Source organism: Oncorhynchus nerka, linkage group LG3 (assembly GCF_034236695.1).
Source record: "Oncorhynchus nerka isolate Pitt River linkage group LG3, Oner_Uvic_2.0, whole genome shotgun sequence".
Classification (NCBI taxonomy): Eukaryota; Metazoa; Chordata; class Actinopteri; order Salmoniformes; family Salmonidae; genus Oncorhynchus; species Oncorhynchus nerka.
The window spans coordinates 32,738,306-32,882,484 of NC_088398.1; the positions used below are offsets into that span (position 1 = coordinate 32,738,306).

General features: G+C 43.4%; 6 protein-coding genes across 15 annotated transcripts in view; all 6 read right to left on the minus strand.

Annotated features, from left to right (window-relative positions):
- Window positions 1-19,430: 19,430 nt before the first annotated feature.
- Window positions 19,431-37,343, minus strand: zdhhc18a (zinc finger DHHC-type palmitoyltransferase 18a). 3 transcript variants are annotated; one of them, XM_029630224.2, is made up of 9 exons: window positions 37,238-37,343; window positions 35,401-35,561; window positions 35,037-35,186; window positions 34,818-34,955; window positions 34,640-34,691; window positions 34,009-34,111; window positions 31,599-31,711; window positions 29,706-29,808; window positions 19,431-21,651 (listed from the first exon to the last, which is right to left on the minus strand). In XM_029630224.2, exons 1-9 carry the CDS (start codon window positions 37,321-37,323, stop codon window positions 21,202-21,204), a joined length of 1,356 nt encoding a protein of 451 aa, XP_029486084.1. In that variant the 5' UTR covers window positions 37,324-37,343; the 3' UTR covers window positions 19,431-21,201. The 3 variants fall into 3 exon arrangements, with proteins under 3 accessions (XP_029486084.1, XP_029486076.2, XP_029486092.2); XM_029630216.2 differs by lacking the exon at window positions 37,238-37,343 and adding an exon at window positions 35,915-36,949; XM_029630232.2 differs by lacking the exon at window positions 37,238-37,343 and adding an exon at window positions 35,915-36,135 and having other exon boundaries at window positions 35,401-35,473.
- A 4,058-nt stretch (window positions 37,344-41,401) lies between these two features.
- LOC115115159 (uncharacterized) lies at window positions 41,402-54,974 on the minus strand. Its single transcript, XM_029643650.2, has 4 exons — window positions 54,944-54,974; window positions 45,013-47,042; window positions 44,744-44,834; window positions 41,402-44,638 (listed from the first exon to the last, which is right to left on the minus strand). The coding sequence occupies exons 1-4, from the start codon at window positions 54,945-54,947 to the stop codon at window positions 44,535-44,537; spliced, it is 2,229 nt and encodes a 742-aa protein (XP_029499510.1). The 5' UTR covers window positions 54,948-54,974; the 3' UTR covers window positions 41,402-44,534.
- Window positions 54,975-62,301: 7,327 nt separating this feature from the next.
- Window positions 62,302-64,926, minus strand: pigv (phosphatidylinositol glycan anchor biosynthesis, class V). 2 transcript variants are annotated; one of them, XM_029630297.2, is made up of 3 exons: window positions 64,465-64,834; window positions 63,151-64,317; window positions 62,302-62,984 (listed from the first exon to the last, which is right to left on the minus strand). In XM_029630297.2, the coding sequence occupies exons 1-3, from the start codon at window positions 64,525-64,527 to the stop codon at window positions 62,694-62,696; spliced, it is 1,521 nt and encodes a 506-aa protein (XP_029486157.1). In that variant the 5' UTR covers window positions 64,528-64,834; the 3' UTR covers window positions 62,302-62,693. The 2 variants fall into 2 exon arrangements, with proteins under 2 accessions (XP_029486157.1, XP_029486167.1); XM_029630307.2 differs by having other exon boundaries at window positions 62,771-62,934; window positions 64,465-64,926.
- Window positions 64,927-65,295: 369 nt separating this feature from the next.
- LOC115106975 (AT-rich interactive domain-containing protein 1A-like) lies at window positions 65,296-85,764 on the minus strand. Of its 7 annotated transcripts, none has more exons than XM_029630284.2 (20): window positions 84,548-85,764; window positions 81,151-81,369; window positions 80,405-81,007; window positions 80,080-80,187; window positions 79,095-79,335; window positions 78,692-78,781; window positions 78,190-78,363; window positions 76,991-77,336; window positions 74,491-74,636; window positions 73,884-73,990; window positions 73,415-73,624; window positions 72,947-73,151; window positions 71,832-71,961; window positions 71,472-71,659; window positions 71,221-71,380; window positions 70,883-71,008; window positions 70,564-70,660; window positions 69,520-70,387; window positions 69,197-69,327; window positions 65,296-68,491 (listed from the first exon to the last, which is right to left on the minus strand). In XM_029630284.2, the coding sequence occupies exons 1-20, from the start codon at window positions 85,460-85,462 to the stop codon at window positions 66,560-66,562; spliced, it is 6,996 nt and encodes a 2,331-aa protein (XP_029486144.1). In that variant the 5' UTR covers window positions 85,463-85,764; the 3' UTR covers window positions 65,296-66,559. The 7 variants fall into 7 exon arrangements, with proteins under 7 accessions (XP_029486144.1, XP_029486135.1, XP_029486126.1 ...); XM_029630275.2 differs by having other exon boundaries at window positions 70,543-70,660; XM_029630266.2 differs by having other exon boundaries at window positions 70,543-70,660; window positions 73,409-73,624.
- Window positions 85,765-96,082: 10,318 nt separating this feature from the next.
- gpn2 (GPN-loop GTPase 2) lies at window positions 96,083-107,971 on the minus strand. The gene is made up of 6 exons (XM_029630321.2): window positions 107,883-107,971; window positions 105,748-106,205; window positions 104,884-105,040; window positions 104,580-104,740; window positions 104,154-104,284; window positions 96,083-96,783 (listed from the first exon to the last, which is right to left on the minus strand). The coding sequence occupies exons 2-6, from the start codon at window positions 106,165-106,167 to the stop codon at window positions 96,711-96,713; spliced, it is 942 nt and encodes a 313-aa protein (XP_029486181.1). The 5' UTR covers window positions 106,168-106,205; window positions 107,883-107,971; the 3' UTR covers window positions 96,083-96,710.
- A 25,652-nt stretch (window positions 107,972-133,623) lies between these two features.
- The window catches only part of gpatch3 (G patch domain containing 3), a 14,318-nt gene continuing 3,762 nt past the window's right edge, over window positions 133,624-144,179 (minus strand). Inside the window, exons 2-7 of the mRNA XM_029630344.2 lie at window positions 138,812-139,251; window positions 138,350-138,524; window positions 138,163-138,222; window positions 136,888-137,012; window positions 134,064-134,191; window positions 133,624-133,895 (exon numbers count right to left, since the gene is read on the minus strand). Coding sequence (XP_029486204.1) covers window positions 133,712-133,895; window positions 134,064-134,191; window positions 136,888-137,012; window positions 138,163-138,222; window positions 138,350-138,524; window positions 138,812-139,251 — 1,112 coding nt within the window. The 3' untranslated portion in view covers window positions 133,624-133,711. The remainder of the gene's footprint in view (window positions 133,896-134,063; window positions 134,192-136,887; window positions 137,013-138,162; window positions 138,223-138,349; window positions 138,525-138,811; window positions 139,252-144,179) is intronic.

Genomic DNA, 144,179 nt, shown 5'->3' on the forward strand with positions numbered 1-144,179 from the left:
AATCAAATGTATTTATAAAGCCCTTCTTACATCAGCTGATGTCACAAAGTGCTGTACAGAAACCCAACCTAAAACCCCAAACAGCAAGCAATGCAGGTGTAGAAGCACGGTGGCTAGGAAAAACTCCCTAGAAAGGCCAGAACCTAGGAAGAAACCTAGAGAGGAACCAGGCTATGAGGGGTGGACAGTCCTCTTCTGGCTGTGCCGGGTGGAGGTTATAACAGAACATGGAAAAGATGTTCAAATGTTCATAGATGACCAGCAGGGTCAAATAATAATAATCACAGTGGTTGTCGAGGGTGCAACAGGTCAGCACCTCAGGAGTAAATGTCAGTTGGCTTTTCATAGCCGATCATTCAGAGTATCTCTACTGCTCCTGCTGTCTCTAGAGAGTTGAAAACATCAGGGTTCCATAGCTGCAGGCAGAACAGTTGAAACTGGAGCAGCAGCACGACCAGGTGGACAGCAAGGAGTCATCAGGCCAGGTAGTCCTGAGGCATGGTCCTAGGGCTGAGAGAGAGAGAGAGAGAGAGAGAGAGAGAGAGAGAGAGAGAGAGAGAAGAAAGAAAGAATCAGAGAGAGCATACTTAAATTCACACAGGACACAGGATAAGACCGGAGAAATACTCCAGATATAACAGACTGACCCTAGCCCCCCGACACATAAACTCCTGGAGGCTAAGACAGGAGGGGTCAGGAGACACTGTGGCCCCATCTGACGATACCCCCGGACAGGGCCAAACAGGCAGGGTATAACCCCACCCACTTGGCCAAAGCACAGCCCCCACACCACTAGAGGGATATCTTCAACCACCAACTTACCATCCTGAGACAAGACCAAGTATAGCCCACGAAGATATCTGCCATGCACAACACAAGCACAGAAGTAATTTGGCTCATCTGGTAGGCTCGTGTCATTGTGCAGCTCTCGGCTGTGCTTCCCTTTGTAGTCTGTAATAGTTTGCAAGCCCTGCCACATCCGACGAGCGTTGGAGCCGGTGTAGTACGATTCGATCTTAGTCCTGCTTTGCCTGTTTGATGGTTCGTCGGAGTGCATAGCGGGATTTCTTATAAGCTTCCAGGTTAGAGTCCCGCTCCTTGAAAGTGGCAGCTCTACCCTTTCGCTCAGTGCGGATGTTGCCTGTAATCCATGGATTCTGGTTGGGATATGTACATACAGTCACTGTGGGGACGACTTATTATTGATGAAGCCAGTGACTGATGTGGTGTACTCCTAAATGTCATATACAACTTTGTACAACATGTCAATGTTATAGTTGCAATCAATGTTTGTAGGCTACATGTCTATTATGTTGTTTATAGTTACAACACTTCAGGGAAAGATGGTTGTACAACATGCCTTTCAAGTAGCACATGTGCAGAAGGCATGTGGTTGTTTAGCTATCGGGAAGAGGCATCTAGAAAATCCAGTCCTCTTACCCCCTCTGTCTGGGACATCCCAACACCAACTGCTTCCTCTGCTACAGTCTCACTGTGACGTCGGCACGTTTTGGACATTTTAAACATTGTGTGTTTGAGCTACAGACTTCTGGGCTGTACCATTGTATTTGTCTATTTCTGTGTGATTAACAAAGGCTGAGCTAGAGTGGTGTTTGTGAGACAAGGGTGGATCCTGAAGGAGCCTGGGGCTAATGACTGAGCAAACAATTGCTGTATTTATAGCATTCATTTACATTCATTTTGATCAATTGTTTACTTTTATTGCCATTTTTCACTTAAACTCATGAATGTAACTATTTATCTCAAATAGTTTTGTTTACTTGGTTGTCCTGAAAATAAAATTGTGAGCCTAAATATAAGGACTGGACATGCAGATAAATTCAAGTCAGATAAATGAAGAAAAAATAGCTGGGGTCTTGGAACATTGTTACGCATCAGCCAACTCACACCCCAAAAGGCAGAAAATGCCGGGGCTGGGACCCCTCGCCCAACAGCACCTTCCTGCCAGGACTGGAGCAAAGCAGCCCCTGGCTGCTACCCAGAGGGAACCCATTAAGACATTTATTGAGCTCTGCTAAACAAAAACCTATACTGTAAAGTTAGCTGCAGACAAGCTTTGAGTTTCACAGCAAGCTAGTATCCCTGTTATCAACAATATTATCTCTGATCAGAGTGGGATAATCATGATGCAAGCCAATTCAGTTATGATTCATCCCTGTGTATTAGGTTACTCAACACAGAGGGGATAAAATCTATCGAATCAGCTGGGGAATGCGCATCGATAAACAAATACGACACCCCATTGCTTTCTCCCATCGCCCAGTAGCATGTAAAGGACATGTGTGCAAGCGAAAAAACACACTGGAGGAAGTGACCCCCTCCTCTCTCTGTGATGTACTGGGCTGTGTGCACTACTACCCTCTGTAGTGCCTTGCAGTCGGAGGCTGAGCAGTTGCCATACCAGGCAGTGATGCAACCCCTCAGGCAGCTGTAGAACCTTTTGAGGATCTGAGAACCCATGCCAAATCTTGAGGGGGAATAGGTTTGGTTGTGCCTTCTTCACGATTGTCTTGAAGTGCTTGGACCATGTTAGTTTGTTGGTGATGTAGACGCCAAGGAACTTGAAGCTCTCAAACTACTCCACTACAGCCCCGTCGATGAGAATGGGGGTGTGCTCGGTCCTTCTTTTCCTGTAGTCCACAAAATCATCTCTTTTGTCTTGATCACGTTGAGGGAGGTTGCTGTCCTTGCACCACACGGTCAGGTCTCTGACCTCCTCCCTATAGGCTGTCTCGTTGTTGTCGGTGATCAGGCCTATCACTGTTGTGTCATAAGGCAAACTTAATGATGGTGTTGGAGTCGTGCCTGACCATGCAGTCATGAGTAAACAGGAAGTACAGGAGAGGACTGAGCACGCACCCCTGAGGGGCCCCCGTGCTGAGGATCAGCGTGGCGGATGTGTTGTTACCTACCCTTACCACCTGGGGGTGGCCCATCAGGAAGTCTAGGATCCATTTGCAGAGGGAGGTCTTTAGTCCCAGGGTCCTTAGCTTAGTGATGAGATTTGAGGGCACTATGGTATTGAACGCTGAGCTGTAGTCAATGAATAGCATTCTCACATAGGTGTTCCTTTTGTCCAGGTGGGAAAGGGCAGTGTGGAGTGCAATAGAGATTGCATCATCTGTGGATCTGTTGGGGCGGTATGCAAATTGGATTGGGTCTAGGGTTTCTGGGATAATGGTGTTGAAGTGAGCCATGACCAGCCTTTCAAAGCACTTCGTGGATACAGACGTGAGTGCTACGGGTCGGTAGTCATTTAGGCAGGTTACCTTAGTGTTCTTGGGCACAGGGACTATGGTGATCTGCCTGAAGAATGTTGGTATTACAGACTCAGACAGGGAGAGGTTGAAAATGTCAGTGAAGACATTTGTCAGATGGTCAGCGCATGCTCGGGAATACACGTCCTGCTAATCCATCTGGCCCTGCGGCCTTGTGAATGTTGACCTGTTTAAAGGTCTTAGTCACATTGGCTGCGGAGAGCGTGATCACACAGTCGTCCGGAACAGCTGATGCTCTCATGCATGTTTCAGTGTTACTTGCCTCAAAGCGAGCAATCAATCAATCAAATGTATTTATAAAGCCCTTCTTACATCAGCTGATGTCACAAAGTGCTGTACAGAAACCCAGCCTAAAACCCCAAACAGCAAGCAATGCAGGTGTAGAAGCACGGTGGCTAGGAAAAACTCCCTAGAAAGGCCAGAACCTAGGAAGAAACCTAGAGAGGAACCAGGCTATGAGGGGTGGACAGTCCTCTTCTGGCTGTGCCGGGTGGAGGTTATAACAGAACATGGAAAAGATGTTCAAATGTTCATAGATGACCAGCAGGGTCAAATAATAATAATCACAGTGGTTGTCGAGGGTGCAACAGGTCAGCACCTCAGGAGTAAATGTCAGTTGGCTTTTCATAGCCGATCATTCAGAGTATCTCTACTGCTCCTGCTGTCTCTAGAGAGTTGAAAACATCAGGGTTCCATAGCTGCAGGCAGAACAGTTGAAACTGGAGCAGCAGCACGACCAGGTGGACAGCAAGGAGTCATCAGACCAGGTAGTCCTGAGGCATGGTCCTAGGACTCAGAGAGAGAGAGAGAGAGAGCAACAGCACGACCAAGGGACAACATTTATGGTTCATTATTGAGTAACGTCCTTGAGATATTCAATGTCTATGCTTTCAGTCCTTCAAGGTCCAAATGACCGATGGCAAGCATTTATTTTATTTTATTATTTGACCTTTATTTAACTAAGCAAGTTAGTTAATAAGAACAAATTCTTATTTTCAATGACGGACTAGGAACAGTGCATCAACTCCATTATACAGTGCCTTTAGCTTTAATTGTTTATTGTTTACTGACTTGCCTAGTTAAATAAAGTTAAATAAAAATAAATATCAATTTGTAAAAATTAAAATTACATTATGGGGTATTGTGTGTAGTCCAGTGAATTTAAAAAATATATATTTAATCCATTTTAAATTCAGGCTGTAACACAACAAAATGTGGAACAATTCCACGTGTGTGAATACTTTCTGAAGGCACTGGAACTATTTTTTTAATTTTTTAATTTCACCTTTATTTAACCAGGTAGGCTAGTTGATGATCAGTGAGATACACCTGCTGGAGCTCGTGCTACGGATAGGTGTTGCCATCGTGACCAGTGAACTGAGATAAGGCAGAGCTTTACCTAGCATGGACTTGTAGATGACCTGGAGCCAGTTGGTCTGGCGACGAATATGTAGCGAGGGCCAGCCGACTAGAGCGTACAAGTCGCAGTGGTGGGTGGTATAAGGTGCTTTAGTGACAAAACGGATGGCACTGTGATAAACTGCATCCAGTTTGCTGAGTAGAGTGTTGGAAGCAATTTTGTAGATGACATCGCCGAAGTCGAGGATCGGTAGGATAGTCAGTTTTACTAGGGTAAGTTTGGCGGCGTGAGTGAAGGAGGCTTTGTTGCGGAATAGAAAGCCGACTCTTGATTTGATTTTCGATTGGAGATGTTTGATATGAGTCTGGAAGGAGAGTTTACAGTCTAGCCAGACACCTAGGGTATGGAAATCTCAGAATTTTTGGTGGCCTTCCTGAGCCAGGATTCAGACACGGCAAGGACATCAGGGTTAGCAGAGTGTGCTAAAGCAGTGAGTAAAACAAACTTAGGGAGAAGGCTTCTGATGTTGACATGCATGAAACCAAGGCTTTTTCGATCACAGAAGTCAACATATGAGGGTGCCTGGGGACATGCAGGGCCTGGGTTTACCTCCACATCACCCGCAGAACAGAGGAGGAGTAGTATGAGGGTGCGGCTAAAGGCTATCAAAACTGGTCGCCTAGAGCGTTGGGGACAGAGAATGAAAGGAGCAGATTTCTGGGCATGGTAGAATATATTCAGGGCATAATGCACAGACAGGGGTATGATGGGGTGCGGGTACAGCGGAGGTAAGCCCAGGCACTGGGTGATGATGAGAGAGGTTGTATCTCTGGACATGCTGGTTGTAATGGGTGAGGTCACCGCATGTGTGGGAGGTGGGACAAAGGATTGTTAGGCTTTTGTTACACAATTGCACACAAATGTAATTGATTGCAACTAAGTTCAATTGAGATTTGCAACACCCCTAGTTAGCAATGTGTAAAAAACTGATCTGTTATTTGGTTGTATACAGTTCCAAATTGTTCAACTCCATGCAACTAGTTCCATGCAACAGCCAATCAAAATGTTAACTGCTGTTGACCTTTTGTTGACCTTTGTTTGATCATGAGTAATACATTCGTTTTTTTTTAGGTTTTTATAGTGACGGGATTGTGTATGTACATTTTGATATCTAATGTGGCCTCAGTTGGTACATAATCAAAGAGCAGAAATCTGCCAAAATATGGGTTAACCTTTCAATAAGTAAACTCACATTCTTCGAAAACACTTTTAAAAAAATTTTTTTAACTTATCCTTTATTTAACTAGGCAAGTCAGTTAATTAAGAACAAATTATTCTTTACAATGACGGCCTACAGGGGAACAGTGGGTTAACTGCCTTGTTCAGGGGCAGAACGACAGATTTTTACCTTGTCAGCCAGGGGATTCGATCCAGCAACCTTTCGGTTACTGGCCCAATGCTCTAACGACTAGGTTACCAGCCGCCCTAAAGAAAAAGCAACATGATATAAATGAACAAAATAAAAGGAAAAAGGAAAAAATAAGAGATCGAAATTAATGGGAGCGCAGCAGGCCTAAGTAACAGATGAGAAAGTATGGCTATGAGGACAGAGCTGGTTAGTGTGGCCGAGGGGTCTAAGGCGCTGGATTTAGGATCTAGTCTCTCTGGAAGTTCCACAGCCTTTGTTTCCCTTCAGTCTTTAGATAAACATTACTCTGTAAGCAGACAAGTAGCCAAAGTGCTGACAAGTCAGGATTGCTGTTTAATGTGTTGTCTGCAACCAGGGTATTTTATGGTGATTAGATCCATATCACAGAGCCACTATGATAATCACTGCTCTGATAAGCCCTGAACCATAGATACCCTGGTACACCGAGACTTTTCCATGGCACACATTCAGGTTTCCAAACATTCTCCACAATTGTATACTTTTTCCACAATAGAAGCTTAATATATCTATGTATAATATTACCAACATATTTCAACACTATTTATATGACTGATAGCAGCTTGCAATTTTTTTTTTTTCTGCTATCAAATATGGACAGTGAGTTCCTGATGTAGATGGGAAATCGATACAGGCTACATAAAGAATTGTAGTACATTCATGTAGCCTATATGCACCGCACATCATCAGAGAGATAGAAAGGCAACCAAGTCCAAAGGCCTGTTCAATCATTTACCTCAAAATGTGGTCATGACCTCATGCATGGTAAACTATTGAAATGTGCATGCAGGCCCAAACACTGTAAAATGCTGAGGGGGTGGTCTCACTGATCTTTGGACTGGCTGAACACTCATGCACTTCTTTCCCTGGACCCACCAACATACAACGTCAATAAGAACAGAACAGGATGCACCGAGAGCCATATTAGGGAGTTTGCTGAAACAACCTGAATCAATATCGGACCCAGTCAAGATGAAAAATGCTCCTTCAAGATTAAGAAATGGCTACACTTGGGTTACATTGGGGCCGAAAGTCTCACAGGGTGCAAAGAGCTTATGCATGTATTATATGTCATAATAAACAACTGGCAGGTAGGTGTGACCCACATAGAAAATGATCTTACATATGTGGAAAGGAGACATGCAGACATAGCAGTGAGAAGTAGGGGTGCCTGAAAAATCTGAATTACGTATTTTATTTTATTTCTGGAAGAAACCAAATCTCACAAAAACAGTGCACCGTGCCTTTACTAGTCCTTTATTAGTGGACAGATATAGCCATCTGTAGCGCCGTCGTTGTCATAAAAAAAAAATTCTCAGCTCCCCCACCCCCAAACGACTTCCCACGGCTATGCATGCAAATAGGTTCACCCTCAATGTCCAGCTATTTAATAAAGAATTTCGATCCATCAGGTGTCAGTAGAAAGCAAGCAGAGCGAGCATACCTTCAGGTACCCAAGGCTCAGTCTAATCCAATAGGCCTACATGCCACACTATTGATCCAATTACTTTTAGCTGGATCTCTGCATACACACACACCCAGCCCACCAACCACCATGCACACACATCCAACTCACGCAGAGATAATAAAACCCAGGTTACACCCATTAGAAAGACATGGTACACATATATATTGAAATGTACACAGTAAGATCAGATAACATGCACTAGCCCAGAATTTCACTTCAACAGTTTTAAAACTTCCTGTTTTAGTTCATGTTCTTACACTCCACAGGCCTAGTTGGCTTTGATTCATGTACTGTATGTGGGTGTCCTCACCTTCCATTCTGACATATGGAACTGCCCCACCTACGGCACTTTCACACATAACCCAGCTAGCACATTTGGTTCCTTGGAAGTTGTGGAAACGTACATTTTTGGTTCCCCACTGATTCTGGGAATGAAGCCATAAGTTTCCTGACCAGTAAAATATAAAACATTTTAAACGTTCTGAGAACGGAAGTGAAAATGTTGCCTGTTCTGGGACCCTTCATTTTAGGGTGCAGGGAGGTTGTTTGAAGGTAATTAAATTAACATTCCCAGAACATGTTTCAATAAGACTTTTAATAACACTGCTAGCTTAGGTTAACTATTTTGAACGCCAAGCACAGATAGGACACTTGAAAATTAATTTGCTTAGGCATTAATGCAAACATCATGCAAACACATGTATTTTTTATTGTGGCACAGCATCAATAAGTTCAAACCTATGATCTTCGATTCTCTATCCATGGAATAAGTCCACTGCCCCACCAAGATGGAGCTAGCATGCCATGTTTTTTAACTCATACAAAGCTGTTCATTTTTGTCTATTCAAAAAGACCCCATTTCAAAGGAAAAAAGCACTCATTAAGCTCAAGTGTGACCAATTAGTGGGCGCGGCCAACACACATGAACACACTTAACAAGATAGAGAGTTTTGTTGAGGTTGAGAATGTTGAAAACATGTTTTTCAATAACGTTCTTAGAACGTTCTATCAATATTACTAATGTTTTCTTGTGGTTTTTATGGAAAGTTGTCTTAATGTTCTGAGAACATAACATTAAATATAACCATGAGGAAATCTGCAGAAAATGTTATGCTGAAGAACTGAAATCCCACAGAAGAACATTGTTTCTTAACATTCTCGGAACGTTCCCCAGAACATGACTTTAAATACACCCATGAAGATTTATTGTATTTAACCTTTATTTAACTAGGCAAGTCAGTTAAGAACACATTTTTATTTACAATGACGGCCTAGGAACAGTGGGTTAACTGCCTTGATCAGGGGCCGAACGACAGATTTTTTACCTTGTCTGCTTGGGGATTCGATCTAGCAACCCAACGCTCTAACCACTAGGCTACGTGCCACCCCATTATGCTGAAGTACTGAAATTCCCACCTAAGAAACATATGGTGCTAGCTGGGTATCCGCCACCATTCCCAAAACATTGAGGGACGGTTGTATGCAACATAACCATAGGACAACCATGCTCTCAATCAAGCTTTAAGAAAAATATGTGCTAAAAATATGTTATATGCTAGCTGGGAACCTAAAGACATGGCTCTAGCTGTGTATAGCCACTCTCTAGCTGTGTATAGCCACTTTCCATGTTGTACATTGTTAGACATGGACACATTTTTGTAATTTTATTTGCTTGCTTTTTGTGATTTTACTTTGTCTATCTGTGTGGCATAGTTTTGCTAGTTATAGATTCTGTATGTGCTTATTGTCAGTCTGTATTGTCTGTGTTTTTAATAACCTGCCTAGGGACTGGCAGGAAAAATTAGCCAACTGGCACTTTTACAGAAATGTTGATTAATGTCCATGTAAAAAAATTACATAAATATAGGTGCGAGCAGCAATGAACAGGGTTCACACGATGACAGAAAGGACACACGATCCATTGGATAACAAAGCAGGCACTCTATCATGTAGGAACTACAGGTAACTGACAAAATAATGGGAACATTTGATTGAGTAAATGAGGGATACAAAGTATATTGAAAACAGGTGCTTCCACACAGATGTGGTTCCTGAGTTAATAAAGAAATTAACATCCCATCATGCCTAGAGTCATATATAAAAATTCTAGGCAAGACATTATTTTTGGCTACCATGGTTATAGGATGACAATTACGCCATACACAGGGCACAAGTGGTCACTGAATGGTTTGATGAGCATGAAAATGCTATAAATCATATATGCCTTGGCTGTCTCAGAATGGTGTCACATTCCTCCAATAGAGCTCCATACACTTGTAGAATCTATGCCAAGTTGCATTGAAGTTATTCTGGCTTGTGGTGTCCCAATGCCCTATTAAGACACTTCATGTTGGTGTTTCCTTTATTTTGGAAGTTAGCTGTATCTTCCTTTATGTCCAATCAATGTAAATACAAAATCTGGAGTGAATCTGACGTATGGTCCCTGAGGAGAAGATGATTTTGAGCATTAGCATTATATAGTTGAATGAGTTGTTAAAAGTTTCCTTGTCTTTTGCGATATCAATACCATATTCAGTGTGGTTCATCTTAGGGTCGTCCGTGATAGCAATGACAAGTTTCAAGTTGATCGGCCACTGTGGAGTGGATTTACAGTGGTTCAACTGGACACGTAAAATGTGATATTTTAATTGTGAATAACTCAGCCATCATTTCACCAATCCCCTATCTTTTCTCAAACTAAGTTAAGACGTACCATGGCCCTACATTTCATGGTGTCATTTGGTCCTGTAGTTCATGAGAAGAAGATTTTAATCTTTGAATGCATCAACATTATTTTCTCAAACACTTCAGGGACTATTGTGATGAGTTCAAAGACCAAATTTTGAGTGAATCTGACTTTGTCCATGAGAATATTATTTTTAATGATTATTTCAAACATTAGTGTTACATAGTAATAAAAGTGAATTGTTAATAGATATCAATGCCAAACTCAACATGGTTCATCAAGTATTTGATGACGCTAAAATGTTTCAAGTTGATAGCCCATTGTGAAGTGGATTTACAAAGGATTTAAATGGACATGTAAAATCTGATGTATCAGTAACTCAACTATATCTTAACCAATTCCTTAGCTTTTCTCAAACTACATCATGAGATGTATGTACCATGGTCGTTTTTTGAAGATGGAGGGAAATCTATCCTGACGGACCTTTTGTGTTTAAATTCTCTAGGTCAAACGGGGTGGTGGATACAAGGGTTTAAGTGAGACTGCTTATAACAGCACCACCTATCGGCCAATCGGTGTCATTCTTTTTGACCAAACTCTTGGCCTCCAGTTTACAGTAAGTGTGCCAAATTAGAAACAATGTTACCAATCTATGCTTGAGTTATTTGACCAATTTTTAATCAAAGAATGCAGCTGCCACTAATCTTAAAATGTTGGATGCCATCTACCATAGTGCCCTTCGTTTTGTTACAGTTGACAGTTTTGATAATCATCAAATAATCAAAATGCATCCTGTATCAAAAGGTTATTGGACTTTGCTAAAGACCCGTAGATCTCTACATTACTCCCTTTATGTTTACAAGGTCCTACTTCATAGACTTCTGTCTTATCTAACTTTGCTGTTGAAGTCTAGACTGCTGAGTTGCCTAAACCATTCACAGGATTGAACTCTTGAGGTTCCTAGGGTCTATACTGAATTAGGTATATCTGCTTTTAGTTTTAATTCACTGTATTGCTAGAACAAAATTCTAAATACAGTGCTTTCGGAAAGTATTCAGACCCCTTGACTTTTTCCACATTTTGTTACGTTACAGCCCTATTCTGATATGGTTAAAAGTAATTGTTTCTCTCAATCTACACACAATAACCCATAATGACAAAGCAAAAACAGGTTTTTAGAAATGTTGGTAAAAACAGAAATATCACAGTTACATAAGTATTCAGACCCTTTGCTATGAGACTCAAAATTCAGCTCAGGTGCATCCTGTTTCCATTGATCATCCTTGAGATGTTTCTACAAATTGATAAAAAGTCCAACTGTGTCAAATTCAATTGACTGGACATGATTTGGAAAGGCACAAACCTGTGTATATAAGGTCCCACAGTTGACAGTGTAGGCGAGAGCAAAAACCAAGCCATGTGTCAAAGGAATTGTCCATAGAGCTCAGAGAAAGGATTGTGTTGAGGCACAGATCTGGTGAAGGGTACCAAAAAAGATTCTGCAGCATTGAAGGTCCCCAAGAACACAGTGGCCTAAATCATTCTTAGACGGAAGAAGTTTAAAGCCACCAAAACTCTGCCTAGAGCTAGCCGGCAGGCCAAACTGAGCAATCGGGGAGAAGGGCCTTTGTCAGAGAGGTTACCAAGAACCCCATGGTCACTCTGACAGTTCCTCTGTGGAGATGTGAGAACCTTCCAGAAGGACAACCATCTCTGCAGCACTCCATCAATCAGGCCTTTATGGTAGAGTGGCCAGACAGAAGCCACTCCTCAGCAAAAGGCACATGACAGCCCGCTTGGAGTTTGCCCAAAAGCACCTTAAGACTTTCAGACCATGAGAAACAAGATTCTCTGGTCTGACGAAACAAAGATTGAACTCTTTGGCCTGAATGCCAAGTGTCACATCTGGAGGAAACATGGCACGATCCATACGGTGAAGCATGGTGGTGGTACATTCCGGCAGCATTTGTAAAAGAGTCTCAATATGTCCTACCTGTTCAAATAAAGGAAAAAAAAAAAAAAAAAAGGTAGTCACCGGGAATGCATTTCAATAAACAGGTGTGCTTTATTAAAAGTTAATTTGTTGAATTTCTTTCATTCTTAATGCGTTTGAGCCAATCAGTTGTGTTGTGACAAAGTAGGGGGGTATACAGAAGACAGCCCTATGTGGTAAAAGACCAAGTCCATATTATGGCAAGAACAGCTCAAAGAAGTAGACAAACGACAGTCCATCATCACTTTAAGACATGAAGGTCAGTCAATACGGAAAATGTCAAGAACTTTGAAAGTATCTTCAAGTGCACTCGCAAAAACAATCAAGTGCTATGATGAAACTGGCTCTCATGAGGACCGCCACAGGAAAGGAAGACCCAGAGTTACCTCTGCTGCAGAGTACACCTTCATTAGAGTTACCGGCCTCAGATATTGCAGCCCAAATCAATTATTTACAGAGTTCAAGTAACAGACACATCTCAACATCAACTGTTCAGAGGAGACTGCGTGAATCAGGCCTTCATGGTCAAATTTCTGCAAAGAAACCACTACTAAATACACCAATAAGAATAAGAGACTTTCATGGGCCAAGAAACATGAGCAATGGACATTAGACCAGTGGAAATCTGTCCTTTGGTCTGATGAGTCCAAATTTGAGATTTTGGGTTCCAACCGCCGTGTCTTTGTGAGATGCAGAGTAGGTCAACTGATTATCTCTGCATGTGTGGTTCCCACCGTGAAGCATGGAGGAGGAGGTGTGATGGTGCTTGCTGGTGACACTGTCTGTGATTTATTTAGAATTCAAGGCCCACTTAACCAGCATGGCTACCACAGCATTCTGCAGCAATACACCATCCCATCTGGTTTGCACTCAGCGGGACTATCATTTATTTTTCAACAGGACAATGACCCAACACACCTCCAGGCTGTGTAAGGGCTATTTGACCAAGAAGGAGCGTGATGGACCGCTGCATCAGATGACCTTGCCTCCACAATCACCGGACCTCAACCCAATTGAATGGTTTGGGATGAGTTGGTCCGCAGAGTGAAGGAAAAGCAGCCAACAAGTGCTCAGCATATGTGGGAACTCCTTCAAGACTGTTGGAAAAGCATTCCAGGTGAAGCTGGTTGAGAGAATGCCAAGAGTGTGAAAAGCTGTCATCAAGGTAAAGGGTGGCTACTTTGAAAAATATCAAATATATGCTGTTTTGTTAAACACTATTTTAGCTACTACATGATTCCATGTGTGTTATTTCATAGTTTGATGCCATTACTATTATTCTACAATGCAGAAAATAGTAAAACCCTTGAATGAGTACAAAGGTCATTAATGGCCAAACAGTTCTATTTTTGTTTCATCAGACCAGAGGACATTTCTCCAAAAAGTACGTCTTTGTCCCCATGTGCAGTTGCAAACTGTAGTCCGGCTTTTTTATGGCTGTTTTGGTGCAGTGGCTTCTTCCTTGCTGAGCAGCCTTTCAGGTTATGTCAATATAGGACTAGTTTTACTGTGGATATAGATACTTTTTCACCTGTTACCTCCAGAATCTTCACAAGGTCCTTTGCTGTTGTTCTGGGATTGATTTGCACTTTTTGCACAAAAGTATGTTCATCTCTAGGAGACAGAACGAGTCTCCTTCCTGAGCGGTATGACGTCTGCATGGTCCCATGGTGTTTATACTTGCGTACTATTGTTTGTACAGATGAACAGACAAACCTTCAGGCGTTTGGAAATTGCTCCCAAGGATGAATCAGACTTGTGGAGGTCTACAATTTTTTTCTGAGGTCTTGGCTGATTTATTTAGATTTTCCCATGATGTCAAGCAAAGAGGCACTGAGTTTGAAGGTAGGCCTTGAAATACATCCACAGGTACACCTCCAATTGACTCAAATTACATCAATTAGCCTAACAGAACCTTCTAAAGCCATGATATTTTCTGGAATTTTCCAAGTTGTTTAAAGGCACAGTCAACTTAGTGTATGTAAACTTCTGACCCACTGGAATTATGATGCAGTGAATTATAAGTGAAATAATCTGTCTGTAAACCATTGTTGGAAAAATGACTGTGTCATGCACAACGTAGATGTCCTAACCGATTGCCAAAACTATAGTTTGCTAACAATAAATTTGTGGAGTGGTTGACAAACGAGCTTTAATGATTCCAAAAGTGTATTAAACTTCCGACTTCAACTGTACAGTATATACTTACATACACACACACAGTTGCAAGAAAAAGTATGTGAACCCTTTGGAAATACCTGGATTTCTGCATAAATTGGTCATAAAATTTGACCTGATCTTCATCTAGGTGACAATAGACAAACACAATCTGCTTAAACTAATAACACACAAACAATTATACATTTTCATGTCTTTATTGAACACACCGTGTAAACATTCACAGTGCAGGGTGGAAAAAGTATGTGAAACCTTGGATTTAATAACTGGTTGACCCTCCTTTGGCAGCAATAACCTCAACCAAACGTTTTCTGTAGTTGCGGATCAGACCTGCACAGCAGTCAGGAGGAATTTTGGACCATTCCTCTTTACAAAACTGTTTCAGTTCAACAATATTCTTGGGATGCCTGGTGTGAACTGCTCTCTTGAGATCATGCCACAGCATCTCAATCGGGTTGAGGTCAGGATTCTGCCTGGGCCACTCCAGAAGGCCTATTTTCTTCTGTTGTTGATTTGCTTCTGTGTTTTGGGTTGCTGTCACCCAACTTCTGTTGAGCTTCAATTGGCGGACAGATAGCCTAACATTCTCCTGCAAAATGTTAGCAAGCTGTCCAAGCCATGAGGCAGCCTCAAACCATGATGCTCTCTCCACAATAAATTACAGTTGGCATGAGGTTTTGATGTTGGTGTGCTGTGCCTTTTTTTCTCCACACATAGTAGTGTGTGTTCCCCAGGTGTGCAGCAATGTTTTTTGGGGACAGCATCGGCTTCTTCTGTGGTGTCCTCCTACGAACACCATTCTTGTTTAGTGTTTTACATATCGTAGACTCGTCAGAGATGTTAGCATGTTCCAGAGATTTCTGTAAGTCTTTAGCTGACACTCGCATGCTGCTCTTGCAGTCATCTTTGCAGGACGGCCACTCCTAGGGAGAGTAGCAACAGTGCTGAACTTTCTCCATTTATAGACAATTTGTCTTAATGTGGACTGATGATCAAGGCTTTTAGAGATAATTTTGTAACCCTTTCCAGCTTTATGCAAGTCAACTATTCTTAATCTTATGTCTTCTGAGATCTCTTTTGTTCGAGGCATGGTTCATATCAGGCAATGATTCTTGTGAATAGCAAACTCAAGCGTTTTTTTATAGGACAAGGCAGCACTAACCAACGTCTCCAATCTCGTCTCATTGATTGGACTCCAGGTTAGTTGACTCCTGACTCTAATTAGTGTTTGGAGAATCATTAGCCTAGGGGTTCACATACTTTTTCCAACCTACACTGTGAATGTTTAAATTATGTATTTAATATAGACAACAAAAATACAATAATTTGTGTGTTATTAGTTTAAGAATTGCTGTCTATTGTTGTTATATGAAGATCAGATCAAATTTTATGTAAAGTTTATGCAAAATTCCAGGTAATTCCAAAGGGTTCACATACTTTTTCTTGCCACTGTATATACTGTATATATAAACAGTATATGAACTATGTTGTGTAAATTCTTCAAGTACATATGATGCTAAATCAATAAAAGATATTCCATCAATCCACTCCAGTTAAATTACCCTCCACTGTGAAAGTTGTAGATAAACAAATGTGAATTACCTCAAACGATTACCATCAAACTCTGAAAAACACTATCTGCATTATACTAATGTCATTCCATTCAGATATTGATGCCAGCAGATCCTTTTGAATGGAAAATCCCTAGGCAAACTATATATATATATATATATATATATATATATAATATTTAAAAAATAAGCTGAAGCGTTTCTTAATTGACAAGTTAAGCCTAGTACCTCCTCATTTAACTCTATATCAAAACACTCCCATTCCCAGCCTACTGAAGACAATGCGGTTGCCAAATTTTTCTACTGCAGTCAGAAGTCTCACATGCAGACCCATCAAAAACAGGGCCAGTTGTCGAGCAAGCCTAAACCCTACCATCAATTCCTCTACATTTTTACATTTGAGTGATTTAGCAGACACTCTTATCCAGAGAGAATTACAAGAGCAATTAGGCTTAAGTACCTTGCTCGAGGGCAAATCGGCAGATTTCCCCCCTGGTTGGCTCAGGGATTCAAATCAGCGACCTTTCGGTTACTGGCCCAATACTCTTAACCGCTAGGCTACCTGCCGCCCATAGGGTTGGATGGTATCAAGATGTTCATATTGTCATACCGTTTCTGTACGAAACCTGGATATACGGTGCACACAAGGTCGCTATTTCAAAATATATATATTAAAAAAACTATCTTAATCCAGGAAGGTATTGAATGTCTCCATTGTAACCAAGAAGCTTGATCTTGACATCTATCCACTTAGCTAGCAAGTTGCCAAAACAAATGCATAGCTGGAGCTGGATATAATTTATTGTGCACGCACATCTTAGATTTCTTCTAGTTATCTGTAACTTACACATTGAAAATCGTACCGTCAGTATATCGCCCAAACCTACAATCCTCTGAGCCCTGGAGGTGGATCAGTTAATCTGAAACACATTAGACGCATCTGTTTCTCACCCCTATCATTGGCCTGGACACCTACTTGTAAATGCTGCCCCTTCTTTCTGATCTGCTCACTCCTTACGTCCTCATGTGCTCTCCCTCAGCTCCAAACATGCCCTCCAGCTCAACCTTCAGTGGTAAGGCAGGCCATGCACCCCCAATACTCTGGTTGGCCTGAGCTGGCCTCTGTCCCGTAAAATATTTGGGGTTAACATGTATGATAGTACGCCTCAGCCTCGCCATCCAAACCGAGTCAGGTATAAATCCAGGCTGCATCACATCAGTCCGTGATTGGGAGTCCCATACGGCGGTGCACAATTGGCCCAGCGTCGTCCGGGTTTGGCCGTCATTGTAAATAAGAATTTGTTCTTAACTATCTTGCCTAGTTAAATGAAGGTTACACATACACAGCAATGAAACAAGTCATCTACTGGTTAATGTGTTCTGGTCCAGATGTCACACAATGGCACAACTAGGTGTTACTCTGATTCTGTTTAATAGTAAGGGTGGTAAATATTAGCCAAATAGAACAACGAAATTACAACATCTGTTTTAAAGTAGATTACGGTCAAAATGTAACATGCTGAAACACTGATGCCATGGCTTCCTCATTTTGTGAGGAGCATCTACTTGATTTCTGACCAGCCATTTGAAGTTAGGATATGTATTTATAACATTGACACGCTGCAGTGAGAAGGCTTTTGATGTGTAAACTCTGTTTTAAAGTCAGTATTGGCCTCATGGTGAAACCCCTGAATGGTTTCCTTCCTCTCCAGCAACTGAGTTAGGAAGGACCCCTGTAATCTTTGTAGCGACTGGCTGTATTGATTCACCATCCACAGTGTAATTAATAACTTCACCCTGGTCTAAAGGGATATTCAAGGTCTTTATCAATCTAGCAATAGGTGGCCTTCTTTGCAAGGCATTGGAAAACAACCATGGTCGAATCTGTTTGAAATTCACTGCTCCACTGAGGGTCCTTACAGATAATTGTATGTGTGGGGTACAGAGATGAGGTAGTCATTCAAAAATCATGTTAAACACTATTATTGGACACTGAGTCTAAGCAACCTATGTGACTTTACACCTGAACTTATTTAGGCTTGCCATAAAGGGGTTGAATACTTATTGACTCGAGATTTCAGCTTTCATTTTTAATTCATTTGTGAACATTTCAAAAAACATAATTCCACTTTTACATGATGGGGTACTGTGTGTAGGCCAGTGACAAAAAATCTCAACATCAAAAGGTGGAAAAAGTCGAGGGCTATGAATACTTTCTGAAGGCACTGTATAATGGCATGGCAAAAATGTATGAGAGGATAAGAGAGATTAGTTTCAGAAATGTATTAAAAAATGTTTATACAAACAGCACAAAACTGCTCAGAGAGAGCGTCGCTCAGTAGCAGAGTGACAAAACATTGTTGTGCAACCTCTTATCCGTTCCTATATATATATATATACACACACACATGCACACACACACACAGTTGTAAGTCGCTCTGGATAAGAGCGTCTGCTAAATGACTTAAATGTAAATGTTGAAGTCGGAAGTTTACATGCACTTAGGTTGGATTCATTAAAACTCGTTTTTCAACCACTCCACAAATGTCTTGTTAACAAACTAGTTTTGGCAAGTCGGTTAGGACATCTACTTTGCGCATGACAAGTCATTTTTCCAACAATTGTTTACAGACAGATTATTTCACTGTATCACAATTCCAGTGGGTCAGAAGTTTACATATACTAAGTTGACTGTGCTTTTAAACAACTTGGAAAATTCCAGAAAATGTCATGGCTTTAGAAGCTTCTGATAGGCTAATTGACATAATTTGTGTCAAAAGGTGTATGGAAACTTCAACTGTGTGTGTGTGTGTGTATATATATATATATATATATACATACATACATACATACACAGTTGAAGTTTCCATACATATATATATATATATATCTTTGTACCCGTTTCATAAACATACTATACTCACAAACTCTGCCAGGAAACTTGGTAGTCTGTGGTCAGGCCAGGGTATCACACATGCACCCTTTTTATTATTGGATGTTCCCCAAGCAAACACATGTGGTTATCATACACTTTCTCATTGTGTGCTCTTAAGAGGGAACCCTCCGATTATTTAATTAAAAGTGGCCATGTGCCAGTTTGGGAACATTGTGGTCTGACCCAATTGGTCACAGAGATTCTGTGTGCTCATAGAAAGCCTGGGTATACCGTAGAAACAGTGGAGGCTGGTGGGAGGAGCTATAGGACAACAAGCTCATTGTAACAACTTGAATGGAATAAAAATAATGAAGTCAAACGTGGTTTCCATACGTTTGATGCGTATCATACAATTCCATTCCAGCCATTACAATGAGCCTGTCCTCCTATTGTGCCTCTCACCAGCCTCCACTGAGTAGAATTGTCATGTCAGTGTTGCTACTGAACGAGACTCCTGAGGCAGGGGAAAAAAACAGAGAGTAGAAAGCAATGGTACGGTTCCTCCGTTTAATCCTCATAGGAATGATCTACAGACTACAAAACCAAATCAAACAGCCCATAATAGTACAAGCACAGCTTATAGTCATAATAACAGTTGTAGGAGCGCTGAACAGCTTTCATACAACTGACCTAGTTATAAGGTTTCAAATGAACGAATACACAAATGGTTGACTACCACACAGCGGTCCTCCACAACTACACACACAGTTCATTTAAGTATATTAAAGGAAAAGTAGGCATCAATGGACCTACCCCAATTGGTCTAGTCTATAAAAAGGTACCTAGAACGTAATAATGGTGTTATTTGGGGAAAAAATAACGCCCCCTTGTGGCCAATGGCATTACCTTCAGTGTAATGTCGCGTTACAGATAGTAGTCTATGATAAACGACCAGTCCAAGGGATATATGGTTTCATGCCACTAGCAGCACAGGCAAAGTTCACTTCAAGGCAATGCCTGCAAGGGCACTTCTAGATGTTCTGTGCTTCAAACGGTTACATATCACATTATTAATCTGTACCTTACTTCTCTACGAAAAAACAATGTGCCATTACAGTAAAAATACATGAGGAAAAACAGGGAACCAGGCGTCACATTTCAATATCCTTAGCAAGTTAATTGAACAGTTAACATTGTGTCAAAATATATTAACTGGCCTCCAAAACACAAGAAACTCAGCAGGCAGTAGTGGATCTGTATTTGGATCAGTGCTTAAATTAGAATACATGTAAAAAGGAACATTTAAAAAGGACAATCAAAAATGCAAGCTCACAATGAACTTTTTTCCTAAAGCATATGTTCATTTAGCTTGGATAGTCAAAGTCTAGTACCAGTCAGTTCAAACACAGAATACCAGAATAAATTCCCTATCACATTTACACCCTGCCTCAGACACTCATAAACACAGTGAGAAATAAATATACAGTTTAAATCCAACAATCAATCTGAACACTTTGAGCCCGAGTAGAAGATAAATAACAAACAGAGGCCCAACAGATTGCGATGTCAGTCATCAGCAACCTTGGGAAACAGCCCACTACGGACAATAGCTCATCTCATCCAATCAAAATGAGTCACTGTCTCAACTGCAGCCAAGGACTAAACATACGTAACAATGTCCACAACATGGCCGATCCAAACGCCAGTAGAGAAGGAGGGAGTGGAACTTCAAAGAGCCCTTTTACACTGGGAAACCTTGAGTGTTTTCACTACAGCTAAGACCAAGAGCATAGGAAGCCAGGTAGCCCAAAACCTACTTATCCACTAACAAAAGCCCTTTCACACACCCCTATTCTGCCATAAGTGTATGAATGATTTGCATAAGAGGTAATACAACTGAGTACATAAAAGGCAAAGAGACTGCTTACTTAGTTACTATGCTTGAACACCAGCCAAGTGAGTACATATGGCTTGAAGATTTGTGAAACAATGTTCTATGAATCAGTGTATAAAACTTGTATAAAATCTGTGCTTGTCAGTGTTACCAAGTTTAACTTGCTGCCAGTAGGATATCTTTCCTTTGAGGAATAAAACATTCTATGAAAATAATGTTTACCAGCTAATTCATCACCAACAGGACAGGGGAAAACACTGGCTTAAGTCCTGAGTTTAGAAGAAGACGTAGTAAGTTCCATGAAAAAGAGAATGGTTCAAAAAAATGCCCGTACAAAGGTTAATGGCAGTGTAGCCACTAATGAGTTCCAGGGAGCTGTGTGGAAGGGGAATGTTCACTGAAGCAGTGCTACTGGAGCCACTGAGTCCGCTCAGTGCAGTGGGATGAAGCCCATGTCAGGAGCGTCTCCCAGGATGATGGTATTGTGGGTGAAGGAGGGAGAGGGACTGGCCAGGCGGAAGGCCGGGTTGTTGGAGTGCAGTGAGGGTCTCTTGCTGCTGTTCACAGGGGGACATTCCATGGACGGGGCCTGGCGCCCTGAGCACCCTGTGGGGGGATGCACATTGGCAGAACTAGAGCAGCCCGTGGGGGGAAACCCATTGGCGGACCCAGAACAGCCGGTGGGGAGAGGCCCATCAGCAGACCGTGAGCAGCTCGAGGTGGGAGGCCCAGCGGAGGAGGAGGGGGCTGGGGACCTGGACTCTGGTCTGACTCTCAACTCCTGGCCAGGGGCAGTCTTGGGGGTGCCAGAGGGCCAGAGGCCCTGGAGCTCAGAAGAGCGGAACACCCTCTCCAGAAGGTCCTTAGTTCTCTGAGTGCACTGTGTGAAGAAAGGAGGAAGGCAGAGAAGTCAAGAAAAAGGGAAAAGTGAGAAAAGGAAATGCAAGAGAAGGAAAAAGATGAAGGGATATGAAGAAGTGAGAGACGGACAGCAATGACATGGCAGAACATGGTTAATGAAGGGAAATGCACAGGAGCTGAAAACAAGCATTAGTTTGGAGTGAGATTAACGTAAGAGCAATAACCAGGTTAGGTGTGACAGCATGGCATTATGGAGAAAGAGTGAGTTGTTGGCGACAATCCTGTTAGCACAGGACAGGGAGGAACAAAGGCGAAAGAGACAATTAGATACAAAGCTTGGGGAAGCTTCCCTTCCCTCCTGTTAGGGGAGTGATGGGATATGTAGGAAAGGACAAAGTGTCACCGGGGTTGACAAGATGGGCTCGTTTATACCAGGGAAAGTATCCATTATTTGCAACAGCAAGGAAAGCAATACTGTAGTAGTAGAGGGTAGAATGTCATGAGTTACAGTTAGGCTACTTTAGTTTGGCTGCTGTGACATGAAGTTTATCCTGTCCATTGTATTTATGCTTCCAGTGACACCTAGTGAATAAATACAATGAAAAGTACAGTAAATAAGAATAGGGTGTGTTCGTCAGTACACCATCATGCCATATCCTCATTACACTGGGTTATATGATACTTTCCTCCCCCAATTGCATATGGGTAAGTACCTTTCCTTATCAAACTGGATAAGAGACAAACAATAGATGAGTGTTTAGCATTAAGGCTACCGTAACCTCTGACCTTACCACATCTGCTCAGCTGCCCCAGGGCATAAGAGACAATGATTGATAATATAAATGGCCCAAGTTTGAGAATATGATGCTACAGTTGTTCTAAGCTGTGTGTTCTACATCAAGTCATCAACATGACATCCACATGCCTAGAGATGAAGGATAAGTTATGGCTCAAATAGTGGCAGAGTGGCATGCAGTTCCAGAGGTAAGGCACATCATGATGCCCCACAACATACCATGGCTCAATTCACAACACCTTTCCACTTGCTCTACTGAGTGATGAATACAATGTACTAACTGAAATTAAAACCCTAACATTGGATGGGTGATAAGCCAGTATCCCAACAGAAATTTCTCACAAATTGTGATGTCATTTCACAGTTACTTATGATAGCAGCCACACATGATGAGCATGCAAACTGAACAGATAACAGCAAAAATAAACGTGTGGTGATGGATTGGAGCTTGAGCCCTACTCTTACCATCGACCCTCTACATGCAGAAGTTACCCTTCAGGCTGTGCAGGACAGAGCAAAACCCTGACAATTCTCCTCCTATAGTGGGGTGGGAGGGACACATCATAAAACTGAGTGTTAAAAGTGTTACACGCTGTGGAGCACAGAGATGGTCAGTTTAGTTCTGGTATAAAAAGGAGAATCACTCAAATTGTAAAAAGCTACCAAGGGAAAAAAGGCCTCAGGATTGCAGGATAAACTGATGGTAATATGGAGTTACTGAAAGATTAAAAACAGAAAATCATTGAATAAAAACAGGTAAAGATCATTACTAAGCCAATATGAAGGAAACTTGGAGGCCAACCTTAAAAATACATATTTAAGATGGGAACACTTTATAATTATGCTTCTACAATGCCTCATATTATAGGATAAAAATACATAATTCAGTGGGGTGTTTTCACCCACTCTGCCCAGAGTGGGTGAAAACACACTTTGGTTATGACATTTCACTTCATTATGTTATAAAATCAATTTTACCAAAACAAATATGATATTTCATGTTCCGAATCGTTCACTGGGGTCTTTCTCTAACATATCACTCACATTATATCTAAAAAGTCAGATTTCGTGAGCTAATGCATCCGATAATAAGCACTGAGCTCAGTTGACAGAGCGGTGCAGCTTTCAACGAAACTTAAGGATTTTACATTTTTGGGCCGTTGTCTTACAAGTTGTTTCCGCGGGCCGCAAATAGCTAAATTAGCATGACAAGGCTTTGAAAATAAAGAGCTTGCAGTAAGCACAGTGCTCCATTGACATTTCAGTCTCTTCGAAAAAATAACAAGAACTTTGCAGTAATATGAACAGCATGTACTAAAATATGACAACAATGTCATGTCTCAAAATCGATATCTATCTTACCTCTATATTGTTTTATGTCCTCCGGATTTGAGAAGACGACGGTCCAATGGTAAGCCTATCAAGTAGCCTTCATTTTTCCAGCCTAGCTGACGCGGTGCTATTTTCCTGATTTGAGACTAGGGCTGTTACGGTTACCGTAATACTGCCACACCGGCGGTCATGTGTCATGACTGCAGTCAAATTCCACCTGACCGTTCAGTCACGGTAACTAAGCTTCTCTGATGCTGCTGATGTTCATTAACAGCCTACCAAACTCGCTAACGGCCAGTCGCTAACAGCCAGGTACCCAGCAATCTATTGTCCCTCTAATCAAAAATACAAGTGTTATGAGTTTAAGCACACTGTGTTTGTCTGTTGTGAATTAGAGGAACAAAAATTGACCAATTTATGCAGAAATCCAGGTAATTACAAAGGGTTCACAAACTTTTTCTTGCGACTGTACATAATCTATGCACTTAAATAGCAAATGGAGGACACTTTTCCTGCGTTTCATTTTCATTTCCGACAGGTAGGCTATATACCCCTGTTGTAAAGCGAAGCACTGCGCTTAATATTAGGAAAGTTTAGAAGTAAATATAGTAGGCCTAGCCTATAGAAAGCTGATGGGATGCTCTTTTTAAGAGTCGATCAAAACTGAGTTCTCATGCAATTGCATAGCCTATAGAAATGTTGCACAACATGAGCTCATGGGCTCTCATGAATTGTTTCATTAGATTTGCCATTATACACTGCTCAAAAAAATAAAGGGAACACTTAAACAACACAATGTAACTCCAAGTCAATCACACTTCTGTGAAATCAAACTGTCCACTTAGGAAGCAACACTGATTGACAATAAATGTCACATGCTGCTGTGCAAATGGTATAGACAACAGGTGGAAATTATAGGCAATTTGCAAGACACCCCCAATGAAGGAGTGGTTCTGCAGGTGGGGACCACAGACCACTTCTCAGTTCCTATGCTTCCTGGCTGATGTTTTGGTCACTTTTGAATGCTGGCGGTGCTTTCACTCTAGTGGTAGCATGAGCTAGTGGTAGCATGAGACGGAGTCTACAACCCACACAAGTGGCTCAGGTAGTGCAGCTCATCCAGGATGGAACATCAATGCGAGCTGTGGCAAGAAGGTTTGCTGTGTCTGTCAGCGTAGTGTCCAGAGCATGGAGGCGCTACCAGGAGACAGGTCAGTACATCAGGAGACGTGGAGGAGGCCGTAGGAGGGCAAAATCCCAGCAGCAGGACCGCTACCTCCGCCTTTGTGCAAGGAGAAGCAGGAGGAGCACTGCCAGAGCCCTGCAAAATTACCTCCAGCAGGCCACAAATGTGCATGTGTCTGCTCAAACGGTCAGAAACAGACTCCATGAGGGTGGTATGAGGGCCCGACGTCCACAGGTGGGGGTTGTGCTTACAGCCCAACACCGTGCAGGTGTTCTCTTTGCCAGAGGACACCAAGATTGGCAAATTCGCCACTGGCGGCCTGTGCTCTTCACAGATGAAAGCAGGTTCACACTGAGCACATGTGACAGAGTCTGGAGACGCCGTGGAGAACGTTCTGCTGCCTGCAACATCCTGCAGCATGACTGGTTTGGCGGTGGGTCAGTCATGGCGTGGCATTTCTTTGGGGGGGCCGCACAGCCCTCCATGTGCTCGCCAGAGGTAGCCTGACTGCCATTAGGTACCGAGATGAGATCCTCAGACCCCTTGTGAGACCATATGTTGGTGCGGTTGGCCCTGGGTTCCTCCTAATGCAAGACAATGCTAGACCTCTTGTGGCTGGAGTGTGTCAGCAGTTCCTGCAAGAGGAAGGCATTGATGCTATGGACTGGCCCGCCTGTTCCCCAGACCTGAATCCAATTGAGCACATCTGGGACATCATGTCTCGCTCCATCCACCAACGCCACGTTGCACCAGACTGTCCAGGAGTTGATCCCTCAGGAGACCATCCGCCACCTCATCAGGAGCATGCCCAGGCGTTGTAGGGAGGTCATACAGGCACGTGGAGGCCACACACACTACTGAGCCTCATTTTGACTTGTTTTAAGGACATTACAAAGTTGGATCAGCCTGTAGTGTGGTTTTCCACTTTAATTTTGAGTGTGACTCCAAATCCAGACCTCCGTGGGTTGATAAATTTGATTTCCATTGATAATTTGTGTGATTTTGTTGTCAGCACATTCAACTATGTAAAGAAAAAAAGTATTTAATAAGAATATTTCATTCATTCAGATCTAGGATGTGTTATTTTAGTGTTCACTTTATTTTTTTGAGCAGTGTATTTGCATTAATGTCAGAGTGATTAGAGGGACAATAAATCACTGGTTACCTGGCTGTCAGCGACTGGCCGTTAGCGAGTTTGGTAGGCTATTAAAGAGGAATGGTCCAAAATTCCTCCTGACCGTTGTGCAGGTCTGATCCGCAACCACAGAAAGGTTATTGCTGCCAAAGGAGGTCAACCAAGGGTTCACATACTTTATCCACCCTACACGGTGTGTTCAATAAAGACATGAAAACGTATAATTGTTTGCGTGTTATTAGATTAAGCAGAATGTGTTTGTCTAATTGTAGTGACTTAGAAGATTACATTTTATGACCAGTTTATGCAGAAATCCAGGTAATTCCAAAGGGTTCAAATACTTTTTCTTGCCACTGTATTTTTGACTCCCTGCCCTGTTCCGACAGGTGCATGATTATGGTCTATTCTAAATCAGAACTAATTTCACACGTATTATTTAGTATATTGTTGGGTTCTGAAAATATTAAATATACTTATTCATGTCACTGAGGGAGAGGGGGGAATGTATAACGTTTACAATCTGTCCTATTGTTAGCCATCAGGGCTCCTATGGGAGGAGAAGAGACACAGTCTTGTACACGTCAATATGACAGCCGTGAGTTGGGGAGGAGTGAGCAATTTGGGGCCGAAGCCAGGTCAAATGAGGTGAGGAAGAACAGATATCACTAAGGTCCTCTCTCCACTGGCTTCCAGTTGAAGCTCGCATCCGCTACAAGACCATGGTGCTTGCCTACGGAGCTGTGAGGGGAACGGCACCTCAGTACCTCCAGGCTCTGATCAGGCCCTACACCCAAACAAGGGCACTGCGTTCATCCACCTCTGGCCTGCTCGCCTCCCTACCACTGAGGAAGTACAGTTCCCGCGCAGCCCAGTCAAAACTGTTCGCTGCTCTGGCCCCCCAATGGTGGAACAAACTCCCTCACGACGCCAGGACAGCGGAGTCAATCACCACCTTCCGGAGACACCTGAAACCCCACCTCTTTCAGGAATACCTAGGATAGGATAAAGTAATCCTTCTCACCCCCTTAAAAGATTTAGATGCACTATTGTAAAGTGGCTGTTCCACTGGATGTCTTAAGGTGAACGCACCAATTTGTAAGTCGCTCTGGATAAGAGCGTCTGCTAAATGACTTAAATGTAAATGTAAGGTTCTGTCTAGCAACAGAGATACATTGGCTGTTCAGATGTGTAGGAGGAAACTCAGTATAGTGTTCAATATCAGTGCTTGTGTGAATATATATTCTGTCTTGTGCAACTGTATGACCCAATGGGTGAATAAACTTGGTTTAAGCTTTACTAATTGTCTGAGTTTTACTCGGTTCATTTAGAACCTAACAATATGTAAAGACAAGATTAAATTAAGAATAGTCTGATGAGTGACAATATTATCACTTGTGGATGATGCCCAGCATGTGCAGTAAGGCAAGAAATCAGTCACACACATCATCATGTAGCCTAGCTCATAGGCCTGCCTACATGTTTTGATATGGTTTTGAACTAATGTGGCCAAATAACTCCAAATGTAAACTATAGGCCTAGGACCCCTGGAACACGGTTAGAGAGCACATAGCCTACAGAGCCTAGTTATGACTGGCCACTATTTGAAAGAGGATCCCAGCTTCTTGTGCGACTATCTTTACTGCTCAATTCTTTAATTTAAAAAAAAAAAAAGCACACAACCTAGCGTACATAGGCAGCACGTGTGTTAAGTTTGAGGAAGCTAATTTTCACCTTTAAAAAAATGCACCTTTATAATAAAGCATTCCATGGATCATCGCATTTGCAGACTTATGTAAGATACATTACAAATAATAGGTTTATGAGTAGATTGCATAGCCATAACATTAAAGTAGCACTGACCCAACAAGGATATATGGTAAATATGCACAGTGCGCACTCACCAGGGATCGCAACTAAAGTTGCATAAATAACTGTAAATCAAGCATATAGGAGGACCTGTTTCTTTGTTAACTGCGCAACACAGAATAGCCACATAAGCGCACTCCCTCGAAATATCCTTTCAATTTTATTCAGTTATGCTCAATTGTATTCTTCATACTATAAAATAATGCCACAGAATTCTAAGGAAATCGTGTCTGCTAAATGAACTAGTGTAGCCCACAGCCATATAGCATAGCCTAAGATAAGGACAATTCCAAATATGCCATTCTGTTTGTTTGAAATAGGCTACATTTTCTTCAGACCAGTCTAAGATAAATAATGGATTTATTGCGCTGGTGTAGGCTATGAATTTATTAGACTTTTTAAAATGTAGATGTTCCATGGGTCTGCATCAGTTGCTTGTAGGCTATGCGTGGAAGCCAGGAGATGCTAAAAGTGTTGATATTAATTAAATGGTCAATTACAGTAAAAGAGGCAGTTATTTTGCATGACAATCACCAGCTGACAAAATTTCATGACTACCACAGCACTATTTCAGACAACTTTTTTCCCCTCTGGACTCGACTGATTTGGTCCCCCTAATTTTGACTACCTTACAGGGTGAAAACTCCAATACATTTTGAACGAATTATGATAAGAGACATGAGGTTTGGACCATTTGTAATTTTACCAATTGGTCAAAAAGATGAGTTTTTGATTGGACACCCCAAATATTGTTTTGGGAGTCCAAACAATATCGCTGCTCCTAAGAGGCGCAGCGGTCTAAGGCACTGCATCTCAGTGCTAGAGGCATGAGTACAGAGCCTGGTTCGATTCCAGGCTGTATCACAACCGGTCGTGACTGGGAGTCCCATAGGGAGGCGCACAATTGGCCCAGCGTCATCCGGGTTAGGTTTCGGCCGGGGTTGGCCACCATTGTAAGTAAGAATTTGTTCTTAACTGACTTGCTTAGTAAAATAAAGGTTCAATAAAATAAATAAACAAGACAAATTAGATGAACATGATGCAACAATATAAAGTGCCTTGAATTTTCAATGACCTGACAAAAGTAAATACAATGTGACTGGTGATAAAGTGCTTAATAAAAAACTTAAACTTATATGTCAACCCAGAGTTCACCCATGTAAACCTAAACGTTCAACCGTTTGCTGAAAGCACCTCTGTTGCAAGAAATTAGCTTCTACAAACCTCAGCCATTTCATTTCCATTGTGGTTATATACATTTATAGCCTGGTCCACACAAGTGCAATAAACACGAGTGTGGAAACCTTTCAACTATATAAACTTGCAAAAAAAAAAAAAAAACAGGGGTACAGCTAAGAGGTAGTTCCAATTCAGGTAAATAACAATTATTTAAAAATCAGGTAAAATTTTTTTTTTTTTTAACACTAAAAGCAAGACATAATGTTCATGGATGCAGTGTCCTATCCCTAATGTGCATTATAAGAATATTATGTGCACCATCCTCCCTCTTATGACACAATATGTTACATACATAACATGTAACTACATTTGGGGAAGGGGGGGGTCTGAAGGGGATATAGTGGGCTCATGCAGGACAGGCACAGGGGCAGAATCTCAAATGCATACTCCTCGCGTCCACTCTCCTGAAGAAGGTGAGAGGACACGAGGAGTATACAATTGAGATTCTCCAAGGATCAAGGTGAAGACTTTTGAGCTACAGCACGGTCAGGACATGTAGCCACTAGATGGTGGCCCTACCATGTTTGTGTCATTCTTGGCCAGGAAAGGGGGCCGCCCCATGTCCACTGCAACAGCAGGTGGAATGTCTTCAGGGGGTAAAAAGCCTCTTCTGTCAATTAGACTGAAAGACATGAGAGGAAAAGAGAATGTTAGAAAGATACATAGACAATTTCTATACCCAAGAGGACATTTCATTGATTGCAAGTTGTATCCTTGAGGTATTTATTTATTTTAATTTGACAAGGCAAGTCAGTTAACTTCTTTGGGGTAGGGGCAGTATTTTCACGTCCGGATGAAAAGCGTGCCCAGAGTAAACTGCCTGCTACTCAGGCCCAGATGCTAGGATATGCATATTATTAGTCGATTTGGACAGAAAAAACACTGAAGTTTCTAAAATGGTTTGAATGATGTCTGAGTATAACAGAACTCATATGGCAGGCAAAAATCAGAGAAAAAATCCAAACAGGAAGTGGGAATTCTGAGGTTTGTTGGTTTTCAAGTCTTAGCCTATCCAATATACCGTGTCTGTGGGCTCATATTGCACTTCCTAAGACTTCCACTAGATGTCAACAGTCTTTAGAAACTTGTTTCAGGCTTCTACTGTGAAGTGGGAGAGAATGAGAGCTGATTGAGTCATGGGTCTGCCAGAAGGCCATGTGCTCAGTCAGGCTCACGCCCGTGAAAGTTAGCGCCATTCCCTTTCATTTCTAAAGACAAAGGAATTCTCCGGTTGAAATATTATTGAAGATTTATGATAAAAACATAAAGATTGATTATATACATCGTTTGACATGTTTCTACGAACTGTAATATACATTTTTGACCTAGTGCCTGCGTATTTGGATTACTGTACTATATGCGAACAAAAAGGAGGTATTTGGACATAAATGGACTTTATCGAACAAAACTAACATTTATTGTGGAACTGGGATTCCTGGGAGTGCATTCTGATGAAGATCAAAGGTAAGTGAATATTTATAATGCTATTTCTGACTTTTGTTGACTCCATAACATAGCGGGTATCTGTATTGCTTGTTTTGGTCTCTGAGCGCTGTACTCAGATTATTCCATGGTGTGCTTTTTCCATAAAGCTTTTTTGAAATCTGACACAGCGGTTGCATTAAGGAGACGTTTATCTTTAATTCCATGCATAAATTGTATTTTCATCAACATTTATTATGAGTATTTCTGTAAATTGACGTGGCTCTCTGCACTTTCACCGGATGTTTTGGAGGCAAAATATAACGCGCCAATGTAAACAGAGATTTTTGGATATAAATATGAACTTTATCGAACAAAACATACATGTGTAACATGAAGTCCTATGAGTACCATCTGATGAAGATCAAAGGTTAGTCTCTATCTCTATTTCTGCTTTTTGTGACTCCTCTCTTTGGCTGGAAAAATGGCAGTTTTTTTGTGACTAGGTACTGACCTAACAATCGCATGGTATGATTTTGTCGTAAAGCCTTTTTGAAATCGGACACTGTGGTGGGATTAACAACAAGTTTATCTTTAAAATGGTGTATAATACATGTATGTTTGAAGAATTTAATTATGAGATTTCTGTTTGAATTTGGCGCCCTGCACTTTCACTGGATTTTGGTCAGGTGGGACGTTAGTGTCCCAAGTACCCTAGAGAGGTTAAGAACAAATTATTTTTTACAATGACAGCCTACACTGGCCAAACCTGGACGACGCTGGGTCGATTGGGAGTCACATAGGGCGGTGACGGATGTGATACAGCCTAGATTCGAACCAGGGACTGTAGTGACGCCTTTTGCACTGAGATGCAGTGCCTTAGACCGCTGCGCCACTCGGGAGCCAAGTTTAACAAAGGGTGAACTGAGATACATTTCATATGACAGTAGCAACTTTGACTGACGTGGGGGTTTAGCCATACATACTCACCTGGGGGGCATGGGACCACACAGCGTTGCACAGCAGTTGGTAAAGATGTTGTCGTAAGTGTAGGGATTCCCAGAGTCCTCTGCACCTCTTTTACTCAACCGGGAGCCTTTTATCTGCACAGGAAAGACAAAGTTAAGAAGCAGTCTGGAGACCAAGCAGGATCAAACATTCAAGTACTGTATATTTAGGTGATTAGAATGTGTTGGGCGGCCTTGTGGTCTAGCAGGAAAACCGCTTCCTCCGGCACAATGTCTACCGTGTCTGAATAGGTTGAAATCTGCCACCTGCCCTTTCACCCAACCACTCTTATCTTCGACCTCTGTCTCTCTCACCATCTGTTCAATAACATTTTAGTAACAATCCTCAAAAAAAAGTGTGTAGTGTACTAAACAAAATATAAAGCAAAAAGATAAACGTCCCCTTTTCAGGACCCTGTCTTTCAAAGATAATTTGTAAAAATCCAAATAACTTCACAGATCTTCATTGTAAAGGGTTTAAACACTGTTTCCCATGCTTGTTCAATGAACCACAAACAATTAATGAACATGCAAATGTGGAACGGTCGTTAGGACACTAACAGCTTACAGACGGTGGGCAATTAAGGTCACAGTTATGAAAACTTAGGACACTATAGAGGCCTTTCTACTGACTCTGAAAAACACCAAAAGATGCCCAGGGTCCCTGCTCATCTGCGTGAACGTGCCTGAGGCATGCTGAAAGGAGGCATGAGGACTGCAGATGTGGCCAGGGCAATAAATTGCAATGTCCGTACTGTGAGACGCCCAAGACAGCTCTACATGGAGACAGGACGGACAGCTGATCATCCTTGCAGTGGCAGACCACGTGTAACAACATCTGCACAGGATAGGTACATCCGAACATTACACCTGCGGGACAGGTACAGGATGGCAACAACTACAGAGTTACACTAGGAACGCACAATCCCTCCATCAGTGCTCAGACTGTCCGCAATAGGCTGAGAGAGGCTGGACTGAGGGCTTGTAGGCCTGTTGTAAGGCAGGTCTTCACCAGATATCACAGGCAACAACATCGCCTAAGGGCACAAATCCACCTTCACTGGACCAGATAGGACTGGCAAAAAGTGCTCTTCACTGATGAATCGTGGTTTTGTCTCACCAGGGGTGATGGTTGGATTCGCATTTATCGTTGAAGGAATGAGCGTTACACCGAGGCCTGTACTCTGGAGCGGGATCGATTGGGAGATGGAGGGTCCGTGGTGGTGTGTCACAGCATCATCGGACTGAGCTTGTTGTCATTGCAGGCAATCTCAACACTGTGTGTTACAGGGAAAACATCCTCCTCCCTCATGTGGTACCCTTCCTTCAGGCTCATCCTGCCATGACCCTCCAGCACGACAATGCCACCAGCCATACTGCTCGTTCTGTGTGTGATTTCCTGCAAGACAGGAATGTCAGTGTTCTGCCATTGCCTAGCGAAGAGCCCGGATCTCAATCCCATTGAGCACGCCTGGGACCTGTTGGATTGGAGGGTGAGGGCTAGGGCCATTCCCCCCAGAAATGTCCAGGAAATTGCAGGTGCCTTGGTGGTGGAAGAGTGGGGTAACATCTCACAGCAAGAACTGGCAAATATTGTGCAGTCCATGAGGAGATGCACTGCAGTACTTAATGCAGCTGGTGGCCACACCAGACACTGACTGTTAATTTTGATTTTGACCCCTTTGTTCAGGGACACATTATTCAATTTCTGTTAGTCACATGTCTATGGAACTTGTTCAGTTTGTGTCTCAGTTGTGGAATCTTATGTTCATACAAATATTTACACATAAGTTTGCTGAAAATAAACCCAGTTGACAGTGAGAGGATGTTTCTTTTTTTGCTGAGTTTATTATAGGTAGTTATTCTTCAGTTACTTGTGAAGCCTCTAATTTCTCCAATGCAGTAATGAGTTATGTCCTGAGTAGCAACCTAGCGGTGCCAAAAGCCCTGGTCTTCCCTAGAAAACCTATGTAAATTACCATTGCCAAAACAGGCCAAACACTTTTTTAGACAGAGGTTTTGGACTTTAAAATGTGCGTGATCAACTAGCATGATCAAGTTCGATCCCCATTGAATTATTTTAAGGTTCGCTACAAATCGAGATATTGTATTAAATAGGGATCCATTCTGACTACTACATTTGTCGTCACACAGGACCACGTGCTGACAGACCATTCACAGGCCGGCAGGCTATGTGTTGACTATCAGGCAGGATGAAAACAACTACGTTGACCATGATCCTTAGCGATTTTTGGTGCCATTCAACAATATGGGGCACTTCAAATTCAAATAGTTCTGGCCTCATACACCATCTGGAGTTTTCTATAGGAATACATGGATGATGTCAGCGCTATCACTATCTACTATTTTCAAGATCTATGGTTGGTACTCACATCTTCATTTGTTGTGAGGTTGAAGGCCACCAAGTATGTATGGAAACCTGAAAGCCCCAGAATAGACCAAATCGAGAAGAAGCAAATAACTAGTTCAACCACAGTGAGAGGGCTTGTCAAGGCTTCAACATACACTAGCAAAGGTTATCAACAATGACTATCAATAACAAGAGCTACATGATCATCAGAAGGCCTTATTGTGTGAATCTTAGGGAATCAAAATCAGTCACAATATCAGAGCCATGAAGGCCTAACTACTGGTTTCCCTGAACTGCAATTATACCATATTACTAACTGTTCTGGGTTTATAAGAAATCACAAAACCCACTATTGTAAACCACATAATGTGTCAAGCCAGCCAGTGTGACAACATTAGGTTGCACACCTGCTTCTGAAGTTTTGCCATCTGTCTAAAAGCCACAGGCTTACACCATTGCCAGTGTGTGAAGAATGGACTACAGGGAACTGATCCTATTAGGAATTAGTGGGCTTAGGCCAAAGTCTTAGAACCAGGAACAAAATCCTTGTCGACTTCTATCTCTGGGCTAAGAGCAAGAGCAGCAGTGTGGGCATCCAAGTCACTATAGGGATTCTAATGAGATAGAGAGAATGTTTGGTGTGAAAAGGATATCTGGCAGGATTCTCCTGTAAGGCCAGAACTAAGCCATTCCCTCCTTGGGATCCTGAAAAACAGAAAGGTAAAAAGTCAGCAACCCAATACGAACACTCCACAGTCAATATTGTCACAGAACAGCAGGGAAGGAAACAACATAGTGCATTCGTGTTTGTTTGCGAGTGAGCATACATACGTAGCGTGAGGTGTGTGACAACACAACCGAAGATGAAGGAGGTGTGGAAGGAGAGAGAGACTATGAAGCTGTAGAAGAAGCGGTAGTTGCGCTTGCCCACACAGTTCCCCACCCACGGGCAATGGTGATCGAACCGCTCTGAGGGCAGAACATTAAAAAAATTGAGATATGGTATATTTGGACACTTTGAACAACAGTCACTACCCATACAGTCCTTACCCACACAGTTGTCACACATGCTGCAGTGTGAGGTCCGAGGAGGGCGGAACATCTTGCAGGTGAAGCAATACTTAAGCTTCACCACCTGCTGGTTAATGAGGATTTCTTTGGTGCGCGGAGGGGGGTGGTACGTGGAGGAACCTGAGGTGTCTTGAATCAGGGGAGGGTTAGAGGGAGGGATCGATTCTCTGACATCAATACAATTGTGTTGTTGACATCAACAAGATCACATATGAAACAAAATGTTAACTGAATACAAATGCTGTTGAAGGATATTAATCTGTACTATGAACACCACTGAAACAGTTGACCCCATATATACCCCAGCTGGTCACCCCAGTCTGTTACACTATATCCATCTTACCTATCTGCTTCTCAATGTCTGCAGCCTCATCTGGCAAGGTCCTAGGCAGGATTCCAGGGTCTGTAAAGCTGGTCTGCAGTAGGGAGGTGACCACAAACACAAACAACACTCCACCAATCACAGGTATGCAGACGGTCAGGTGAGTCACCAGGAATGGGCAACTGCAAGAACAAGAGTGGATATGAGAGCTTGTCGGTGCCTGGCCTTGAGTGGTTGAGACACCCATTCTAATAGGCCTACTGTACAACCCTAAAATCTACATGAGCTAGAGACTAGCTCAATTCAAATAGACAAAATAAACTAAAGTAAAAACAGAGATTTTTAGGTAAGCCTGTATGGCCCTGAGCTTCACTGTTAGTTAACTAGTCAGCAACTTTGAATAACTGAGGAAGCCTACTCAACGAAGTAATGTTAACAGCCTAGTTACCTATACAACTAACGTTAGATGGCTGTCTAGACTGGTAACAGTAAGTTAAACAAAAGCGAAGCAAAATTATGATGCATAGCCACTTACTCGAATGCAAAGAAGAGGCCACTTGTGATAATGATAAGGCCGAGTGTCAGAGGCAGGATACCATTTTGTCTGGCCAGAATAATCCGTCCATCGCAATAAAAGCGATTTTTCCCTGGAAATACTTCCCATTTTCTCCGAGGCCTCTGCACATTTTCGGTACAGGGTTGCGTTGACGAGGGTGTTGAAAGTCCCCGTGGGTCAATTTGCTGGTACTCACAGTTTTTCATAATGTAAAAGGGTCCGGTGATCAAATTAAGTTAGTGAGCTAGCTACAGTAGCTGTTTACGTTAGCTTACTAACCACCGGGCTGGCTAACGTTAGATAAATACCTAACGTTAATCGAATGTTTCTGCTAGCTACAAGATCATTAAGCGACCATGCAAGCAATTTATTTAGCCAATTATCAAGCTCATTGCAGCCAAAACAGCGACCGCGTTCCCATTCATACTAACGTTAGTTAGCTAGCCACCAAAACAGCTTCTGACGGTGTCTCTCACACACATACATATAATCAATCGTTCGTTGTATGCGACTGCCAGACTCCACTATTTAGTCCTTTGCTTCACAATTAACGACAAGCTTATATTATGTTCTAGCTAGATAAATGCTCAACAAGCGGTGTGGCCATCTTTGCCTTCCTCCAAAAAAACTCAGTGTGCAACTGCAGCATGCATTTCGAGGCGTTCCTGCATCTGCCTGCCGAACACATACCCTCACGGTCGTTAATAACATAACTGCGGCGAACCAGTACCCGTCATACCAACGTGTTCTCATCCCTCGGCGTCCTAACCTGACGAATGGACATAGTTCCTTTTTTTCCAATTTTCGCCTAAAATGACATACCAAATCTAACTGCCTGTAGCTCCGGCCCTGAAGCAAGGATATGCATATTCTTGGTACCATTTGAAAGGAAACACTTTGAAGTTTGTGGACATGTGAATTGAATGCAGGAGAATAACACAATATAGCTGGTAGAAAATACAAAGAAAAAAACCCAGGTTTTTTTCTACCGCCATCTTTGAAATGCAAGACAAAGGTCCCAGTTCTAGCCATCACTCTGGTAATTCCGATTGTGTACAAAAGATGGCAGCAGTGTATGTGCAAAGTTTCAGACGGACAACTTGAAGTATGAGCATTCTCCATGACATTTAGTGTGAAGTCACCCAGCTACATATGGGCAAATCGTGAAGGAGACAGTTGCATTCATATGAACTTTTCTGCAAGAATATCGTCACATCTGTATACTTCGACTTTGATTTAGCTTTTCCAGTATAAGTATCCATATTATAAGTTTGACATTTGCAAAACAACCAGTTTTCATACCTCTGAATATTCTTCGAATTTTTGTCCAAAAGGGAAAAGGCATGCTGTCGCAAACGGTTAGCACCTACATTTTGCGACAGACACATGGTTTCCGGATACTCCCATAAAGCTCAGCTCATTGGCTATCTAGCTAGATTTGTTTGACCCCGATTGGTGCTTGTTTGACAAAGTTAGAGTCGTTCAGGTGAAGACCGCCAGCGTCATCGGAGTGCCATGAAGGCATCGCTCTCTGACCAAATATGGTGTCCTATAGGATATACACTGCTCAAAAAAATAAAGGGAACACTTAAACAACACAATGTAACTCCAAGTCAATCACACTTCTGTGAAATCAAACTGTCCACTTAGGAAGCAACACTGATTGACAATACATTTCACATGCTGTTGTGCAAATGGAATAGACAACAGGTGGAAATTATAGGCAATTAGCAAGACACCCCCAATAAAGGAGTGGTTCTGCAGGTGGTGACCACAGACCACTTCTCAGTTCCTATGCTTCCTGGCTGATGTTTTGGTCACTTTTGAATGCTGGTGTTGCTTTCACTCTAGTGGTAGCATGAGACTGAGTTTATAACCCACACAAGTGGCTCAGGTAGTGCAGTTCATTCAGGATGGAACATCAATGCGAGCTGTGGCAAGAAGGTTTGCTGTGTCTGTCAGCGTAGTGTCCAGAGCATGGAGGCGCTACCAGGAGACAGGCCAGTACATCAGGCGACGTGGAGGCCGTAGGAGGGCAACAACCCAGCAGCAGGACCGCTACCTCCGCCTTTGTGCGAGGAGGAGCAGGAGGAGCACTGCCCAGAGCCCTGCAAAATTACCTCCAGCAGGCCACAAATGTGCATGTGTCTGCTCAAACGGTCAGAAACAAACTCCATGAGGGTGGTATGAGGGCCCGACGTCCACAGGTGGAGGTTGTGCTTACAGCCCAACACCGTGCAGGACGTTTGGCATTTGCCAGAGAACACCAATCCTCAAAAGCAGCTTTTCAACGTTCAGAGAAAACTCAGGGGGAGACTTTGATAAAGTTCTCAAGCTTACTGAAGAGATGATGATTAAGCGTGATATTTTTCTGGGCGTTTCTTCACTCTGCCAACATGTCAGGCTAGTCATCGTGTTCAAGAAGTATTCACCTGCAGGTTATGGCTGCGAAGTACATTCTGATATGAGTCTCCAGTGCTTGTCAGTACCCTTCATTTGATGCATAAAGTGCTTTATCAAGTTTGTACTGAGAATGAGATCATCATGCTGACCTGGGACTATGAGCACAGGAACTAAGCAACTAATTCCATACACGTTAAGGTCAACTTCATACATGCATTTTGGTTGTGCCGTTTTCCCCCCTACATCAACAAGAATGACTGGCTCTGATAGTGACTTCTTCTCTAGACTAATACTTTCCGCAAGCATTCTTTGTTCTGCTGCTTCGCTTAAAGTACAGGCCATGGAGCTGGTGTCAAGCATCCCTTTCAATTGGAACTGGTTATTTACAGTGACTGGGGCATCAAACAAATGGCATTACTCTTTGTATATTCTTCGCTATGACCCAAACCCCTTCTGGTGCTGCACTTCATGTGTTCACATATCGTCGTTCTAAATCTTCATCACACTCGAGGGTTTGTTTCTCTTGATCCACAAAACTGACCAATCCTACCGATCCTCGACTTCGGCGATGTCATTTACAAAATAGCCTCCAACACTCTACTCAACAAATTGGATGCAGTCTACCACAGTGCCATCCGTTTTGTCACCAAAGCCCCATATACTACCCACCACTGCGACCTGTACGCTCCCGTTGGCTGGCCCTCGCTTCATAGTCGTCGCAAAACCCACTGGCTCCAGGTCATCTACAAGTCTCTGCTAGGTAAAGCCCCGCCTTATCTCAGCTCACTGGTCACCATAGCAGCACCCACCCGTAGCATGCGCTCCAGCAGATATATCTCACTGGTCAACCTAAAAGCCCATTCTTCCTTTTCCTTCCAGTTCTCTGCTGCCAATGATTGCAACAAACTGCAACAATCACTGAAGCTGAAAACTCATCTCACTCTCTAACTTTAAGCATCAGTTGTCAGAGCAGCTAACAGATCATTGCACCTGTACATAGCCCATCTGTAAATAGCCCACCCAACTACCTCATCCCCATATTGTTATTTCTTTTTTTGCTCCTTTGCACCCCAGTATCTCTACTTGCACATTCATCTTCTGCACATTATACCATTCCAGTTTTTAATTGCTGTATTGTAATTACTTCGCCACCATGGCCTATTTATTGCCTTACCTCTCTTATCCTACCTCATTTGCACATGCTGTATATAGATTTTTCTACTGTATTATTGATTGTATGTTTGTTTATTCCATGTGTAACTCTGTGTTGTTGTATGTGCCAAACTGCTTTGCTTTATCTTGGCCAGGTCACAGTTGCAAATGAGAACTTGTTCTCAACTAGCCTACCTGGTTAAGTAAAGGTGAAATAGATAAATGAAATATACACCCTCCAAATGCGGGCCTGCTAGTTTAACGGCTCCGCTGCATGGGTTGCTTGTGTGGGCTCCTCACTATATCTAGACCCAGACTTTGGACAATTTTTCTACCAGTGACCTGACTCAAAGCATGACAAACACAGACCCTCCCTTCTAGTGTGCAAGCATAGTGGTTTGTATCGTTACACACCTTGCAATATTTCCTGTAAGAGTACCCTTGGTTAGGTGGGTGCTGCAGTCTTACTGTTGTCTGCGTGTTCTGCGTTAGCACACGATCAAGTAAGCTCATCAAGGTTTGCATGCAGTTTCCCTCAGTTTGATTAGAGGGTGTGACCTCACAAGTACCTCACTCTGGCTAGAAGACACTGGACAAGATGGCACTTCATCTTCATGTACAGGCATCTGGACATGTGTGGTCATCTGTCTCACAGCAGCAGGGCACATTGACCTGGTCAGCATTTGAACTATCATTTCAGACTGATACTCGTCTAGAAGTTCTTGTATCTCAGCTGCTGTCCACCTATCAGCTGTTTTGAACTTTTAAACCGCAGAAAGAAGGATCTGGGCAGTGTTTCACAAACATCATCGTTTGTCCTCAATGCTCCAACCCTGCCTCCTCAAACACTCATCGGCCACATCTACTGCCTTGTTCAGACGGATCCAGTACTCCATGGCATTCTCTCCTAATACTGGCAAAGTGTTCGGTAAGAGGCATGGATGATGGATGAGTATGTCAACTCACTGAAATGCTGTTTCAGTATATCTATTATAACTTTAGGGTTCTCGTGAGGTGTCAGATGTATTGCTGCAGAGTGTTATCTTTACGATGTCTCTAGCTCTCCCCATAAGCTTGGACATGATCTCCTGTGACTGTTCTATGACCGGCACACCCCTTTTTCTCAGGTAAACATCCATGAGCTCCTCCCATTCATGTACTGAGTACTTGTCAGACCCATCCCCTCTGAAACATGGGGGCTCTCTCACATCAGACTATATGACCAACTTCATACCAGATACATTCAGGGAAGGTGTGTCAGTGAATGTCTGGCCTGCACTGGTGCTCTGAGCATGTACGCCTCTATCCTCCTACCTCTCACCTTCCTTCCTAATCTGAGCTGATACAGACTGTCCTATCTGATGAGCGAGTTGTGTGATAAGATTTCCTAAGTCAGGATTGGCCACCTCTGAACTATCTGTGTCACTAGGCATAATTATAGGAGCTGAGGGTGTGTCGTTAGGCACACGAGTAGAGCAAAAAAATTGGTGAATCTACATCTATAGTTCTAGCTGGGGTTTGAGGCAACTCCCTGAAAAACCTCCCTCTCCCAAGACCCAGTACAAGCTCATCACTGAAAACACAGTCTCCTTTTCCAACAATATAAGTCATATTCACTATCAATATACACAAATAAAATGAAATATATGTATCAACAATTTCAAATGAATCAGTTAATCTAAGAGATTTACCCAACAAAACATTTGTTTTTTCCCCTTGTGTAAGATATTTCACTTCCAACCTATTTATAGCATAGCAACTCCCGGCGACCAAGCTGGTGTTGATCAACGGCAATTCACAATGATCCATGTTGATCTGGGTCACGGCACCAATGTAACCGACCCTGTACCGGTACCTTTCTGCGTTGTGTTCTGGTAAGGTGTAGGTGGAAGATAAAGGCTCTGGACACAATTCTGCAGGTTGTCTCTCTTTTAATGACTGCATGGAATGGGTACAAATACAAGGCAAAAGTTAATGCTGCCGTCTGGACTCCCTTACAAGTATTTTTGCCTCTCCTCATCACACTATGAGCAAACTCAGGAGTAAAAGCATCAACAAAAAAATACATTTTAAAATATGAACATTTTGTACAAAGACTCCCATTTCGTTTTATAAATGTTGTACACCAATAATCTACTAATAAGTGCTCAATATTTCTTAGAGAGTGTACTATTTTACCATTATACCCGAGATATACTAATGAAGCAACACCATTTTAAATGAACGACAGCTAACTAGGCACATTAAACATGAAATACAAAATCGTCACATTTCACAACATACCCGCATGGAATGGGTACAAATACAAGGCAAAAGTTAATGCTGCCGTCTGGACTCCCATACAAGTATATTTGTCTGATAAAAGACAGTGCAGAATACCTGTAAGAAAATAATCAGAAAACTCAAGCTGCCTGCACCTTGAAGAGACCCACTCCCGCAACAAAGCTAACGGTAGCTGGGTTAGCCATGCAAAGTTGCACTCGAACATTATTCCTATTCACCTAAATATATATTACTATAAACAGTAATGCAACACTAAATCAGTGACAATATAACTTTTGCTTGTCTTTTCTTGTGCATTTGTGAACATGTGTATTCAAAAGACCGGAGCATACATAACACATAGCTCTCCTCATCAGGCTCTGAGCAAACTGAGTAAAATCATGGCTCCCGTTGATGACATCACCGCATTAACATACATTTGATTAAATAAATACAATAAAATAATTCACTCTTGAAAGTAGGGTACTTCTCAAAATAACTTTTGAATAATAAATTAAAATAAATTAGGGATTTTTGGTGAAATACATCAAGTATATTTTACACCTGTTTACACCTCGTGTGTCTCTGCAGGCTTTATCCGCACATTGCACACGATAACACGTTATGTAGTTTAGTCACACAACCAACATATTTTGTTAATTTAAAATCCGGCAGTCGTGGACTTGGTTGTAAAAGTGTTCCAACAGGAGAAACACTGTAGACTCCTATACAAGACTCCTGTATTTATGTCAATTGTTGGGTTCATTGCAATTACTCAAACGCAACACAGAAGATAGACCATGCAATCAGAGCTTTCTCACCTTGCCAGGGTTGCCAGGAAGCTTTTGTGCATCCCAGCAACCAACGTGCCATCAGAGAGTGTTCAGTGCCAGCACATTGTCTCCCCTTGCAGGTCACTGCTTAAACCAGACAAAGTATATATGCTCACATTTTTACATTTCAATCTCAAGTGAAGAAATATGCATACATACAGGATGTTAGGCCAGAAGCACCTCATTTCTCTATGAAGGAGAGAACAGACAGACAATCAGTGCTGTTAATTTAATTTGTTTACATATTTTGTGTTGTTATTTTAATGTCAACACCTACACATTGGATTTGTTTACATATGGTTGTATTGTTCTTACATGCACATTGGATGTGTTGCCATATGGTTGTATTGCTCTTACATGCACATTGCTTTACTTGTGTTGCTTTTATATGCACATTTGATTTGCTTATTTAGGGTTGTGTTCATTCAAACCTGCACTAGGGAAACGTTTACCTCTCATGGCCACATGGTGCCATCTTTAATGTTAATGTTATTATTTTCATGTTTATGCACAATGCAAAAAGTGCATATTGCTGCTAATTTTATTTGTTGTTTGTTAGTTTTCAATATAAAACTTGGTGAAATTATTTCAGTATGTGTATCAGTACTTTAACATTTCCAGCACATTTTAACAATACTGATAACTGTGATAATTTTGGTCACTATAATCGTGGTATGAAATTTTCATACCGTTTCATCTCTACTTGTGACATGACATAAAACAAATTTGACTGGCAGCAATATGCCACCACACCACATAACTCTACTAAGAAAATTAAAAAGAGCTCTACTAACTTCTAACAGACCTTCCCCCATCCCCCAAATAAAAAATTATAATTTTTGCTGTCACACTAATTGTTCTTCGTTTTATAGCATTTCAAAATATACAGTGCCTTCCAAAAGTATTCATACCCCTTGACTTATTTCACATTTTGTTGTTACAACTTGAATTCTAGTTTGTTTTCTACACACAATACCCCATAATGACAAAGTGAAAACATGTTTAAACATTTTTTTTGCAAATATTATTATTATGAACAGAAATATCTCATTTGCATATTTGTAGAAGCACCTTTGGCAGCGATTACAGCTGTGAGTCTTTCTGGGTAAGTCTTTTAAGAGCTTTCCACACCTGGATTGTGCAACATTTCTTCATAATTTTTTCATTTTTTTCCTCCAAGCTCTGTCAAATTGGTTGTTGATCATTGCTAGATAACCATTTTAAGGTTTTGTCATAGATCTTCAAGCAGATTTAAGTATAAACTATAACTATGCCACTCATGAACATTCAGTGTCTTCTTGGCAAGCAACTCCGGTGTAGATTTGATTGTGCATTTTAGGTTATTGTCCTAGTGAGAATACTTTCTGAAGGCACTGTATATTTTTTTATGGAATGTTTCTGGCACTGTGTTCATAATAGGCTATACTGTTGTTCAGGCATCATTCAAACCAACAAATAATCTTTGCTTCATATACTTAGCTAGCTGTGGAAGGTCGGCAGCCGAAATGACTATACATATTGTAATGTAACAGCAGGAGCAGGTCTCGAACCCTCGACCTTCTAGTCTGAGGTCCGGCGCGCTATCGACTGTGCCGCAAAAGCATGCTCATGCATATAAACCCAGGGTCGTCACAATATAATGAAATGTGTGAATACTTTCTGAAGGCACTGTATGTTTTTAAATGGAATGTTTCTGGCACCGTGTTCATAATATGCTATGCTGTTGTTCAAACGTCATTCAAACCAGCAAATAATGTTTGTGTCATATACTTAGCTAGCTATGGAAGGTCGGCAACCGAAATGACTATACATATAATGGAAATTATATGACTTACTGAAACCACGGTGAATCACCTGTTACTGAATCACAATAGAAGGTCAAAGTAGGCTTGCTTTGATTTATTTACATTCCTCCACCTTAGGTTTGAATGTTTGGTTACACTCAAACATTACTCGAACCAGTGGATGTCTTCAGTGCACATAAGCTTAGAGAGGAGCCATCCAAAACACCCTCTTCTGTGTCCATGGCTTTCAGAAAACATCTCCACTGAAACTGAGAATATAATTAGACAGTCAATACTTTCTACAACAATTTACCAGAATATAATTCCTTAAGAAGTAGAGATAAACTTGTTGAAAGCAAATCGATGGTTCAAACCTGATGAGACCTCAGAAGATGACTCCCTCTGCATTTCCTTCAACCGAATTATCCTTTCTGACGGTGTGATATGAATTCCTCTGTGAGAGTGCTGTATTAACATACAAACCCATGGTTAAATCCTTCAGCTGTGAAAGAATGTCTACTAAACTGCATAAAATAAAGTGTATGAGATTTTAAGTCAAATAAACATGAAGTCACTTCAGTGAAATTTATATTTGATAGTTTGGGGGATTTCCAATCTGTTACTGCATAAGCACCTACTGTACCTTTTTTATTTTCACACTCAGGACTGTGTGCCTTCTTCTGCCAGTGTATGTTTGACCTGGCATCTGTGGTAGGCCCTTGGTTGCAAACACAGTGGAAAAGCAAGCCCTATGGGACAAGCCCTTGGATGCAGAAATGGTGGAATGGCCCTTTGGTACAGTGATGTTTGACTGACAAGTGGGCCAATCTTCATCATTTACTTTGCTGCTCACTACACATGGTTGTGTTTGACTCTCAGGTTGATGGTGGGAACCTGAGTCTACTTCAGGGGAGCTGCCATTGGTCTGATTTGAGATCAACAGCAGGGTCTCTTGCACAAGATGAGCAACAATAAAGTAGCTGAGAGCCTCATCTTGGGCATCCAGGGCAGATCTTAAATTGTAGCCCATGAGGTTCATCTGAAATTGCAGGCACTCCAGAACACGGCCGCAGATTAACTCAATGGCCTGTGGATGGCGGCAGACGTCACAGATAGTCTCATCAGCACATACTGCTACCCCTGGAGACTCAGACAGCTTATTTATAGCACTATGAAAAAGATCCTGAGCATAAAGTTGGGGCTTTTCTTCCATGGGCACGTTAGGACAAATCTCCTGCAGCAGTCTGGAGATGATCTCCCACACAGCCTTGCAGTTCACTATGCACTCACTGGCAGATTGAGCAGCAGCAAGCTCAGGTGTGAGTTGTTTGTTACTGTGGCTTGTAACAGGGCAGTCATCTTTGTGGCTGGTTTGGTCTGGGAGATATGTGGAGTCTGACTCCTCTTCTGAGAAGAGCTTGTACACTTGCTTTGCCACTACGTCAGCCAGTGCTGTGACTACACACTTCCTTCTGAGCTTGAGAGCGTCTTGCAAAGCCTCAGCTGAGCCAGTTTCCTTTACCATCTTCTTATACACTAATCTGGCAGCTTTCTCCAGATCTGTAGGGGAGGGTTTGCACCATTTTTTCTGGTGCTCACCTACTGGAATCGTCAGCATGGCTGTGTTAGTGAAGAGCTCCACCATGACTGCATCCATGAGATCTCCAGTCATGTCAGTGGAGCATCGGCTCTGTGGCCCATTCCAGGTGCTGTCTGGTGACCGACAGTATGATATGAAGTCTAGGATTCTGAGGACAAGATCTTCAGAGATGTCTGAGGCTGCACAGGACACCCAGGAAGCATTTGTGTCTGTTCTGGGGCCGGGTGAGATTGGATTATCAGTGTGATCGGCACTAGTGTGATAGATAGCCCCAATCCTGCTGGTTACATTGGACACCTCCAGAGAGATTGAGCTGGCAATCTCTTTCACCATGTGTCCCGATGATACATCCTTCCACAAGCTTTCTTGGGAACCAGTGCAGGAAAGCAATTCTTTGTGAACACTCTTGGCCACCTGATGTTTATAACTAGATGGGAGGACCAGAGACTCGTCGGTATGTAAACTAGACAGGTCACTTGGGGTGTTATTTAACTCATCAACCACATTATCAATGAGGTCCAAAGCCGTTTCACTCAGGCCAGGAATGGGGGTGTCTAGTTGGGTACCTGTCTCATCATAATAGATTTCGCCTATTAAGCAGGTCACAATATCTTCAATTGTTTCAACTTGCTGAGCGTGTTGATTCTCAAGAAAATAAAATAGACTGACGTCATCTGGTGTCATCTGATGGACCCTCAAACTCTGCCGGACTGACTTTGTCCTGGGCTGGTTCTCAAGTACATTAAACCATCCTGCCTTGTTGCTACACTCAGGTGTTTGTGGTGCAGTTGTTAACGTTGGCTCCTTATTGGCTGGGGATTCCAGGGGCTTCAATGCACTTTTAATTTGCTCCTTGGCTCTCTGGGTCCATACAGGTGTCTCATGGAGTTTGGCCTGTGACTGGCTGGGTTTTCCCTCATTCTGGGTGGCTCTGATGTGAGGCTCCTGTTCAGTGTGCACGGCGGTCTTGACTGGTGACATCTTCCCAAAAGACCTTCTCACACTGCTGGCAGCCTTACTGTGCCAGGGAAGCTCAGGTTTCACGCATTTAGACCACATGATCCTTTTCACATCTGAAAAACACAGGGGTAAGTGAAACATAATCTGTGGTGTTGAAGTCCTACAACATGGTGACCAAATGGCCAGTCAGTCATTTTTGTCAATTGAGTATCTCTGTGACTGGCCAAAGAATGACCACCAAGCCAATAATCTTCTTTAACATGACTAGTGTACAGATCATGACAATGTTGCGGATGAGATAGCTTCTATTTCTATTTTGTTTGAAAAAGGTCTTCAGTGGATACGTTTCTCTTACCCTCAGGAAAAAATGATCCAGTTATTGATAACCATCACTCTCTGTTATAACAATGCCACACTGACAAACCACTTCTATGATGTAATAGTGATGTAACAGTCACTATCTTTATGGTACAAGTGCACATGATGTAATAATGCATCGGTATTTATCCAAAATCTCTTTGGTCACTTTCAAATAAACTACCAGTTTCATTTAAGTATATTTTTGATTAATAGGAAATAACATTGTAGCCTTAATATAATAAAAATGTAATTACTACTGATCAATGCACACATTGTTTTTTTTGTGATCATTTACTGCTCAATGCTCACAACGTTTGATGTTTTCAGGTAACTTCCATTCCACAAAAGCAACCTATTTTAACACCTACATAACATGAATCATAAAAGCATAGACTACAAATTATTAACATGGACAGGCGCTAAAAGATATTTTATTCTCATACTTAAATATCTAATTTCTATTGAGGGAATTCATTCTGTACTTATTAGTAAAGGTTAATGTGAGTAAATACGCTCAAGTCTGTGAACCCACTCTCCGAGGGATATGCAAAAAGCAAATTTCCAATTCACACATGCGTATTGATACACACTTGTACATGTGTGAAAAAGGAAAAATAGCAGCACCCACCAACCCTCTCCATAAAGGATACATTTGCTCTACAAAAACTGAAGCTGTGGTAGGCCTATGTAATAATATAATTTGGTTGGTCAGAAAAGTGCCTCGCCAAGAGAGGCGCTAACTTTTTACCTTTTAAATAAGATGATAGTTGTGGACTTACTTGTGTTGCTTGTTGAGGCCTGGGGAGAGTTATCCCACAGCAAAGCAATCATCATAGACTTGGTCACAACATCAGAGTGAAGGTGATGAATCATTGAGCTCTTTGTGTTCATCTTCAGCTCCTCCCCTGATGCCTGAAGTCCAGACTGATCAGCAGCTCAGCGTCACCACTCTAGGAAGGCTGCATTTTGCTCAAAGCACTCCCTACTCTGACTGACATGAGAGGATGTCCGGTAGCTTGCACTGATCCATCACCTTCACAAACTTCTCCACTGTGGATTTGAGTAAGTACATGGAGGATATTGGCAGCTTTGCATGTAGTTTCGCTGACAGGTATCTGTAGTACGACTGCAATCAGTGTCAAGGGCCAAGGTCCGTTTGTTCTCAGGGGCACTGCATTGTTTGAGGTATTGTCTTAGTCTTGACTTCAGACAAAGGATGTTGAGCTTCCTGGTTACACTCCTTTGTGTGTCCATGTGCAATAGGGAACGCCTCCTCTACTGTAACTCTCGGTACAAATGATGTCTATGCTATTTACATAAGGCTGTATCACTCGGTTATTTTACATACATGTAAGGCTGTATCACCAGGTTTTCAAATCTTTAATATGAGATGCAGGCTGGAAGTTCCCTTTCCATCTTGAGGTTTGTGGATCGCTCACCATATGTCTCCTTCAGAAGAGACGTAGCTGACTTTGACAGCGAGTCACGGAATTTGGCCAGCTCTGTGCTAGTCACGCAGGGAATGAGAGAGCTGGTGATCTGTTTTATTTATAAACTTTTATTTATTCAGGGTAGCCCAATTGAGACCAGGGTCTCATTCCCAATGGTGACGTGATGTTTACTAGGTGTCTTTGCATTGTCTTTATTGGAGGTGAGTCTCACTTGTGTGTTTGAATGTCTAAGAAATAGAGGAGGAAACATGGCCAATTGCCTTTGGCCCATACTGACTAATGTCTGACCCTGGACCTTTGAGTATCTAAGATTTCTTCAACAAAATCCTGAGCTTCACATGGAAAACCAAACTCTATTTGTTCCCCTGAATTACTCAAACTCCTGTCTGATTATCTTTTTTTTTTAGCTTTCCAACAATATTTTGAAGTATTTCCTCTGACACCAATTCAATTTGAGACCCTGATAAGTCTGTCGGAAGAGATTCTGGGTTTTTGTAAGACAATGCTCAGACAAGGTTCTTGATCTCCATCTGACTCGAGCAAGCAGCTGTTTTACCACCAGAGGTCTCCACGAGCTTATTCAGGACCACAGATATGATATCGGCAGCCAAAGAAGAGAGCACTCTCCAACTCCTTACAGCACACATGGAAACTTTTGGGCTGTAGTGGTTGTATGGAAGTTCAGCGATGGGGTGTCTTCACTAGAGCTGCCAAATCTTGCCAAAACCTTTTCGAGGACAGCCCTGACTGGCTTAATTGAGATCCTTTTCATCTTTAGTTTGAAGTTCTCTGATATTCCTCGGCTCCTACTAGAATCCCTCCTCACATGATCATCCAGCTTCTCCAATGCAGTTTCAACAATCTCTAGAACAAGGATGCCATCCACCTGCTCTTTGCTGTCCACCCCCGTCTGGATATCGCTCTGATCTATCTTGACAGGATGCATTTTGATCTTCTGGAATATACTGTGAGCTACCTTGACTGCATGATGGCATATTTGGAAGCCTGACAACAGAAGATCGCTACCAATGTCTGTGTGGTGTCACTTGTCTGATTTTCATAGGCTCATTCTTCAGTTCACTTACACCTTCGTCCTCAGTATTTTACTCAATGTTCTGCAAGATAACACTGATGATTTCATCAGCATAAGGTTCAGTCTCACTGAGTGTCAGTTCTTCTTTCAACGCTAGGGGTGTAGGAGAGGTCATATTGGAGGAATGTCCACCCAGAATCTTGCAATCAGAGCTGGAGTCCTCCTCTGCCCTCGGTGGTGGGCCTGGCCACCTGACACACAACAAAGTGCCTCGTCTGAGGTCAAAGGAACAGGATGATTGGCTGGATGACCTGCTAGATGACTGGATGGATTTCTCAAACTCCATTACCTCAATTCACTCCTTGGCAATCATTTACATTTACATTTAAGTCATTTAGCAGACGCTCTTATCCAGAGCGACTTACAAATTGGTGCGTTCACAAGCACCATGGTCTTGTAGCGGATGCGAGCTTCAACTGGAAGCCAGTGGAGAGAGCGGAGGAGCGGGGTGACGTGAATAATCAATCATAGAGCTAACCTTCTCCAGCATGGTTTACCAGCTCATTGGACATCAAGTTTGTCCTGGACATGCTTATGGGACATACATGTTGGCTGGGGCTCGCCTCCCTATCAGAACTGTCAAGATCGCTTTCATATGTACTCTCTGTCTTTGTTTGTGCCCTATGTACATCAATTATGTTCTCAGCATTGTTGCCTTTAGGGCCAGGCTCCATAATAGTATTGACATCCCTGGGATCTCTACTCACTTTGTTTTGTATTTTGTCTCCTCTGACATATTAGTAACATCATAGGGTGGCAGGTAGCTTAGCGGTTAGAGCATTGGGTCAGTAATTGAAAGGTTGCTGGTTTGAATCCCAGAGCTGACAAGGTGCAAAAAAACTGATGTGCCCTTGGGCAAGGCATTTAACCCTAATTGCTTTGGATAAGCGTCTGCTAAATTACTAAAATGTAAATCCTTCACTGCCTTCCAGATGACCCCTCAAACGATGCTCTGACTTTTTCAGAAGACTAGATTTTGGTCACTCCAAGGAAGAGCTAGTGGGAGATGTGGGTGTCCTACTGTTCTCATTTTTTAAATTCTTTTTTATTTTACCTTTATTTATACCGTTTTTTCTCATTGAGATAACATCTCTTTTCCAATAGAGACCTGGTCCAATAGCAGCAGAGGCAACAATGTTTCAGACAAAACAACTTACATACACTAACACAACATTAAACAAAACTATAAAAACACACATACAGTACAACAATGACATATTCCGTTAAAAACACAAAACTCTTGACTAAAAACAGCTGTCCTAAAGACCATTACACTCTTCTGTGATATCAATCAAGTGTTTAAACTCCACCAACGAAACTAGATCAGCAAATTTTAAAATGTTCAGGAGAGAATTCCAGGACCATGGAGCTAAGTAACTAAAACTATTTCTACCATCACCTGTTCTAAGTTTTGGTACTGTTCGAAGCAAATGAGAATGGGACAGTAATTTATATTTATTTACCGACCTGACTAAAAAAGAACAGAGAAAATTGTATTTTACCCAATATGGCTTTATAAATCAGTGTATACCAGTGTTTAAGCCTACGCAAGGTCAATGACGACCAGCCAACAGCGCTGTAGAGATCACAATGATGTGTTAGACGTTTTTGATTTGTAATGAACCTGAGGGCTGCATGATACACTGAATCAAGTGCTCTCAGGGTAGTAGTTGAGACCTGCATATATACACTGCTAAAAAAAATAAAGGGAACACTTAAACAACACAATGTAACTCCAAGTCAACCACACTTCTGTGAAATCAAACTGTCCACTTAGGAAGCAACACTGATTGACAATAAATGTCACATGCTGTTGTGCAAATGGAATAGACAACAGGTGGAAATTATGGGCAATTAGCAAGACACCCCCAATAAAGGAGTGGTTCTGCAGGTGGTGACCACAGATCACTTCTCAGTTCCTATGCTTCCTGGCTGATGTTTTGGTCACTTTTGAATGCTGGCATTGCTTTCACTCTAGTGGTAGCATGAGACGGAGTTTTACAACCCACACAAGTGGCTCAGGTAGTGCAGTTCATTCAGGATGGAACATCAATGCGAGCTGTGGCAAGAAGGTTTGCTGTGTCTGTCAGCGTAGTGTCCAGAGCATGGAGGCGCTACCAGGAGACAGGCCAGTACATCAGGAGACGTGGAGGAGGCCGTAGGAGGGCAACAACCCAGCAGCAGGACCGCTACCTCCGCCTTTGTGCAAGGAGCCCTGCAAAATGACCTCCAGCAGGCCACAAATGTGCATGTGTCTGCTCAAACGGTCAGAAACAGACTCCATGAGGGTGGTATGAGGGCCCGACATCCACAGGTGGTGGTTGTGCTTACAGCCCAACACCGTGCAGGACATTTGGCATTTGCCAGAGAACACCAAGTTTGGCAAATTCTCCACTGGCGCCCTGTGCTCTTCACAGATGAAAGCAGGTTCACACTGAGCACGTGACAGACGTGACAGTCTGGAGACACTGTGGAGAACGTTCTGCTGCCTGCAATATCCTCCAGCATGACCGGTTTGGCGGTGGGTCAGTCATGGTGTGGGGTGGCATTTCTTTGGGGGGCTGCACAGCCCTCCATGTGCTCGCCAGAGGTAGCCTGACTGCCATTAGGTACCGAGATGAGATCCTCAGACCCCTTGTGAGACCATATGCTGGTGCGGTTGGCCCTGGGTTCCTCCTAATGCAAGACAATGCTCGACCTCATGTGGCTGGAGTGTGTCAGCAGTTCCTGCAAGAAGAAGGCATTGATGCTATGGACTGGCCTGCCCGTTTCCCAGACCTGAATCCAATTGAGCACATCTGGGACATCATGTCTCGCTCCATCCACCAACGCCATGTTGCACCACAGACTGTCCAGGAGTTGGCGGATGCTTTAGTCCAGGTCTGGAAAGAGATCCCTCAGGAGACCATCCGCCACCTCATCAGGAGCATGCCGAGGCGTTGTAGGGAGGTCAAACAGGCACGTGGAGGCCACACACACTACTGAGCCTCATTTTGACTTGTTTTAAGGACGTTACATCAAAGTTGGATCAGCCTGTAGTGTGGTTTTCCACTTTAATTTTGAGTGTGACTCCAAATCCAGACCTCCATGGGTTGATAAATTTGATTTCCATTTATAATTTGTGTGATTTTGTTGTCAGCACATTCAACTATGTAAAGAAAAAAGTATTTAATAAAAAGATTTCATTCATTCAGATCTAGGATGTGTTATTTTAGTGTTCCCTTTATTTTTTTGAGCAGTGTATAACATCACTAAAATCTAAAACCGCCAGTAATGTACATCGTACCAGCTCCTTCCTGGCCTCAAAAGAAAAACAAGCCTTATGCCGGTAATAAAAACCTATTCTCAGCTTGAGCTTCCTTATCAAGTTCTCTACATGCACAGTGAAGCTCAGCATATCATCAACCCACACACCCAAATATTTGTACACTTTAACTTGCTCTATAGTATGTCCAGCCAATGTAGCAATGACATGATTAGTAATATGCCTGGCATTTGAAAATAGCATGCATTTTGTTTTACCCGAATTTAGTACCAGCTTTAAATCAGATTATGTTGTATGATGTTAAATGTTCTTTGGGCATTTTCAAAAGCTGAAGATGAACTACTACCACTTGAATAAAGAACAGTATCATCTGTATAAAAATTAACATCCCCTGTTTCAATAAGATCCCCAATGTTGTTGATATACAAAATGAAAACAGTGGGCCAAAATAGAACCTTGCGGAACACCTGAGCACACCTCTATGGACTCAGATTTACAACCATCCGCCATTACACATTGGTTTATAAATTATCTATCAAATCGTAGACAATCTAGAGCATGACCAGTAATTCCACAACATTTTAACCTTTGCACTAAGACAGCATGGTCCACGGTGTCAAAAGCCTTCGACAAATCAATAAAGACAGACACACAACTTCTTATCAAGAGCACAGTGGATGTCATTTAAAACCTTCAATGTTGCTGAAACAGTGCTGTGGCCAGACCTAAAACCTGATTGCATTCTATTTAAGATGTTGCTCTCCAGACAGGAGTTCCAAACTACCAGAATGCTTATCCTGCATTGGAGGTGATGGGATATGGGGAGGGTACTGTAGGCCAACACAAAACGAGGCAGGGTCTTTATAGTAGTTGAAGTCATACAGCATAGACATTTCTCCAGTAGTAGTAGTAGTGTTAGGTGGTGTGCTATGCTTGCACTCATAACTCTGCATGGTGGATGTCGGATTCCTATTCACTTCCTTCATCACTAATACCTAAGCATTGTATTTGGGACAAATCATTCACTAAACCTCAACTAAATCTTGTAATGAATAATGTCAAAATAGATAAGGTTGAGGTGACTAAACTGCTTGGAGTAACCCTGGATTGTAAACTGTCATGGTAAAAACATATTGATACAACAGTAGCTAAGATGGGGAGAACCCTATCAACAAGGCAGGTCCGGCAGGTCCTACAGGTGCTAGTTTTGTTGCACCTGGATTACTGTTCAGTCGTGTGGTCAGGTGCCACAAAGGGGGACTTAGGAAAATGACAATTGGCTCAGAACAGGGCAACACGGCTGGCTATTAAAACAGGGAGCCAAAATTCTTCTTCCACATCAGGTTACTGATGCAAGCAGTAGAATCAGATTTTAAAAAACAGATAAAAATATACCTTATGGAACAGCGGGGACTGTGAAGAGACACAGAAAGGTAGACACACATACATTGTAATATTGTTGTATGGTGGTATTATACATTTTGTATTGTAGATATGTAGCGGTGTAATAATGTTATGATGTACTGTTTTACCTTTTGTTTTATATGCAATGTAAGTGCCCTAGTGTGTTTGGACCCAAGAAAGAGTAGCTGCTGCCTTGGCGCTTCCAAATAAATACAAAAAAATGCCACAATATTCCAGAGAATGGGGTACATAGTAATCTGTGTAGAAATTAAATATATTATAGAGAGCAAATTAACTACCTGACTCGTATGACTGTGTGAGTACAATAGCTTTAAGTATTAATACTAACTGGAAGTTAGTTCTGATGCACATATATTTTTAGACGAATCAATGTAAATGGCTTCAAATGCCAAATATGCAAAGAATATAAATCGTACTTACACATCTCTTTTGATGCACCTCCATTGGCTCCTCGTCACTGAAATATAACAGCAAATTAAAGTTTATGAAACAATAACAAGGGAGCATTTAGCTGATTTTAGTCAAATATGTCTGCTATTAACTACTTTTAATGACCAATAACCCATTTTCTAATTACTTTTTTTACATCGTTGCCATGGCGCTTAGTGACAAATTAGTTTTAAGTGTTTTTTATATGCATTATTATCAATTATCAGCTTTAAAAAAAAAGCTAATCTAGTAGGTTAGGTAGTTAGGACAGCACACTACAGCTCACTACCACTTCCACACTCCTTTCCCTCAGTGGGCAACAGCAACCTTATCCAGGTGGTGAGCCTGGTTGACAAGCACATCAGGTGCTGCCAATTAAGGATCGTCAGTCAGTGTCCCCGCTTGCGAGGCTACTGGTTTATTTGGTGGCCATGAGGCCTTTTGTTTGGATTTTAAATCCTTAGTTTAGGCATGCCTGTTTGTTGTTTTCCTTGTCGTAAATATCTGTTTCCGTCACCATCTGAACATAATAATCCGCTTGGGCTCGGCCGACCCAAAATAGGTCAAGAGAGACAGAGCTGCCCCTGGACCAAGTTAAGGTTGCTGTCTCCCTGGGTACATGTACTTTCAACACCTAGGCACTGATTTCTCACATAGATGCACATCTTAAATCAGGTTACAGACCAGTGAACTAGGCCAAAGACCCCTAGACTTTGCGAGCATAACAATATTAACAGGGAAGTTAATAGGTTTCGTAACATACTGAATACAAAAATCTAGTCATCTAAACTGACCTTAAACTTGACAAGATATTAGCCTACTTCTCCAATCAACTAGCTAATTGTTTGGATTCAAATACTAGCCTAGATCTTCCTCTCATCTCCTGGACCAAAGACTAAGGAATGGCAGCAACTTTCCTCCACTACAAGGATTCCCCCGAAATGTTGAACAGATTAAAACAACCCTGTGCAAGGAGCTCAAGAACAGCCTTATGCAATACGGGATCCTACATAAAACATGCAGACGGAGAGGAATTAAAGTCTATTGTGTGCACTCACAATGTGAACAGTACAACATGTACACCGAAGTTGGACAATAACGATCACTTGACAGTTCTGCAGGCTAGCCCTCAGGCAATTGACATCCCCTACTCCAAGTTAATAGTTCATACAGAGCACAGTGGACCAACCACAATGCAATGAATCTGTTTCCACCAATACGTCCACACGTTTTGCACTCTACAATCCTTAACGAATAAGTCTCTTCTTCTGTAAGAGTTTTTTGAGAATGACTTTGACATATGTCTCACTGAAACATGGCACAGAGACAGTGACTTTCACCATCTTAATGAAGAACCTCCGCCTGAAATCAAATACATTGAAAAGGCACACAGCCACGGCCGCGGTGGAGGCCTTGCTATTTTATACAGAGACTGCTTTATTTTAAACCCACTGACTGTTGCTGATTTTCAGTCTTTTGAGTACCTTGCTTTTAAATGTAAATAACCAAATCCTCTCTCTCACTGTTATTCTTGTTTGCCACCCCAAAGACAAATACCTCTAATCTTTGAGTTTTCTGAACTAGTAACGTCTGTATGCCACACACTCTCCCACATTGTAATTTTGGGAGACTTTAACATCCATGTTGACTCACCCAAGTGCTCTATGGCTGCTGACTTCTTTAACATGTAAATATTCCCACACACAACACATACACATGATCACTGGTGATGTCCCTGCCTCTGACTTGGATGTCATCGAGCTATGCGTCTCTTAGCACAAGTCTCTGACCCCTCCAACTCCTCTCCAGCTCTCAAAGAAGGCTATTAAATTCCTCAACCTAAGGAAACTCAACCCATCCCTCTTTGAGTCTGACTGCAGTGAACTAGCTCTCGATCAACACATCTAGCCCACCTTTGAGTCTGACTGCAGTGAGCTGGCCCGCAATGACATGGTCAATCTGTATAACAGCACTCTGAGTAATACCATGATACACGTCTCCGAACTATGGAGAACAGATCCTTCTGCTCCCTTTACCTTCGCCTTTGAAATTACTCTCCCTGTCCATCTGAACTTTTTTTAAATGGGCCTTGAAGCCCAATTCTACAGACTCCATCTCATAGTCCTAGTCCCAATCTGAAATGTATTTAGCGCCATCCCACTATTGCTATTTTACCTGCCTTGATTCTAAATGTCTTATTGTGGAATGGCCGTGGATGTCTGGCCTTTTCTGTGCCTCCTTGAGGACCGACGGGAGATGGGGGACGGAGGACCCACATCATCAATAGAAACTCTCCGAGCAGGGTGGGATGCTGGAGCCTCAGACACCCTCGAGGCCTGACGTGGTAGAAACTCCCTGAGCTGGACCCTCAGGAGACAGGGTAGATGACAAAGGAGCAGGAAATCTCTGGAAGCAGGTGGGCAAAACGGTTGGTCAGCAGGATGTCCAGCTCAGACATTCCTCAATAAACTGAGTTTCCACATTGGAAATTTGGCCGGTCAATATTATCCCGGAACTGTGCAAAATAGGTGCAGCTCCTACATGGGATGAAACCTTCCGAGGCTACAGTGAAGGTGGTATCCGCCAATCTGGGAAAAAAATAGCATGATCATTACACAGGTGCACCTTATGCTGGGGACAATAAATGGCCACTAAAATGTGCAGTTTTGACACCGCCACAGATGTCTCAGGTTTTGAGGGAGTGTGCTATTGTCAGGATGACTGCAGAAATGTCCACCAGAGCTGTTGCCAGATAATTTAATATTAATAGCCCGCACATTCCATGATCGAACGTTCTAAACACACTTCCTATCGGTGTGACAATTTCCGGTCAGTCTAGTTGTTATCGACGATATAACGTTACTACCACTATGTCTCAGTTTTTTTACTAGGTGTCTTCAGGACTTGCCTCAAATTAATATTAATGATGTACATCGAATTGTTAAATCAGCCTCAGAAACTCCAGCTAGCAAGAATGAAAAGGGGTTCAAGATGTATATAGGAAGCTGCATAGACAACTATGAAGGTGAGTACCAAGTTGGTGACAGATATAACGTTAGCCAGCTACAATCATTAGCTAGCTAATTTAACTATTAACTGTAGTTAGCTAGTTACTTCGTAAAATGATGTAACGTTGACAGAATCTACCTGAGAATGTGTGTATTTTCGTTAGCTTGCTTAAGTTATGCTTGGTAGCTATATTTGCTAGCTAAAAATAATTGTTATTCATGTCTTCTACACAGTATCTAACAAAGATACATTGACAGGGGAGATCACCGTGAGGGCTGCCTGTCACAGGTCCATGAGGAAGAGTGAAAAGCCGCACAGCATTCGAGTAGGGAAAGGTTATAGATAGCTACTAGGGACGTTGTTAAACATATTTTGTGAGACACTATCATCATGGTCAAAATGTGTTGGAGTCAGTGTCAACGTTTAATCTTATCAGTAGATAGATATTAATGATGAGTCCCAATCCCAATTTAGAATTGCCCACTTTACCAAATAACCTGTTAAGATCTGTTGATGCAGTATTTGGTAATTGTGTTACTGAGACACAATCTATTCCTATATAGTTAAATGAGCCCCTAGTTAATAAGACTAGACGCTACTATGTTTATTGTTATTTATGGGCCGCATCATACTTGTTTCTCACTTCAGTCACTTCACTTATCTTCAGATGGTGTTAACGCACTCCGTACCAGTGATAGTGGTCCAAAGCCACTGCTCCTGTGTTGCAGGAAGTGCTCTATGCAATCATCTGGTGGCCCTTCTTTACCAGACAGCGCACTACTCTCAACTAAACATTCCTGCTGCAACACCAGTTCACAGCTGCACAAACACAGAACAGCATTGGCACAAGCCAATGTAACAGTATAGACTTTACATCCGTCCATCCCCTCGCCCCGACCTGGGCACGAACCACACATCAACAGTCACCCTCGAAGCATCGTTACCCATCGCTCCACAAGAGCCGCGGATCTTGCAGAGTAAGGGGAACCACTACTTCAAGGTGTCAGAGCAAGTGACGTCCCAGATTGAAACGCCACTAGCGCGCACCACCGCTAACTAGCTAGCCATTTCACACCGGCTACACCAAGAACACTTGTGAGTCTATCAATATCCATAAAAAAATGCACCTGAAAAGTTTTCAGCCAATGTAACAGTAAATCTTTGTTAATTGGGGTGTGAAACCAGGTCCGATTGATGGGATAGAGTTCCGTAAACCTACTAACTCGTATGCTGATGGAATAAGGTAAGTTGGAGGTTCCTAGAATGGAAACATTTTAGAAAACATTTTCTTGTGATTGTATCCAGATGATAATGACAAATGTTTGGGACAATGACTGGGGGTAAATATATAATATATAAATCTGTATATTTTAATTCATTTTATTTGAACTTTCGGGCTTGTGCTGTTTCTGGAAAAGTTACATGAGTCTTTGTCATAGTAATCTCTCCAACATGATGTTAAGGTTTTAAAATGTTTTGCAGAAGTTCTCTCTACAAAGCACTCAATGGATACTTGCCTGACATGGACCTTCTCCGCGTCTCAGAAACGTATGCCAACTTTTCTCCACTTACTGCCCCTCTTGTGACAACAATGGAAATGTCAGCTGATTGAGTCTGCCTTTGGGCCAGTGCAAGCCTGACATGGACCTTCTCCGCGTCTCAGAAACGTATGCCAACTTTTCTCCACTTACTGCCCCTCTTGTGACAACAATGGAAATGTCAGCTGGTTGAGTCTGCCTTTGGACCAGTGCAAGCCGGCAGTGTTCTGTCCTATCAGCTTCCACAGCCAAAGACCCGTGAAATTGTGAAGATTGCCAATGCCACTTCTCCACCAATACTTCCATTAGATGGCTACAGGCTTCAGGCTTCCCAGTGTGCTTACTGAAGCCATCAGGAGCAGTTACACCTCAAGGCATTAGAGACAACCTACGAGATGTCACACAAAGTCGAGGTTGCTACAAGGGAGCAGAGCAGCAGCCCAGAATGGCATTAGCTCAGGAAAATAAGAATATCATCCTCTCATTTCCGAGAGGATTGCCATGTCCAGGGAGACACCTCAGCTGACCACCTAGCTGAGCGGATGTTCAAGTATGCAGACCATGGAGATGAAGGGGGCTAGCCATGGAGCCAGTGGCTGTACAGGAGTACTGCACACTGAAGAATGTTAACATCTTTCCGTGTGGCTTCGTAGTGCACCCAGATGCTCTGTGGTTAGGATCCTCTCCAGATGGAATCATATTTGATCCCAGTGTGAGACCAAACTTTGGTCTCTTAGAGGTCAAGTGCCCAAATGTACCAAGTTATGTTGACTGCTCTTACCTGAAGATACAGAATGGAGAGCTGAAGTTGAAGAGATCTCATGCTTACTACTGGCAGGTGCAAGGTCAAATCCTTCTCACAGGTTGTAGCTGATGTGACTTTGTCAGCTGTGCACAGGAGGACATCCTAGTTGAAAGGATATATAAAGATCTACAGGTTTCAAAAACTATGAGAGGAGGTTGACCACTTGTATTTTTACCACTATTTGCAGAAATGTCTCTCGCACCTGAATGGATCCCCTGCATGGGTGCCCAGTTTAGTGGTTTTATGAAAAATAAGTAGTGATGTTCTTGTGAAGAAATCTACAGTAGAATAGATTTGTTTAAATAAAACAAATCATCAAATGATCAACAGTTCAGTTAATCAATTACACATCTCTAACATTGTATTCAATCTTGGATTCTGGCTATTCAGGGTTTACTTGATTTCTTTCCCCCCACCCCTGTCACTCATTGCCTAATTAAAGCCAATACAAGCTCCACGCAAACTGATATTCACTACAACACAAATGATTGATACATGTCGTAGATAAACAAATTATAATTTGAAAAAACACCTGTACATTTACACTGGCTTGGCCCATGCTCTGGACCGGATCAGAGACGGCACAGTCCACAGGCAGCGCACCTTGTTCTTCATCCCCCTCAGTCGGAGCAGGAGGTTTCAGTCATCTTCCCCAAACACCAGGTCTCTTTTGAATGTGCCAGTTCCACGCGAAGACAGTAGGAACAACACCTCTTTTTAGGTGTCGTCGCCCCCCCCGATGGAAGCTCACAATACCATTACATTTGGAAGAAACTGAACACAGAGGCACTGAACAATGTTCATTAACACCTCCTTCGCGGGGCTGTAATTTAAATGTAGTCATTGCAAACTATTTCTGTCAGAAATGCATTGACGATAGCTAGTAAGCTAATGATAAAACCAATAGCAGAACTCGTTCCGGAAGTCATAAACCCGATCGGAAGTAAATTAGAACGTTGGAGGCGGTATAATGCATAGAGCCTATTTCTCTACCATAATGTCGTTTTAGAGAATTTGGTAGGACGTGTAACGATGCCAGCACAGGACCTCCACATCCTGCTTCTTCACCTGCGGGATCACCCAGACAGCTGATGAAAGTGTGGGTTTGCACAACCAAACAATTTCTGCACAAACTGTCAGAAACCATCTCAGGGAAGCTCGTCTGCATCTTCGCCGTTCTCAGCAGGGTCTTGACCTGGCTCCAGTTTGGCGTCATAACTGACCAGTGGGAAAGCCACTGGCAGGCTGGAGAAGTGCGCTCTTCATGGATGAATCCCAGTATGGCATCGTGTGGGCAAGCAGTTTGCTGATGTCAACGTTGTGAACGGAGTGCCCCATGGTGGCTGTGGCATTATGGTATGGGAAGGCTTAAGTTACGGACAATGAATACAACTGCATTTTATTGACGGCACAGAGATACCGTGACGAGGTCCTGAGGCATCACCTCATGTTTCAGCAAGATAATGCACGGCCCCATGTCCCAGTTCTTCCATGGCCTGCATACTCATCAGACAGCTACCACTTCCAATTCAAATGAGCTTGAAAAAAGTGATGAGATTTGTTTTGTGACTACAGCGCCAACGAAAATACGCAAACGTTCTAATTGAGCTAGGCGTCAAAGTGGACAACCCGCCTGCACGGCTTCGGTTGGGTCATAATTCAAAACAATACATTCACACTGGCCTTTGAGTTTAGACCGTCTGTTTTTAGACTCTCCATAATTATGTGCACTGCTCACCTTTCAAGTTTCACTGTCATTTGCTAGTAATGTTCTAGAGTAATGATGCAAGTTTTATCAGGTCAGCTACAGTAGCATGCATGGTCTGTATAAAATACAGCAAGCTCGCTAGCTAGCTTCATTTACTTAAGATCTTAACTTTCTAGGTGTTTCAACTAGAAAGGCTTGCTGTCGGTGGTGCTGAAATCAATGGTTGAAATGCTGCAAGCAGAATCTATCAACAAACGCTAATAATTTGTGACGCATACTATTTTAATAGTTAATTTTTAAAAAACACAGCAATGCTTTATTACAGTATCTCTTTAGTAAACAAAAAAATACAATAACACATGCAAACTGCACCCTGTACATTTTCAGAGACAATTTGATATAATGGAACAATCAGTGCATCAATGCTGGATTACGAATTAATCCAATGTTTTTCTTGTTAAAGAAATATTAAAATATGGAATTTTCTGAAAATTAGATGAGTGCAAATAAAACGCTTGAACTTTATTGCCGAACACTAACAGAGGGGAGTAGCCAGTTGCGATCTCAAAACGGAACTGTCTATTTATGAAGCAGGCAGAAAATGACACGCTTCAGAGCTATTATTATTGCCCTCAAATAGTATTTTGTGCACACATCAGATCTTCAGTAGAAAGTGTCAGGTCAAGTCCATGGTAAGAAGTTACAGTGCAGTGCCAGGCCCATAAGCCAATAGGAGATGAAGTACCCTAGAATCCATCGTGTGGGAATAGAGCATGTCTTCCAGCGGGACAGTAGATGAACAATGGGGTTTTGGGGTAAGTACAAGAAGACAGTTCTAGGTGTCCCCCGCTGCTGCCCCTTATTGTATGTGGGTGGTGACCTTCGCTGAAGGAGAGGCTCGTAGAGTAAGAGCAGGTGGGCACTGATCCAGAAAGGTACAGGGGAGGAGGAAGACAGAAACCGGGTCAAAACCTGGAGAAATCAGTAAAAGAGAATAACATTAATGGACTAGACGAGCTGCCTGTATTTCATAAAAATCTTCAAACACAGCAATTTGTTTAACATTGTGACTGTTGTTCCCCCACTAGACCTGTTAAAATCCCCTTACATAAACATTTTCCACTGATTCGTTCCTTACCTGCACATGCATGCAGAATGTTCCAAATCCCAGGAGCATTGTAGCATGCACCACATACAAAAACACCCTGGGGCTGTAAAATCCAGGTGTGGGTTTGTCTGGCCGTTTATTTGCCCCTCCGTCCCACAGCCCCAGTCTCAGACACCTGGCTGGGTTAGCCCTATAGTACATGTAGGCCGCCGCCATGCCCAGAGTTGCCATGGGCAGTGCTAGCAGGAAGTTGGGTATCTGCTTAAGCTGGAAGTAGCGCAGGAAGCCCACATCCCAATACACATCCTGGATATGAGAGTAGAGTAGGGGGAGGGGTCGCAGGCACCAGAGGGGTGGGGGTGCGTTTTCGTCAGGGACCCTGTAGCCTTTATCCTCAGCAAGCTGGATGAGGACAGGGGGAACCTGCTCCAAGGAGAGGGAGGGTGTACAGAACACCCTGTACCCATAGTACTGGAAGACCAAGAAGGGGAGCGCAATAACTGCTGTGCCCAATGCAGCCGTGAACAGGAGACGAGCGACGATCCAGGTGTAGTGGAGGCATTTGTTGTGCCTGTTATTGTCCTTACGCAGTCCCCAGATCTTGGACAGGGCCTGTTGCAGGGGCAGATACAGCAAGAATCCTACATTAACAAGTCCATTGGCTCTCGCAGCAGTAGCTATACTCAGAGCCAGACAGGCTCTGAGGGTGTATCCTCTCTCAAGGAGAAAGAGGCCACCGAAGGTCAGTGCAGCAAACAGGCTCTCTGAGTAACCAGCAGTCATGAAGACATTGGCAGGGGTGAGACAGTAGAGTAAACTTGAGACTAGAGCAAGACGGCGATCCTGCAGCACCACACGGCCGAGTCCATACAGTGCTACCACACTCAGCAGGAAGAGGGCGCTGTTACCCAAGGCAACAGCCAGTAGCAGGCGTCCACGCAGTGTAAGACAGCCACTGAGGGGCCGTAGTATAGTCTCTGCAAGCCCCCGCAGTATGACAGGGAACAGGGGGAAGAAGGCGTAGTTGTGCTCATACAGGTAACCCCTCTCAGCAATGAAGAGGAAATGCTCTGCATCCCAGTGGGAAAGGCCCCCTAGAAACCATTGTACTGCAGGGTCCAGAAGCCGAGGCTCCTCTGCACGTGGAGGAGTGAATGCATCAGCTTCGTGATCTGGGATTGCAGCATTTAGGAGAGCCTGAAAGGGAGACATAGCAAACATGAGATGACAAGCACACACCAATGACACTTTTCTAATTGATTAACATCCAAGTCCTTCAGTCTGTGGACGTCATGTTGGAGTTAACCAGCAACTATTGTAAATAAATACAATATTATTACTGACCTGTATTAGTAGTGACAAGCCTCTTGTGGTGGCGGCGAATTGCAGAACCGTCTTCACGTCCATCTGTCATTACAATGAACAGCCTTTCCCATAACAATATCTAGCGCAAGCTAGCTTGGTGTAGATGGTACGAAGGCAACACGATTTCAGCCTCTACAAACACTCGAAATAGACGGTGGCAAATGGGACGAAACGTTGACATTCATTTACACACGGTCTATTTTTTGCTTTTAAAAAAATGAAACGTTACACATATCTTTACCTTTTGATTAGAGGAGCCAGGTTAGAACCATAGACATTAAGGTCAGAAACCTTCATATTATATTGTTGGAACTGGTTGGTCCGCTAAATTTTACTTCCGGTGGAATTTTCTTTATTTCAAAATAAAAGTTAGTGAAAAAGATCGTCTCCAGCTGTTAAGAGGGGAATACTATTTGCTTTGAATAATCAGTTATCATTATTGCATAATGAAATACTACAATAACTTATAACCTTTCACAAATATACTAATTACGATACCATATAAATTATAGATGCTTTACAATCGACTAGTTTGTCTTGATTCAAATCCTAGAAACTAGTCAGTCATAACCAAGGAAGCTGAGACAAAGGGGATTGCACACCAGTGTGCAGGATTTTATCCCAGCCCAGTTCTAAAATAATAACCTGATTCAGTTTATCAAGCTTGACTATTAGTTAAATCAAATGTTCTAGTACTGGGCTAAAAAATAAAATAAAACATGCACACCCAGTACTTTCACAGGGCCAGGGATTGTAGAAAAATTGTGAAAGACAAACTGCTTTTTAATAAATTGTACATCTGATAAAGACAACATTTTATGAAGATTTAATGTACATTTATTCTTACCACATGGAACATATAGTATAAAGATTTCATACTGAATGATATTCATTGAGCCAAAAAAAGGAAAAGGAGGAATTTACATGTTTTTAGCTACATAGTTTGAAATACAAATATGCAGAATCCTGGAGAAATGAATTGTCAAGTGTGTTAACTAGTTTTTTTGTTGTACCAGGAGGAGATAACAAATTTGATCCGAGTCTGCCATACTAAGGAGCCGTGGAGTGAGAGGGTCTATCAGCAGGGACTGGATGACAGGAACCAAACTCACCTTCCATTCCTCATCAACAAAATGAGTAGGAATAGTGACACAGAGACAGACACAGAAAGGAAGTGTAATGTACAATATCATATATATACACCACAGCAAAGCTGCATCTGAAGTTGAAAACCAATCCTAAGAGGTGATTTATTTTACAAGGGTAAATTCATACAATCAAGGGCTAAAGAGAGGAGGTAAGGGTGTTGTAGTAGGTTCTCAGTACTTTGGGGAAAGCCTTTTTAGCTTTTAACGTCAAAACTAAAATGACCTTTTAACTCTAGTAGAGCTGCATTGGCAACGTTTTTCTGTATGAAACTTTTTTACAGAATGCCTGACACTCGAGCAGTACGGTAGAGAAAATGCCCTACAATCTACTGCACAGGCCTCCCCAGCGAAGGTGTCTCAACAGCCTACTGAGTGGTAGGTAGGCTGACTGGTAAGCATCCAATTACAGCAACTATGCCATCAGATCAGGCTGTTCCTCAGTCTGCACTACCTCCAAACATGAACCAGTCTGACTCACTCACTGTGCTCTCGAGGGGCACACAAGGGCACACATTATCCCCAAATTTCCTGTAAACGAGACAGCAACTTTGGTTACAGTTTGTTTTTCAGCTATTTATCTTTATTAAAAATACCCCCCCACCCCCCAAAAAAAACAAAAAAAACATGTGGAACACTCCTAAACCCAGGTTCTCCACTCTGTCATCTAGTTGGCATTAATGTTACAAGTTGTGACAGTTTGTGGAGTGTCTGGTTTGTAAATCCACCAGTGTAGCTTTGTGACGTCCCTTCTCCTTGAGTGAGAACAGCGAAACGGGGCTCAGACAGTGGAATCTGAAGGGTTTGCATAAATTAAAAACAGTCACTTGAACTTTCCCTTCCCCCTACACACATACAAGCCATGTTGTAACCAGGGGGTGAGGGGGGAAGAAACCAAGAGGAGGTGGAGCCAAAGCTCCCTACAGCTGTCATGACTGGCCAATCAGAAAGAGTACATCGCAGATGACGTGAGACACCACAGAGTTCATGAGAGGTGACACAGAGAGGTCGAGGAGGCGTGACTCGTAGAGTGTGAACTCTGAGTGGTTCTCCTCCACCTTGGCCAAGGCGTGCAGGGCCCGGGCCGCCCGCCGCATCATGTCATTACTGGTGGGCTCGAAGTGCATCCCCTGCAGGTGCAGCAGAGAGCTCTGGCTCTGCTGTAGCTGGGTGGCCGCCAGGCTGTCCTCCAAGAAGCCCAGGAGGTTTCCCACGCTTCCCTTCTGCACAGCAATGGCGCGCGCTGCCATGCTGTCTCCCTGGGCCAGGTTGGCCAACAACACCACCGACATCTCCCTGCAGACGGCCACCTTTCTCTCCCCAACCAGCCGCACCAAGGTCCCATACAGCTTCTCTAAACGACCCAACGGCGGCGTGGCCAGGACCAGGTCCACATTGTTGTCTTGGATGCTCAACTTGCTGAGGGTCTCCAAGACCAGTCTCTGGGGGGACATTGCGCTGTGTGGCCCCAACGTGGGGAAGGGGTCCTGGGCCTCAGCCGAGGGGCACACAGCCCAGTGGAGGAGGCCGTCCAGCAGAGGAAGGCAGATGCTCTCGGGGTAGATGGAGAGGTCCAGCTGGCCAGAGATGTTGGCCAGAGTGACCAGGCAGTTCTCCCTCAACAGCGACAGGCAGTCCCACCACCATTCGTCCCTCTGGCCAAGACAGTCATCAGACTCCTCCTCCTTCTCGTAGGTGAGCGGGGCCTGTTTCCTCTCAGGGTGGCGGTGGTGTAGCAGCACTAGGCGACCGAGCAGCAGCATGAGGCCAGGGTGTTTGGACATCTCCTGGTCGTTGCCAGGCACGAAGGAGAGGCTGCGCACGATGTTGGAGACGCAGACACAGCGGCGGGCCAGAGCATCCTGCCAGTTGGCCAGTGTAACCAGTGGGCCCTCATCCTTGCTGTGAGGCTCGTCCTCCACCACACGCTGGGGGACTTGCTGATGAGTGGGTCCGCTCGATTTGTCGTGCTCCTGCTGGCTCTGGGGCTCTTCGGACTGTGACATTTCCTCTGTCTCAGCGCCCGAGTGCTCGGACTTCCCCTCCTTACCGTCGGTTGTTGTTGAGGCATTTTCTGTGGATGATGGCTGGGAGGGCCTCTGACCCCTCTCCCCCTTCTGTTTGTATTTCTCTGTGGGGGTAGCATTGTCCTTGTCCCCCGCCTTCTCTGGTTCTGGCCTTTTCCTCTTGGCTGTGGGGACGACCAGCACTCGTTCTCGTGGGACCAGGAATTCCTCCCTCCTCTCAAAGTGGGTCTGGATGTGTTCCGTGCTGTCTCCGCCGCCGGCACTCCAGTGGAGCAGCCCACTGTCAAACTCCTGCACTTTTCCTCTCTGGGTTGCCCTGCCTGCTGGAAACGGGTCCTTCTTCCGTACCATCTTCAGGGGGAGCTTGTCGAACTTGCTAGCCTGTTTGGGTCTCTCCTGGGGGGTAGCCGGGCCCAGGCCAGGGGGGTCCGATGAAGAGCTGGGCTGCTCAAAGGTAGAGCAGCTCTTCTCCTTATCTTCAGCATCCTTCTCTTTCAGAGTGTCCCATTCTGAGCATGACTCCTGCTCATCCTCTTGCTTCACCTGAGCCTGTCCATCAATTGACGTCCCGGCCGGCTGTTTTGAACGCTGCACCACCACCTCTTCTTCCTCCTCATCATCATCCTCCTCCTCCTCCTCATCCTCTCCTTCTACCTTCATGTCCTCCACCCCTGGTTCCGCATCTTCCATGCAGCTCCAGTCTCTTTTCAGGGCGTCAGGGTCCAGTAGAGTCCTCTGGCCGGGATCGCCCACCTCATACTCGCGCAAGATCCCAAAGATCTCGATGAGGCAGCGCCGGAAGTACTCCACCACCAGCTCCAGCAGGCCAGGCAGCTGAGGAGAAGATCAATAGTTTGTATTGTATGATATGATGTGCATGACAGAAAATCTGGAAAAGGGTTTGGGAATAGGTCAAATTTAATAAATTTGTGAAAGGATAAATGTAAAAATAAAAAGCCCTAAATCAGAAAATATTACAGTTCTGATTCGATAGGTTTACCATGTAGGGTAAACATCTTGGTCATGTTCTGTTATAATCTCTACCCGGCACAGCCAGAAGAGGACTGGCCACCCCACATAGCCTGGTTCCTCTCTAGGTTTCTTCCTAGGTTTTGCCCTTTCTAGGGAGTTTTTCCTAGCCACCGTGCTTTTACACCTGCATTGTTTGCTGTTTGGGGGTTTTAGGCTGGGTTTCTGTACAGCACTTTGAGATGATGTACGAAGGGCTATATAAATAAATTTGATTTGATTTAGGGTTTTTATTAAAACCTTTATCCCACATTGTGGCCAGTGTAGTAATAATAATTTAGTGGGTGCTTATATTTGTCCTATTTACACATGCACATGTGTATTAATGTGTTTTGTATAGCAGACTCTCCCCAAGACACCCTCAGAGAGTGGGGTCACATCTAGGGTCTGGCAAAATTAGGTTTAAGCACCGTCAGATTTTTCACCTTGTCGGCTCGGGATTCGAACTTGCGACCTTTTGGTTACTGGCCAAAACCTCTACCCGCTAGGCTACCTGTCTTGTTAGCTCACCGAATTGAGGTTGAAGGTGGAGATGCTGTTGTCGTCATACAGGAGGATGTTGATGGTGTCGAGGGCCCACGTGCTCTCAGCCAACAGGCCAGACTTTAGGGACATCATCACCCTCCAAGCCTCTGGGGTCCCTATGGAGATACACAGTATTTTAACTCAAGCTGATACCCTTCACAGTACTGATGGACCACACAATACAAACAAGTTCATAGAGAGCCGAAGCAACCTATCATTGTAATATCCTAATGTGATCCCTAAATACTGTATAATCCATGTATAATAACATTGATTGTGGTTGGAGTTGTGGGATGTGATAGCCATACCGATATCTTTCGTTGTGAGGCATCGGCGTGGTTTTAGGATGGGGTGGGTGGCCTCCACTGAGCCTGGGGGAAAGGGCATGTCTCTACGGATCAGAGGGGACTGCACAGACTGGGGCACTATGTGAGAGGCAGGAACCGGGGGCCCTGCCTTTTGCATCTTGATGCCACTGTGCATGTAGGGAGATTTACTGGGCGACGTCCGGCTCTCCATGGGGCCCCCGCGGGGCATGGGGGAGGGACTGGACACCTGTGGAATGTGGTTCTGCATGGCCTGAGCGGATTGGTAGTTGGACTGTAGGGTGCGGGTCATGGGCGGGCCCGTCCCTCCAGGGCCGTAGGGGGGCTGCCGAGGGCCCATCTGACCTGGCCCCCATTGGCCCTCGTGGTTCATGCGCTGCTCTGATGACATTTCTTCCGAACCGCGGTTCATTCCGGGATGGCCAGGTCCCTGGGCTGGGCCCCCTGGGGGGCCACCCTGCCGGTTGGGGTAGTTGCCGGGATAGTTCATCTCCCCGCGGCCCTGCCACACACCACCCGGGGGTCCGTCAGGGCTTGGCTGCATAATCTGAGGGGGCATGGAGGGCTGGGCGTTGGGCCCCGTGGCGGCCTGCATGCGCTCTCTGTTGAAGGGGAAGGGGAACTGGCCCTGGGGACCAGGCAGGCGGCGGTCAGTGCCGGTGAAGGAGCCGCTGCTGTACTGGGGTTGGTACATCTCTGGCTGGCCAGCAGGGGGTGCAGAGGCCACCCCTGGCTGCTGCTGCGGTTGTTGTTGCTGCTGCTGCAGCCCTGCACTGAAGGGGGCACTGTACATCTCCCCCTCGTGACGCTTCGCTGGTGGGTAGCCCCCTTCCACGGGACGCTTGTAGTTCTGCATAGAGCAAATACGCTTAGTTAGGCGGTGTCATTACATTGCATCAGATTAATATTGATGGCTATTACTCATCTATACAGTAAGTACTACTTTTTGGGGTAATAACACATGGCTAGTGGTTACAACATTACAGTTTGATTTTCAGTGCTTACACAGTGGGTTAGAGCCATCACCTGTTGTTGCTGTGGGTACATTCCTGGCTGTTGATTGGGATAGGAACCACCAGGGGGAGTACCATGGCCAGGATATTGATTACCATAGGAATCATTCCTGTAAACAACCACAATACATCAACAAGACATTCCAAATAAGCCGAGTGCCTATGTACCTAATATTGCTACAGTATACTGCTAGTGTGCCAATAAACACTCTGAAAAACAACCCAATCTTTACAATATTGCAAGACTATAAATGCTGAGACAGTCTGCATGGTGTCTGCACAAGTTTGTGCCAGACCTCTCCTGAGAGAGTGGTGCTGGGTGGTGAACTTACCGTGGCTGCTGCTGTGGTGGGTAGCGGTTTGGCGAGTACATCCCCGTGTCGGAGTTGACAGGCATCAGGTTTGGCTGCGGAGCACCAGATCCCATGCTGCCCTCTGGGCCCATCCCCTGCTCTGGCCTGGTAAACAACAAGTTTGGTTGACTACACTTAGCACGAATCATTTCCATAAAAAAAGGACTTATTCGCAGTCAAAGATGGTATAGAATGTATAGAAATAGAATTATACTCCATATGGCCTCCAGTCCACCAATCATAGACACATTGCCTTGAATGTGGATGTCCATTATAGTAATTATATTTCTACGATCTAAGCTTGTGTAGGGTCTTACCTCCTTTCGTAGCCTTGTCCGTAAGGTCCTGGTCCGTACTGTTGTCTCTGAGCCATCGACATGTTCCCCATAGCACCTGGAGGAGGCCCACGGTTAAACTGTTGCTGTTCAGCCATCCCACTGTTAGGACCCTGACTGGCAGGCAAGAACTGCTCCCCAACTGGAAAGAAATACACACTCCGTCAGCAAGGGACCCAACTTCCCAGCACCATCAGTTTCTAGGGATCTTTCTTGTAGCCTCTTCTACGCACCTTTCCGCATGGCACCAAAGGGGTCTTTGATAGGCCCTGGACCCTCGTAGGGCCCTGGACCCATGCGACCTGGCATCTCTGGGGTGCTCATGCCAGACTGGTAGCCAGAGTTAGGGGTCATGGAGTTCTTTCTGGGGAAAGCAGGGTCACTACTGTCAGCAAATGGGTCCTGCAGCGCCACATTGCTCCTAAAAGATAGAGGGACGTTTAGGGAGTAAATAGGGGTTTATCAAAGCGGATAGCAAAGTTGGGGTGAATTACATTTAAATTCAATAAGTAAATGAAAATTCCAATTGAAGAATTTAATCTCCTGAATGCAAATGATCTCAAAGAGGATGAGATTGAAGCGCTGCAACTCACCTGGCCCCAGGTGGCATCTGGGTGGGGTGTGGGGTGGAGGCGGGTGTGGGGGGCTTGAGGTCGCTGCCCTCGGCCATGGAGCTGCTGGTGGACTGGGGGGTCTGAGGGCCCTGGAGAGAACCTGACCCAGCTACCGGAACAAAAGAGGGGAATTTCAGTTAGAGAGAGTTGACTTTGCTGATTGTCTGAAAGCCATGGTATAGCAGACCATATACCACAGGTATGACAATGATTACTATTTACTGGTCAAATAACAATGGAAACCAGTTTATAATATCAATAAGGCAACTTGGGGGTTTGTGGGATATGGCCAATATACTAAGGCTACGCATTGCGTTGTGCCTAAAAATAGCCCTTGACCGTGATATATTCACACCTTCTCGGGCCTTACTGCTTAATTATACAGGTCATTCAATTTACATTTCTACCGATAATAGACTGTGGAAACATTATCTATATGAATACAGCTGCCAATTCATTAAAGCAGTTAGATGCATTTAACATAGGGCACTTAATTTTATTATGGCATCAGGTTCATTCTTCACCAGAAAGTCAGCTGGCCCTCTTCGAATTCATGTAGGTCGATTCAGTGCTTTCTTTTTATTTATAAAGTTCTCTAACAAAAACTCCCGCCGTACCTAACTGTTAATAACGAATAATAAGTATGAGTTAACCATACCGGGTCTCGGGGATGGCTAACTCTGGAAATCTCTTCGGTCTCCTCAGAGTTAGGTAATTCTGCTTTTATTTTCTTTGCACCCCATGTATGGAACAGAGTTCCCTACAACTGGATGTTCTGGTGCCTCTCAGGCAGTTCAAAATGTTGATTGGGGACCTCTTTGCTGACGAATGTGATTGTTATTTTTTACAAAAATATGGATTTTGTAAATTATGCGTATGCAGGTCTCCCTTGTGAAAGAGATCTTGGTCTCAATGGGACTCCTTGTTCAAATCAACAAAGCAAAAAAAAAAAAAAAAAACTACGTTTTGCAATGAAAATGAGCTTTTCATATTGGACAAGACCAGGTAGTCCCAACCAGGTTCAGTCCGCTTTCTTTCGTTTGATGCCTAATAATTACGACCCAGCATAGTGTGGATAACCGTCTGGCACTGACCTGGGGAGGGTGGCTGGACCTTGGCCTGGTTGGCCTTCTTGTTGTCAGTGATGATCTCAGGAGGGGGGTCCTCCCCGCGTTCGATCTTGCACTCGAAGGCGTACAGACACTGGATGTACTGCTTCTTCAGGGAGCTGGCAGCGCTGCTTGACGTGCCAACGTTCAGGTTGGTGGACAGCTCCCGCCACTTCTTGTTCTTGTTCACCTGGACATAGAGCATGAAGACCGTGACATTAAAACAGGGACTAGAAGGGGGATGGAGCAAATAAGAACCAAGAGATTGTGCATGGTGTGTTTGTGCATGTGTTATACTTATTTATTGAACCAATATTTATCCAGGAATTCCCATTGAGGTCAGAAGACCTCTTATAAGGGAAACCTGGCCAAGAGGGCACCTCAATAGGGAAACACATAGATCAAACACACTACAGTGTATGCATGCATAGTACAGCACAAACCTACACTGACCTGTGCGAAGCCTCCAATCTCCTTGACCGAGACGTAGAGTCTGAAGAGGTCTAGGGGCTTGCGGCCAACAGCAGGCAGATTGGTCATGCCCATTGCTTTCTCCTCGATAAAGCCCAGATAGCGGTCCACCCACATCTTCCTCTCCAGCTCGGGGCCCAGCTCATACAGACGCGTGATCTTCTCGTTGGTCGTCGTGGAAGAGCTTGACTTCTGCAAGGCGTCAAGAGAACACAGGACGTCAAGAGAGCCGTCATGAGGGAAAGGGTTGGGTAACCCATTGGTCTTATTTCCCTTTAGTAGCTATCTCAATGGCAACTGTAATAACCATGGAATAAAGTCAAAAGTATGATCGTAACACGTGTGTTAACAGTTTACAAACAATATGGTTTATAACAGTTTTTTTTAACGTACACACAAGCCCTTAAACAAAATTGTCCCAAGTGGACAGACAAAGCCATTATCTTATCACCTTGGATTTAGACGGTTCTGCTTTCGGTGTTCCGTCCACTTTGTTGTTCATCTTCTGGCCCTGGTTCATTTTCCCATCCATACCAAACTCTGGACTGGGGGCCAAACCTAGGTACAAGGGTACATTGTGGGGTTGAGCACTGTTCGGCTTTTGAACAACAATTCTCGGGATCAGGACATATACCAAACATTTTTTTGTATTCTAATTTCAGAGGAATACAGACTAACAAAGTTTCCCCTGTAGAACTTATTCATACTGCAGCCATTGTTCATTGACCAACGTTACCTTCAAACAGGATTGGAAGTGCTCTGGTGAAACCAATGCAAAACCTTCCTGAAGTGTGACTTAGATTAACAACCACTGCACTAAAACAATATTTGGATTGGAAAACTCATACTTAGCTACCGCACTATCCGTCTATGCTAGAACTTTCAGATGGAAAAAAAGTATATTGTAAAAACACTGCAGACAAATTGCATCAGGCCTTACTTACTAGCCACCCCAATGCAAACCTATTCCACTGACCACCGTCCCAACCAAAGTCATCCTGCCATATCAGAAATACCCGGGGCACCATGGAGCAACAGTATTGGACTACAGTACTCACCACTGGAGTTATTGGCCATGTTGGGCCCCATAGGGAAAGGTGGGCCGCCCTGCGTGTTCATCATGCCAGACATGTTGTTCATGGGAGGGCCATAGGGGGCGCCAGAGCCCATCATGCCAGGGGACATGTTGGGGTAGCCAGGCATCCTGAACAATGAGGGACAACCATACTTTTAGCATGTAGCATGATATCAGAGTGAAAAATATTCCTCTCCTGCTGAGAAATTAATCTCTTATGCTGAAAAACAATCAATCAGTTATGCAACAATATCACTAAATAAGAAAGAGTGAGTTATGAGTGCCATTGCAACAGGGAATTGTTTGAGTTCTTGATATGAAAATGTCTAGTGACTTTGTACACCTGTGAAGACTAAAGAGAGGGAAAATATGCTGAACCTGCATCTGAATTCTCCAATGCATTTCATGTTTGGATGTAATGTGAGAGCCAGGTATTCCTCGTAGTGACAGGTGCTGGATATCTCTTCTGCCTCTGCCTGTCTACCTCTCAGTAAGTCTGTCCTCATCTCATCTGCTCTCTCCTTTGTTTATTTCCTGTTGCTCTAATCACTCCTCTCGCTGCCTTCACTGGACCTTCAAAGTAGAGGAAAATCTACTAGTTAGGACCAGATAAGGCATTCGCAACACATTAAAAATGATTTCAATATAAGGTCCCACAGTGCATGTCAAAGCAAAAACCAAGCCATGAGGTCGAACGAATTGTCGATAGAGCTCTGAGACAGGATTGTGTCGAGGCACAGATCTGGTGAAGGGTACCAAAAAAAGTCTGCAGCATTTAAGGTCCCCGAGAACACAGTGGCCTCCATAATTCTTAAATTAAAGAAGTTTGGAACCACCAAGTCTATTCCTAGAGCTTGCAGCCCGGTCAAACTGAACAATCGGGGGAGAATGGCCTTGGTCAGGGAGGTGACCAAGAACCCAATGGTCACTCTGATAGGGCTTAAGAGTTCCAGAAGGACAACCATCTCTGCAGCACTCCACCAATCAGGCCTTTATGGTACAGTGGCCAGACAGAAGACACTTCTCAGTAAAAGGCACGAGAGCCCTCTTGGAGTTTGCCAGAATGCACCTAAAGGACTCTCAGACCATGAGAAACAAGATTCTCTGGTCTGATGAAACCAAGATTAAACTCTTTGGCCTGAATGCCAAGCGCCACGTCTGGAAGAAACCTTGCATCATCACTACGGGGAAGCATGGTGGTGGAAGAATCATGCTGTGGGGACGTTTTTCAGCGGCAGGGACTGGGAGGCTAGTCAGGATCAAGGGAAAGATGAACGGAGCAAAGTACAGATATATCCTTGATGAAAACGTTCTCCAGAGCACTCAGGACCTCAAACAAAGATTCATCTTCCAACAGGACAATGACCCTAAGCACACAGCCAAGACAAAGCAGGCGTGGCTTCGGGACAGGTCTCTGAATGTCCTTGAGTGGCTCAGCCAGAGCCCGGACGAACATCTCTGGTGAAACCTGAAAATAGCTGTGCAGCGACGCTCCCCATCCAACCTGACAGAGCTTGAGAGGATCTGCAGAGAAGAATGGAGAAACTCCCCAAATACAGGTGTGCCAAGCTTGTAGCGTCATACCCAAGAAGACTCGAGGCTGTAAATGCTGCAAAAGGGGCTTTAACAAAGTACTAAGTAAAGGGTCTGAATACTTATGTAAATGTTATATTTCAGTTCTTGTAATAAATTTGCAAACATTTCTAAAATAAAAACAGTTTTTGCTTTGTCATTATGGGGTATTGTGTGTAGATTGATGAAGGGAAAAAAACAATTTAACCCATTTTAGAATAACATGCTGACCACACCGCCCGCGTCGCAAAATAAATGTACATATACATGTTATTCAATCGTTGCATCCACGCTATTGCGCGTCAACGAGCGTACTCGTAGCCAGACGCTAAAATATAACTTAGTTCTATTTGTGACACTTGATGCCCTGCCTCTCCCATCTCCTCATTGGTTTGTAGGAGCATATACCCACATGGGTGACTGAAAGATAAACTGAGGTCCACACTCCTGTCCAATTGGTAGTGGTAATGCACCTTAAAGTTGATTGCCATCCGCCATATAAAGTCCAAAGAAGACCCCTGAAGGAGGAGAAATGGCTACAAAAAAATAATTTGGTTTACCGTTTTATCTGTGGATTAATTGTCGGAGTAGGACCTTGTGCATTTCAGGTAAAATAACAACCCAATGTTTTATATCCCAGGACAAATGAGCAAGTAAGAGCAAGGTAGCTAGCTAAATTGCCTTAAATGTTCAATGCTTTCGACCTGTCTCCAAATTAATATTGTTGGTTCAGAGTTTGTTTTGATTTTCAACCTGCTGATCGCATCTACTGTGGCTGGACAAAATCAACAGCTGGTCTGGTCAGCATGTAAGGCTGTAACATAACAAAATGTGGAAGAAGTCAAGGGGTCTGAATACTTTCCAAATGCACCGTACATGTGTAATATGGGTTAGTAAAGAGTATAGTGTACCTGCTGTGTATGGAGTTGGTAGCAGCGTGTTGCATGACTACAGCTGCAGCCTCCTGGGCCTTCCGGTTGAGGCCGGGGGGAGGGCACATCCCTGAGCCCACCTGAGGTGGCATGTTACTCATATTGGGTGGCATGTTGGGCCCCATGTTAGGGCCATAGGGACGCACTCCCATCTGGCCTGCAGGCATTCTACCAGGGGGGATGCCTGCGTACGGCAGCCCCCCTTGCCCAGACATGGGGTTTATGGGTTTGCCCATGCCAGGGCCAGGGTTCATGGGGTTGCCCATGCCAGGGCCAGGGTAGTTGGCATTGGGCATGTTGTTGTATCCAGGTTGCCGGGGGTAACCTGTAATAGAATTAATAAAAAGTGTGTGTAAAAAATGTGTTCAAAAAAATAAATAAACACTGCTCAGATGACATTGGGAAGACTAGTTATAAGTGCAAAACAACAAACTAAATATTTAACCAACTTGGGGTTCTATTGTGAAAGGTGTACCCTACTGATGATGTGTTGTTGCAATAGTAATCCTGCTCAGTACGAGAGGAACCGCAGGTTCAGACATTTGGTGTATGTGCTTGGCTGAGGAGCCAATGGTGCGAAGCTACCCATCTGTGGGATTATGACTGAACGCCTCTAAGTCAGAATCCCCCCTAAACGTAATGATACGATGGAGCCTGAGAGACTGCTAATGTCTGTTGAAGTTGTGCAAGGCACTATACTGAGCTGGCAGTGGCTCTGTGCACACTGAGCTAATGAGCCTGCCATCACAGTGGCAGCTCTACTGACAGGGGGGGCTCTGCTATGTCAGCTGACTGTTCTCCATGGCTAAAAATAGCTGCACTAGGCTCAAAGAGGGAGGGATGAGCTGATAGGATGGAATTCCTATGAGGCAAAAATCATATTCCATGGATTTGGCTGGGGGAACTAACAAGAAGCAACTTCAAAGGATAGTGAGATAATTAAATGGGATGCATTTATATATTGGCAGTCAGAGGATAACCAAAATGTTAAAGATGAAAATGATTAAAAGTCTATTTGGTATATCAACTGAGTTGTTCTTTTTCAAGTGTTTCAAATTTTGAAATTTTAACATAGAATAGAACTCACTTCTATTCAAGCAAAACTAAACCAAAGGATCCTTTAACTAATTGCCACCAGCCCCTCTCCTTTGTTGCACAGTGTAACCCACAGAACTTACCTTGTGGGCCATACTGCCCACCCTGAGGTCCATAGCCCCCCATGGAGTTGTTCTGCTGCTGATAAGGTCCCATCCCAGGGTGCATCTGGCCTCCAGAGGACTGTCGGGGTGACAGGGGAGAGGCAGACTGTGGTGAACCGTATGGGGGCATCTGGGGGTTTCTCTGTACGAACCCTGGCAGGGTCAGAGAAGAGAGAGTGAAAGAGATGTTAATCCTCCAACAAAACACTGGAAATCTCACATAAAACACATCAGAGGGCTTTGGTACAGAAATTAGCCAGTATTTACTTAGAAGGGTACATGGTAAAATGGCAATTACATGTAATATTATTTGAAGTACCAGAAAGTACCCATGTTTACGACACAATTTTCAATTAAGTACCAGGTAAATACCAGTGGTACCATAGTGCAACCAAAGTTTCTTTAAAACAGCACACTGTCAGTGGTCCCTGCAGAGCGGGGTAGTACTGTGTGAGGGGATTCTCAGTCAGGGTGAACTCACCTCTCTCCTGGGCCATGGGAGACTGGCTCATGGCGGGGTGCAGACTCCCGTCAGACTGCACACTCGATGGTCTAGGGGGCATCTGGGTCCCTAAACAACAGAAGGGTCGTCTCAGTATGTAAATAACAAGTCTAAGTAGGAACAAGGCCACTAATGTCACTACTTAGTTAACTTAAGTGTCCCATAAATATTGTTAATCCAACAAAATGCCCATAGATTGAAACAGTGGAGCTACTGCAGCCAAGCATCATACAGTTTTAAAAGGTGTTTGGCTGCAGTAGCTCCATTGTTTCAATCTATGTTCATTTTGTTGTCATCGTGTATATGTATAACAAATGGCATGTGTCCTAATACATGTCAGTAAAACCCATGTATGTGTGCGCACTCGTGTACATGTGTTCACCTGGCATTGTGGCGGGTGAGAGGGGCCCCGTGCGGGAGGTGGTGGCACTGGCGGGGGAGCCGGCGGGTGACGGTGAGGGACCTCGGATGCCTGGCAGGTGGGGAGAGGTGTGGGGCGAGAAGGGCGACTGGGCCAGGTTGCTCTGCTCGCCCTGGCTGCTTGACACACCTGAAGTGCTCACGCCAGGACTCAGAGCGCCATCCGTGCCCGTGGGTAGGTCATCAATGGAGCCTGAGAGATCCTGCAGACACACAAGACAGGAGACAGCGAGGCCTATGGTGAGGAGACACTGTGGAAATATGCCGGCCTGATGGAATCGACACGACAGCTATTAGCTGACTGTACAGTTAGCAGTGAGACGTCTTGATAACGACTCCATGTATTTCCTGTAGCTCTGTCTACTAGCAGGAGCACATACAGGATGCAAGCACAATTTAATCTCCTCCGTTTTAGAAAGCATGACAGCACACTTTATTAGGTTTGGAGACATGTGACACACACACACAGTTGTCGTTATTGATCTTGTCGAGGAAAAGAGAGGGCATATTAGAACAGGGGGTTGTCATGGTTACAGTGGACGTGTGCCGACTCAGCGCGCCGTAACTCTGCCATGTGAATCTGATATACGCTCTCTCACACACACGCTAGGCATGTGCGCCATCACTTTTGCTCTCGTTTTATCCAGGCCGGAGCTCTGCTCAAATTTACTAATATTCATCTCACAGACAACATTTCTGCAAGTCCACAAAACACTCTACGCATGCCCAATGACATCTACAGACACACACACTCAAATGATATACACAATAAACAGGGGTAGCATTAATTAACCACAACAACACACACAACGGTTTTACTATGTTAAGTCTAAAATGGGTCACACGGAATCATGCAAACATGTTTCAATGCATTATGATTTTAGAACAATGTAATAATGATTTATAGATGTATAGTATACCTTTGCACAGGTTGGGTGAGGACTCACCGGTAGGCTGGACGGCTGGCCTTGCATGCTGACGTCCTCCGAGACACTTTTGGGCTGGTTGGAGGGAGGGGCGCTAGACTGGGAACTGAATGAGTCCTGGGATATCTCCTGGGGGAGAGAACGAGACCATCAGTATTGAAGGGCATTCACATACACATATGTGCACATTCTATGCGCACATGAGAATGTACAGTGACAATACCAATGCCTTCCATCTGGTGAGCAAGTATGGCAACTGGTACTGCACATTCAATGACGATATCAAAGGTACCTCAATCATAAAACATAAATTGCGCGCACACATACACACCAAACTCAGTTGTACCTGCTGTGGTGGAGGAGGGAAGCGTTGGTAAGGTGACTGCTGTTGCTGTGGAGGATTCTGGGAGTAGGATGCAGGCTGGCCCTGTGGATGCTGGCTGTGACCTGGTGGTTGCTGAGGGGGTTGAGAGGGTGTCTGGGGTTGCTGCTGCTGCTGTGTGGGGAGCTGCTGTGGGCCCTGCGTGGGTGGATAGCTGAGCTGGGGCTGTGACCCTGCTGGGACCTGGGGTTGCTGCTGTGGAGGCTGGCTGGGAGGCCCCTGCTGCTGGGGGTAAGGAGGCTGACCAGACTGAGCCTGGGCTGGGCCCTGGGAGTAGGGCGGCTGAGACTGTGGGGGCCCTTGGGATGGAACTGGCTGCGGGCCCTGGGACTGGGGGGGCATGTGGGGCTGCGGATAGGGCGGCCCACCCTGGGCATGTGAGGCTGACGTCTGGGGAGGGTGGGACTGCTGAGGGTAGGGTGTCTGACCACCCTGCTGTCCCAGAGGTACCTGGGGGTAGGGCCCTTGCTGCTGGCCTGGGTGTAAAGCCTGGCCCTGTTGGCCGTAGTAGGGCCCTTGGCCCTGAGGCCCATAGCCTCCTGGTCCCTGCTGCCCATAAGACGGCATCTATACACAAATACAGACGGAAGTTAGAAAACAAGAAAAAGATTAGGCATATGACAAGCAAGCCATATAGTAGTGTGTGAAGAGGAGGGCTGATTCCGGTGTGAGAGAATGTAGGAATAATTCAGCTTTATGACACCACTGACCTGCTGCCCGTACTGCATGCCCCCCATAGCCCCAGGGGTGCGGCCCTGCATGACCACCGGGTATCTCTGGGAGCCAAGGGGACCGTAGCCTTGGCCCGGGTATGCGTGACCCTGCTGGGCTCCTGGGGGTGGCCCCTGTCCAGGTTGTTGGGAGTATGGACTGCCCCCTCCGTACGGCTGGCCTCTCAACTTAGCCATCGGATCCATTGCACCTGGGGGCTGTGGAGCAGAAACAAAGATGAAATACATTGCATAACATGAACACTATTAAAAAAATACTGAGAAGTGCGGTTGACCGGATGTACCATAGATCACAAAAGACTTGGATACAGGCAGATGACTATACTATAGTTTATAGGCACTTTAATTATCTAGCAGGGGTCTCACATGCAAGCCAACTCACACATTTCAAGCTTCCCAACACAGCAGGAGCTATAGGTATGCATTTTCTCATCCAGATAGGCACAAACAATAAAAACATGACAAAGGGGAAGTCCATAGAACACGTGAGAGTATTACTAGAGCAAAGGGAAGGAGGAGTTTTTTCCCCCTTCACATTTCCCACGGTCATTAACCTGACTTTTACCTTTTTTGTGCCATATTTACAGAAGTCAGAGCTATAAATAAATATATCTCTCTCATATCAAATGGAGGGCAGTCTGCCCAATCTTAAACACATCCCAGCTGTGGTCCTGTATGGCTTGCAAGCCAGTTTCCCTTCTGGGGGAGGGGGGGGGGGCAATTCTGGCTCTGAATGAATGACATCATAAATGGAAGGAGAAGTAGCCTACTCAATATACTGTGTTATGATGTAAACACAACTAACTATGAGTAAGGTATCCTCTCAATGGAGAAAGTTTTCTTAAATCTCTCGGCCACCATCTCAATATTATAATTTCACTCTATGTAAATCGCTAACCCTTAGGCCTATCAGTTTATCTTCCTCAACTCAAAACAACCTAAACAAGGGTTGTCAAAATATTCCATGTCGATAACGTTAATAACAACAACTGGACAAGCTAATGAAAACATGAGCATTAAATTTACCACAGTGGATTCTTATGGGCTTTGTTTCTTTATCTGTACCCTTGTCAATGCACACTGCTCTGAGACTTGAGACAGCTCTGGCACGTCACTGCTAAACAAAGGCCTTTAGAAATGAAGGGCAAAAAGCCTTTCTTGACATTTCCCAGCTTCCAGATAATTAATTGAAATAAATAAAAGCAGCACATGGCTAATCTGCATAAGACAGAGTGGAGACTCCCTAGGTGGGGGAGAGGCGACTGGACTGTCTCTGTGATTGGCCAAGGGAGGTTAGAAGGAATTCTTAGTCACACACAGAGAGACAGAGTGGCACATGAGATACAGCAGCTACTCATGTCTCACACACACACTGCTCATGTTCACTTCGCTATGCAGGGTCAACATACAGCAATGCCACAGGATGTAGACCTAACCTTGCCTCAGAAATACATCTGTATGTCATTGATAGATGAACCCATCAAATGGGACATAGTGGATGATGTCTCCCAAACACGTTAACATTGGTACGCATTACCATCACCAACGTAACAAAGATCCTATTGATGACCAAAACATTGTCAGGTAGAAGTTTGTTAGGGAAAGGTAAAGGTGCATGAGTATTACTGCTTTAATATGCTAGTGAGCTATGGCATGTAAGCAAAGACAGCTGGACATACATCAGATAGGCCACACTGTAGTCTCGAAGCATGTACATACATTTCATGACAGTTGGTTAGGTCTGGGCGATATTCTTGGGTAGATAGGTCGTCAGAGCAGATTTCAGCTTTCTATTATATTGACAGTGATCAGGCCCAAATATGATTGCTCCATATTGTATTCTCAGGTACTGCAGCAAGTTCTTGTTGTAGCCTACATAAGGGTTTCCAAAACTTGGTCCTAGGCCCCCCTAAAATGGCTTAGTTTCAGATTTGTAGCTTATAAATGCATGATGCAGATACAAAAACGATTTAAAATGACAGTATAATAAATTAACTTGGGTGATTTACCTCGTCATTTTACTTTGATCCAAAATAAGAGAGCTTAACAATGAGGGTAAAGATACTATGGCCATTTTCATCTGCCTTTCTTTATAGGATGGTGCAAATACGGTTCCGTACTTATACATGTAGGCTACAGAGTTCCGCAAACTCTTCTATTTGCAATGTTGGTTGCGGTTGTTTATGAATATAGTAATTCAACAGGTATGGGTTAGGCTATACAATGTAAAAATAAAATAAAATAAAAACAGTGGCACACAATATCAAACTGGATTGACAAAGGTTAAACGTGAATAACTTGGTCAATGGGCCAATCTCTGAACATCTCTCCTTATTATAGAATGCATATGGAAGAGTGCAAACAGGCATGTCATAGGTGTGGGAAACAGATGATTGCAAAATAGTAATTTAGAGAAATTGCCAAAAATCTGTATGAGTATGAGCAATCATGGATTTGTGCAATGTGGAGGTGTGCACTTATCAGGAACTGTTGTTGCTTTACAGCATATGCAATTATAAATGGCCAAGAGCACAGGGTGAGGAGCCAATCAGATCTCAGCTAGCATGTCAAACCAAGACCAACTGTCAACTGGGTTTGACAGCAGGATTTTTACCTCCACAATTCAAATCCCAGAGAAAAGCAATCTGCAGTCAGTCACATAAATCACTAAGCCAATGTTTACAAGCAGAATGCGGTGGGGGAAGCAGTTCCTGGCAACAGAGACACCAAATGACACGGTTTCATAAAATAATAGGCCAGTGTGTTGATTAACACGTAGCATCATTTAGTTACGTGTGCAGTCCACTTCAAATCACTTTCAAACACACACGAACACTTGAGTCTAGGCAACATTAGTGGTCTGGGCGTGCAAGTGTTGTGCATTTCCGTCACAATTTCCATAATGATCGAAACAGACTTGCCGACATAAAAATGTATAGTCTATTCATAAACATTAAATTGTAATCCGAAACGACTGACGTTACCAGTACAAACTATAAGAAATACCCATATTATGGAATAACTTTAATTACGTTATATACCGCCCTGCCGAGAAACAAGTCAGAGTCATGAATATAGGCCTTTAGAGCTTTTTCACCTCTTTCGAGATTCGGGCCTCCATTTTCTGAACGTTCGAAGATCGATTTCATAAGGAGGATTACCGAAGAACAGTTGCCTGCAAGTGATATATTTCATACCAACTAAATAAATACTGTTTAATGAGGTGGTGTTGGAAAAACGAGAGGCAGCCATTTTAGAGTGTCTTTGCAAGCGAACTGGCTAGCAACAATGGCTGGCCTGCTACGTTTATGAACTACATACATAAGATTACACCAAATGTACAGCAATAAAGATTCGGTGGAACATGGGCCTTTACCTGGCTTCTACCTAGGGGTTGCCCTGTACTTCCAGGGCTCATAGGCGGCGGATGATGGGTCCTTTGTTGCCAACCCGGACTCCCCCCTCCATACTGACCGCTACTGCCCGTGTCTGTTGGTCCCTTACTAGCGCCTTCCTGATTACTATATTCACTAGATGGGTAATTTGGATATATACGAGTGGAGCTTGGAGAGGTTAGGAGCTGGTTGAGGGTTGGGGTAGACGTTGGCTGTGGATTCCCCATATTATATCTCTGGTTGTTGTAAGATGCAGCCATTGCTGTGGGTCCTCCTGCTGGTTGCTGCTTAACGTTAGCTGGCTGTCCCCCAGCTGCCGGAGCCTGGGTATTACGTGAGGGGTTCATGCCGTATCCTTGGCCAGAATAGGGAGTTCTGTTCGGGAATGGATTGTAATTGTTAAACTGGTGGTTAGAAAAGCCATGTTCGTGCGAATTGGGTTGATATGGGTCCATCATATTACTCGACGGCACGGCTGGACCTGCAGCAGCTGCCATGCCAGGGCTTTGTTGTCCGCCATGTTGATGAAAAGGGGCCCGGCCGTAGTGTTGACTGTATCCATAAGAAGGTGGAGGAAAACCAGACCCATGGTGGTGTACCATCCCGGGATGGTTATTCCCCTCGGATCCGATGGAATCATTCTGATTATTATTAGTCCTGGAAGGGTTCCCGTTCCCGTTCTTCATCTCAGGTTCCCCTCCTCCCCCTGCATTTCCAACATCGGCCCCGTCCTGCAGATCCCCCCGGACCGGAGATCCGCACTCTAATCCCGGCTGCTTGTTTTCCTGCTGCTTTTCCCCCAGTATAGAATCCTCATGTGGGTCTCGATCCGGTTTCTTTAGTTCGGAAGGCGGGCTTGTGTTGAGAGTGGCGGCGCTGGCGACCTGAGCGGCCATAATACCCCCCTCTCTCGGCGAGTCAGTCACAATCAAACGCTAGCATTGAATATAAATACTTGTTTATAACCATTTATCCTTGTCCCGACTCATTCCCACCCCTTTCTCCGGACCGAATCCGGTTTTGTCTCCTGATTCCGATGTGAAAATAACTGGACACGTAATAATAAACCTCAAAGATGCATAAACATACATATATTCCGGGGGTTCTATTAGTGAGCGAGAATAGAGGCAAGGAACGGAGCGAACCAGCACGAGGCTCCGCGAGATACAGCCATTTTACTAAGCCGTACAGACAGAAGTAAAGTACGGATTGGAGCTAGGTGGGAACACGGAGTGGATTCGTTCATTTTTACATTGCATAAGGGCACAAGTGTGGTTGCATTCATAAAGTGATTTTGGGGTTTTAAATGCAACGATTCTAAAAACATTAATCGTTGCTTCGTTCCATTCTATCGACTGTTTTTGAACAATTCAACATGCGAAAGGCCAAATGGTGATACACTCAAAGTACAAGATCCAAAATGTTAATAAAAATGTGTTTTACATTTTACTCTAAGTAACTATTGATATGAGTGTGATTCCCCTCCTTCTCAGGGCAAGGTCAAGGTTGGCCAGCGTAGTTCAATGTTGGCGTCTGAGAAAGCTGTGTTCACTGCCCATCCCCCACACTCACAAGAGGAGTGTTTCTGCTAGCGCGGCTGCTGTTAGGAAAGAGAGACAGACCGAGAGGGGGTGGGTAAACGAATTCGTGTGAGGGTGCATTAGTAGTCTCGTTCTGGCAAATTTTTCCCTCTAAAATTCTGAGCTAATATCAATTTTAGCCCCCAACTTGGTTTTGATATTTAGAACATGCTAACATGACCAGATTTGTGTGACTACCTTATTTTTTTGTTTCACTTCCTCATTCATTCTGGCGACCTCATCACATAGTATGCACTCCGCACACGATGACACATCGACACTGGTGAAATGCTACCCCCTCAGTCCTGGCCAAGAGCAGGAGTCTTTCAACCAAAGGATATTAATTGAACGTGGATACATCATAATGAAACAATGTATCTAAAAGTTATTATTCACACTTCCAAATCATGAAACATGGCCAGTCAATCATCAGCTGCCTGCTTCCTGTTAAGGGGGGGGGGGGTAATTGGGTTGTTGCATTTAAGACATATTCTGATCAATGTGAGGCTAATTTACAGTCGCCCCCCATACACAAACACAGTTGTACAGGGGGCGCTAAGGAAAAAGGCAGTAAGTGCCAGTCAGGAGGCACACTCACATGTATAAACATTCACAACTCAACCTCACATTCTCCCTCATAGCCTGAGAGTGATGATCAGTCCCAGACCATCACATACACACGTAAACAAACACACACATTGTCTGGAGTGTGCTGAGGAAGGAGGTGCCACTCTATGACACATACACACACTAGGGAATGCTCGACAGAAGTGCTACTCTGTTACTGTAGAAAAGGCCCATGGAGTTGTTGGAAGAATCCTTTAATTCATGGCCACTTGCTCAGCTGGGCCAGGGGCGCTTTAATTAGGTCAGGTGGAAATGTTCGACAGATCTCAAATCCGTAAAAGGAGGAAATCGCCATCGCCCGATCTCGCTGCTTTCTCTTCCTTAACTTCATCTAATCCAGAAGTTCTGTGCGTCCATGAATCCACCGAATCTGTTACCTTTCATCTGAACTATCTTGCGATCGGGAGAGTGGGCAATCAGTTATTGTTTATAGTTATTACCGCGGAGCGCGGCTTAGAGAGCACGCTTCAAACCTATTGTGTAATGTGAATGGGCAATGATCACGGCCCTACGGATCATCACAGGCCAATTATGCCACCGATATATGGTTAATATGTAATGAAATTGTACATATGAAGACACTTGAAAGGGTGAAATATGAAACGTCATTGTTTGCTGAACTGATCGATTCTGATATCAAACTAATGAGGATTATAGATTGAATAACCAATCACTGTTTGTATTATTCCTCTCATGATTATGATAAATAGTTAAGAGCTTAAATGACTCAAGGATGATTCCTATTGACTTCTTAATTAACTGGATTGCTGAATTCCCTAATTATATTAATGACTGATTGTTATGATTTGATCTTGGTGATTATGAATTTGATTGGATACATGTTATTCTGTTTCCTTTGTTATGCAGCACAGACTACTCAGTAAATATACCACTATGATTAAAGGAATTCCTGCCTCAGTCTCATCCATTCCTCTGTGACCTTCACTGTTAGTCATCCTACCTGTCCAGCTACCCATACAGATTTCACTAAACTTTCAATGGCACTTCGAGCCGGATAATGACTGAACCAAAGACAGGTGAAAAGGAAATGGAGAAGGAAGAATTGTCTCCACTGGAAGGAAGAAGAGCGGAGGAAAGAGCAGCTGAGGGAAAGGTATTGTAACAAATACAAAAATCCAGGAGCTAAGACTAAAGAAACAAAGAAGGCTTCCTCCTCAACCACCAGCAGCACCAGGTTATTTTAAGGATTATGTGGTCGAGTTTCCCACACCAAAGGGCAAAGTGGGGATGGATCAACTGTACGTTTCAGCCATCAACCATCCCCTCCGAGCCAAGGACAAGAAACTGCTTTGGGACGGGAATGTGGTCTACAGGAAGAACCTATGGAGGAGGTAACTCCAACCGCACAGGTCGACCAGCTTCCTGAAGCAGGCTCCGCTCACCCCTTAACTAAAGGGAAATTGTCGTGGCACTCTAGACAGAGTGAGAGTTCGACCAGTGGATACCCCTTTGGAAGTGGCCATGGCAGCCGCCATTCACTAGCCCTCAGCGATTCACAGACCGCTGCCCTACGAGAGAGGATGAAACTACTAGCGTTGGAGGAAATTGAGCGTCAGATTGAGGAGGAACGACAGGCTGACGAACGATGTCACTTATTGGATGTGCGGGCCCATAGAGCTCTACAGGAACAAGAATTCATTGCCAAGGACCTGGCACAGCAGCGACGGCACCGCCGAGCAAGAAGGGAATTGGAGGAGGCACGAATGGTCTCATCCTTCCTGGAGAGGAACGAACAGGGAGTTGACCTGACCACCCTTCCACATGGACCTGACCTGTCTGCCTTTCTTTCCCAATCTGCTCCTCTGGTACAGCATGGCACACAGTCCCCGGAGGCTCCAAGGTCAACAGCCAACACGGAGCACGGGGGACAGGCCGCTCCGCCAACGCCCTCTATGCCAGTGACACAAGTTAGCATTCCTCCTTCATCTAGACAAAGCATCACTCCTTCGCCTTTCCGCCAATTACCAACCACAGCAAATTGTTCCTCTCGACCATGGCCTGGGCCAGGCCAGTCATCAAACATGAGGTGGGAGGGCTCTCATCCAATTCCGGCTGCCACCAATGGAGGGTCTGGGACAGTAGGGGACAGGCCCAATGAGGCCACAGTGAGCTCATCAGCAGTCCTAGGTTTATCCTTCACGCAACCCGAAGAGGGAGCCAACATTATGAAACTCCTAGTAGCCTCAGCCTAAGTACTGGATACTTGGAGGACGAGGAGCCATTCGTAAGCATCAATACGCCTGTGTGGAATGTCAGAGATGGCGGGCCGGAGCCACTGTGCCCAAAATGGCAGTACCCCCTGCTCACCTGCGCCTCCTCAAACCACCCTTCTGGTCAACAGGAGTAGATTGCTTTGGCCCCTTGACGACCAAGCTAAGTCGTCGAGTGGAAAAGCGCTGGGGCATTCTATTCAAGTGTTTGACAACTAGATGTGTCCACCTGGACCTACTGGAGAGTTTAGATACTGAAACCTTCCTCATGGCCCTGCGGCGGTTTATCTCCCGACGGGGGAAACCCTACAGGATCCTGGCTGACAGGGGCACAAACTTCAAGGCAAGAGAAGCCAGGTTCGAGGAAGCCTTCCAAGCCATGCTTCCAGGATCATCTGACGGACCAAAAAATCTCATTCAAATTTAACCCCCCAGGAGCTCCTCATTTTGGAGGAACATGGGAGCGAGAGAAATCTGTAAAGACGGCCTTAGAGTCGTCCTGGGCGACCAAACTGTCACTGAAACGGTCTTGTGGACCGTCCTGATAGAGGTGGAAGGGATACTGAACTCCAACCCCTTGGGATATCTCTCTGCAGACATCGCTGACCCCGATCCCGTTACACCGAATATGCTCTTGATGGGAAGCCGAGATGCATCACTTCCTCAAGTCATGTATGCTGATACCAACCTCGTTGGCAGATGCCGGTGGCGACACAGCCAGATCTTGGCTGACCATTTCTGGGTCCGAATCATTCGGGATTACCTACCAAGCCTACAGCACAGAGGGAAATGGTGGAGAGAAATGGCCAGTCTGGAAACTGGCTAAGTAATAATGATTGTGGACCCTCAGCTGCCTCAAGCCTCCTTGGACGGTGGGCCGTATCACTAATATCATGCCTGGGACCGATGGTCGTGTTAGATCAGTGGAGATCCAGGTAAAGAACCGGACATATATACGGCCAGTTGCCCGACTAATTCCTCTCACTGAGATGACAGAGGACGGGGAGCAATGAGCCTTTTTGAGGAGTGTGGAATTTAACAGTAACCCTTTCACAGACAAGAGCACATCGACAACACACTCTTCATGAATGATGGTACTTTGCCCAGTACTCTAAAACTAAATCTGCCAATGTGCCCTTGAGCAAGGCACTTAACCCCAATTTGTTCCAGGGTTGGCGTACTACTGTGGCTGATCCTGTGTATGTGACAATAAAACATCTTCTAGATTTGTATACCAAATGAGCTAAATTACTTCTATGCTCACTTCGAGGTAAGTAACACTGAAATATGCATGAGAGCATCAGCTGTTCCGGACGACAGTGGCCGATGTGAGTAAGACCTATAAACAGGTCAACATTCACAAGGCCGCAGGGCCAGATGGATTACCAGGACGTGTACTCCGAGCATGCGCTGACCAACTGGCAAGTGATTTCACTGACATTTTCAACCTGTCCCTGACTGAGTCTGTAATGCCAACATGTTTCAAGCAGACCACCATAGTCCCTGTGTCCAAGAACACTAAGGTAACCTGCCTAAATGATTACCCGACCTGTAGGCTCACATCTGTAGCCATGAAGTGCTTTGAAAGGCTGGTCATGGCTCACATCAACACCATCATCCCAGAAACCCTAGACTCACTCCAATTTGCACACCGCCCCAACATATCCACAGACTACATTGCACTCCACACTGCCCTTTCCCACATGGACAAAAGGAACACCTATGTGAGAATGCTATTCATTGACTACAGCTCAGCGTTCTCAACACCATAGTGCCTTCAAAGCTCATCACTAAGCTAAGGACCTTGGGACTAAACCACTCCCTCTGCAACTGGATCCTGGACTTCCAGACGGGCCGTCCCCAGGTGGTAAGGGTAGGTAACAACACATCCGCCACGCTGATCCTCAACATGGGGGACCCTCAGGGGTGTGTGCTCAGTCCCCTCATGTACTCCCTGTTCACTCATGACTGCATGGCCAGGCACGACTCCAACACCATCATTAAGTTTGCCGATGACACAACAGTGGTAGGCCTGATCACCGACAACGACAATACAGCCCATAGGGAGGAGGTCAGAGACCTGACCGTGTGGTACAACGACAACAACCTCTCCCTCAACGTGATCAAGACAAAAGAGATGATTGTGGACAACAGGAAAAGGAGAACGCCCCCATTGTCATCGACGGGGCTGTAGTGAAGCAGGTTGAGAGCTTCAAGTTCCTTGGTCCAAGCACACCAAGACAGTCGTGAAGAGGGCACGACCAAACCTATTCCCCCTCAGGAGACTGAAAAGATTTGGCATGGGTCCTCAGATCCTCAAAAGTTTCTACAGCTGCACCATCGAGAGCATCCTGACGGGTTGCATCATTGCCGGGTATGGCAACTGCTCAGCCTCCGACCACAAGGCACTACACAGGGTAGTGCTTACGGCCCAGGACATCACTGGGGCCAATCTTCCTGCCATCCAGGACCTCTATACCAGGCAGTGTCAGAGGAAGGCCAAAAAAATTGTCAAGACTCCAGCCAACCTAGTCAACGACTGTCCTCTCTGCTACCGCATCGCAAGCGGTACGGGAGCGCCAAGTCTAGGTCCAAGAGGCTTCTAAACAGCTTCTACCCCCATGCCATAAGACTCCTACACATCTAATCAAATGGCTAACCAGACTATTTACACTGCCCCCCTCCCCTCCTTTACGCTGCTGCTACTCTCTGTTATCATCTTTGCATAGTCACTTTTATAACTCTACCTACATGTACTTATTACCTCGACTAACCGTTTCCCCTGCACATTGACTCTGTACCGGTACCCCCTCGATATAGCCTCACTATTGTTATTTTACTGCTGGTCCTTCATTTTTTGTTACTTTTATTTATCTTTTTGTTGTATTTTTCTAAAAAATCCATTGTTGGTTAAGGGCTTGTAAGTAAGCATTTCACTGTTGTATTCGACGCATGTTACAAATAACATTTGATTTGGTTATAATGGCAGTCGGGATACGGCCTTTCAAGGTACTACAGTCTGCCATAATTTTTCCAATGTTAGAAACATCTGTGTCAGCGCCTACATCCCCAATTGATAATAGAAGAGTCATCTATCTAGGAGGTCCATGCTAAATATCAATCTTGAACGGGCATTTTTAATATTAGGGAACTATAGCGGAAAAACCTGGAAGGATTTGGACCGTTCACTAAGGACAAACGGTCTTGGAGGAGAGATGGAAAGAATTGTCCCTGTTCTCTCAAAGCCACTATACTGTATATACATAAAGGACATTTGCGTTGGAAGACATGCAGGGCCTTCCCATCCCAGAGAACAGACACAGGGCCAGTTGTGCAGAAACACATTTAATGTGGCTTCCTCACCCCTCCCAACTTAGTTTTTTTGGCCACCTGTAAAAACTGGAGTATAATTTCTTAAGGGATCTAGGGAAGGGGATTTGGATACACTGGTGCCATCTCCTGGTCAGAAAGGAACTTAAAAACAAATACAGTAGCCTAGATGTCCTATTTATACTGTATTTATATGGAACAAAAATATAAATGCAACATTTAAAGTGTTGGTTTCATGAGCTGAAATAAATTATCCCAGAATTTTTCCATATTCACAAAAAGATTATTTCTCTCAAATGTTGTGCACAAATTTGTTTACATCCCTGTTAACATTTCTCCCTTGCCAAGATAATCCACCACTTCACAGGTGTGGCCTATCAAGAAACTGATTAAACAGCATGGTCATTACACGGGAGCTCTTTGTGCTGAGGACAATTAAAGGCCACTCTAAAATGTGCAGTTGTCACAACACAATGCCACAGATGTCTCAAGTTTTGAAGGAGCGTGCAATTGGCATGCTGACTGCAGGAATATCCACCAGAGCTGTTGCCAGATAATTTAATGTACAGTTCTCTACCATAAGCCACCTCCAACATCGTTTTAGAGAATTTGGCAGTACCTTAAACCGGCCTCACAACCGAAGACCAAGTGTAACCACGCCAACCCAGGACCACCACTACGGGGATCGTCTGAGGCCAGCCACCCGGAGAGCTGATGCAACTGAGGAGTATTTATGTCTGTAATAAAGCCCCTTTGTGGAGGGGAAAAAAACTAATTCTGATTGGCTAAGCCTGGCTTTCCAGTGAGTGGGCCTGGCTTCCCAGTGGGTGGGCATGGCTCCCAAGTGTGTGGGCAGGCCCACCCATGGCTGCGCCCCTGCCCAATCATGTGAAATCCATAGATTAGGGCCTAATGGATTTATTTGAATTGACCGATTTCCATATATGAATTGTAAACTCTGTAAAATCTTTGAAATAGTTTGGTTCAGTATACATAATACTGTAAATAAGGTATGTCACATTAGACCAGTTATGCTTGGCCCAGTCTCCTTCACCAGCCATGTTTTTTAATCAAATCTATTTTTATTTGTCACAGGCACCAAATACAACAGGTGTAGACCTTACAGTGAAATGCTTACTTACACACCCTTAACCAAGAATGCAGCTAAGAAAAAGTGTTGAAGAATTTACTAAAATAAACTGAAATTTAAACAAAAAAAACTATTAAGGAGCAACACTAATATAACAGTAGCGAGGCTATATAAAGAGGGCACCGGTACAGAATCAATATCAATGTGCGGGGGCATCGGTTAGTCGAGGTAATATGTACATGTAGGTAAAGTGACTATGCAAGGACAATAAACAGAGTAGCAGCAGCATAAAAATGGGGGCAATGCAAATAGTCCGGGAAACAATTTGATGAGCTTTTCAGGAGTCTTATGACTTGGGGTTAGAAGCTGTTAAGAAGCCTTTTGGACCTAGACTTGGCGCTCCGGTACTGCTTACCGTGCGGTAGCAGAGAGAACAGTCCATGACTAGGGTGGCTAGAGTTTTTGACAATTTTTAGGGCCCTCCTCTGACACCGCCTGGTATAGAGGTCCTGGATGGCAGGGATTTCGGCCCAAGTGATGTATTGGGCCAAATGCACTACCCTCTAGTACCTAGCGGTCGGACGGCAAGCAGTTGCCATACCAGGCGGTCATCCAACCAGTCAGAATGCTCTCGATGGTGCAGCTGTATAACTTGAGGATCTGAAGACCCATGCCAAATCTTTTCAGTCTCCTAGAGGGGAATAGGCATTGTCGTGCCCTCTTCACAACTGACTTGGTGTGTTTGGATCATGATAGTTTGTTGGTGATGTGGACACCAAGGAACTTAACGCTCTCAACATGCTCCACTACAGCCCGCCGATGAGAATGGGGACGTGCTCGGTCCTCCTTTTCCTGTTGTCCACAATCAGCTCCTTTGTCTTGATCAAGTTGAGGGAGAGGTTGTTATCCTGGAACCACACTGCCAGGTCTCTGACCTCCTCCCTATAGGCTGTCTCATCGTTGTCGGTGATCAGGCCTACCACTGTTGTCGTCGGCAAACTTAATGATGGTGCTTGGCCATGCAGTCATGGGTCAAGAGGGAGTACAGGAGGAGACTGAGCACCCACCCCTGAGGGGCCCCCATGTTGCGGATCAGAGTGGCGGATGTGTTGTTACCTACCCTTACCACCTGGGGCAGCCCGTCAGGAAGTCCAGGATCCAGTTGCAGAGGGAGGTGTTTAGTTCCAGGGTCCTTACTTAGTGATGAGCTTGGAGGGCACTATGGTGTTGAACGCTGAGCTATAGTCAATGAAAAGCATTATCACGCAGGTGATTCTGTTGTCCAGGTGGGAAAGGGCAGTGTGGAGTGCAATAGAGATTGCATAATCTGTGGATCTGTTGGGGGAGGTATGCAAATTGGAGTGGGTCTAGGGTTTCTGGGATAATGGTGTTGAAGTGAGCCATGACCAGCCTTTCAAAGCACTTCATGGCTACAGACGTGAGTGCTACGGGTCGGTAGTCATTCAGGCAGGTTACCTTGGTATTTTTGGGCACAGAGACTATGGTGGTCTGCTTGAAACATGTTGGTATTACAGACTCAATCAGGGACAAGTTGAAAATGTCAGTCAAGACACTTGCCAGTTGATCAGTACATGCCAGTTGATCTGTCTGGCCCTGCGGTCTTGTGAATGTTGACCTGTATAAAGGTATTACATCGGCTACAGAGTGTGATCACACAGTCATCCGGAACAGCTAATGCTCTCATGCATGCTTCAGTGTTGCTTGCCTCGAAGCGAGCTTAGAAGTTATTTAGCTTGTCACTGGGCAGTTCGCAGCTGTGCTTCCCTTTATAGTCCGTAATAGTTTGCAAGCCCTGCCACATCCGACGAGCGTCAGAACCAGCGTAGTACAATTCAATCTTAGTCCTGTATTGACTCTTTGCCTGTTTGATGGTTCGTCGGAGGGCATAGCGGGATTTCTTATAAGAGTCCGGGTTAGAGTCCCACTCATTGAAAGCGGCAGCTCTACCCTTTAGCTCAGTGCGGATGTTGCCTGTAATCCATGGCTTCTGGTTGGGGTATGTATGTAGTCACTGTGGGGAAGACGTCATTGATGCACTTATTGATGTTTCTTTAAGTAGGGTTAGTTTTGACAGCCAATATACTGCCAATGTTCTTGGTTTTACAGGGAATAACAGTTTACAAGAAAGCAATTATCCATGGATAAAACATATCCACATTCAGTGTATATATATAAGTGTATATATTTTAAACCTCTGTGTATCATTTTACATAAGTGTATATTTTGTGTGTGTATTTTAAACCTCTGTGTTTCATTTTACATCGTTAAAGCGAGCATCTAAATCAGGTTTGGTTAGGAATCTTGCCTACTGTTTTGCACACGTCTATTGTTTTAATCCGCCTGCGAGCTTCTTTCTGTTGGCTATCAGCTGCCACCTACGGAGAACAACAGTTACCTGATTAAATTCTGGAGAGAAATGAAGGGAACTGCTGCATCAGGGTACCAGTACCTATGCTGCTGATCTGACTAAAGCTCCACTCTGAATTCTCCCTCTCTGCCTCTTCCTAATCTAAATGTGTCACAGGTCTGGGGTAGATAGGGAGATGATGATGCTCAGTTTGAGATAGTCCACCTCACCCTCTGCTGGTCTGCACCTAATACACTATAGGTCCACACAAACACAAGAGGGTACATCTGTACATGCATGTAAGACCAACTCTTCACAAACTTTATTCATGAAATGTAGAAAACACGTTTAACAGTTGATTTTGCTGATCTACAAAGGGATTCATACCCAATGTACACACCTTATAGACTGAAGGGCTGACCAAACTGCCCCACACCAGGGTATTTCTCATTTCAATATGTAAATAATTATCTGTAGTCCAGAGCTCCTGGATTTGTCCATCTTTTTCACTGGCAGAATAAGAGATCAACATTTGCATCCAACTAAACAACACACTGTAGTCTGTACTAACACTAGCATTATAAACCAGCCACAAAGCCAAGGATATATAAATTCAAACTCTTAACCCAGATTGATCCAATTCTTGGATTGTGTGGTAAGAAGCAGTTGATTTGGATTCTATTTGCAGACTGATGCTTCTAACCCTTTCTCCACCCTTCTCTCCTCTCTATATAACCAGAGGCAGCCATATCAAGATAAAAGTTATTTACGTGTTCAGTCAAAGAGTGAAAGAAAAATAGCATTTGGTGCGTTTGACACTCCCAATTCCACGGGACAAATGGTGTACTGTCGGTTCTTTGCTGGTCCAGTGCAAGCAACATCGAAGTCAGCAGCATCCATTGATGGGTGTCTGTTGTTTTACAGATCCATCACCTCCTCCTCCACGGTCTTTTCACCATCTTCAACATACCTCTCTTGCACTCCTAGAGTTCTAGGGGTCAAATTTAAGAAAATTTAATCAAAATGCTACTCGTCACATGCACCATAAACAACAGGTGTAGACCAACAGTGAAATGCTTAGGAGTGTTGACCAGTCATCTATGTTAAGCAGCACTATACAGGCAGATCTGTTTACAGCAGAACACAATATTCAAACTCAAATAATTGTCACCACTTGCTGAGACTGCTTTAAAAAAAAAAGGTCGAAATGCAGCAGTTTTTATCTCAATATCAAATCCTTTTTGGGTAACAATTAAGTATCTTACAGATTCTTCTTGACCATTTTAAATAAAAACAAACAAAAATAGCTTCTTAGCAAAGATCAATTTCTCAAGCAAGAATTTTGCTAGGACAGTCTGGGAATGGTCTGAGTGGGGAGGGGAAAATGGAAAACTAGCTGTTATTGGCAAAGGGGTTTGGAACTCTTGTTGGTCTATTTAAGTGATAATTCCCAGTCCCCTAACCAATTCTCGGTCCCTTAACCAATTGTGCTATTATGTGTTTTTTCACGTTATTTGTACATAATGTTTCTACCACAGTCTCTTATGACCGAAAAGAGCCTCCAGATATCAGGACAGCGATTACTCACCCCGTACTAAAATATTTTTTTCTTTAACGAGTCAGACGCGAAGGATTTATTCCAGACATCCGACAAGGCCCTCATCCCCGTCATTCACAGGAGAAAGAGACAGAAATATCAGGGATGTAGATCTGGGTGCCTTCGAAGGATCTGACGGCGAGTGAGTAATCTGCCTTCACCATCGGTCCTATTAGCCAATAATTGGATAATATAATAGACGAACTACGAGCACGTATATCCTACCCATGGGACATTTAAAACTTTAATATCTTATGTTTCACCGAGTCGTGGCTGAATGACGACATGAAGAACATACAGCTGGCGGGTTTTACGCGCAGCTCGCGCTCCTAGTAGCCGGGGACTTTAATCCAGAGAAATTTAAATCCGTTTGACCTCATTTCTATCAGCAGGTTAAATGTGCAATCACAGGGAAAATAACTCTTGACCACCTTTACTCCACACAGAGACGCGTATAAAGTTCTCCCTCGCCCTCCATTTGGCAAATCTGACCATAATTCTATCCTCCTGCTTACAAGCAAAAACTAAAGCAGAAAGCACCAGTGACGCAGTCAATGAAAAAATGATCAGATGAAGCAGATGCTAAGCTACGGGACTGTTTTGCTAGCACAGACTGGAATATGTTCCAGGATTCTTTCGATGACATTGATGGCATTGAGAAGTATGCCATCGATTACAGGCAACATCCACAATGAGCTAAAGGGTAGGATTGCCGCTTTCAAGGAGCGGGTCTAACCCGGAAGCTTATAAGAAAAACCACTATGCCCTCCGACGAACGATCAAACAGGCAAAGCGTCAATACAGGACTAAGATTGAATCGTAATACACCGGCTCCAACGCTTGTCTTATGTGGCAGGGCTTGCAAACTATTACAGACTACAAAGGGAAGCACAGCTGCGAGCTGCCCAGTCACACGACCATACCAGACAAGCTAAATTACTTCTATGCTTGCTTCGAGGCAAGTAACACAAACATATATCAGAGAATCAGCTGTTCCGGACGACAGTGATCACGCTCGCCGTAGCCGATGTGAGTAAGACCTTTAAACAGGTCAACATTCACAAGGCCTCAGGGCAAGACAGATTACCAGAATGTGTACTCCGAGCATGCGCTGACCAACTGGCAAGTGTCTTCACTGACATCTTCAACCTGTCCCTGACTGAGTCTGTAATACCAACGTTTCAAGCAGACCACCATAGTCCCTGTGCCCAAGAACACTAAGGTAACCTGCCTAAATTGACTACCGACCCGTAGCACTCACATCTGTAGCCATGAAGTGCTTTGAAAGGCTGGTCATGGCTCACCATTATCCCAGAAACCCTAGACCCACTCCAATTTGCATACCACCCCAACAGATCCACAGATGATGCAGTCTCTATTGCACTCCACACTGCCCTTTCCCACCTGGACAAAAGGAACACCTAGTGGCAAGAAAAAGTATGTGAACACTTTGGAATTACCTGGATTTCTGCATAAATTTGTCATCAAATTTGATCTGATCTTCATCTAAGTCACATCAATAGACAAACTCAGTGTGCTTAAAATAATAACACAAAAAGTATTCTATTTTTCTTGTCTATACTGAATACATAATTTAAACATTAACAGTGTAGGTTGGAAAAAGTATGTGAACCCCTAGGCTAATGACTTCTGCAAAAGCTAATTGGAGTCAGGAGGCAGCTAACCTGGAGTCCAATCAATGAGACGAGATTGGAGATGTTGGTTAGAGCTGCCTTGCCCTACAGAAAACACTCTCAAAATTTGAGTTTGCTTTTCACAAGAAGCATTGCCTGACGTGAACCATGCCTCGAACAAAAGAGAAGACCTAAGATTGAGAATTGTTGACTTGCATAAACCTGGAAAGGGTTAGAAAATTATCTCTAAAAGCCTTGATGTTCATCAGTCCACGGAAAGACAAATTGTCTATAAATGGATAAAGTTTAGCACTGCTGCTACTCTCCCTAGGAGTGGCCACCCTGCAAAGATGACTGCAAGCGCACAGCGCAGAACACTCAATGAGGTAAAGAAGTGTCAGCTAAAGACTTACAGAAATATGCTAACATGCTCTGGAACATGCTAACATCTCTGTTGACGATACTACGATACGTAAAACACTAAACAATAATGATGTTCAATGTTCTATGGACAGATGAAAATAAATTTGAGTTGTTTGGAAGAAACAGACAACACTATGTGAGAAAAAAAAAGGCACAGCACACCAACATCAAACCTCATCCCAACTGTAAAGTATGGTGGCGGGGCTGCTTTACTGCCTGAGTGCCTGGACAGCTTGCTATCGTCGACGGAAAATGAATTCCCAAGTTTATCAAGACATTTTGCAGGAGGCTTTCTGTCCACCAATTGAAGCTCAACAGAAGTTAAGTCATACAACAGGACAACGACCCAAAACACAGAAGTAAATCAACAACAAAATGGCTTCAACAGAGAAAATACAACTTCTGGAGTGGCCCGGGCAGAGTCCTGACCTCAAGAGAACAGTTCACACCAGACATCACAAGAATATTGCTGAACTGAAACAGACCATTGTGCAGGTATGATCCGCAACTACAGAAGAGGTTATTGCTGCCAAAGGAGGGTCAACCAGTTATTAAATCCAAGTGTTCACATACTTTATCAACCTTGCACTGTGAATGTTTACACGGTGTGTTCAATAAAAACATATAGTTGTTTGTGTGTTATTAGTTTAAGCAGACTGTTTGTCTATTGTTGTGACCTAGATGAAGATCAGATCAAATTTGATGACCAATTTATGCAGAAATCCATGTATTTCCAAAGGGTTCACATACTTTTTCTTGCCACTGTATGTGAGAATGCTATTCATTGACTACAGCTCAGCGTTCAACACCAAAGCTCATCACTATAAGCTAAGGACCCTGGGACTAAACACCTCCCTCTGCAACTGGATCCCTGACAGGCCGCCCCCAGGTGGTAAGGGTAGGTAACAACACATACACCATGCTTATCCTCAACACAAGGGCCCCTCAGGGGTGCGTGCTCAGTCCCCTCCTGTACTCCCTGTTCACTCATGACTGCTTGGCCAGGCACGACTCCAACACCATCATTAAGTTTGCCGATGACACAACAGTGGTAAGCCTGATCACCGACAACGATGACCTGACCTCCCTACAGGATGAGACCTGGCCGTGTGGTGCCAGGACAACAACCTCTCCCTCAACGCGATCAAGACAAAGGAGATGATTGTGGACAACAGGAAGAGGAGGACAGAGCACGCCCCCATTCTCATCGAAGGGGCTGTAGTGGAGCAGGTTGCGAGCTTTAAGTTCCTTGGTGTCCACATCACCAACAAACTATCATGGTCCAAACTAGAGGTCGACCGATTGTGATTTTTCAACGCCGGTACCGATTATTGGAGGACCAAAAAAGCCGATGCCGATTAATTGGCCGATTTTTTTATTTTATTTGTAATAATGACAATTACAACAATACTGAATGCACACTTATTTTAACTTAATATAATACATCAATAAAATCAATTTATCCTCAAGTAAATAATGAAACATGTTCAATTTGGTTTAAATAATGCAAAAACAAAGTGTTGGAGAAGGTAAAAGTGCAATATGTGCTATGTAAGAAAGCTAACGTTTAAGTTCCTTGCTCAGAACATGAGAACATATGAAAGCTGGTGGTTCCTTTTAACATGAGTCTTCAATATTCCCAGGTAAGAAGTTTTAGGTTGTAGTTATTATAGGACCATTTCCCTCTATACCATTTGTATTTCATTAACCTTTGACTATTGGATGTTCTTATAGGCACTTTAGTATTACCAGTGAAACAGTATAGCTTCCGTCCCTCTAGTTAGCGCGCGCTAACTAGCTAGCCATTTCACTTCGGTTACACCAGCCTCATCTCGGGAGTTGATAGGCTTGAAGTCATAAACAGTGCAATGCTTGACGCACAACAAAGAGCTGCTGGCAAAACGTACGAAAGTGCTGTTTGAATGAATGTTTACGCGCCTGCTTCTGCCTACCACCGCTCAGTCAGATACTTGTATGCTCAGTCAGATTATATGCAACGCAGGACACGCTAGATAATATCTAGTAATATCATCAACCATGTGTAGTTTACTAGTGATTATGATTGATTGTTTTTTATAAGATAAGTTTAATGCTAGCTAGCAACTTACCTTGGCTTACTGCATTCGCGTAACAGGCAGTCTCCTTGTGGAGTGCAACGAGAGAGGCAGGTCGTTATTGCGTTGGACTAGTTAACTGTAAGGTTGCAAGATTGGATCCCCCGAGCTGACAAGGTGAAAATCTGTCGTTCTGTTAAACCCACCGTTCCTAGACAGTCATTGAAAATAAGAATATGTTCTTAACTGACTTGCCTAGTTAAATAAATGTCAAATAAAATAAATAAATAAAAAATCTTGCACCTTTAAATGGACCAGAACTATTTTAGTGAATTGGCTAGCAGAGATGTGAACAACCCCCTCTCCTGTTAGGAGGGGAGGGGGAGTTTTATAACTTAACCCCCACGTCATAAATTCCATATGGAGACTCTCCCTGGCCATGCAGTATGGAGAGAGTTTCACAGTAGAACAAAGGAACTTCTACAACATCACAGAATTGGAGAACTGAACAATATCCATATTTTGGTGAATGTGTAAACGGTCGGTGAAGCCAGCTATGACCCGGTCCGTTTTGTTTCATGTTTGTGACCTTATGAAAGGCAATATAGCCACATTACCCTAACTCTGTTTATACAGGTGCCTCAGTTATGAGGTTTGCATCTAATTATTGTATAAAATGAATGAGTAAAGATGAAACTATTTGCAAAATGATGTAATATGTTGTTAACTTTTAAAATGAGAAAATCATCTTCCCTTTCAAGTTTAACTAAGGCAGGAGCCACGCCCAAGTGAATAGGCATTGGTTGGAAATGATGAACCAACCCCTTTTCTACATTTCTATAAAAGCCCGTTACCCAAAGTCACCGGAGTTCCAAATAACGGGAGGATTTGTCCTCATGTTTAAAAAGGGCGCATTTTAATTTCAACCCTACAGACCAGGAAACATGAGAGCTTGCACCACACATGAAATGGTATGAACTCTGAACTATTGATCACCTAAAGAAGTGCATACTAAACCAGCATATATCAGACTGCAGCTGAACATATGCGCAAATCTAGTACGAGAACACTGACCGACATGGACGAATTTCCAGAGTGAGATGAACCTCTCAGACCACGTGACCACATAACAAGATTCCACAAAGGAGAGGACAAACCATAATCAACTTCATGTAAATACAATGCATTGCTTTTCCGAATGAACGATCGTTAGTAGCATATGTATTTATGTGAGAATAGCTTCCCAGGTCCGATAAAGACCAATGTTCCTTAGCCTTCCTTCCCAAAACACATTCTCTTCTCTGAATCTATTGTGTTATAACCAAACTGTTTTTGCTTAGCCCAATAGGGACTTTCCTATCCTTGTTAGTAACCAATATCTATTGTTTGTTTGTTTATGCATTTCTGTGATTATTTAGTTAGTTAATAAATAAATGATTAAGCCAACTGGTGTATGGATGATTCATGGTTTAGGCTGGGTTCGTGCAGATAACCAGATGTCGTGCACCGACATCCTTGTTAATTAAATTTACAAGATTAGTTTAATCAGGTAATAATAATTACTGAGAATTGAATAAAATAACAGTCTTCACCTTTAATGATGCCAAAGACACGACACAGTACCAGTCAAAAGTTTGGACACACCTACAAAGGGTTTTTCTTTATTTTAACTATTTTCTACATTGTAGAATAATAGTGAAGACATCAAAACTATGAAAGAACACATATGGAATTGTGTAGTAACCAAAAAAGTGTTTAACAAATCAAAATATTTAACGTAGCCACCCTTTGCACAGTCTTAGCATTCTCTCAACCAGCTTCTTGGGGAATGCTTTTCCAACAGTGTTGAAGGAGTTCCCACATATAAGGAGCACTTGTTGGCTGCTTTTCCTTCACTCTGTGGTCCAACTCATCCCAAACCATCTCAATTGGGTTGAGGTCAGGTGATTGTGGAGGCCAGGTCATCTGATGCAACACTCCATCACTCTCCTTCTTGATCAAATAGTCCTTACACAGCCTGGAGGTGCGTTTTGGGTCATTGTCCTATTGAAAAACAAATGGTAGTCCCACTAAGCGCAAACCAGATGGGATGGCATATTGCTGCAGAATGCTGTGCTAGCCATGCTGGTTAAGTGTGCCTTGAATTCTAAATAAATCACTGACAGTGTCACCAGTAAAGCACCCCCACACCATCATACCTCCTATTCCATCACAAAGACACGGCAGTTGGAACCAAAATCTCAAATTTTGAAGCTGTTTGAGAGAATACCAAGAGTGTGCAAAGCTGTCATCAAGGTGGCTACTTTGAAGAATCTCAAATATGAAAGATATTGATTTGTTTAACACTTTTTTGGTTACTACATGATTCCACATGGTGTTATTTCATAGTGTTGATGTCTTCACTATTATTCTACAATGCTGCAGAAAATAGTCAAAATAAAGAAAAACCCTTGAATGAGTAGGTGTCCAAACTTTTGACTGGTACTGTATATCTATTTATAAATAACACACAGGAAAATCTAGTTTTGGTCTGAGCTTGGCCTTTAACACTTTTTACATTTAAAATGGCTTTGTTTCATAGGTTGAGCATGTGGAATAGACTGGTTTAATAACAAACACATAAATCAATATAGCAGCTGTGAGTAAAGGATACGCGGTGAACTGGAAGTCTGCTCCCACAGCGGCTGACATCATTGCTTGCAGGTTCCTCTCCTCCAGGTTGCCGAAGCAGTAGCCGTTGGCCTTGTCCACAGTCCGCAGGACCTGCGTCATGCTCTCCCTGTCCTGGAGATAGAGCACAGTGCAGGATGTCAGTGGTTAAATGGCAAAAAATGTAAATGCAAGCTTCATCCTCCAGGTTGAGACTAGTGTTTTAACCTTACCCCACCTTCTAAAATGGACCAGTATTTATTATGAGTTTTGACAAAGTATTGTGGTTGTGTTCACTAGTAGACACAAAGCAGAAGAAAAATATCTGAAACAGGGAGGTACTGAACTTCATGTCCCATAATAAATATGACCCAGAAACAGCAGATGTCCAAGAACCAGTGAACGTCTAAAGGTAGTAGCAAAGTCTCACCTGCACATTGAGAGGCACAAAAGAGACAAGGCCATAGTCTTGTATGACCCCAGCAAGTTTCTCATTTAGTTTGAGGAACTTCCTAAAGAAAGGGTCAGCAGCCAAGTGATCCAGCAGATATGTCAGGTCCATAACATCTGTGTAGAAGTCCAGGTTGAAGGCTATTCCAGAGACAGAGTAAGTGCAAAAATGAAACAAGTTCCACAGCTAAAGACAAACTGTCAAATCAAACACTTGAGGGAAACTGAGGGAATATAGCCATACAAAGCCCATATTCATAATCACCCAGGATATCTCATCTCACCCAGTTTGCCGTACTGCTCGATGAGGTCCATCTTGGAGAGGACGTTGACGTGGGGTAGCTCCACGTGCAGCATAGTGGAGAGGGAGGTGCACAGCACTGAGATAAACTTAGCTGGGTCAGCGCAGTAATGAGAGTCCACAAGGTGCACTGCAGTCAGCTGAGAGTAATTAAAGAGGGAGTGTTAGTGAGACAGTGCAGGGATTCAACTAACTGGCCCAGGTTATCCCGGTGGGGTGAGTTTGCACAGGGTGAAAAGCGAATGCATTTGTTTTGGAAACAGGCTGCCCCCCCGGGCGTGAGCCAGGTGCCCTGTTCAAAGCCTAGGCTAGATTAAGCATGTGGAGTAATGAGTATGCTTCTACTTTTATTAAAAGCAAAAGTGATTGCTTTTAATAAAAACACTATCTGCCTTCCCAATAAAAACTCGTTTGAAAATTCGAACATAAATTTCATGGAAAGAGATGCGTTTCTGGACAATGCACCACACTGTGGGATTTTAGAAGGGAGCTCCTCCCTGACTGATTTTGACCGTTAATGTCACGAGTCATTGACTGGTGCACCGCTGCTCAGGTTAATAGAACTCACTCAGTGATTTGAGCACAACCTACAGGCACTATGACTCAATACTAATAAAGCACATGCCCATAAACACCCAATACAAATAGCTAGGCCTACTTGTCAAAGCCCCAAATTCTCCATCAATGTGGCAAACAATACATTTCTTAAGTTAGCCTAAATGATACTGAATGTGTCATGCATGGATTGACATACTACAGTGTTTATTTTGGGGAATCATTCATACTAGGAATCACAACATTCCAGCACCAATGGGCACAAACATCTTAGAATCCTGAACGATCTCACCCTGAAGTTCCACTTGGCCAGTTGAGCAAAGATGTTTTTCACTGAGTTCTGGTGGGTGTACAGCTCCACCTGACCCGGACAGTCAAACAGAAAGTAACAGTCGCTATGTTCCTCTAACTTGGTTTCCAGCCAGTCCAAATTGGCCTCCAGGTACTCCATGCAGTACAGGAGTCCACCATTGGGCCCCAGGTTCAAACCCTCCATCACGTCATCTAGGGTGACCAGCTCTGAAATATCCACGGCACAGGGGTATGGGAGCCCTTCATTTGCAGGGTCCATGTTCACCACAACTACCTCCCGTCCCAAGTGACTCAAGAACTCCTGCATCCCCCGGCAGTATGTGGTTTTACCTGAGCCAGGAGGTCCTATGACCACCTGGCCGAAGCGTAAGGATGGAGTCTGCGAGGGCTGGGTGGCCATGATTACTTCTCCAAAGCTCTGACTTGTTAGATTCCCATCTGAGGAGAAAACACATGGTACATACCCATCACTGACCATCAGTGCTGAGCCACTAACCACCACATATGGTCCTTGCCTCAGGTTAGCCCATTCATAGAAGCTTTTAGCGCCTATTAATGATAGTAACTTCTGGCCGGGGGAGTTTTGTTGGGTGCCCCAACGCTTGTTCTGAATGTTAACATGCATCATTTACAGTACGGTTTCGGAAAAATATGTTATATGTATGCTATATATCAGCAATAAATAATTTTCCAAAAATGAAGGTTAAATTAGTACACACCTTTATAGGGTTGCACTTCGAACGCATCCTACAGCCTCATTGCATTTTGGTACACCAGAATTACACTCATTTCCAATGAAACACTGCGTTTCCGTTGCAGTGCGTTCGGTGTGATGCATACGTTGGATTTATCGAACGTATGCGTCAAACTGTATGCGTGGAAGGCTTCACAGAAATGGTAGCAGAAGGTGAATGTTGAACTTTTGTTACATACATATCCAGATGATGCATCATACTATTTTGGGCAATGACGCTGTCGGTGTGTTAAATAGTATATTATTGGGCTAGCTGAGGAACGCTCAACTCCGTTGTCTTATCGAGGCGGAGTTGAGTTTTGATACATTTTACTAGCAAACATTCGCCTCGATTTAAGAGAACGGAGTTGAGCGTTCATCAGCTATTATGTGTCTAGATCAGGGTTTCCCAAACTCGGTCCTCGGGACCCCAAGGAGTGCCATAACACTACACAACTGATTCAAATAATAAACTAATCATCAGGCGTTGTATCAGCTGTGTAGTGTTAAGGCAAACACCAATACCTGCAATCCTTGGGATCCCAAGGTGGACCGTGTTTAGGAAACTAGCCAGGTTAGCGCAGAAACGTGTAAAACATGGTTTACTGACTAACGTCTTTCAATTAACATGCACATTTAATAATTAGCACCATTTGTGGAAAAGGTACACAATTGTCATACTTTATTAAAAGTAAAGATACCTTAATAGAAAATGACTAAAGGAACATACTATTTGAGTAAAAAACTAACAATTTGGTTAAATGTACTTATCAAAAGTAAATGTAATTGCTAAAATATACTTAAGTATCAAAAGTAATAATTTCAAGTTCCTTTTAATAAACAAAACAGATAGCACATTGTTTTAATTTACGGATAGCTAGGGACACACTCCGAGGTCATTTACAAACGAAGCACGTGTTTAGTGAGTCCGCAAGATCAGAGGCAGTAGAGATGACCAGGGATGCTCTCCTGATAAGTGTGATTGACGATTTCTCTGTCCTAACTAAGCATTCAAAATGTAACGAATGGGTGTCAGGGAAATGTATCGAGTAAAAAATGCTTATTTTTTAAAGGAATGTAGGGTCGTAAAATGTGTCAAATCTAAAAAGTACAGATACCAGCCAAACGATTTACGTAGTACTTTAAAGTAATTTAACTTAAGTACTTTACACCACTGGTTAGAAGAGCATTCAATGCACAATGTCATGCGAAGTGATGATGCGCTAGTTAGTCATATTGCAGCTAGCTTGCTAATTAGCAGCGTAGCAAATGTATCACGACAAGTAGCTAAAATAGCTAGCAAAATGCTCCCAAAAAGACATGTTATGAGAACAAATAAGTGTTGTAAATACTACATTACGATACGAGTGAAATGTACTAACCAGCGCCACTTGCCGCAGTTAAATTTTGTTATTGGAGAAGCTACCCAAAACCTAGACAACACTGCTGTGAAACATCTAAGAATAACTAACTACTTCCGGGTCACGGTTTTTGGAATTCTTCAAAATAAAAGTCCCGCCCTGTATACTTAGTAAAGGAATAATTAGGGCTATAATGAGCACAATTATCGATATCTTTGACTTCTTATCCTACAAAGAACTACGTATTTCTGTAAGATATTATGTCATAAAATGTTAAAGCCTAAATGGTCAACAATGTTTTTCGTGTGTGTACACATTAATTGCAACTTTAAAAAGATGCTGTATATTGTGTCGCAGTAACACTGAACTTACAATGGCTAGTCCCAAGTCACTATATTTTTTTATTGTGCTTTATGGTATTTTCCTCATGACTCCTGCATGCTTTGTTAACTATGAACTTGCTTGTTTACCCAACTGTGGGACAGACTGTTTATTCTAACCACTTTTTGCCTGCTTTTTATTCATGTTACCTGATAAAATGTTGCTGTACAATATGATCTTGTTGCCATCTAATGCACATTCAAATGTCATAAATCAGCACTGCAGAGCTCTCCCTGTTCTCTGCAGTGCCCTGATTGTATTACTGCTGATGATATCTGGAAATGTGCATGTACACCCATCTACTGTTGCTAGCCCCAATTATAACTTGTGCTCGGATATCTGCTTCACTGATTTCTGCTCTCGTAAAAGCCTGGGTTTTCTGCACATTAAAACTAGAAGCTTAAAATGGATCAATTGAAAGTGTGGGTTCACAGCTCCAATCCAGATGTGTTGGTCATTACTGAGACGTGGTTAAGAAATAGTTTTTTGAACACTAATCTTAACCTTTCTGGTTATAACCTTTTTCAGCAAGACAGATCTCCCAAAGCTGGCTGGTGGAGTGGCAATCTTTTCCAAGGTACAACCTCAGTGCTTGGTTGTTTCGACCAAGTCTGTCCCCAAACAATTTGATTTGCTGGTTATAAGCATTCAACTTTCAAATAGCTCTTTGTTGACTATTGCTGGGTGTTATCGTCCACCAACAGCACCGGCCTGTACCCTAAATGCCCTAAGCTCTCTCCTGGCCCCTTACACTAAAGTCTGAATTTGTCCTGCTAGGTGACCTAAACTGAGACCACCTGACCAGGTCCTAAAGCAATGGGATTCCATAAATCTTTCTCAGATTATCACCAATCCCACAAGGTATGACACCAAACACCCAGAAAAGGCTACTCTCCTTGATGTTATCCTCACAAATAATCCTGATGGGTATCAGTCTGGTGTTTTCTGTAATGACCTTAGTGATCCCTATTTTACAGCCTGTGTTTGTAATGGCTGCTCAGTGAAACGACCTGTCCTGATTTGTCATAGACACCTGCTACAAATCTTTAATGAGCAAGCCTTCCTTCGTGACCTGGCCTCTGTAAAATGGTATAGAATTAGCTTGATCCCTTCTGTCAAAGACACTTGGACCTTCTTTTTTATATTTTCAGTGGTATTGTTAACAAACATGCCCCATAAAGATAATGAGAATTTAAAAACGGGTTCAGCCCCTGGATCGACCGTGATCTATAAGTGCACTATCCGGAAGGCCAAAGTGAGTTACTTTAAGAAGCCATTCTCTCTTTGTGGGTCTAACCCTAATAAGTTCTGGAAAACGGTTAAAGACCTGGAGAATAAACCCTCCTCACAGCTGCCCATGGTTGTTACTGACAAGGACCACATGGCTAAGCTCTTTAAAAACCACTTCATTAAGTCAGGATTCCTATTCGACACAGCCATGCCTCCTTGCCTGTCCAACATTTCCTCATCTCCTACCCCTTTTCATGTGACTAGCCCCGATGCTCTTCCCTCTTTTTTCCCTGCCCCACTACAAAGTTTCTCCCTGCAGGTGGTCACTGAGTCCGAGGTGCTAAAGGAGCTCCTTAAACTTGACCCCCAAAAAACATCTGGGTCAGATGTTTTAGACCCTTTCTTCTTTAAGGTTGCTGCCCTTATCATCACCAAGCCTATCTCTGACATTTTTAACCTGCAGAATGGGGAACTTACTAAATGACTGAAAGTTTGACTGTGTGATATTAGATTGCTTCTTGTGTAAATATTTTCTGTCTGGATTGTAATGATTTGTACCCCAAACATACTCTTTAGGGAGGTTCCCATTGCTTGGAAGGCAACCACGGTGCATCCTTTATTTAAAGTGGGAGATCAAGCTGATCCTAACTGTTATAGGCCAATTTCTATTTTGCCCTGTTTATCAAAAGTGTTGGAAAAACTTGTCAAATATCAACTGATTGGCTTTCTTGATGTCTATAGTATTTTCTCTGGTATGCAATCTGGTTTAAAGGACCTTTAAATGTCCTAAATGCCCCTGACTAAGCAATGTTGTGCTGATATTTTTATTGACTTGACCAAAGCTTTTGATACTGTAGACTATTCCATTCTTGTGAGCCGGCTAAGGAGTAATGGTGACTGAGGGTCTTTGGCCTGTTTTGCTACCTACCTCTCTCAAAGAGTGCAGTGTATAAATTCAGAACATCTGCTGTCTCCGCCACTGCCTGTCACCATGCCTCAATCCTAGGCCCCATGCTCTTCTCAATTTACATCAACAATATAGCTCAAGCAGTAGGAAGCTCTCTCATCCATTTATATGCAGATGATAGTCTTATACTCAGCTGGCCCCTTCCCGGATTTTGTGTTAAACGTTCTACAACAAAGCTTTCTAGGCCCTTAACCTTGTTCTGAACACCTCCAAAACAAGGTTGTGTGGTTTGGTAAGAAGAATGCTCCTCTTCCTACCGGTGTGATTACTTACCTCTGCGGGTTTATCGCTTGAGGTAGTCACCTCATACAAGTACTTGGGAGTATGGCTAGACGGTGCACTGTCCTTCTCTCAGCACATATCAAAGCTGCAGAATAAGAATAAGGTTACATCTAGACTTGGTTTCCTCTATCGTAATCGCTCCTCTTTCACCCCAGCTGCCAAACTAACCCTGATTCAGATGACCATCCTACCCATGCTAGATTACAGAGACGTAATTTATAGATCGGCAGGTAAAGGTGCTCTCGAGCGGCTAGATGCTCTTTACCATTCGGCCATCAGATTTGCCACCAATGCTCCTTATCAAATCAAATGTAATTGGTCACATACACATGGTTAGCAGATGTTAATGCGAGTGTAGCAAAATGCTTGTGCTTCTAGTTCCGACTATGCAGTAACATCTAACAAGTAATCTAACAAATTCACAACAACTACCTTATACACACAAATGTAAAGGGAGGGATATAATATGTACATATAAATATATGGATGAGCGATGGCGTGCGGCATAGGCAAGATGCAGTAGAAATACCTTTTGTGTGGATTCCGCGAGTGCTGGTTGGCTGTATTACAGACACCTGTCGTCGTCGTAGGAAAGACTCATTGTTATCTTTTCGTAAAACAACTGGTTGCAGTAAAGAGCCAATCTGGATACTAAGGAGATCCTGAGGGAACTCGACGAGTACCAACAGCTTTACGCTATGGAGGAACAACATACTCCTTCATGGAAAGATGCGACCACCTCATAAAATAACTTTAACCCCCCCCCCAAAAAAAACATTCATCTACAGACACAGGTGATACATATCCAGATGATGCAGCATACTATTTTGGGCAATGACGCTGTCGGTGTGTTAAATAGTATATTATTGGGCTAGCTGAGGAACGCTCAACTCCGTTGTCTTATCGAGGCGGAGTTGAGTTTTGATACATTTTACTAGCAAACATTCGCCTCGATTTAAGAGAACGGAGTTGAGCGTTCATCAGCTATTATGTGTCTAGATCAGGGTTTCCCAAACTCGGTCCTCGGGACCCCAAGGAGTGCCATAACACTACACAACTGATTCAAATAATAAACTAATCATCAGGCGTTGTATCAGCTGTGTAGTGTTAAGGCAAACACCAAAACCTGCAATCCTTGGGATCCCAAGGTGGACCGTGTTTTGGAAACTAGCCAGGTTAGCGCAGAAACGTGTAAAACATGGTTTACTGACTAACGTCTTTCAATTAACATGCACATTTAATAATTAGCACCATTTGTGGAAAAGGTACACAATTGTCATACTTTATTAAAAGTAAAGATACCTTAATAGAAAATGACTAAAGGAACATACTACTTGAGTAAAAAACGAACTATTTGGTTAAATATACTTATCAAAAGTAAATGTAATTGCTAAAATATACTTAAGTATCAAAAGTAATAATTTCAAGTTCCTTTTAATAAACAAAACAGATAGCACATTGTTTTAATTTACGGATAGCTAGGGACACACTCCGAGGTCATTTACAAACGAAGCATGTGTTTAGTGAGTCCGCAAGATCAGAGGCAGTAGAGATGACTAGGGATGCTCTCCTGATAATCTGGATACTAAGGAGATCCTGAGGGAAATCGACGAGTACCAACAGCTTTACGCTATGGAGGAACAACATACTCCTTCATGGAAAGATGCGACCATCTCACAAAATAACTTTAACCCCCCCTCAAAAAAAACATTAATCTACAGACACAGGTGATTTACTTACCATTGAGGTAGAGGCCAGTGCTCTGGCTGGAATCCATGCAACAGTGGAAAAGTTGTGTCAGGAGGTAGCAGGACTTCAGCCAGAGTGTAATTCTCAAGCTCCAAAGAGAAAACAAGACACTCACAGCCAAAGTAAAAATCCACGATTCCAACATGGATTGTCTACTCAGGGAAAACAGGGTGATGAAGGAGTAGACATACAAAGTCGTAGCATGCGTGAATTTTTTAAAATGGGATTCCTGAGGACGCATCCAATAATCCAGAGGGCGCGATCAGAGAATTCATGCAATTGGCCTTGAAACTTCCTATAGAGACTGTAAACAAGGTGGCTTTCCACCGAGTACACAGACTTGGAGCGATAAGACCAAGGGTCCCCGACCGATCATCACAAAATTTGAACACTACTGTTAGGTTCATATTTTTCAGAGTAAATAACCCACGGACACTAGAGAAGCTTTAACCAAGTTTAATTCTGCCCAAGGGTTCTGTAGAGCTGTAATCAGACAACCCAAAATGTGTCCCATCCAGATATGTATATCCCACTTAAGACACTCCCTCTCTCCAATCCATACAGTTTATGCCCCAACAGGAAGAATGTAACCAAATACTACCCTGATTACTCCCTTAAGGGGAACTGACCTCACCCCTCATTTGCTGACCTCAACCCCTCCTTCACCTAATCCACAGATATCCATCTGTCTTCCCTATATCAACACGTCACTCTCCTCTCCTCCATCAAACACATTCCAAAGCCTTCTGGCTTTCTACAGAGAACCCTTAACTTTCTCCTTTGATTTTATGCTTCTTCTCTACCATTTATATAATATCTCAATGTTCAAAATGTCGAACCCAACACTACCAACAAAAGGAGCTGATCAAAAGCAGAGAAAGGGAGCTTAAAGAGAACAAATTTGGTCTCAATGACCAATTTCCAAGGGAGATAAACGAACGTCCTAAGAGACTGTAACCGGTACAAAGACAACAGAGGGAGGATGGTAAGCGTTCCTTTCTCATTGTGGACAAACAGCTATTCCGAGACAGCTCCATAACACCGTGGCTGTACTAAATTCTACAGGGACTTCAGGTTACGGAAAAAAATAAGTTATGGGAACTGTAAAATTATCTGAACATTATGAAGTGGATAGGAACACACACATACTTAATTACATGCTTGCTTACACATACGGACTTATACATACACACACACACCTGATCTCGCTCTCCTTTCTCACTCTCTCTCTCTTTTCTCTTCTCTCCCTCTCTATTGTCGAGAACTGTTTTATAATTTAATGTGTTTATTGTTTGTCTATCTTTTTTTATGTATTTGACTACAAGTTTATATATGTTTACAACAAGCAAGGGGAAGATTTCAGAATAGGGGCATTGGGGAATAATAACATATTGTATGGAATACATTTGTACTGTAGTAAAGCCGTCTCTAGAGTAATGCAAGCAAGGTCTCTTTCATGATCATGTGAAACATCAATTGCTATGGAAATGCTGGGATGTGTTTTTTAATTATGTTAAAGGTAATTATGATGCAACTATGATGGTGATACGATATGGATTACAATTATCATCATGAATATCAAGGATATACGCACTACATGTTACACACATGCAAATTGGAGTTATTATTTATTTGGACATCACAGATTATAGTCTTACTCTCATACTTTCATGCGCCCTGGTGTTTTGCATGTCCGTGGCTCCACAGTCTTTGGAATAAAATATCCACGTACAGAATTACCTGCTCTCTGCGCTTGACTCCTCCACTCACCATTGTTAGAAGTTGTAACAGAAGCCCGCAACTTCAATGGAGTCAGCAGGAGCAGGGACCACCCTCTCCCAACTATGGAGGAGCGCGTCCTTCACCATACAGCTGTCCTCCATCGGATCGGTTCAGCGATGGACCAGATGATGGAGAGGATGGAGCGATGGGAGAGGAGTGGTCTACCGACGTCTACCCCAGCTCCCCCACAGACGACGCCAACTACGTTGTCCTCTGGGTCCAGCACATTGCGTCTCTCCCCCCGAGGGAGTACGATGGAGTGGCGGCTGGGTGGCAGGGATTTTTGCTCCAGCTCGAGCTCTACCTGGCTACCGTGAGTCCGGCTCCCTCGGGTGAGGAGAGTGTGAGCCTCCTCGTCTCTTGTTTGATGGGTAGGGCCCTGGACTGGGCCAACGCTGTCTGGAACAGCCCAGACTTGGCTCGGGACCACTACCCGGAGTTCACCCGCTGTTTTCGAGCTGTGTTCGACCACCCACCAGAGGGCAAAGCGGTGGGTGAGCGACTGTTCCACCTCAGACAGGAGACGAGGAGTGCGCAGGACTTCGCGTTGGAGTTCAGGACCCTGGCTGCTGGTGCTGGGTGGAATGACAGGGCCATGATGGACCATTACCGTTGCAGTCTCCGAGAGGACGTCCGCCGGGAGCTAGCTTGTCGGGACACAACTCTCTCCCTTGATGAACTGATAGACATGTTGATTCGACTGGACAACCTGCTAGCTGCCCGCGGGCGTTCAGAAGGGGTCCTGTCAATTCCACCTTCCAGCCCTCACGCTCCAACTCCGATGGAGTTGGGAGGAGCTGCATCTAGGGAGACCGGAGGAGGAGGCTCCTCCTGCGCCTATTGTGGACGGAGAGGACACACTTCGGACCAGTGCTGGAGGAGTCCCTCTGGGAGTCGAGCTGGCCGGCGGAACACTTCTCGGCCACCCCAGGTAAGTAGGCACCAAACTCACCCAGAGCTCCCTGTTGGTCACATGTTTTTGTTTATTTTTTTCCCTGCGTTTTTTCCCTCTCTTCAGCATAAGGCGCTAGTCGATTCAGGCGCAGCTGGGAGTTTTATGGATCGCGGACTCGCCCGTAAATTGGCTATTCCGTTAGTGCAGATAGACCCACCTGTCCCCGTGCACTCCTTAGATAGCCGACCGTTAGGGTCAGGGCTGGTCAGGGAGGCCACGATTCCGCTGGACATGGTAACGCAGGGGGATCATAGGGAGAGGTTCAGTTTCTACCTTATTGATTCACCTGGGTTTCCAGTGGTGTTGGGGGTTCCCTGGCTGGCTATTCACAATCCCCTCATTTCCTGGAAACAGGGGGCTCTTCAGGTGGTCAGACGAGTGTTCGGGTAGGTGTATAGGAGTTTCCATCGGTGCCACGACGGTGGAGAGTCCAGACCAGGTTTCCACCGTGCGCATTCTCCCAGAATATGCCGATTTGGCTATCGCTTTGAGTAAGAAAAAAGCGACCAAATTACCACCCCATCGACGGTGGGATTGCGTGATAAACCTCCAGGAGAACGCTGCACTTCCCCGGAGTCACGTGTACCCACTGTCACAGGAGGAGACGTTGGCTATGGAGACATATGTCACGGAAGCTCTGAGACAGGGGTACATTCGGCCCTCCATGTCGCCCGTCTCCTCAAGTTTCTCTTTTGTGAGGAAAAAGGAGGGAGGTCTGCGTCCGTGCATTGATTATCGAGGTCTCAATTCGATCACAGTGGGATTTAGTTATCCGCTACCTCTCATCGCTACGGCGGTGGAATCATTCCACGGAGCGCGTTTCTTCACAAAACTGGACCTCAGGAGCGCGTGTAATCTGGTGCTTATTCGGGGAGGAGACGAGTGGAAAACAGCGTTTAGTACCACATCAGGCCACTATGAGTACCTCGTCATGCCGTATGGGTTGAAAAATGCTCCAGCCGTCTTCCAATCCTTTGTAGATGAGATTCTCAGGGACTTGCACGGGCAGGGGGTGGTAGTCTATATTGACGTCATCTTAATTTATTCTGCCACACGCGCCGCGCATGTCTCCCTGGTGCGCAAGGTTCTTGGGCGACTGCTGGAGCATGACCTATATGTCAAGGCTGAGAAATGTGTGTTCTCCAAACAAGCCGTTTCCTTCCTGGGTTATCGCATTTCCAGCTCGGGGGTGGTGATGGAGTGTGACCGCGTTAACGCCGTGCGTAATTGGCCGACTCCGACCACGGTAAAGGAGGTGCAGCGGTTTTTAGGGTTTGCCCATTAGTACCGGAGGTTTATCCGGGGTTTTGGCCAAGTAGCGGCGCCCATTACCTCACTGCTGAAGGGGGGGCTGGTGCGTCTGCGGTGGTCGGCAGAGGCTTCAACCAGTTGAAGGCGCTGTTCACTGAAGCTCCCGTGTTGGCGCATCCGGACCCTTCGTTAGCATTCATAGTGGAGGTGGATGCGTCCGAGGCTGGGGTTGGAGCCATGCTGTCTCAGCGCTCGGGCACGCCACCGAAGCTCCGTCCCTGCGCTTTCTTTTCTAAGAAGCTGGGTCCGGCGGAGCGGAACTATGATGTGGGGGACCGGGAGTTACAAGCTATGGTGAAAGCCCTGAAGGCGTGGAGACACTGGCTAGAGGGGGCTAAAGACCCTTTCCTCATCTGGTCTGACCACCGCAATCTGGAGTATATTCGAGCAGCGAGGAGACTGAATCCGCGTCAGGCTAGGTGGGCCATGTTCTTTACACGCTTTAGATTTACGATCTCTTATAGACCAGGTTCCCTTAACACTAAGGCCGACGAGCTGTCCCGTCTCTATGACACCGAGGACCGGTCCATCGAACCCACTCCCATCCTTCCAGCCTCTCGGCTGGTGGCCCCGGTGGTAGGGGAGGTGGACGCGGACATCGAGCGGGCGTTGAGGGTTGAACCTGCGCCTACACAGTGTCCGACTGGTCATTGGTGTCCGTGATAAATTGATTCGGTGGGCTCACACACTACCGTCTTCGGGTCATCCGGGGATTGATAGGACAGTGCGGGGTCTTAGGGGGAAATACTGGTGGCCCACCTTAGCTAAGGATGTGAAGCTCTATCTCTTCCTGTTCGGTATGTGCTCAGAGTAAGGCTCCTAGGCATCTGCCTAGAGGGAAGTTACAACCCCTCCCGGTTCCACAACGGCCTTGGTCCCATCTCTCGGTAGATTTCCTTACGGATCTTCCCCCATCTCAGGGGAACACTACCGTTCTGGTCGTTGTGGATCGGTTCTCTAAGTCCTGCTGTCTCCTCCCATTGCCTGGTCTCCCTACGGCCCTACAGACTGCAGAGGCTCTATTTACCCACTTATTCCGGCACTACGGGGTTCCAGAGGACATCGTATCTGATCTGGGTCCCCAGTTCACGTCCCGGGTTTGGAAGGCGTTTATGGAGCATCTGGGGGTCACCCCGAAAGTAATGGGCAGGTGGAGAGAGTAAACCAGGAAGTGGGTAGGTTTCTGAGGTCGTATTGCTTGGAGAATGGGTGAGGTACGTCCCGTGGGCAGAGTTGGCCCAGAACTCACTTCGTCATTCATCCACAAATATGTCGCCATTCGAATGCGTACTGTGCTACCAGCGGGTCCTGGCTCTATGGCATCAGAGTCAGACCGAAGCTCCTGCGGTGGAGGAGTGGGTACAGCGCTCTAGAGAGACCTGGCGGGCAGTCCAGGATCTCGACCCGACACCTGCCCCTCCGCCTGCCCTGCCGGAAGCTGGGGCCGCAGTGTGTGGGGCCATTTAAAGTCCTGAGGAGGATAAATGAGGTGTGTTATAGATTGCAACTTCCCTCTTACTATCGCATTAACCCCTCGTTTCATGTCTCTCCTCAGGCCGGTGGTAGTTGGTCCCCTACAGGAAGGTGAGGTGCCGGAGGTCCCCCCACCCCCTCTGGACATCGAGGGGTCCCCGGCATACATAGTACGAGCTATTCTGGACTCGAGACGCCGGGTGAGGGGCCTGCAGTACCTCGTGGACTGGGAGAGGTACGGTCCGGAGGAGAGGTGCTGGGTACCAGGGAGGCACATTTTAGATCCTTCCCGGGGTCGGCGCGCTGCGGGAGCGCACGTCAGGGGGGGGGTTGTTTCATGCGCCCTGGTGCTTTGCATGTCCGTGAAATAATTTTCTGTCATGGACAAAGGAACTCAAACATTTCGATCTGAATGTGCAAATAGTCAGGAATGATTCGCAAGGAAGGTGGGTCCTTTTCCGTCTCATCCTTTCCCACTGAATGAAGATTATGGTAAGGAATTCCTTCCAAATAATATAAAAAATGGAAAATTAACAAATGTACAGAAAGATCAGTGCAAAGGCCAAATTACAGAGGAAGAACTTTTCGAGGCTATTAAATACTTTCAGTCTGGAAAAACCCCAGGGCTTGATGGCATACCGGTATAGGTATATCAAGTATTTTTTGATATACTAAAAGCTCCATTGTTAGATTGTTTTAATTACTCCTATATAAATGGCAATCTGTCAGATACTCAGCAGGAAGGTCTGATTTCTCTATTATTAAAACAAGACCCAGATGGTGAATATAAAGACCAAGTCTATCTAAAAAAAACTGGAGGCCCCTTACACTTCAATGTTGTGATGCAAAAATATTAGCAAAATGCATAGCACTCAGAATTAAAAGGGTTTTACCAGGTATTATTCATCATGTACAATATTACGTATTGGATCCTTAAAAAATACAACTTTTACATCACCCTGCAGTTTACCTATAAAATGGGCTGATGGTGAAGTAGACATACTCTGTATTCATATCACAAAATATATAAATAAGCTCTCCACAATGAATTTCAATAGAAAACTTGTAAAAATAGACAAGATCCTGCAATCATGGAGAGATGGATACCTGTCTATTTATGGAAAAAATGCCCTGATTAACTCCTTACGCACTTACTTATTGCGTTGCCTACTCCTGGTGATTCGTTTTTCAAATAATTTGAGCAAAAAATATTTCGCTTTATCTGGGACGCTAAACCAGACAAAATAAAACGTGCCTATCTATATAATGAATATGAATTGGGTGGGTTGAGATTATTAAATATAAAAGCACTAAACCTCTCTCTAAAAGCTTCACTTATTCAAAAGTTTTATTTGAACCCTAAATAGTTCTCAAGTAGATTACTAAGAAAAGCTAATCCATTGTTTGAAAATGGCCTTTTTGCCTTTGTGCAGATTGCCATGTCTCATTTCCGATTAATTGAAAATGATACTTTTTCAAATATCTCTCTTTTTCAATCAAGCATTGCAGAACTGGCTACAATTTCGATTTCATCCCCCTGAAAAGATAAAACAAATATTATGGCTGAACTCAAATGTGCTGGTTGATAAAATACCTGTATTTATTTGGAAAGATGTTTTGAGAAGGGTATTTTGTTCTTAAATTATATTGTAAATTGGAATGGTAGAGTTATGTCCTTCATGGAGTTATCAGAATTGTATGGAAAGGTCTGCTCAATCAAAGAGTACAAACAATTGATTACAGCATTGCCCCAAAAATGGAGGAGGCAGGTGGCAGTGGGAGGAGGTAGGGAACTGGTCTGTATGCCCAATATAAAGGGTCAAAACTGGCGGAGGAATAAAAATAGCACAAATAGGAAAGTATACCAGTTTCATTTGAGGACCAGGATGTTGACAACTGTGTCATACAGTTTGCAAAATAGTTGGAAAGAGATTTCTGATGTACCAATTCCATATGAGTTGATTTCAATTTTATTTTTATTTAACCAGGTAGGCTAGTTGAGAACAAGTTCTCATTTACAACTGCGACCTGGCCAAGATAAAGCATAGCAGTGTGAACAGACAACAGAGTTACACATGGAGTAAACAATTAACAAGTCAATAACACAGTAGAAAAAAAAGAAGAAGAAAAGAGAGTCTATATACATTGTGTGCAAAAGGCATGAGGAGGTAGGCGAATAATTACTATTTTGCAGATTAACACTGGAGTGATAAATGATCAGATGGTCATGTACAGGTAGAGATACTGGTGTGCAAAAGAGCAGAAAAGTAAATAAATATAAACAGTATGGGGATGAGTTAGGTAAATTGGGTGGGCTATTTACCGATAGACTATGTACAGCTGCAGCGATCGGTTAGCTGCTCAGATAGCAAATGTTTGAAGTTGGTGAGGGAGATAAAAGTCTCCAACTTCAGTGATTTTTGCAATTCGTTCCAGTCACAGGCAGCAGAGAACTGGAACGAAAGGCGGACAAATGAGGTGTTGGCTTTAGGGATGATCAGTGAGATGCGCGTGCTACGGGTGGGTGTTGCCATCGTGACCAGTGAACTGAGATAAGGCGGAGCTTTACCTAGCATGGACTTGTAGATGACCTGGAGCCAGTGGGTCTGGCGACGAATATGTAGCGAGGGCCAGCCGACTAGAGCATACAGGTCGCAGTGGTGGATGGTATAAGGTGCTTTAGTAACAAAAACGGATGGCACTGTGATAAACTGCATCCAGTTTGCGGAGTAGAGTATTGGAAGCTATTTTGTAGATGACATCGCCGAAGTCGAGGATCGGTAGGATAGTCAGTTTTACTAGGGTAAGTTTGGCGGCGTGAGTGAAAGAGGCTTTGTTGCGGAATAGAAAGCCGACTCTAGATTTGATTTTAGATTGGAGATGTTTGATATGAGTCTGGAAGGAGAGTTTACAGTCTAGCCAGACACCTAGGTACTTATAGATGTTCACATATTCTAGGTCGGAACCATCCAGGGTGGTGATGCTAGTCGGGCATGCAGGTGCAGGCAGCGAACGGTTGAAAAGCATGCATTTGGTTTTACTAGCGTTTAAGAGCAGTTGGAGGCCACGGAAGGAGTGTTGTATGGTGTTGAAGCTCATTTGGAGGTTAGATAGCACAGTGTCCAAGGAAGGGCCGGAAGTATACAGAATGGTGTCGTCTGCGTAGAGGTGGATCAGGGAATCGCCCGCAGCAAGAGCAACATCATTGATATACACAAAGAAAAGAGTCGGCCCGAGAATTGAACCCTGTGGCACCCCCATAGAGACTGCCAGAGGACCGGACAACATGCCCTCCGATTTGACACACTGAACTCTGTCTGCAAAGTAGTTGGTGAACCAGGCAAGGCAGTCATTAGAAGAACCGAGGCTACTGAGTCTGCCGATAAGAATATGGTGATTGACAGAGTCGAAAGCCTTGGCCAGGTCGATGAAGACGGCTGCACAGTACTGTCTTTTATCGATGGTGGTTATGATATCGTTTAGTACCTTGAGCGTGGCTGAGGTGCACCCGTGACCGGCTCGGAAACCAGATTGCACATTGGAGAAGGTACGGTGGGATTCGAGATGGTCAGTGACCTGTTTGTTGACTTGGCTTTCGAAGACCTTAGATAGGCAGGGCAGGATGGATATAGGTCTGAAACAGTTTGGGTCCAGGGTGTCTCCCCCTTTGAAGAGGGGGATGACTGCGGCAGCTTTCCAATCCTTGGGGATCTCAGACGATATGAAAGAGAGGTTGAACAGGCTGGTAATAGGGGTTGCGACAATGGCGGCGGATAGTTTCAGAAATAGAGGGTCCAGATTGTCAAGCCCAGCTGATTTGTACGGGTCCAGGTTTTGCAGCTCTTTCAGAACATCTGCTATCTGGATTTGGGTAAAGGAGAACCTGGAGAGGCTTGGGCGAGTAGCTGTGGGGGGGCGGAGCTGTTGGCCAAGGTTGGAGTAGCCAGGAGGAAGGCATGGCCAGCCGTTGAGAAATGCTTGTTGAAGTTTTCGATAATCATGGATTTATCGGTGGTGACCGTGTTACCTAGCCTCAGTGCAGTGGGCAGCTGGGAGGAGGTGCTCTTGTTCTCCATGGACTTTACAGTGTCCCAGAACTTTTTGGAGTTAGAGCTACAGGATGCAAATTTCTGCCTGAAGAAGCTGGCCTTGGCTTTCCTGACTGACTGCGTGTATTGGTTCCTGACTTCCCTGAACAGTTGCATATCTCGGGGACTAGTCGATGCTATTGCAGTCCGCCACAGGATGTTTTTGTGCTGGTCGAGGGCAGTCAGGTCTGGAGTGAACCAAGGGCTATATTTGTTCTTAGTTCTGCATTTTTTGAACCGAGCATGCTTATCTAAAATGGTGAGGAAGTTACTTTTAAAGAATGACCAGTCATCCTCAACTGACGGGATGAGGTCAATATCCTTCCAGGATACCCGGGCCAGGTCGTTTAGAAAGGCCTGCTCGCAGAAGTGTTTTAGGGAGCGTTTGACAGTGATGAGGGGTGGTCGTTTGACTGCGGATCCGTAGCGGATACAGGCAATGAGGCAGTGATCGCTGAGATCCTGGTTGAAGACAGCGGAGGTGTATTTGGAGGGCCAGTTGGTCAGGATGACGTCTATGAGGGTGCCATTGTTTACAGATTTAGGGTTGTACCTGGTGGCTTCCTTGATTATTTGTGTGAGATTGAGGACATAGCTTAGATTGTAGGACTGCCGGGGTGTTAAGCATATTCCAGTTTAGGTCACCTAACAGAACAAACTCTGAAGCTAGATGGGGGGCGATCAATTCACAAATGGGGTCCAGGGCACAGCTGGGAGCTGAGGGGGGTCGGTAGCAGGTGGTGAGAGACTTATTTCTGGAGAGAGTCATATTTAAAATTAGTAGTTCGAACTAAAACAACGCAAGATTCAAGACATCGTGCTTTTCAGCTAAAATTATTATATAGAATTCTTGCCAATAACAAAATGTTGAATATTTGGGGCATAAAATCATCGAAGCTCTGCAGATTTTGTTGTGAGGATACAGAATCAATAGACCATTTATTTTGGTATTGCCCTCAGGTAGCCTGTTTCTGGTCTCAGCTTCAGGAATGGCTGAAAATGCATAGCATTGATCTAAAATTGACCCTAGAAATAGTACTGTTAGGAGATCTGGAGAGACCGGGTCAGTCAATAACTAATACTCTTAGTAAAAGTATTTATCTTCAGCTTGCAATCTGTGGATTATATTCGATTAAATAGATTGAAATTGTACATTAAACATCACAGTATAGTTGAAATATATGTGTTGCGTAGAAACCCGAAGTGGGTGGTCAGCAGAGATAGATGGGATGGGCTGAGGGAAGCTGAGGGTTGGTATGTGGAATTGGAGACAAGTGGGAGTGGAGTTGCTGTGAGAGATAGAATGATGGTCAAAGATAAAAGTCCAAATAAATCATAATAAAAAGTACATTTGAATGACACTAAGTGGTAGTGTTTTTAAAACTAATGCCAGTTTGCCTGAGGCTGATGCCGTGCAGGTGTTTGTGCACATGCATATGCACTCACTCTCATTCAAATTAACACATACAAGAAGACACGCATACATGTAATAGTGCCAGACATGCACACAACATATACAGTTGGCATTGCTGTTATGATTTTATTTGTCCTTGATGTCCTTTGTTTTAATTTTAATTTTAATTTTTGCATTGCTTGCTGTTTTCTTCTGTCTTTTACTTTTTTTTTCTTTAATTCATTCTCTTGGTTTTTGGTGTGTTGAGTGGTTCTTGGGGGTGGGGAATGGAATGAATTGTATTTTTATTGAATTTTTTTATTCCTGGGGGGACTGTGTGAGGGGTCTCGAATGGTTGAGGGACAGCTATTGGGGAACTGTGGGGGTCTTGGAGGGTTCGGGTTCGTTTTTTGGCCTGGTGGAAGATCGGTCAGCATGCCCTTGAGCAGGGCATTGACCCTGGATGGCCATTGACTTCTGTGTGTCGCTCTGAATGGGAATCTGTTGGATGACTGGTATGATGTAGTTATTGAGCGGCTTCACTGCAAGTATATTGTATGTCAAATCAAATCAAATTTATTTGTCACATACACATGGTTAGCAGATATTAATGCGAGTGTAGCGAAATGCTTGTGCTTCTAGTTCCGACAATGCAGTAATAACCAACGAGTAATCTAACCTAACAATTCCAAAACTACTACCTTATACACACAAGTGTAAAGGGATAAAGAATATGTACATAAAGATATATGAATGAGTTATGGTACAGAATGGCATAGGCAAGATGCAGTAGATGGTATCGAGTACAGCATGTACATATGAGATGAGTAGTAGGGTATGTAAACAAAGTGGCATAGTTTAAAGTGGCTAGTGATACATGTATTACATAAAGATGCAGTAGATGATATAGAGTACAGTATATACATATACATATGAGATGAGTAATGTAGGGTATGTAAACATTATATTAAGTAGCATTGTTTGAAGTGGCTAGTGATATATTTTACATCAATTTCCATCAATTCCCATGATTAAAGTGGCTGGAGTTGAGTCAGTGTGTTGGCAGCAGCTACTCAATGTTAGTGGTGGCTGTTTAACAGTCTGATGACCTTGAGATAGAAGCTGTTTTTCAGTCTCTCAGTCCCTGCTTTGATGCACCTGTACTGACCTCACTTTCTGGATGATAGCGGAGTGAACAGGCAGTGGCTCGGGTGGATGTTGTCCTTGATGATCTTTATGGCCTTCCTGTGACTTCTGGTGGTGTAGGTGTCCTGGAGGGCAGGTAGTTTTCCCCCGGTGATGCGTTGTGCAGACCTCACTACCATCTGGAGAGCCTTACAGTTATGGGCGGAGCAGTTGCCGTACCAGGCGGTGATACAGCCCGACAGGATGCTCTCGATTGTGCATCTGTAGAAGTTTGTGAGTGCTTTTTCCTGAGGTTGAAGAGGTGCTGCTGCGCCTTCTTCACAATGCTGTCTGTGTGGGTGGACCAATTCAGTTTGTCTGTGATGTGTACGCCGAGGAACTTCAATAAATAATAAAAAAAAGATGCAGTAGATGGTATAGAATACAGTATATACATATCACAGCTGTGACTATAATCGAAGAGAATTCTCTTGGAAAATAATGCGGTCAGCATTTTATTGTAAGGAATTCTAGGTCAGGTGAACAAAAGGACTTGAGTTACTGTATGTTGTTGTGACTACACCATGATTCGTAAATCACAAGGCATACACTCACTTATAGGACACATCACTGCACTCTATACTCCTCTGTAAACTGGTCATCTCTGTATACCCGTCGCAAGACCCACTGGTTGATGCTTATTTATAAAACCCTCTTAGGCCTCACTCCTCCCTATCTGAGATTTCTACTGCAGCCCTCATCGTCCACATATACAGTGGGGCAAAAAAAATTATCACAAGAACGGTGAGCAAAAATCCCAGAAACACATGGGGGGACCTAGTGAATGACCCGCAGAGAGCTGGGTCCAAAGTAACAAAGCCTACCATCAGCAAGGGCATTGAAGATGAAACGTGGCTGGGTCTTTCAGCATGACAATGATCCCAAACACACCGCCCGGGCAACGAAGGAGTGGCTTCGTAAGAAGCATTTCAAGGTCCTGGAGTGGCCTCCAGATCTCAACCCCATAGAAAATCTTTGGAGGGAGTTGAAAGTCCGTGTTGCCTAGCAACAGCCCCAAAACATCACTGCTCTAGAGGAGATCTGCATGGAGGAATGGGCCAAAATACCAGCAACAGTGTGTGAAAACCTTGTGAAGACTTACAGAAAACCTTTGACCTCTGTCATTGCCAACAAAGGGTATTTAACAAAGTATTGAGATAAACTTTTGTTATTGACCAAATACTTATTTTCCACCATCATTTGCAAATAAATTCATAAAAAATCCTACAATGTGATTTTCTTTCCTACTTTTGTCTGTCATAGTTGAAGTGTACCTATGATAAAAATTACAGGCCTCTCTCATCTTTTTAAGTGGGAGAACTTGCACAATTGGTGGCTGACTAAATACTTTTTTGCTCCACTGTAATACCCGTTCTGCCAGTCACATTCTATTAAAGGTCCCCAAAGCACACACAATCCCTGGGTCGCTCGTCTTTTCAGTTAGCTGCAGCTAGCGAATGGAATGACAAACTCTCAAACTGGACAGTTTTATCTCAATCATGGACACTCTTACTGACAGTTGTGGCTGCTTCGCGTGATGTATCGTTGTCTCTACCCTCTTGCCCTTTGTACTGTTGTCTGTGCCCAATAATGTTTGTACAATGGTGTGCTGTTACCATGTTGTGCTGTTACTATGTTGTGCTGCTACCATGTTGTGTTGATACCATGCTATTGTTGTTGTCTTATAGGTCTCTCTTTATGTAGTGTTGTGGTGTCTCTCTTGTTGTGATGTGTGTTTTGTCCTATTTAAAAAAATATATATATTATCCCAGCCCCGTTTCCGCAGGAGGCTTTTTGCCTTTTGGTAGGCCGTCATTGTAAATAAGAATTTGTTCTTAACTAACTTTCCTAGTTAAATAAATGTTAAATACTCAAGAGCACTTCTAGTTTCCAAATTCAGAGTATTAAGTATTACTTTTGAAATGTATTAGCAAAAGTTTGAATGCATAGATTTTAGGACTTTGTAATTGTCTAAAGACTTATCTTTTTCCAAGCAGTTTATGATGTTAGTATTTTGTATCAAGGGTGGCTTCATGTTCAAGCCCTGTTCTACCAAACCTGGCTCTACTAATCAGCTTTTTAGTAGAAACATGTATGTAGAACTGGACCTGAACAAAGGCTTGTACACCCTGTGGGTCCTTATAAGAGCAGGTTGAACCAGCCCTGATTAATAAGTACTAGTTCCTAAGTCTGATTATTGTAGGTTTTGCTGTTGTTTTTTTGTCTGCTATTTTTACAGCTGTTTTAAAGTACATTTTTGTGTAAATAGTTATTGATCTATTGTGCAACATGGATGTGTAAATAAAACCTAGCTATCTACTATGCAAATATCTTGATGTAAGCTGATTTCCCACTCTTAAAAGGCCAAAATAATAGCAGTGACACCCTTGAGGGTGTAAGCTCTGTGGATTTGGAAACTACAGGTGCTCCTGAGTAGAATGGACAACCCTTTAACTGCAACACAATATAAAGAAAATGGCAATATGTACAGGGCCTTCGGAAAGTATTCAGACCATTTGACTTTTTCCACATTTTGTTACGTTAGACTTATTCTAAAATTGATTTAAAAAATCAGCAATCTTTACACAATACCCCCTAATGTCAAGCGAAAACAGGTTTAGAAACTTTTGCAAATAAATTAAATATAAAACTGAAATACACTACCGTTCAAAAGTTTGGGGTCACTTAGAAATGTCCTTGTTTTTGAAAGAAAAGCACATTTTTTTGTCCATTTAAAATAACATCAAATTGATCAGATATACAGTGTAGACATTGTTAATGTTGTAAATGACTATTGTAGCTGGAAACGGCTGATTTTTGATTTTAATGGAATGTCTACATAGGCATACAGAGGCCCATTATCAGCAACCATCACGCCTGTGTTCCAATGGCATGTTGTTAGATAATTCAAGTTTATAATTTTAAAGGGCTAATTGAGCATTAGAAAACCCGTTGCAATTATGTTAGCACGGCTGAAAACTATTGTTCTTATTAAAGAAGCAATACAACTGGCATTGTTTAGACTAGTTGAGTATCTGGAGCATCAGCATTTGTGGGTTTGATTACAGGCTCAAAATGGCCAGAAACAAAGAATTTTCTTCTGAAACTTTTGGCGGAATCGCCAAGAAACTGAAGATCTGGTACAACGCTGTGTACTACTCCCTTCACAGAACAGCGCAAACGGGCACTAAACAGAATAGAAAGAGGAGTGGGAGGCCCCGGTGCACAACTGAGCAAGAGGACAAGTACATTAGAGTGTCTAGTTTGAGAAACAGACGCCTCACAAGTCCTCAACTGGCAGCTTCATTAAATAGTACCCTTCAACGTCAACAGTGAAGAGGTGACTCCGGGATGCTGGTCTTCTAGGCAGAGATCCTGGCACCAACTCCAACTCCACGGTGAAGCATTGTAGTGGCAGCATCATGCTGTGGGGATGTTTTTCAGCGGCATGGACTGAGAGACTAATCAGGATCAAGGCAAAGTATAGATCCTTAATGACAATCTGCTCCAGAGCGCTCAGGAACTCAGACTTAGGTGAAGTTTCACCTTCCAACCGGACAACGACCCTAAGCACACAGCCACAACAATGCAGGAGTGGCTTCGGGACAAGTCTCAATGTCCTGAAATGGCCCAGCCAGAACCCGGACTTGAACCCGATCGAACATCTCGCTCCCCATCCAACCTGACAGAACTTGAGGATCTGCAGAGAAGAATGGGAGAAATTCCTCAAATGTGTGTGCCAAGCTTGTAGTGTCATACTTGAGGCTGTAATCACTGCCATAGGTGCTTTAAAAAAGTACTGAGTAAATAGTCTGAATACTTATGTAAATATGATTTCAGTTTTTTATTTATTTTTATGAATTTGCAAAACAATGTAAAAAAACGTTTTTGCTTTGTCATTATGGGGTATTCTGTGTAGATTGAGGGGGACTATTTGATCAATTTTAGAATAAGACTGTAACCTAACAAAATGTGGAAAAAGTAAAGGAGTCTGAATACTTCCCTATAAGGCACTATGTCCAATATGGAAAAACAATTGGATTTAAGCTAAGGGCCGCAAGAAGAGCAGCAAAACTCCTCTGTCTGTAAACTTTGTGGATTTAGAAATTAGAAATGCTCCTGAGTAAAATTGACCCTTTACAGCGACATACCGGACAGATAATTGTGTGAGGTGCAATATGTATTTCCAGTATGAGAAAACCATTGCTGATTGGCTACTCAATAAGGGATGGATCGAAATGTACAGAATGGGTACCTGGAGGAAAATGGGGGAGGGTAATACTTTTTCAATTCCAGTCAAGGGTAGGGTTTAGCTTTTTTTATTTTTATCATCTAGTCCAGGAGAGGGTCATGTACAGAGCATTCAGAAAGTATTCAGACCCTTTGACTTTTTCCACATTTTGTTACGTTACAGCCTTATTCTAAAATGGATTAAATCATGTTTTCCCCTCATTAAGTGATATGACATGCTATTCTATAAAATCCTTTCTCTGTAATTAATATTACCTGATTGAGCTAATCATGTAAATGTAAGTAACTAGAAAGTCGGGGGAACCACAAAATAATATTTATAGAGCAGTTATCTTCCGAATAAACTCTTAAAGACCTAGTAATATTTAACAGTCAATATTAATCGTCACCTTATTTCAGTCTCATTAGAAAGTTGTAAATCCTTGGTTATCTTCACGAACCCTGGCTAACAAGTTTAATCAGCAATACAAAATTTGGTTTAATTATTTATTTACTAAATACCTAACTAATCACATGGAATTACATATACACAGAATTAATCATCCCTTGATTACAAATGACATCATAAAGAAAAACGTCCCTAGCGGGCGGAACAGATATGACAGCTGGTTACACAAAGAAAAGTGGCTGGGTTTGAGTGAAAGAGCGGGAAGACTGAGGAACAAAGGGAGAAGCGATGTCTCCATCGTAAATACAGTATCTTATGCATTCTAAATTACCGCCCATTTGGAAAAGGAAAATGCAATAAATATTTCGTCTGAGCTGCGCTTCGGTAGGTTGGTGGTAGATGGAAGGCCGTGTTTCCCAACAGAGTCCTTTGAAGAATGTCTCTGGTGGTATAATTGGATACGTTGTAGTAACGTTGTTGTGTGGTAGACGGAATACTCTGTCTGTTCTTTCCTAGCCCACGTTTGTAGCTGCTGTTGCTAACTGAACTGCTAGGAGGTATCACTTCTGTAGTGAATACGAGTTCAAAGTTCATACCATTCGCAAACCAAAGCTCATGCTGAGGTTGGCTTCCTTCTGTAGTTATTATCTGAACCATTCTGACATCGGACCGTCGTCCTCACATCCTCAGAACAGGAGGTTACATTTTCGTCAAGGCTTTATATAGTGGCGCGAGAAGGGTGTGTTTGAAAAGTTTTATAACCCAGGTCTCTTCACAGGGGTGGGCCACTGATTGAGCAGGGCCCTAACCTTATGAAAACCCAAATTTCTCATTTGGAAGCTAAAATTACATTGAATCTTTTCACCAATAATTTTATATTGAAACATTTAAATTGAACAATTCCATGTGAATCCGATAACTACAATGTGCAGACTTTCCACTGTAGAGTTTGTCATCCTATCATTGTTGAGAATGTCTCAGATGACAACCGAACTGACATCATATTCATTAAGTACCACCGCATATGTTCAATTGGTCGGATTACCAGAATATAGTACATTTCCACCAACCTTCTGATGTTCCCAGAATCTCTATGTTAACCAAAGGATTTTCAAATGTCACATCAGTAGGGTAGAGAGAGGAAAAGGGGGGAGAGGTATTTATGACGGTCATAAACCTATCCCCAGGCCAACGTCATGACACCCCATAATGACAAAGCATTTTAAACAATTTGAGCTAATTTATTTGAAAAAATAAACTCACATTTACATACTGTAAGTACTCAGACCCTTTACTCACTACTTTATTGAAGCACTGTTGGCAGCGATTACATCCTCAAGTCTTCTTGGGTATGACACGAAATGCTTGACACAGTTGTATTTGGGGAGTTTTTCCTATTCGTTTCTGCAGATCCTCTCAAGCTCCATCAGGTTGGATGGGGAGCGTCGCTACACAGCTATTTTCAGTTCTCTCCAGAGATGTTCGATCGGTTTCAACTCCAGGCTCTGGCTTGGCGACTCAAGGACATTCAGAGACTTGTCCCAAAGCCACTCCTGCGTTGTCTTGGCTGTGTGTCCTGTTGGAAAGTGAACCTTCGCCTTCAGTATGAGGTCCTAAGCGCTCTGGAGCAGGTGTTCATCAAGGATCTCTCTGTACTTTGGTCTGTTCATCTTTCCCTCGATCCTGACTAGTCTTCCTGTCGCTGCCACCACCATGCTTCACCGTAGGGATGATGTAAGGTTTCCTCCAGACGTGACGCTTGGCATTCAGGCCAAAAAGTTCAATCTTGGTTTCATCAGACCAGAGAATCTTGTTTCTCATGGTCTGAGTCTTTAGGTGCCTTTTAGAAAACTCCAAGGGGGCTGTAGTGCCTTTTACTGAGGAGTGGCTTCCATCTGGCCACTCTACCATAAAGGCCTGATTGGCAGAGTGCTGCAGAGATGGTTTTCCTTCTGGAAGGTTCTCCCATCTCCACAGAGGCACTCTAGAGCTCTGTCAGAGTGACCATCGGGTTCTTGGTCATCTCCCTGACTAAGGCCCTTCTTCCCCGATTGATCAATTAGTTGCTTATTAGGCTATATATCGATGTGTGCCTGATGCCGCCCTTCATCTCTGATTCTCTGCTGGGCATACAATATCAAGTGCGTCCATAGCCACGGGAAGATGTTTCGGGTGGGGGTGCTGCACATTTTTTCGCCCATGCTATATCTGTCCACTAATACAGGACAGGTAAAGGCCCAGTGCGCTACTTTTGTGAGAAAAAAGTGTATATATATACACACAGTACAAGTCAAAAGTTTTTGACACACCTACTCTTTCAAGGGATTTTCTTTATTTGTACTATTTTCAACATTGTAGAATAATGGTGAAGACAAACTATTAAATAACACATGGAATCATGCAGTAACCAAAACAGTTTTAAACAAATTAAAATATATTTTATATTTGAGATTCTTCAAAGTAGCCATCTTTTGCCTTGATGACAGGTTTGCACTCTTGGCATTCTCTCAACCAGCTTCATGATGAATGCTTTTCCAACGGTCTTAAAGGAGTTGCCACATATGCTGAGCTCTTGTTGGCGGCTTTTCCTTCACTCTGCAGTCCAACTCATCCCAAACCATCCCAATTTGGTTGAGGTCGGGGGATTGTGGAGGCCAGGTCATCTGTTGCAGCACTCCTTCACTCTCCTTGGTCAAATAGTCCTTACAAAACTGAAGGTGTGTTTTGGGTCATTGTTGAAAAACAAATGATAGTCCCACTAAGCGCAAACCAGATGGGATGGTGTGTTGCTGCAGAGTGCCTTGAATTCTAAATTAGTCACTGACAGTGCCACCAGCAAAGCACCATCACACCTCCTCCATGCTTCACGATGGGAACCACACATGAAAAGATCATCTGTTCACCTACTCTGCGTCTCACAAAGACATGGCAGTTGGAACCAAAAATCTCAAATTTGGACTCCCACCAGTCTAATGTTCATTGCTTATGTTTCTCAGCCCAAACAAGTCTCTTCTCCTTATTGGTGTCCTTTAGTAGTGGTTTCTTTGCAGCAACTCAAACATGAAGGCCTGATTCATGCAGTCTCCTCTGAACAGTTGATGTTGAGATGTCTGTTACTTTAACTCTAAAGCATTGATTTGGGCTGCAATTTCTGAGGCTGGTAACTCATCCTCTGCAGCAGATGTAAGTCTGGGTCTACTTTTCCTGTGGTGGTCCTCATGAGAGCCAGTTTCATCAGAGCTTTTTTTGCAACTGCTCTTCAAATTTTCCATATTGACTGACCATGTCTGAAAGTAATGATGGACTTGTTTTTCTTTGCTTATTTGAGCTGTTCTTGTCATAATATGGATTTGGTCTTTTACCAAATAGGGCCAAATAGAGCCCTTGTCACAACACAACTGATTAGCTCAAACGCATTAAGGAAAGAAATTCCACAAATTAACACACCTGTTAATTTAAATGCATTCCTGGTGACTACATGAAGCTGGTTGAGAGAACACCAAGAGTGTCCAAAGCTGTCATCAAAGCAAAGGGTGACTACTTTGAAGAATCTCAAATATGTTTATTTTTTTGTAACACTTTTGGTTACGACATGATTCCATGTGTTATTTCATAGATTTGATGTCTTCACTATTATTCTACAAAGAAGAAAATAGCACAAATAAAAAAACCTGTAATGAGTAGGTGTGTCCAAATTGACTGATACTGCATGTCCAATATGAAAAACGTATTGCATTTAAGGTGATAGGCCACTTTAGATTGATCGGTGACACTCCTTGGGTTGTACACTATGAAATTGGAAACTAGAAGTGCTCCTGATTTCTGCAACACAATGTACAGGAAATTGTGTACTATGGTGTAGTATGTCCAGTATGGAAAACGTACTGAACATCGTGCAAATTGAATAAGTTAATTAACAATAGGATTTAAGTGTTTTCTAAAGTTGATTATATTATTAATAGCATTATGTCTTGTTACTATGATATCTAGTAATTAATACTGTTAAGAATGCCATTGCTATAATATGTGCTATAAAAGGCGATTACCCTTATTCCTTTCATATTGTTAAACAAAATTCTAAGTATACCAACATTTCCTCAAAATGTTACAAATTTCGACCATTGGTATAAAACATTTTACCATCATTGCGAGACTTTTATTTTGAAGGAAAATCGCCAGAGTCACGACCTTATTCTTGCAGGCGGAAGGCAGGTCATGCCAACTCCTACTGCCCAAAATAATTACTTCGGTTTCAATCATACTATGGTCAAAATTACGAATGTGTAATTCATTTAGGAGACAAGACGAAATAATTTAAACAAATTCCTTGTATGATAAATGCTTTAATATAAACAAATCATGAATTCTAATGGTAACAACCTCTAGTAATAAGAAATTATGTAAATACAGAGTTGTCATCTTTTTGGAAAAATGTTGCCACCTGGCTGCCAGCCTCTGTACTTCATGCTGGTTTTGGGATTGCGCCGCAATAAGGGGTCTCCTTGGTCTATGTCTTTGGGTTTATCATACACCGTGGATATGAACAAGTCTGGTTTGGCCTTTTTCACAAAGTAGGTGCTCAGCTTCTCTCCATGGTACCTGCACAAAACAGCATATTGTAATCAGGGTTTTTATTTGCCTGGATGTCAACAAGAATAATTTGTAATATCCTTCAACTTTCCGTTACCTTCCTGTACATATCCAAGTTACAAAGGCCATAGATTTAATCGTCATTGTAATTATTGTGATAGTAATTGTTGCACTCACCCAAAGCCCCTCTTGCATTTAGGATGCTGTCCTTCATTCTCCAAGGCTTCTGGAATCCCTGCCTGACTGTTACCCAGGCCCTTTCCCTCCTTCCAGCCCTGCTTCTCCATCACCCGGCGACCAACACCCTAGACAACATAAAAAGATCAGTACTAGTCCTAGTACCAGGCACCAGACAGTGGAAAAATCCATTCCTGCTTTTGAGGAATTCAGACCACACCAGTTACATTCTGCCCACTAAATGAGAACAGAGTACTAGGTAAATGGGTAGACATTCCAGCAAATGCTATTGGTAGACATTCCAACAGTACCTTGTAGCGGTATTTATTAGAGAGGGGTAAAGAATGATTTTGTTCGGGCGCCAGGCAGGTATTAACCATGCCGAAAGGAAAAGAGTAGAATAGAGAGAGTACCACTACCAGACCCACACACATCAGCAGAAGAGACTGCCTAGAGTGTAGCCTGTTTACCAGATAGCCAGTGGAGAGAAAAAATAATACACACCATATAAAACCCACATCACAGCACAGGGGTAACCCCAACAAGAATACCTCATACAATAATAATAATACTAATAATGGCAGAGCAATTTAACAGCAACTTCATACAAGAAAGAACCCAGTTATCAACAGAGGATTTGCAATAATATGTATTTATCGTCCAGTGGAGGAGTGCAGAGGTATGAATGTGGGGGGTGTTCATAGACAACAAAGGCCTTAAAAATGTCCACAATCTTCTCGGCCACATGTCATTAGTACACCTCAATACAGTTCACATTACAATGCATAACTTGCAAGCAACCTCCCTTTTAACAAAAATGTCCACCCAAATACTTCTGGCAGGGCAATAATAGTCCAGTTCTAATGAACTTCAATGGGAAGTGCATTGGAAAAATAGAGAGTCTGTTGCAGGGTAAAGCACTGGAACGATAGAGGGAAGAGAAAAAGAGAACAAGAGAGATCTTAGCTGTGGTCTTCAGGCGTGCCGGTGTACTGTCTGACTGTCCGATGGTTTGATGGTTTGTACGTTAAAGCTTCGCAACAATGTTGCTACTAATCCATGCAATCCATAACGGGCGCGGTCCCAAACGAAAACAACCACGACCTAGAGCGATTACACCGATGATCGAGTTAAATACTTTATAAACTACACACGCTGAAAACAAACAAAACTTCTGCAGCACAGCCCACACAATCAAACTGTCGCGCCACCCAAGAGCTCCTCCCCAAAGAGCTGAATGAGCTCTTTATTTCCTCCTTCCTTACTGCTCATGCGCTCTTAAAGTGGCAGTGCACGGTGAAGGCTCCGTGCAGATTTCGCCACAACCTTTAGGTCTCCAAATGACCCCTAGAACATAATGGTTAAATGATGAGCAGATTATTTAATTTTTGTACATTTTAAAACGCATCTCCTGCAGTTCTACACAGTTTGACATGACTTATGTCTTGAGTATACGGAGAGGTATTTTGAAAACACAGTATAGGTGGAAAGCCCCCCCCCCCCCTGAAAATTGGACATATTCCCCCAAATCGCCATCTCCGCAGGCCTTTTACATTGGCAATTTCACCTATGCTCCAGACACACTATATGCTGAATAACATAAGCTTTTCTCAGCAGTGACTTTTCTACCAAAACCAAAGCGTGGATTGCAGTCACTCCTAAGAGCAGTCTAATCTTGGTTTGCCCAGAAATTCAGTTTGTCAAATTTCTGCCCTGCTAGAGCAGCCCAGGTAAACTAAGTGCTGTTATTTCAAAGTCAAAACATCTAGGAGCAACAACAGCTCAACAGCTCACAAAGTGGTAGGCCACACAAGCTCACAGAACGGTACCGCCGAGGGCTGAAGCGCATTTAAATGATCTGTCAGTTGCGACACTCACTACTGAGATCCAAACTGCCTCTGGAAGCAACATCAGCACAATAACTGTTCGTCGGGAGCTTCATGAAATGGGTTTCCATGGCAGAGCAGCCGCACACAAGCCTAAGATCACTATGCGCAATGCCAAACGTCGGCTGGAGTGGTGTAAAGCTCACCGCCATTGAACTCTAGAGCAGTGGAAACGCGTTCTATGGAGTGATGAATCACGCTTCACCATCTGCCCCAATGCATGGTGCCAACTTTGAAGTTTGGTGGAAGAGGAATAATGGTCTGGGGCTGTTGTTCATACTTCAAGCACCTTACTTCCAGTGAAAGGAAATATTAATGCTACAACCTACATGTTAGACTATTCTGTGCTTCCAAATTTGTGGCAACAGTTTGAGGAAGCCCCTTTCCTGTTTCAGCATTACAATGCCCCCGTGCACAAAGCCTTGACCTCAACGAACACCTTTGGGATGAATTAGAATGCTGTCTGCGAGCCAGGTCTAATCGCCAAACTTCAGTTCCCGGCCTCGCTCTTGTGGCTGAATGGAAGCAAGTCCACGCAACAATGTTCCAACATCTAGTGGAAAACCTTCCCAGAAGAGTGGAGGCTATTATAGCAGCAAGGGGGGTCCACATACTTTTGATTATGTAGTGTAGTTCTTTAACATCCTGTGTTTTACCATTGATATGCTCTAGGCTATTTTGAAATCTTAAGGTAAGGAGCATCCAGTACTGCTGGAATGTCTTCCAATGGCATGTCCATTTTTTGAGAGAGAAATTACTGGTCACTCAAAACATTTATAAAGTATAAATTGACCACACTTTAGATAAGGCCACACAAAAAGACTTAACTAATGATAAAATTAAAATAAATAAAAAAAGACAAATGATTAGTAAACCTACATTAAACATCTTATAGAGTAAATGCTTTATTAAGTGGATTGGCACAAGGGCTTCCATACCTTTGTGAACTTCTCAAAGTTGCCGATTGGCTGATCTTGTCCTCCAGACCGGTCCTCCAGCCCCTCCCTCAGCCTCTTCTCATACCGCATGCGGACGTAGTCACGGGAGTCCATGTCACCCCCGTCTGTGTGGAGAGAGTGGCCCCCACGAGATTCATTCTCTATGTACACCATTAATACCTTTTTGCACTTCGTGCTGTTGTCTGTGCCTAACAACGTCTGTACCATGTTTGTGCCGCTGCCATGTTGTGATGCAACCATACTGTGTTGTCATGTGTTGTCGTTTTAGGTCTCTTTATGTGATTCTCACGTCTTTGTGTGTGTAGTCCTACATTTTGAATCCCAGCCCCCATCCCCACAGGCCTTTTACATCTTGGTAGGCCATCATTGTAAATAAGAACTTGTTCTTAATTGACTTGCAAAGTTAAAACAAAGGTTAAATGTTCCTTCAAATGTCTTAAGACAGCATGCCTACCTAGTCCACTAGGATTTCAAATCAGTAAACCACGTTTCAATCCAGTTATGCCAGTAAAGTCTCGACAGCTGTGATGGAAACAGGAACTTTTGGTATAATTTCATAAAATGCCAAAATATAATTTGTTCGTTCGACTTGGTGAGATCTTTTTGTGTTGGTAAAATTAATTATGCTAGAAATGGCAGTGGAAATGCCTTTATGCGCAAATATTTAATTCAACTTGGAGTCACGCAATGACATGGTGTGTGGTCCTTCCACTATGGCTCGAAACCACAAAGTTTAAATTAGGCTACAGATTAAATCAATGACGAACTTCACAGGGTGGTGAAAGTGCATGGTATGAGCTTGATGCTCCGGTCCAATACATTGGGATGTCTTATGACATGATGATGACATGATGATCGATGCTTGACTGCCGTTGTGACAAATCAAAACATTCTCGCTCTAATCTCATCATTTAGACTAGCCTAACCATACTGTATCTGCAAGCTGTTGGCTTGTGCCAAAACAAGAGTAGACACATTTGCTATTTAAACGCAACAATTTGTGACATAACTATGCGATGGAAAGACATTAAATATTCTTTAATGTTTTATTTAGTACATGAAAACTTAAAAATAAATGTGCGCACTACGTAATCACGCACAGATTTGTATTTGCAACAAGTCAGTTTGGTGGAAACACAAGCATATTTTCTTTATGCATATTTTAGAATACTCATATGAAAATCTGTTGCAAATTGGATGGAAGCCTACCTATAGATCCTGAATTGTGAAGGAAAACATGCTAAGTCAGGTTACCTTTGTCATAGTAAACGCTCATGTCTACATCCCAATCATCTGCAGTTTGCTCATCAAAATCTAGGCGGAGAGAAAAAACAATAATCACTATTTGACTAATGTATAATTATGAATTTTACAAGACAGAAATATTAAATCAGAAGGGCAGATCTTTAAGAGGGCTAGTGGAGCGGAGCCCCTGTTATACCTCCTTCTTCCTCTTGCCAGTACTGGGCATCAGTGTAGAAGACCAGGCCCGAGCCTCCCTTCTCCCACTTCAGCTCTATCTCTTCCTCGTAGAGCCGCTCCTTGCTGCGTTCCTGGCTCGTCACGTCCTCATGTAGGGCCTCATGGCGCTCCCACTCCTCACAGCGGTCATCGTCCTACAGCACAGAAGAACACAATGATCATATGCAATACAAGAAATGGCAAATGCATCTGTAAAGCCAGAGTTCACAGCAACAAGAATACTCTCATATTACCCAGCCATTGTTATGTAGGCTACTCAGATGTTTCTACCTTGAGATGTATTTTTCTTTACTCTGGCTTTTTACCATTTTAAGCCCTTCCTCTTTTCAACATCATTCCCTTATGAACTTAACACAGCAAGTGCTGTAGCTCACAGGTTATAGGATATTTACAGTATACTCAGTAACAAATTTAGACTCACATCATCTGCATTTGACTGGGCATCCTCGTCTTCCTCTGGTATTTCAGGGTCCCCTGAGGGGTCAGTGGGCCCCTGGGTTCCTGAGGGAGGGGCCACACTACCAGGACCTGATATTTCATGCCCACCAGCTGTGAAGACACTCTCCTCAGTTGATGGTGCTAAGCTGGTGTTATGGTACTGGAAGGGCACATTACCATAGCGCCGATTGCTGCTTGTCTTGGGAAAGGCGAGGCCCAGCTTGCGTATGAGGCGTGGGGGTAGGCGGCATGACTGAATAAGCTGTAAGAATACCTTTACGGTTGTACCCACATTACCAGCCGGCATAAGAGAAGGCGGGTTCAGCTCTGGTAAGCCCTTTAGGTCCGCCTCTGTGAAGCGTTCTGTTAGTGCCACGTGGCGCCTGTGCCCGGACTTTGTCTTGTAGGGGAATTCATCCTCATCTGAAATAAAAATGTAGATTCATTACATTTTATGAATAGCATACAAAGAGGCAGATTTTATGGTTTTATGTCTGACCTCATCCCCAGGCTATTGTCTGATGCGCAAGACAACCCATGACAAGATTGCTCACACTAGAGTAATGGTTCAGTTACAGTGCCTTCAGAAAGTATTTTACACCCTCCCTGACTTTTTCCACATTTTGTTGTGTTACAAGGTGGGATTGAAATTGATTCTAAAATTACATAAGTATTCAACCCCCCGAGCCAATACATGCTAGAATCACCTTTGGCAGCGATTACAGCGGAGTCTTTAAGTCTCTACAAAAAGCTTTACACACCTGGATTGTACAATACTTGCATATTATTATTATTTTTTTAATCTTAAAGCTCTCAAGTTGGTTGTTGATCATTGCTAGACAGCCATGTTCAAGTCTCGCCATAGATATTCAAGACAATTTTTGTCAAAACTGTAACTAGACCACTCAGGAACATTCAATGTCATCTTGGTAAGCAACTCCAGTGCAGATTTGGCCTTGTGTTTTAGGTGATTGTCCTGCTGAAAGGTGAATGTCTCCCAGTGTCTGTTGTAAAGCAGACAACCAGGTTTTTCATCTAGGATTTTGCCTGTGCTTAGCTCTTTTCTGATGATTTTTTCACTTGTCCTTGCTGATGACAAGCATACCCACATGATGCGGCAGGGTAGCCTAGTGGTTAGAGCGTTGGACTAGTAACCGAAAGGTTGCAAGTTCGAATCCCCGAGCTGACAAGGTACAAATCTGTCGTTCTGCCCCTGAACAGGCAGTTAACCCACTGTTCCTAGGCCGTCATTGAAAATAAGAATTTGTTCTTAACTGACTTGCCTAGTAAAATAAAGGTTAAATAAAAAATGCAGCCACCACCATGTTTGAAAAATAGTGGTACTCAGTGATGTGTTGCGTTGGATTTGCCCCAAACATAAAGCTTTGTATTCAGGACAAATAATTTTTGTTTACAATTTTTTTTTTTTTTTTTTACACATTTGCAGTTTTACTTAAGTGCTTGCATGTTTTGGAATATTTTGTATTCTGTACAGGAGTCCTTCTTGCCACTGTCATTTAGGTTAGCATTGCGGAGTAACTACAATTTTGTTTATCCATCCTCAGTTCTCTCCTATCAGTTAGGAACAACTCTTTGTAGTGGCAGGGTATATTGATACACCCTTCAAAGTTTAATGAATAATGTGCCGTCACCATGCTCAAATGGCAGTTTTTTTTTACCCATCTACTAATAGGTGCCCTTCTTTGCGAGGCATTGGAAAATCTCCCTAGTCTTTGTGGTAGAATCTGTGTTTGAAATTCACTGCTCGACTGAGGGATCTTATGTGTAGGGTACAGAGATGAGGTAGTCATTAAAAAAAAAATCATGTTAACTATTAGCACACAGTGAGTTCAGCAATTTACTCCTGAACTTACTTGCCATAACAAAAGGGGTTGATGCAAGACATTTCAGCTTTTTATTTATTTGTAAAAATGTTGAAAAACATAATTATACTTTGAAATTATGAGGTATTGTGTCTAGGTCAGTGACAATCTCAATTTAATCCATTTTAAATTCAAACTGTAACAACAAAATGTGGAAAAATGATATGTATATACATATACATTTTGTAATTAATCAAGCCACTGAAATATTTTTTGGGGACGATTTCCAAAGAACAAGCTAACTATCAAAGTTTCAGTGTGTTTAGCTAACGTTAGCTAGCGAACATCTTCATAGCTAGCAGCATGGAGTCAGGACATAACCAAACTGTTGCTGAGATAATGGATGTTGAACGGTCCAAGGAAAAAAGAGGCATTGCTGAAACTCATTCATATGCTTGCAGTGTAAAAAAGGGGGTGAATGTGATTCATACCCTAATACCCCAACCAAGGAGCAACTTCCAAAGAAGTTGAGAAGTGAACCATCACTGAGGCAGCTACAGGACAACATCGTCCGCATCCTCGCGGCTAAAATCAAAGAGTGCAGCTGACATCATGGACTTGGTTAAAAAGAACACTCAGCATCGTTAACCTGAGGAAAGCGATTGATTTCAATGCTGAGGAAGTAAATACTCTGAAGCAGCAGAACGCAACATTGAAAACTCAGGTTGCAAATCAGGAGAAGAAACTCACTGAAATGAAGTCAACAAGGTAAACAAGACTGACCGGTATAGTCGGAGATGGAATCTTCGAATTTATGGAATCACAGAAAGATCTGACGAGAACATCAAAACAAAAGTGAAGGACATTTGCAGGGCAATAGTCCCGGAGGACGAGCAAAATGTTGTTGCGGGTTCTCTGGATGTAGTGCAGTGCCTGGGTAGGCTGAGAGATGGGGAGAACCAGCCACCACGACCAGTGATCATGAAATTATCTCCAGGACAGCGAGGGATCTGACATGGAAAAGTGCAAAGAAAAATTACTATTTAAAGAACAACAACCTGAGCAGTTGACAAAGAAGCTCGGAATCGTCTGTGGCCGATGATTGAGAGAGCAAGGAAAGAGGGGAAAAGTGCATACTTTGCGGGAGTCAAGGCTTTGTTAAATGGAAGGGAAATTTGCATGGATGCCTAGCTTGATGACTACTGGATTTACCAAGTGAATGGTGCAGGACTGATTTTTATTTGCAACTGATAAAATGTATTTCTTAAGGAAAGAGCATTATTTGTGTGAACCAATTATTTTATGGCAGGGAAATTCACTTAATGTTAGCTTGATTTGTTATACCAATCTATAGCACAATGTTATTTGCAATTGTATAAAAATATACTTTAGGTCTACCACCTGCATGGTGCAAAGGACTGTTTTTATTTGCAACTAGAAAGAACGTTTCATTTTGTGAGAACCCGGTTCATGTGAACATATACAAGTTTAATATTCTTCATATAGTCACTGTGATAGTAAATGTCAATTTCTGTTTTTTCTATTAATGCCAGGGAAATCCGTAAAATGAAAAGGAAATCTTCATTTTTGTATTGTAAGAGTCCCAACTTTTATTTAATTCCACAGATACTGCGTATTGGAAATGTCAAATGGGGGAATGATATTCGGCACCAATGGGTCAGTAGGTGACGCAATTTTAAAAGGCAACTTTAAGGGTCATGAAGTCATGAAGCAGGTAATACAGGGAGATAGATTGTGCTATTGATAGATGTCAACCACATTCAATTCCTTGTTGTTAATACTTATGCTACCAATAACAAGTCAAGTAACTATTTTATTTAGAGACATCGAGAGGAAAGGAAGTACAAAGTCTACATTTCCATTGGCCAAAGTAAAACGGGGTGGAGATTTTAATACAATATTACATGATAATCTAGATATAATTGCTATCCTTAGGAGGCCATCTGTTTGTGAGATAAGGAATATATGTCTATGGTTAGGTGTTCTATATATGTGGAGACATAAGAACCCAGATAAGATTATGTTTACATGGAGAACCAAAGATGTATCTATACAATCCCATGTTGATTTATGGCTGACAAGGTTGATACAGTCTCAATTGAACCATCGATTTTAACAGACCACAAAGGGATTTCAATAAAGATAAATATGAATGGTTTGTCAACAAAAAAAGTTAGTATAGGTTACTGGAAAATGAATAAGAATTTACTAGAGAATGTTGTTTTTGATTAAATTCCAAGGGGGAGTTGTATTTTTTACATTTTTATTCCTGTGTGGTTGAAGTAATAGCGTTACATGAAAATACATTAATTGGCAATATTAAAATCCTCAAAGAGAAATGTAGTAATAAACAGATTAGGAATATTGTTTGTGATACACTTCCCTCAGCAGGATTTCTTGGGTAGAATATCTATGGTGATATACAATGTAGGAAAGCATGGAAAATTGCTAACAAAATAATGTATCAGTAACAAGGTAGAGGTTTCATTTAAAATGTTACGTAGAATTTATCCTGTGAAACATGTTTTGGAAAGATTCAAGCTGAATATTGACTATAATTGTGAGTTTTTACCAGTATTTATAGTATAATTTTTTGGATTGACACACACAACTTTATTACATACAGGACCGGTTGTACAATTTAATGGTTTTGAAATGATTTTTTCAGAAATTCTGACATTAATAAAGATACATTTAATTTAATTCAACTGCTAATAATACTAGGTACATGTTATATTCACAAATGCAAATTCTCAAATTCCAAACCTAGCTTTTTTTAACTTTATAAAATGAATTTAAACAATATGGCACTACTTCATTAACTAAAATGAAAAACAAAAAGGCAATTAAAACGTGTATTATTAATGAATATGATTTGTTTGTTTAGGATTCCTGGCAATATAAAAAGTTTATGTATGCTTGTTTGCATGTGACTATTCCTCTTGTTTGTTTATTTTGTTAATAAAAAATAAATATATATAAGTAAAAAAAAGACGCCCGAGATCCCGAATTGGGCTGGAGTCCAATCACATTACATTTGAACCCCTTAGCCCTTGCGCTAGCCACATTCCCTCGGGAGAATCCCCTGTCGAATCCAGGGCTGAGTTTCAAAATCAAGTAGACAGCCCTCGGCCGTAAACCCTCACGCTTCGAACACACCGACTGCGTTTTTGCATCACTGCTGCAGTAGGCAACTATACTGATGCAGGTATCTTTTTCAGCTGGTCGCATGCGGTTGGACACATTGAGAAGAAAATAATTTTCGCAGTATCCTCAAAACCGTGTCTTTGACACAACTACTGACACCTACAGGGACATAAACACAAAAATTTATGTTATTCTGACAAGCCAGGTGGATTAACAACAAACTAAGCTGTGTTTTGCTATATTGCACTTGTGATTTCATGAACATTTAATATTTTTAGTAATTTAATTTGAATTTGGCGCTCTGCAATTCAGCTGATGTTGACGAAAATTATCCCGCTAACGGGATGGGTGCATATATTG

Coding starts and splice junctions, on each gene's coding strand:
- pigv (XM_029630297.2), bottom strand. CDS start 64,527: ATGGACGTGAAGACGGTTCTGCAATTCGCCGCCACCACAAGAGGCTTG. Junction 64,318..64,464: donor GCTTGTCACTACTAATACAG/GTCAGTAATAAT, acceptor TCTCCCTTTCAG/GCTCTCCTAAATGCTGCAAT. Junction 62,985..63,150: donor CATTCTGCATGCATGTGCAG/GTAAGGAACGAA, acceptor TGATTTCTCCAG/GTTTTGACCCGGTTTCTGTC.
- zdhhc18a (XM_029630216.2), bottom strand. CDS start 36,141: ATGAAAAACTGTGAGTACCAGCAAATTGACCCACGGGGACTTTCAACA. Junction 34,956..35,036: donor CATGTGTGACAACTGTGTGG/GTAAGGACTGTA, acceptor TTCTGCCCTCAG/AGCGGTTCGATCACCATTGC. Junction 21,652..29,705: donor CCAAGAATGACACAAACATG/GTAGGGCCACCA, acceptor TTCTTCACACAG/TGCACTCAGAGAACTAAGGA.
- LOC115115159 (XM_029643650.2), bottom strand. Junction 44,835..45,012: donor TGAGTGTGAAAATAAAAAAG/GTACAGTAGGTG, acceptor ATGTTAATACAG/CACTCTCACAGAGGAATTCA. Junction 44,639..44,743: donor ATCTTCTGAGGTCTCATCAG/GTTTGAACCATC, acceptor TTATATTCTCAG/TTTCAGTGGAGATGTTTTCT.
- LOC115106975 (XM_029630240.2), bottom strand. CDS start 85,462: ATGGCCGCTCAGGTCGCCAGCGCCGCCACTCTCAACACAAGCCCGCCT. Junction 77,337..78,189: donor TGGGCAGTATGGCCCACAAG/GTAAGTTCTGTG, acceptor ATTCTATTACAG/GTTACCCCCGGCAACCTGGA. Junction 68,492..69,196: donor CCACCTTCAACCTCAATTCG/GTGAGCTAACAA, acceptor TCTTCTCCTCAG/CTGCCTGGCCTGCTGGAGCT.
- gpn2 (XM_029630321.2), bottom strand. CDS start 106,167: ATGGCCACCCAGCCCTCGCAGACTCCATCCTTACGCTTCGGCCAGGTG. Junction 105,041..105,747: donor TGGCCAAGTGGAACTTCAGG/GTGAGATCGTTC, acceptor AATTACTCTCAG/CTGACTGCAGTGCACCTTGT. Junction 104,741..104,883: donor CGAGCAGTACGGCAAACTGG/GTGAGATGAGAT, acceptor TCTCTGGAATAG/CCTTCAACCTGGACTTCTAC.